Here is a 115,647-nt window from a genome sequence, read left to right as displayed (position 1 = left end):
AAATTGGAAGTATCTAGGCGATGTTTCGATGAAGTCTCATTCATCATCTTCAGGCTTGTGTCTTCGGCTTTGTGATTCTCGGAGTAATGTGAGCTTGCAGCTGCTTCTTAATTGCTAGTGGGGGTGTGACTTGATTGGGTGGGGGCTTGGCTGTGTTCTGATTGGGTGGGGGTGTGTTCTCATTGGGGGTTTGGCTGTGTTCTGATTGGTTGGGGGTTGGCTGTGTTCTGATTGGCTGGGGGTGTGTTCTGTTCAGGTGGGGGCTTGGTTGTGCTCAGGTTAGTCTTAGTTGCCGGGGGATTTGAGCTGGTGAGCTGTGATCCTGTTGTTTGGCTTCGCATTCGTGATCGTGCCACATCTTCGTGGTGGGCGTCCGTTTGCTTTATGTATGGGTCGGAGGGGTTTGAAGCGGGTAGTGATGCAGCTGCGGTACGGCTTCTGGTCCGTGGTCGTGTCTCATCTTCTGTGTGGGTGTGAGTCTGCTTTCTACGTGGAAGTGTGGTGGTAGCATCTTGCGTGGTCCTCATGGGTGTGGGTCTGGTGTCATTCTTCATGTTCGGTACTCATTTGTTAATGAGGGCGGGTTTCCAAATGGCTGGTAGGCGGGAGGCATCATCTCGTTTATTCATGCTGTGTGGGCGTTTTTCTGTCTCTATGGCTTCTCTGATTATTCTGCTGTTGAAGTGTTCGGTTTTGGCGATAGTTCTGGTATTTTTAAAGTCAATCTCATGTCCTGTGGCTTTGAGGTGTTGGACCAGGGAAGAGGTCGGTTCTTCTTTTTTGATTGAGTTCTTGTGTTCTTCAATGCGTGCACTTATTTTTCTCTTAGTTTGTCTGATGTATGTGGTGAGGCAGGCAGTGCAAGGGATTTCGTATACTCCTTGGTTTTCTAACTTGATTTTGTCTTTAGGGTTTCTTAGGATGGTGGATATTTTTCTGTTTGTGCAGAATGCTTTTTTAATGTTGTGTTTTTTGAGGATCTCAAACCCTAACCCCACCTGAACAGAACACACCCCCAGCCAATCAGAACACAGCCAAACCCCCAACCAATGAGAACACACCCCCACCCAATCAGAACCCAGCCAAGCCCCCACCCAATCAAGTCACACCCCCACTAGCAGTTAAAAAGAAGAAGAAGCTGCAAGCTCACATTACTCCAAGAAGCACAAAGCCGAAGACACAAGCCTGAAGATGATGAATGAGACTTTATCGAAACATCGCCTAGATACTTCCATTTTACGTGGGAGAAAACCCAAATAACCAAAGATCCACATACAAATACCCGCGAAAACCTCAGAAAACAAATACATACATACATATACATATACATATACATATACATATACATACATACATACATACATACATACATATATACACATACATACATACATATATATATTCTGTCCCACTTTTCTTCTTTCCCAAAAGATGAAAGAATACAAACTCACACAAACACAGACAGGCAAGCTGGCTCGGACTTCACAGAGTTAATTCTTTGGAACTGATAATATCCTTGGCATTCCAACACGCTCTGCCTGCCAAGTCCGAACTGATAACAAATAAAAGTCTACTCACAGAAAATGTCAAGGCAGTCCACAAAAATCATTCACGAAGAAAATCTGAAGTAAGATTAAACTTTGTCCCGTACAAAGTTCCAGCCGAAAACACACCCACTTTTATCCCCTGTGGGGTATGGCTCAATGACTCAGTTCACTCTTTGACCCTCCCACGCCTCCTATATTGCCGCTCACGTTTCTCCCTATGACGCTGCTTAGGATCAAGCCAACACTCTTCATCTTTACTCCCTGTCAGGGGCTGCTCCAATATGCCTTCCTCCTGATTAATCTCAGGCTGTTCCTCTCAGTTGTCTGATGAAACCTGAGGCATTTTCAGGGAGGAAGGCATTGCCAGAGAGGAAGGTCCTGGGGAGGAAGGCATTCCCAGTTCCTCCTCCTCATCTTCCAGGTCTTCTTCCTCTGACAGCATAGGCTCAGGAATCGGGGCCACAACATATATGTGTGTGTGTGTGTGTGTGTGTAGGTCTAGGTGTGTTCGGGTTTTTTCCCGTGTAAGATTAAGAGTATCTTGGCGATGTTTCGGTGAGGTCCCACTCGCCATCCTCAGGCTGGTGCTTTTGGCTTCGTGCCAGTGCAAGCAGTGTGTGATCGGAGCTGCCGTCTCTCTATATACTGGGGGCTGGTGTGCTGGGCTGGTTGGCTGCACTGCTGCCTCTTGATTGGTTGATGGAGTTGTTGGTATAATGGGCTGTGTGATGGCCTTGTGAGTTTTGTTGTGGAGATATCCTGGATTTTGTGCTGTAATCTCCTAGGTCATTTGTTTTGTAGTGATCTTTTTTCCATTAGCCTCTCGTGTTTTAACGGCTTGGGTAATGGGTTGTGTGATGGGCTTGTGAGTTCTTTTGTTGTGGTATCCTGGGTCCTGTGTTGTAATCTCCTGGGTCGTTTGTTTTTTGATCTCTTTTCCATTAGCCTCCTGTGTAGTAACGGCTTGGATAATGGGTTGTGTGATGACCTTGTGAGATTTATTGCTGTGCTATCCTTGGTCTTGTGCTGTGATATCCTGGGTCATTTGCTGTGTTGCAACTTCTTGAGTTCTTGTGGTGTAATTTACTGAGTTTTCTGATGTGATGTCCTGAGCAGGTGGCTGTGATGTAGCATTCTGGGTTTTAGTCTGGCTTCGAGTGTCTGGGTTTTAGTTTTAGTTTTAGGACGAGTGTCTGGGTTTAGTCTGGGTTTTAGTCTGGCTTTAGCCAGAGGTGCTCACTTGGCAGGGCTCAGCTCAGAGGAGGACATGGCTCAGGCTGTTGCCTTGCCTCCCTGTCCACGGATGGGTGGGCGCTATCACTGCCTCAGGAGGCCTCTCCTGGTGGCCCCTTCGGGTTCGTGCTGGAGGAAGTTGGGAAGGAAGCCAAGCTCGGGTCAGCCCAGCTTTTTCACTTGGCAGGCGGGCGCACACCCACAGCTCGCTTTCTTGGCTCTGCCCAGCCCTCATGGCTCTGGCACAGCCCTGGCGGGATGAACGGAGGGCCCGGCGGGGAGGCGTTCGCTGCCTTGGCAAGAGCTCCACCTCCGGGCAGGAGGGCCCGCCTGTCAGCTGCACTGGGTGCCCCAGGCGAAGCTCTTCACGCTCTGCTTGGCGCCAGGCAGGGATGGCGGCTGGGCGCTTCTCCCGGAGTAGGCCGATCCTGTGCTGCGGCCCCAGGAGATTCGCCTCACCATGTGGGGTTGGGCTGCCCTCGGGCAGAGGAGACTTTGTCGTACTGGTAGTAGGGCGTCATTTTTAAAAGAATTGGCTTTGCCTTCGAAGGCGAAGGGAAGGCGACGACAGGAGCGCCTGAAGCCGAGTGTCTCTGCTGGGCTCTGGTTGCAGGGAGGAGCCCTGGCTGGCCACGTGTGGCTGCGCCAAACACTGTGGCATTGCTCTAAATGCTGTGGCAGCATAGGGAGAAGGGAAAGCAACGGTGGCGGAAGGTTTCCCAATACAAAATGCCCCACCAATGCCGAGGTCAACATCCAAGCCGTTGCCGCCAGCCTGACTGAGGATGCAATGGGGGGGGATTCAGTCACCCCCGAAAAGACGGCCTAGCTGTTTTTTCGGGGGTAAAAAAAAAAATAAGGCCTGCCCTTATTTTGTGAGAAATACGGTACTTCAGCAAATGGAAGTAAATCAGCCCATTCTCGCTGTTGATAAGATGTATATGATCTCAAATACCTTTCAATCATCGCATTAGCTCTTTCAGCAGCGCCATTGGTGCTGGGATGGTATGCAGAGCTAAGACCTTGAGAGCATCCTAAAAGGCGTACAAACGCTCTCCAAAATTGTGCTGTGAATTGCACACCTCTATCCAAAATTATCCTCCTAGGTGTGCCATGTAATCTATATACATGTTTTATAAACAGGTTGGCTAATTTTGTTGCCAAAGGTAATCCTTTACATGGTATAAAGTGAGCTTGTTTTGAAAACAAGTCTATAATAGTCCAGATTACTATATATCCGTTACTGTTGGGCAACTCCACAATAAAGTCCATGGCTATATCTTGCCACAGTCGGTTTGGATCCAATACAGTTTGTAATAGTCCTAAAGGTTTTCCTACTTGAGGTTTCGTAGTAGCACAAATGTGGCATTCTTTAAGGTACTGTTCAATGTCTGATCTCATATGTGGCCACCAAGTGTTTCTTAAAATCCAAAGTGTCCAGCCTGCCTTACATCATGACATTGGGATAATATCTTTTTCCTACAATTTGATGGAACATATTTTATCCCCTCTCCAATACAATCCATCTTTATGTAAACAGGCACTATTATTTGTTTTTATCCATACATCCATTTTTGTAACCTCTTGTAATTCCTTTCTGGTTATCTCTTTTCTGAATATCTGAATTTGTTCAGTTGACAGTCCTACAGAGATCATGGGCTGAATAACTTTGTCTCTAGACACATTGTATTGAGGTAGTCTAGATAGTGCATCTGCCATGAAGTTTTTACCTCCCGGAAAATATCGCAACTGGAAATCAAAACATTTAAAATACAAAGCCCACCTTACTTGTTTAGGGGATAGTTTTCTTGGTTTCTGTCATGATTGTAAATTTTTATGATCCGTCCAAACTTCAAATTTTTCTTTCAACCCTTCTAATAGGTGTCTCCATGTACTAAGTGCCCATTTTATGGCGAAAGCCTCCTTTTCCCAAATAGCCCACCTGCGTTCTGTGATTGTAAATTTCTGTGATGTATATGCACATGGCTGTAATTGTCCATCAATGTTATACTGTAAGAGGACAGCCCCCACAGCCACATCACTTGCATCAGCTTGTACTACAAAACTTTTAGTTGTATCAGGATGTTTTAAAATGGGCTCTTGAGCAAATAAAACTTTCAGGTCATCAAACGCTCGCTGACACTCCTGTGACCATACAATGGGTTGACTAGGTCTGGGTTTTGGCACTTGATGTTTAGTTTTTAACAATTCTGTTAGTAGTAAAGCAATTTGTGCGAATTTAGGAATAAACTGCCGGTAAAAGTTCGCAAATCCTAAAAAACTCTGTAATTGCTTTCGTGTTTTTGGCTCTTTCCAATCAACTACAGCTCTGACTTTATTGGGATCCATTTCTATTCTTTTATTGGATATTCTGTACTCCAAATAATCCAATGACGTACAGTGAAACTCGCACTTCGAAAGTTTCACATATAATTTGGCGTCAAGTAATTTTTTCAGAACTTTCTTTACTAAGGCCACATGTTCCTCCATCGTTTTGGCATAAATTAAAATATCATCTAAATATACTAGAATGCCACGATATAAATGTTCTTGTAATACTTCATTTATAAGTTGCATGAAGACAGCAGGTGCCCCTTGCAACCCAAATGGCATAACGTTAAACTGAAAACTTCCAAGGGGGCAATTAAAAGTAGTTTTCCATTGATCCCCCTCTCGTATTCGAACTCTATAGTAGGCTTCACGTAAGTCCAATTTTGTAAAATACCTGCCAGTCGCTAATGTTGCTAACAAATCATTGATCAGTGGTAAAGGATATACATTGTCTATACAAATAGTGTTGAGCCCGTGGAAATCAACACAAAGACGTAATCTACCATCTTTTTTCTCACAAAACAAAACGGGCAGCTATATGTGATTTCCCGGGTTGAATAAATCCATGTGCCAACTTTTCGTTAAACACATCTGCTAGGTCTTTATATTCCTCTGGATAACGTAGTTCTTCAGAATCATCTATAGTTGTTACAACTTGGGAACTTAGGCCCAACTGCAATTCGTAACTTCCTAAAACCGTCTTCCCATCATTTGTCTAACCATACCAGACATGATATTCTTCCAATTAAAATCGGAATTCCTATTTTTGGGGAAATCGCCCCCCCCTCCCCCCCTTCTTCTCCTCCTTCCCCTCCCCTTGGAGGCCTCCTGAGTCAGGAGTTGCTACCACCGGCGTGGCTCTGTGCGGCTCCAGTCCCGCGTTGCCTCAGGAAGGCTGCCTCATGCCAAGAAGCGCGTTGCCAGGCAGGGGCCACATAGCGTAGGGCAACACGCCACCACCCAGCCCTGGCAAGGGAAAGCAGTGGGCGCTCCCTGGCCGGCGGCCTCAGCCCCGCCAGCAGGGAAGCGGCTACCCAGCTCTGGAGCTGATCCACACCCGACTGGCTGGAAAGGGTGTGTAGCGTTGGTGTTGTGTGTGCGATTTCTTGGCGCGCGGCATGGGGTCTCTTGGCCGGCCCTGATTTTTTTTTCAGAGGGGAATATCATGCCTGGTTTGGGCAGTTCTTCCACTGCTAACTGTAATTCACCAACCACTTTTTTACTAATTAAACATCTAGTACATCCAGTGTCGATTAATGCTCCATACTGACCCCTCAATTTGCTTGTTAGATTTTCCAATACTACTGGTATAACAAATGGACGCATAGGATTACTCACCAAATCATCTTCATCCAGACTACACTATCGTATAACCCTGAGACTACCTTGGGTAGTTGTTTGCCATCAGGTGTTTTCCTCTCATGTCTATTTGTCATTACTTCTGTGTTCGTTTTTTGTGACACCCCTTGAGATCTTTCAGATGTAACTGTTCCTTGTTTCGTACCACGGGGCATGATACCACCTGGTCATCTCAGAACCACTGCATATCTTTCAAAAATCCTGGAGCACCGGGGAACTACCAGAGGACTGGAAAAGAGCTGATGTGGTTCCCATCTTTAAAAAAGGAACAAAAACAGACCCAGGAAACTATGGACCAATCAGCCTAACATCAATATCCGGAAAGATACTGGAAAAGATAATAAAAAAACAGATCTGCCAACATCTAGAAACAAGTAAAGTAATAGCTAGCAGTCAGCATGGGTTTGTTAAAAGCAGATCATGCCAAACCAATCTTATTTCATTCTTCAACACAGTGACTAAATTAGTAGACCAGCAAAATACTGTGGACATAATATATTTAGATTTCAGCAAGGCATTCGATAAAGTAGACCACAACCTACTTCTTAGTAAGATAGAAAAAAGTGGAATAGATAGCACCACCACTAGATGGATTCGCAACTGGTTGGCAAACCGTACTCAATGAGTAGTCCTTAATGGGTCTAAATCTACATGGAGGGAAGTAAGCAGTGGGGTGCCACAAGGTTCCGTCTTAGGCCCAGTCCTCTTCAATATCTTCATTAACGACTTAGATGAGGGAATAGAAGAGGAACTTACCAAATTTGCAGATGATACTAAGCTGGCAGAAATAGCTAACACCCAAGAAGATAGGCTCAAGGTCCAGATAAATCTTGACAGACTAGAACACTGGGCCGTATCTCATAAAATGAAATTCAATATAGAGAAAGGGATTATCAACTTCAGTCACCTCTCTCTTGGTTAGCTGGCTGCTCCACCAGAGGAAACTAACCCAAGGAGGGGTAAATCTCATTTAGGGGATATAGTGAAGTTTAGCATCCTTGGGAACCCTAAGGTGACTATTACTGCTTTAGCAAAGGCATTAAAAAGCTGCCTCGGTTCACTGAGGCAGCCCCAGGCCTGTCTGAGCCATGAAGCCTTTTCCAGGGCAACCATTCGAGTGACTCCTGCCAAGCACTTTCGCACTGAGGCAGGAAGACTTAACTTCTCCCTTCAGGAAGGTAGGCAAGATGGGTTAGGGTTTTTCTTCTTCTCCTGACTTTGGAAAATGAGAATGGGTGTCTTTAAAGGAAATCCAGATTTCAGCAACTAGGCAACAATTCAGTGAATTAAAATGTGAGATTAGGCAAAGAGGAGGAATTGGATTTGATCTTGGTCATATCCAAAAGACTGGGGAGGGGACAATGGCAGTCTCAATTTTGTTAGATTATTACCCCCCACTACAATTCCCCCCTTTCACTGCTTATTTGGTACAAAGCCAGCTGGGTGACCTTGGCCCAGTTCCTTTCTCTCTCAACCCTAAGTAGCAGGCAAGGGAAAACCATTTTGGAAAAATCTTGCCAAGAAAACTGCTGGGATTAGTCCAGGCAGACACCATGAATCAAAAAATTGTGTCAAAGGCAAAGAAAGGGGGGAAAAAAGACTTCATAAGGTGGTGTGTTATTTTGAGGTAGATTAAAAATGGCCTACAGTATCTATTTCTTATCAACTTGAACCCCAATGAAAACTTAGTTTTATTCGTGCAGGTAGGGTGTCCACACAAGTTAATTCTCTAGGTAAAAACCCAATATTACACTACCTTATATCTTTGCATTAATACTTCTTGCTTCTGTATCAGAAAACAAAAATGTAATGGTGTAGAGACAAAGGAGGTTTCCAAGAATAAAAGCCCATCTCTGCTGTAGGTTATGAAAGCAGTAATTGGAGCTGAAGCAACTTCCAAATGTTAAGTTTCCCCATGTAACATCAATAGCAGCAAAGATATGGCAAACTGTGGTTTTTCCACCCACTTCTGGTGATGTAGTTCATAGGCAAGTTGGAAAATGTGGAAAAGCAAGTGTTGCTTTACTACCGGAAAATTTCCCCCCTAAATAGATGCTGCTCCCCTCCTCCCGTTGTTGCATTTATGCAGATAGTCGCAGGGCATGTTTACAAATCTACAACTTATATAACATGAGTTATTACAAGCAATAACTCATTGTCTTTCTCAGAAACTCCTTAATAATTCCTAGAAATGTTTTCTTGACTCTCTCTTGTGCTTCATTTAACATAGCTGGTGCTTTTAATTTCATCCCTCCTTTTGAAGCAATATTGAGGGACTGGCAATAAGCTTAGAGGAGGAACACAGGACTCTATTTAAAATAAGAGCTTGTCTCCTTGAACATGCAGTATTTGTGTAAGGGCAAAAGAGGATCCATATGATAAAAAAGAGAACAAAGCATGAATTTTGATATGAATGGATTTCTTGTATTCATAATTGTAGCAATGTGAAGATACCGTATCTACATCTACATAAGAATTGAATTATTACTGGAAGTAATCACTTAATGGCAGATTTTCTATCTAATCAACGAAGAACTGAAATATCAAGAGACTCTTTATAAGCCATTGGGGTATAGCTTTATTTATATATTTTCTGTATAACAAATTTAGAGCTTTGTCATCCTGCTTCTTTTCTTCCAGAGCACTAGCACAGCAATAAATAGGATAATCCCAATGATAGGTAGTACCACCAAAAGTACCAGTGTCAGGTCTTCACTGGAGATCACATCTATGGATAAGAGAAAAGTGTTTGTAACTCACTTATTGTCATCTCACAAAGTGCTTGCCACTTGACCAAGGCTATTGAAAAACATTTTTCTTGCTATATTATGGTTATTCTGTAGGGGCTACAGAAATAGCACTGAATAAAATATAATGTCCATATTTCTTATGAAAGCTCCCTTAATCTTTCCATAACATATATAAAGTCACCATGGGCAAATAGGTGGCAATATAAATCAAATAAATAAATAAATAAATAAATAAAATATTCTATTGTAGAATATACAGTGGCTTGAGATCTAAATTAATAGCAAATTCTATCAGCATTACCCCAGCCTGGGGTAAAAAGAATGAGGGGAAGGGGATGCTTACAGCTTGGATTTTTCTGTAATACTAATGTAAAAGCTTCAGGGTTGTCAGTACATTCTGGAATATCAAAAGCAGTAATTGTCAGCTGGTGCCCATTTACCAATCCACTTATAAATATTCCTATTTAAATGACTATGCATTTCAAGCATTCACTTTATACAGGAATGTAGTAACCCCAAGTTAGTGTTTTGAGGAAAATATGAAGTATGTTAAATATATTTTAATTCCTGGCTCTTCATTATTGTAATTACTTACCATTCTTCCACTCGACTTGTTTCTCATGAATACTCTCTTGAAAAATTACAGCTCCATAAGTGCTTACTAAGTCCAAGGATTCTGTCTCATTTTCCTCCTTCAAAAACCGACGGCCTCCTAAGATATAGAGGACAAGATCTCCAATAAGATACATAGAAATGATAAATTCCCAGCAGGTTGCAATATATTTCCATTTAACTACAAAAGGGGAAAGTTCTAAAAGAAAAAAATAGAAAAGTTCAAAAGACCACTACCTCAGCTCAATCCACCTCACACAGTTGTTATGGAGAAAAGAAGAGGAATGGGCATTAGGTATGTTTGCTGCCTTGAGTTAATAATAAAAAATAACAAAGGTGGAATGTTTAAATTAAACATATACAAATTTTTTTTTAAATGAATCAATGGGAGAATCAGGGAATTATAAATAAGTAAGCTTAACATCAGGCTAACTGGTGACAACAATATTCAATGAAAAGGAATTGAAGCACACAGAGGCATAAGGCTCTACCAAGGGAAAAATCTGCAGATTTTACAATGCCAAATGTTGATTTGCCAATACTTCATTCTTTTTTAGAATAACCTCCAAGTGAATGAAAATAACCTTGCTCATGTTCAATATTTGGATTTTCTAAAAGCCTTTGGCAAAACTGGTAATGAAAATACAATTTAGTGGCAATGAGATCAAAAGCTTTGTTCTTTTACATATTGTTAACAGGCAAACAAAACAAAAAAACAAATTAGTAAGGCACTGAATGGAGAGAAACAAGTAGAGTTCCTCCAAAAGCTTTTTCAGAACCAGTGCTTTTTAACTTAAAATGCACTTAATCAATGTTGGAAGAGCCCTTAAAACTTTAGTGCTTCTTCAATGGAGGAACTGCTAAAACATTTTGGACATGTGACTATGTATCTTCTGTTTGAAACCCTCCAGTAAAGAATGATATGTCACATCATGAGCATTATCAGGAAATTCCTAATATTTAATCACCTGAATCTATGTCCCTCTGATTCTTGCACTGCCTTCTGCTTCTGGGCTGAAAGAGAACAAGTCTATTTCCTCCAGTGTATATCTAAAAACTGCTACCATTTCTCTCCTCAGATTTCTCATGAGGCTGTGTTTGTCAATCCCCTTACCACCTTATAGTTATCCTATGAACTTGCCCCAGTGTATCAATGTCTACCTTATACTGCAATGTCCAGAGATGAACACAGTATTCCAAGTGGGGTTTGATCAAGGCTGAGTAAAATGAGACAATTGCTTATGGTCTTCCTTGCTCATACAAAAATTTGACTTTATAGGTAAGCAATGACCTAGTTAGGTTTACAGGCAATGCTAAATTATTGAAAATGATTTTAAAAATCCTTCCTTAAACCAGATCATGTCTGATTTCTTCATGCATTCCAAGATATATTGATGTTAACTATTTTTATATATTATGTGCCTCATACAAAAATTTGACTTTATGGATAAGCAATGACCTAGTTAGGTTTACAGGCAATGCTAAATTATTGAAAATGATTTTAAAAATCCTTCCTTAAACTAGATCATGTTGAGGGAAGTTGAGGGAGAAAAGTCCTTTAAAACTGTGGCAGTGAAACATTCTAACTTACTTGAAGCCACTGGCATTTGACATTCAACCCTGCAGGAATCATGATCGGCGGGATGGCAAACAGATACACTGCAGAAGAGGTACACCTTCAAAAGATAGAACACGAGTCTGTTAATAGAGTAGACCAGCCTCAATCTTGCCAGGTCTAATTTTAGTTACTTTCAAGATTATAGCTTCTATTAAGATATATCTCCAAAATATGTACTCATTAACACCTTGCTAAAAAAGACATTTTCAGTCTCCTTTATTTACCCAAATAAGCAAGCAATGGGCAGTGCCCTAACAGTTAAGGTATTGTCTATTTTGGCCATCTCTCTTTAGATATATGATAAGCACAGCTTCCATGAGAAGTTTATTAGATACAGGTATTCAAAAAACAAGATTTCTTAAAACAGATTTGTAATAAAAGATGGCTACAAATAAATATATTGGTCTCACCCCAAAATGCCCATTAAAAATCCAGGTTAATGCCCTCCAGAGATTTGTTTCAGACCTGCTCCTTAGCAACATGTGTGATCTGTACTAGTATTAAAAAACCGACCACACCATTTTCTTAGGAAAAGTAGTTACTAGATTTCCCCACCCCACCCCATTACACTCAAGTAGCATACTGTGCACATTGTCCCCTACTCTCTTAGAAGGTAATTTCATTGGAAAAACTGAATATAAAAAGAATTATTTTGCTTATCTTCTTACCAAACCATCTAGCACCATTTGAGGGGCAGAATCCACAAATGTGAATGTGTAAATGATGAAACGCTGGTAGTGATTAGGAAAGTGAAGTTCTGACGTAGCAGGTCCCATGGGTACCAGCTGGGTTCTGTAGTTGTCTCCTTCAAATGGGCATCTGGGAAGAAGACGCATTAGAAAGGCTGTCAAGACGTGGCTCTTTCTCCAAGCCTTGGGCTCGTGATGTGTTGAAGGCCCAATTGTGTGATGGTTTCATTTCCATTTGGATCTACATTTTATTGTTTCATCTTTATTAATTGGTTTAACCAGGTGTGCTGAATTTTCTGTAAGCCACCCAGAGTCACATTGATTAAATTGGATGGCCATATAAACTTGTTTTAAATAAAGTAAGTATAACATTGCCATTGAAACCACCCAGTCCTTTGAGAATTAGCATTTTTCTATTTACTTACCCATCTACCAGGATTGGCCACTGTAATTGCTCAAGGGGATTTGAACTTGGAGTAGCCCAGCACTCATTAAGAACCAGAACTAGGGATGGGTCATCTCTCTGTAGGATGCGAATCTCTACATGCACAGGGTCTCTCAGGATCTTCACAATAGGATACTGTGAGTAGTATGAGGTATAGCTCGAATCTGGGGACAAGAGGCAAAATAAGGCTGTATGGTTTTTCAAGGCAAAGCGATGCACAGCAGTCTTGATATGAGACATAAAGGCATGTGTACCTGTGGCAATGCGCAGCTCAAGCCGGAGGGGCCCTACTTGGAAAATTGGAGCTGGGCTAGGAGGTGAAAACACTTCAACCTGAAGTGGCAGGAAATCAGTAGTGTTGTAGATACAACGAGCATGAAGCCTACATGTACAAGATGGAAGAGACTTTCCTGTAAATCATTTGCTTTGAGTAGAATACTCAAAATGAATCTTAGTTTTAGTAGATAGCTATCCTTTCGAAGGTTTTGAGTTAACAAATTTCTGTTATAACATGATTATTTATGGCAATCTAAACAAACGTGAATCAAACTGCACTTAACAATTGGATACTTTCAAAAGATGAGCTATGGAAGATGGACCTTAGTTTACAAATGATGCACTTGAAAGGCAGTCCACAACCAATCTATGCCAAAAGTGGGAAATCTTCTATACTTGGACTTCCATTCCTATTCTAATCAGTTAACATGGTCCATAGTCTGGAAAAATAGTTACATCAGTCAAAAGCTAAAGAAGACCAAGATCAAATCTGTAAAACTTAATTTAGAAGACTAAAAATATCTATATCTTAAAACTAAAGGGAGAACTATCTCATTGGTACATGGCAAACTCAACATACATTAAGGTACTGTCTCGTGTAATAGAGCCATCTGGCCCTTTTAGGATGTCAAGGCCAGAAACAAGCTGGTTTTCGTATATCAATTTGCCACCAGTCACCTAGAAGGATAACAAACAACAGCATTTTTATATGGTCTAATAATTAAATCAAAGATCCTTCAAGTTCCAGATAGATTAGCACTTGCTGAAACAGCATCCTCACCTGAACAGTTGTGCCACACTGTGTGAGAGGAAAGCGGAAGACCAGGAAAGATTCTGTTTTTCTGATTGGACTGCAATCTGCTTGGGCATAGGAGAGTCTGACACTCTCCAGGATAATCGGATAATCCAACATATCCCTGGAAATTACCAAAATGAAGTAGCCATCTCGAAGGCACTGAACAGTGACTGCAAGACACAAATTGCAGAGGTTAAAAGGCAAACAGATCAAGAACTCTTGGGGTGAGTGGGTAGGTTTGTTTATTTTCAGGAAAAGGCAGAAGTGATAGTTCTCTCGCTTAATCTCATCAGACTGGGAGAAGAAACTCTACTGCTCAGCTGCTTTCTCACAGAAGCTTTGATGTTTCTCAAATTAAAAATAAAGAGTATCTAGAATAAGCTTCACCAATGTGAATCAATGTGTAATCTGCAAATGTCCCAGTGAATATATCAGAGTTCCTGCGAATGCCCTAATGAAATCATAAGCCTTGAGCCAAGCTTCAAAAGAATCCAAAAGATTTATTAGGAGCAACATGTCGGCATTGAGCCATATGAAAAAGGATTTTGAGGCCAGGAGATCCAGTAGCCTAGGCTACAATCTTTGTAAGACAAACATGGAATGTACTTCTGGTTTTAATTGCCGTACTGCCCCTTCAGGTTTCCCTCCCCCCCACCTTCAAGTTGTTTATGGCAACTTGAAAACAGGCATAGAAATGATTTACAAGTTGACAATAATTTCTAGTATTATTGACCATGCTGGTTGAGAATTGGGATAGTTGTCCCAATGACCAGCTTGGTGTTCCACTATAGTTTGGTGCAGTAAAGGTGCTGGTCCAGAAACAGAAGATAGTGAATTCTAGTCCCACTTTAGGCATGAAAAACCAGCTGGATAACATTGGGCTAGGCACTCAGTCTCAGCCCAACTCACCTTTCAGAGCTGTCGTGATAGGAGGAAGGAGTATGAGTAAGTTTGCCACTTTGAGTTGTATATGGAAAAAAGGTGGGATAAAAAAATCTAACAAAAAATCCTAAATAATATGTAAAAAACTTAAAAATGAAACTTGCACAAGATATGACTATTGCATATAAACTCTCTTTTTGGAAAATGATCTTATTTGATAAAATGCTGCAAAGAATGTGGATAAGGAGAAAAAAAAACCTGTTACCGGCTGAGAGCAAACAAGACATTTTCACTTTCAAAGTACAGCAATGGCTGGACCCTAGGCTCAGAATTAAGTTTTTTTTTTTTACCTGTGTTGCCATAGTAGCATGGTGTCACCTGATCCCTAGCATCATAACAGCAACCAGTCTGATGGCAAGCTGTTGGTCCTTGTACTTCTGCACAAGGTATTCTCCCAGAAAAAACTTGGCATTGCTGCTGAGTTAGAGGGCGACCTGGTAAGAGAAATTATATTGTTTAGAAACTAGAAAAATTAGCCCTTAATGACTAGATGCCTATATCATAATAAACCATAATGTTTTTGTCTGGTTTGAGCTTAGCATCACAAACTCTTGTGATTCAAGGAACAAAGGGAGAAAGCCAGAAATATACAAGAAGCTGAAAACTGAAAGGGCTTTATACCTAAACATAAAGACATCACCTGTGACTTGTTAGGTTGTTTCAGATATATTTCCTTACTGGATTCCTCAATGCCTTCAAAATAGCAGAACTTCCAATGGACATCAAGACTTGTTAATGTATCTCCATGGAAAGTAAACCATGTCAAATAGCAGTCAGACATCAGGAGCTGACATATGAAATGTTTCATGACATTTTGTATTATGTCATAAAATACTTTGATAATTTTTATGTCATAAAATGTTTTATAAAACTTGCCAGATTTCAATTCCACAGGTGCTATGGGTACCAGATGTTAGAAGCATTCTACAAGTTAGCCCATTTGAGGTAAATTTGGTTGAAAATATCTCAGCCTATGAGGCACCATTTCAATTAATTAAAGGTTACAGACACACAAGATTTAGTAGTGTATAAATTAAAAAAAAACAAGAACTAGAAAAGCAATATAGAGCAATAATACCTATATAAATCCATCTCTTTTTCACGGTATGATAAGAACTGCACATTCAGGAATTAAAAACATAAAGCCAGAAAGCAAAGTTACTTTTATGGAGTGACAGTAAATGCTCCATATTACACATGTACAAAACTGGCAATAACAAATATTTAAGTAAAAAGAAAATTCACATACCTAGACTAGACTGGATAACCATTGGATGCACAGGCCCAGGAAAGGGCTCCCCTGGATGAACATGATCTGGTTGAAGTGGAAGAAGCTGGCCAGGTTGGGATTCGCCTGGATACACCAGGCCTGGCTGTAACTGCCCTGGATGTACTAAGCCAGGTTGTGACACAACAGGATGCACTAGGCCAGGCTGGAGTGGGTGCACATGACCTGGCTGGAGGGGACGGGCAAGCCCAGGCTGAGATTCTCCTGGCTGAACCTGTCCTGGCTGAATTGGGTGCATGAGACCTGGCTGAGATTCTCCTGGGCGCACAAGACCAGGCTGAGATTCTCCTGGGTGTACCTGTCCTGGCTGGATGGGACGTAAGAGACTGGGCTGAAATTCTTCTGGTTTAACTTGTCCTGGCTGGATGGGGCGCACAAGACCAGGCTGAGATTCTCCTGAGTGAACCTGTCCTGGCTGGATGGGATGCAAGAGACCGGGCTGAGATTCTCCTGGGCGCACTTGTCCTGGCTGGATGGGACGCAAGAGACCGGGCTGAGATTCTCCTGGGCGCAACTGTCCTGGCTGGATGGGACGCAAGAGACCGGGTTGGGATTCTCCTGGGCGCACCTGTCCTGGCTGGATGGGACTCATGAAACCGGGCTGGGATTCTCCTGGGCGAACCTGTCCTGGCTGCATGGGACGCAAGAGACCGGGCTGGGATTCTCCTGGGCGAACCTGTCCTGGCTGGATGGGACTCATGAGACCGGGCTGGGATTCTCCTGGGCGAACCTGTCCTGGCTGGATGGGACGCAAGAGACCGGGTTGGGATTCTCCTGGGCGCACCTGTCCTGGCTGGATGGGATGCAAGAGACCGGGCTGAGATTCTCCTGGGCGCACTTGTCCTGGCTGGATGGGACGCAAGAGACCGGGCTGAGATTCTCCTGGGCGCACTTGTCCTGGCTGGATGGGACGCAAGAGACCGGGCTGAGATTCTCCTGGGCGCATTTGTCCTGGCTGGATGGGACGCAAGAGACCGGGTTGGGATTCTCCTGGGCGCACCTGTCCTGGCTGGATGGGACGCAAGAGACCGGGCTGAGATTCTCCTGGGCGCAACTGTCCTGGCTGGATGGGACGCAAGAGACCGGGTTGGGATTCTCCTGGGCGCACCTGTCCTGGCTGGATGGGACTCATGAGACCGGGCTGGGATTCTCCTGAGCGAACCTGTCCTGGCTGCATGGGACGCAAGAGACCGGGCTGGGATTCTCCTGGGCGAACCTGTCCTGGCTGGATGGGACTCATGAGACCGGGCTGGGATTCTCCTGGGCGAACCTGTCCTGGCTGGATGGGACGCAAGAGACCGGGTTGGGATTCTCCTGGGCGCACCTGTCCTGGCTGGATGGGATGCAAGAGACCGGGCTGAGATTCTCCTGGGCGCACTTGTCCTGGCTGGATGGGACGCAAGAGACCGGGCTGGGACTCTCCTGGGCGAACCTGTCCTGGCTGCATGGGACGCAAGAGACCGGGCTGGGATTCTCCTGGGCGAACCTGTCCTGGCTGGATGGGACGCAAGAGACCGGGCTGAGATTCTCCTGGGCGCACTTGTCCTGGCTGGATGGGACGCAAGAGACCGGGCTGAGATTCTCCTGGGCGCAACTGTCCTGGCTGGATGGGACGCAAGAGACCGGGCTGGGATTCTCCTGAGTGAACCTGTCCTGGCTGGATGGGATGCAAGAGACCGGGCTGAGATTCTCCTGGGCGCACTTGTCCTGGCTGGATGGGACGCAAGAGACCGGGCTGAGATTCTCCTGGGCGCAACTGTCCTGGCTGGATGGGACGCAAGAGACCGGGTTGGGATTCTCCTGGGCGCACCTGTCCTGGCTGGATGGGACTCATGAGACCGGGCTGGGATTCTCCTGGGCGAACCTGTCCTGGCTGCATGGGACGCAAGAGACCGGGCTGGGATTCTCCTGGGCGAACCTGTCCTGGCTGGATGGGACGCAAGAGACCGGGTTGGGATTCTCCTGGGCGCACCTGTCCTGGCTGGATGGGATGCAAGAGACCGGGCTGAGATTCTCCTGGGCGCACTTGTCCTGGCTGCATGGGACGCAAGAGACCGGGCTGGGATTCTCCTGGGCGAACCTGTCCTGGCTGCATGGGACGCAAGAGACCGGGCTGGGATTCTCCTGGGCGAACCTGTCCTGGCTGCATGGGACGCAAGAGACCGGGCTGGGATTCTCCTGGGCGAACCTGTCCTGGCTGGATTGGGTGCACCAAACCTGGCTGAGATTCTCCTGGGCGCACAAGACCAGGCTGAGATTCTCCTGGGTGCACCTGTCCCAGCTGGCTGGGATGCAAGAGACCGGGCTGAGATTCTCCTGGGCGCACTTGTCCTGGCTGGATGGGGCGCATGAGACCAGGCTGAGATTCTCCTGGGCGCACCTGTCCAAGCTGGATGGGACGCAAGAGACCAGGCTGAGATTCTCCTGGGCGCACAAGACCAGGGTGAGATTCTCCTGGGCGAACCTGTCCTAGCTGGATGGGACGCAAGAGACCGGGCTGAGATTCTCCTGGGTGCAGAAGACCGGGCTGAGATTCTCCTGGGTGAACCTGTCCTGGCTGGCCAGGACGCAAGAGACCAGGCTGAGATTCTCCTGGGTGCCGAAGACTGGGCTGAGATTCTCCTGGGCGCACTTGTCCTGGCTGGATGGGACGCAAGAGACCGGGCTGAGATTCTCCTGGGCGCACAAGACCGGGATGAGATTCTCCTGGGCTAACCTGTCCTGGCTGGATGGGACGTAAGAGACTGGGGTGAGATTCTCCTGGGCGAACCTTTCCTGGCTGGATGGGACGCAAGAGACCAGGCTGAGATTCTCCTGGGCGCACAAGACCGGGCTGAGATTCTCCTGGGCGAACCTGTCCTGTCTGGATGGGACGCAAGAGACTGGGGTGAGATTCTCCTGGGCGAACCTGTCCTGGCTGGATTGAGTGTACCAGACCTGGTTGAGATTCTCCTGGGCCCACTTGTCCTGGCTGGATGGGGCGCATGAGACCGGGCTGAGATTCTCCTGGGCGCACAAGACCGGGCTGAGATTCTCCTGGGTGCACTTGTCCTGACTGGATGGGACGCAAGAAACTGGGCTGAGATTCACCTGGGCGCACCTGTCCTGGCTGGATGGGACGCAAGAGACCAGGCTGGGATTCTCCTGGGCGAACCTGTCCTAGCTGGATGGGACGCAAGAGACCGGGCTGAGATTCTCCTGGGCGCACATGTCCTGGCTGGTTGGGGCGCATGAGACCGGGCTGAGATTCTCCTGGGCGCACCTGTCCTAGCTGGATGGGATGCAAGAGACCAGGCTGAGATTCTACTGGGCGCACCTGTCCTGGCTGGATGGGGCGCATGAGACCGGGCTGAGATTCTCCTGGGCGCACCTGTCCTGGATGGATGGGGCGCATGAGACCGGGCTGAGATTCTCCTGGGTGCACAAGACCGGGCTGAGATTCTCCTGGGTGCACCTGTCCTAGCTGGATGGGATGCAAGAGACCGGGCTGAGATTCTCCTGGGCGCACAAGACCGGGCTGAGATTCTCCTGGGCGCACAAGACCGGGCTGAGATTCTCCTGGGCGCACAAGACCGGGCTGAGATTCTCCTGGGCGCACTTGTCCTGACTGGATGGGACGCAAGAGACTGGGCTGAGATTCACCTGGGTTCACTTGTCCTGGCTGGATGGGACGCAAGAGACCGGGCTGAGATTCTCCTGGGTGGACAAGACCGGGCTGAGATTCACCTGGGTGCACCTGTCCTGGCTGGATGGGACGCAAGAGACCGGGCTGAGATTCTCCTGGGCGAACCTGTCCTGGCTGGATGGGACGCAAGAGACCAGGCTGAGGTTCTCCTGGGCGCACAAGACCGGGCTGAGATTCTCCTGGGCGAACCTGTCCTGGCTGGATGGGACGCAGAGACCAGGCTGAGATTCTCCTGGGCGCAGTTGTCCTGATTGGATGGGATGCAAGAGACTGGGCTGAGATTCACCTGGGTGCACCTGTCCTGGCTGGATGGGACGCAAGAGACTGGGCTGAGATTCTCCTGGGCGCACAAGACCGGGCTGAGATTCTCCTGGGCGAACCTGTCCTGGCTGGATGGGACGCAAGAGACCAGGCTGAGATTCTCCTGGGCGCACTTGTCCTGATTGGATGGGATGCAAGAGACTGGGCTGAGATTCACCTGGGTGCACCTGTCCTGGCTGGATGGGACGCAAGAGACTGGGCTGAGATTCTCCTGGGCGCACAAGACCGGGCTGAGATTCTCCTGGGCGAACCTGTCCTAGCTGGATGGGACGCAAGAGACCGGGCTGAGATTCTCCTGGGCGCACAAGACCGGGCTGAGATTCTCCTGGGCGAACCTGTCCTGGCTGGATGGGACGCAAGAGACCGGGCTGAGATTCTCCTGGGCGCACAAGACCGGGCTGAGATTCTCCTGGGCGAACCTGTCCTGGCTGGATGGGACGCAAGAGACCGGGCTGAGATTCTCCTGGGTGCACAAGACCGGGCTGAGATTCTCCTGGGCGAACCTGTCCTGGCTGGATGGGACGCAAGAGACTGAGCTGAGATTCTCCTGGGCGCACAAGACCGGGCTGAGATTCTCCTGGGCGAACCTGTCCTGGCTGGATGGGACGCAAGAGACCGGGCTGGGATTCTCCTGGGTGCACAAGACTGGGCTGGGATTCTCCTGGGCGCACTTGTCCTGGCTGGCTGGGGCGCATGAGACTGGGCTGAGATTCTCCTGGGTGCACTTGTCCTGGCTGGACCGGGCGCATGAGACCAGGCTGAGATTCTCCTGGGCGCACCTGTCCTAGCTGGATGGGACGCAAGTGACCGGGCTGAGATTCTCCTGGGTGCACAAGACCGGGCTGAGATTCTCCTGGGCGAACCTGTCCTGGCTGGATGGGACGCAAGTGACCGGGCTGAGATTCTCCTGGGCGCACGAGACCGGGCTGAGATTCTCCTGGGTGCACTTGTCCTGGCTGGACCGGGCGCATGAGGCCATGTTGGGATACACCTGGTTGTAATAAACCGGGTTGGAGTGGATCCATTTGGCCAGGCTCTATTGGGTACACTAAGCCAGGCTGGGATTCCCCTGAACAAACTAGGCTGGGCTGGAGTGGGTGCACTATGCCAGGTTGGGATTCCTCTGGAGGCATATGACTGGGCTGGGCTGGATGTAGCTGTCCAGGGTGCACATGACCTGGTTGGGACTCCTGTGTACACACTATGGCAAGCTGGGACTCTCCTGGACGCATTAAGCCAGGGTGGAATGGGTGTACTTGGCCAGGCTGGAGTGGGAGAAGTTGACCAGTCTGAGATTGTCCTGGATGCACTCTGCTGGGCTGGTGTGGCAGAAGAAGACCGGGCCGGGACTGCCCATGGTGTACCAGGCCTAGCTGGGATCCTCCTGTATGCACTAGAACAGGTTGCGGCTGGTTGACACGGCGCATATTGTTCTCTGGGGTTGTGACATGCTCCTGTGGCTTGGGGCAGATCATGTTGATCTCATGAACAGCTACTACTCTTCCGTTCCTTGTTAGTTCCTCTAAATGGACTTTCAAGTGATGTATGCCATCCTAGAAAAATGTTAATCCAACATGTTACAATATAAGCTTTTAGTAGTCATATATTGGAACTACCAATTCTATAGAACCAGGCTGAACCGGTAGAATCCCACCCCTGACTCTCTATATATGAGTGCCTCACATCAGCAGGAGATAGTGATTGCTTGCAGGAGAAGTTGTTTTGCAAGTACTGCGCACGCAAAGCGCATGCTCACTGAACTGGTTGTTATGCTGGTAGGATCCCACCCCTGTATATAATGTCTGTTTGTCTGTCTGTCTGTCTGTCTGTCTGTCTGTCTATTTCAAGTTTTATCTAAATCTCTTTGGGTGTTTTTACATTAATTGCTATGCTTCAGAAAATGTTTTAACAGTAAAAAAAGTAAAAAAAAAACCATCTCCCATCTTTTAGGATGAGGATTTCCAAATCACAGTAGTTTGCAAGTATGGAATTTCCCTTCCATTTTTTTTTAACACAACTTGTTCCTCTTTGTAATTTATGAATAATGGGAGCCCCTGTAGGTAACCTGTAAGACATATAGGGTAGGGCAGACTTAAGAAACTAATTCTATATAGGGCTAAAAACACAATACTGTAGTAACAGAATTCCCCTCCTTCACTTTACCTTAATGTTAATTAGGGAGGGGGTTGTCTGATATGTTTTGTCCCTTTAGTTTCTTAGAATGGACTCAAGCTCTGCTTGTCTGATTGGTTTGGTAGCAACTCTAGCTTCTGTGCTTCAAAAACGATTCCCTGTGCTTTTTGCATTGCCCTTGAATTTGCTGGGGGTGGGAATGCAGATCCAGGTGACCACATAAATTATATTTCTGCCTTTCCCAGCATGGGGCCTTACTGAGGTTTGGGTGGCAGTTCTCCTAATTTCTAGCCTACATTGTTTTTGTTTGGAGCAAATTTCAGCCAAAAATATTTGATGGAGATAGATTGGGAAAAGCTCTTCTAAGTAGAAATTCAGAAGTACAATACATATGTCTACAGCTCCCCCCCCCCCCAGCATTTTTCCAACAAAGTCTCACCTTCTTTATTACACCACAGCCATCATAGCCAGCAGAGAAGGCAACTGTCCTATTATGTGATGTGATCACGTGATGACAGAAGGGACAATTGGAAACTTCAAAGACTTTCCCAAATTCATCTGTTGACAAAAATTAATGCATTAACTAGCAAAGGCTATTTATCCAAAAAGTAATCCAAAAGTAATCCAGTAGCATTAATAGGCTCTGCAAATATGTGTTCTTTGGATTACTTACATATTCTTCACAACAACACCCCACCAATACTGAAGAGATATAAAGGCTAGAAGGAGATTTTTAAAAACCATTTCTGAAATTTGTATTTGTTATAGATTCCATGAATTCTTTCAGCTTCCTCTACAGTACAGTTAAATAAAAACTAACTTTGGACTACAATTTACAGAATTCTCTCTGATAACTATACCAGCTAGAGAATTCTGGGAGTTGAAGTTACCTCTCAGAAAGAGGAGGCTATAATAGTCATAAATTAGTTTGTTTGGTCCTATGGCTAATTCCAGCCATAAGGGTTGTAAATCATACCGTGGTTCATTGTAGGAACCAACTAATTATAGTTTATTTGAAAAACTTCATTTATGTGAATCAAGACAGTCTCTGAGCTGGCATTCTTATAGGAGGTGTTTATCTGAAAACAAATTCTACAAGAATTGAATGCTAGATTAAATAATATCAAGAAAGAAACTACAGAAACCTTAGCAAGTAATAGCAAGCAGCTTTGTTTAAAAAGCTAAGATTTGTGAATAGCTTTCCTGGCTTTGCATTTCTAAACCTCCAATTTCACTCCCCAAGGACTATGGAATCATTTCTTACACATTCCTACAAGTTGCTAATCTTTCCTAGTACTTTAATTTCCTTGTAAAATTTCCTGTCCCTATTAAATAAACCAGATTATCTAGCCAAAATTATGTTAGAAGGAAGCTGCTTGTGAATCATGGATTGCCAATAGCTTGTTTTCCTCTTGCTCTTTTCACTATAATTTCATGCTAATTGCCTTACAAGTTCACTAATTGTAGGGCAATTAGCATGTCATATAAGACCCAGGGCAATGTGGGTTTAAATCCCTCTAACCACAATACTCTCTGGGTGACCCTGGCCAATAAACAACCGAGAATAAAATATGAGAGGTGAAAGAAGACTTAAGGTGATGCCTTTTAATACAGTTTGTTAGTTGGAAAAAGTGTTGCCAGGCTCCTTCCAATTGCTGCTTCTTTAGATCAACACCCTGCTATAGAATGCCAGCAGAAGTTGTTAGGAAAGCCTACATCTAATTCCGAGTTGTAGAAATGGCAATTAGATATTCTGAGTCAACTTGATATCAACTCTTCACTCACAGGGAAAAAGTTATCTCACGTCCTTTTGCTCAGTAATACTAAATACAGGAGTAGCCACCACACCCACCCACCCCAAAAAGGATTACTATGTGTTGTAAACATGAAGTCCCCTACAGCCCCTAGAGTCATCTTGTTACAAGAGATGTTACAACTCCAATTTAGTATTTTGCAGGAAAACAAGACTATTGTCCTTACCCACAACTTTAAAGCGGACCGCTTGGCTGGGACTGGGGTACACAAGCAATTGCAAACCATGGTCTCCGCACCGATAGAGATACTGGATGGCTTCTGTACCAGCTTTCCAAAAGTCTGCTTGTCCATGACATAACCCCAGAATCACCAGGATTACTAAACCTAGAGAGCCACTACAACCCCAGCCCATGGTTGTAGCAGCCAAAAAAAACAAATGCTGCACCAACAAGTTGCTACTGCTGGTAAAAACAGAAGGGAGGGAGAACTGAAACTATAAAAGAACAAGGGGGGAGGTGGATTGGCTGAAATGAAAATTTACCCAGAAGTGTCTGCACCTGTGGATCTGCAAAGGCCAAGTGAGGGATAGGGTCAAAAGAACAAAACTCAACCAAAAGAGAAGCATATAGTATTCATCCAACAACACTTCCCTTCCACTTTTTTCTTTCATCCTTTCTTTAGGAGTTATTGCAGATTAAAGAATGAGGCAATCTACACAAATTTGGAAGCAAATTCTACTAAATTCAGTTCTACTAAACTAAGTTTTGCATAGACTTTAGAAGCAGGTGTATTGTCTCAGTTCTTTACATTCCTCCCCCCACCCCCACCCCTTATGCTGCCCCCTTTTCTGAGACTGCACACTTTCATTTTCTTTGAAGTTTTTAGGGCAAACAAATTTAGCAAGATAAGATTGGAATAGCTTCTGTTGAATTTCATCCTATTACACAGTGCCGCTGTTTCTACTCTGCAGGGAAACTATGTCTGCCAGAGATTTGTTATGAAGGGTGCAGGTTAAATTATTTTTATGATGCATATAGGTTTTTAAAAGAAATTAATCAGCAGCCCGCAATATTATAATGTACAAAGTACTCCAGTCCACACCATGGAGCCACCCCTAGCTTTCCATTTTTCTTTGTCTTGATACTAATTTAGTCTTGATTAGACAGTTTTAGATTTCATCCCTGAGTTTTTTCTTTTTCCTTGAATCTCTTTTTGTCTTTCTGCAAATTTTAGAGTTACCCAATTTATACCTCTCTTTTGTGATAAACTGAGCCCAAAGATTGGAAGATGAAAATATTATTAGCTTGGAAATGAAAGAAGTGTTTCAGCCTCTATTTTCTGGTAGGATGTTGTTTATTGTATTCTTTCCGTTATATTCATGGATTTTATAATTTGTACCATTTGGGCATATGGTCACATTACTTACTTTCTAATTTATATTGCTTTTCTCTGCCTTTCTCTAAGTTGCATCCTGACCCTAAACACCACTGAGGTAAATGATTGCAATCTTTCCATTTAGTATGTTTGATATATTTGTTCCAGTCATGATTTGGCCTGCAAAAATGCAGGTGACCACTAGATGGCCCAAAGATATGTGACTAAAAGCCTAAATGTTAATAAACACAAGTCATAATTACGATCAGAGTTTCTAAAGTTCTTAAAGATCAGAGGATCCAAACTTTGAAAAAGATGGCCAAAAAATTAATGTTGAGAAACTAAAAATCATCACCTACTCCGGAGGGGATTTTCAAGTGCAATAAAAAAGACACAGGTTCACAGCATGAGAGTTACACATATTTCCCATGATCCCTGAATTTATTGTTCCAATTTCACCCCATGTCCACTGGATTAAGAGTGTTTTTTCTGCAATGTGAAATCGGGAGGGATGAATCTTTCATTTTAATATTGCTACTAGGAACCTCCAACCATCATTATCTTTAATTCTGCTTCTTCTCAAATAATGTTACCACTAGAATCTGGTGAACCTCCATATGTTAGTTATATCATATTTGTACTCCCAAATGCCTTGCCAGGAAATGAGTCTGTTAAACCAATGTGGGAATGGATCTTGCTGAAAGTTTTGGGAAGTAGGGACCATCAATCCAATAATGCTGTATTGTACTAAATATGCTCTTCTCTGAAGTATTGGAAATTCTTCCACAACTTACACAGAGTTTGAAGAATTTCAGAGTTTCCAGTGGTTGCTTTCAGCAGTCTGTTACTTCATAAACCAGTGATTGCAAGGTGAAATAATCACATCCTACCTCCTCACTTTTCAGAGGAATTAAACTTCTCTAAAATGCCAGATTTGACTTGAATGAAGGCATATTTTTGCTTCAAGAAAGTTTATTTTAAGAGGTTAATCAGTTTCCTGGTTATTGCTGGCTATTGCTTTGGATTTATGTAAAGTGTTTGCTAAACAACTAATTCTCCTCCTTTCCCCCAGAATGCAGCCATTCTTAATTTCATAATATGCTTGTACTTTCTATCAAAGCGTGTTTCTGTTTAGATTTCTTGAACAGCTGCTTCTCTACCAGTAAAACAAATTTGATTAGCTCTGCAATTTATTTTAAAAAATGTGAGAGCTGCTACAAACATGCTGGAATCAGATAACATTTTTTTCCAGTGAAAAAGTTTATCACTGTTCAAAGATACTCCCTTTTGAAGATGGTGGGACCAGCAATAAAGTTCTGACTTCAATTACAAAGATGTTTGCTAGCCAGCAAGGCAGAGGTAGGTTTTTATATTACATTCATCCTCTTCCATTCCTCCAGCTCCACCATTCAAGGTAATTTTATTTTATTTATATCTTGACATGCACCATGGTTGCAATTCAGCCTGATTTTGACAAAATATTTGACAAAGAATTGCATTACATTTTGGATAGCAAAAGAGGCTTACTACAGGTTAAGTGGATTTGTGTCCGGTTGGAAAACATGTTGAAAGAGTAAAGAAATATCTTCTATTAGTAAAATTTCTAATTTTCTTATAGATGTTTCATTACCCAAGTAGGTTACATCACCAGTGCTAGTAGAGAGCAGTGTTTGCAAGAGAGAGCACCAAGGACCCCACAGAGTAAAGTTAGCCCTGGTTCTTCAACAGACTGGAAAGAGGAAGCTTGAGTGCCATTGCTGCAAGATTCCATCCTAAGTTTTACATTATTCAGTGTTTGTTTTTATCAAATATGCAACTGATGGAAGTAGTTTCTAAATTCTTTAATGGAATGGAAAATTGACCAAAATCAAACAGCCTATTATGTATCAGCATAAAAGATATTTCAGTTTAAGACTATGGCAGTATGTTGAATGGTCAGCAATTTTGCAAGAAAAGCAAAAGAAAATCATTACACATGGGTAATCATAGAGCTGCTCAGGAAAAACGGGGAATATAAACTCTTAAAGTACAAGAAAATATATGAAATGATTCTTTAGCATTCTCTCCTGACTGCCATAGATTTTAAAAACACAGCATTAGTCTGGAAAGCCAATTTGGATGAACATAAGAACTTTTTCCAAACTAGAGAATCAAAAAATGAATGGGAGAATCATTACAAGAGATTGTTTGCTTCCTATCCCACCCAGGACAATTCTCAGATTAATCCAAATCTTATTCTGTAGCCCCCTGTAGCCCCCCTAAAAGAAATTGAACCTCTGATTCTGACTTTGTCTCAGGCAAAGCCCCAGGAGAAGATTATACCCATGGAGATTCATTAAAAGTTAATGCTGTTTGGTGGAAGCCTATTTTGGTTGAACTTTTTAATAACATTAACTCTTCATACCAACTCCCTGAAGAGGAGTTGCAGTGCAAGCCTTAGTGATCCCCATATGAAAAAAAGGTAATCCTCTGGGGAATTGTAAGCCAATTAAGGTGATTAACATCACAGCCAGATGTATGCAAAACATCTAGCTAACAAATTAGAGGATTGAGTCACTGAAACAATGTATTTGCAGAGTAGCAGGCAGGGGTTAGAGTAGAATACTCAACAATTTTGCATTGTATGATTTTATAAATATGTTTGTAAAACTTGCCTTCAAGAAATAAATTGTTGTCCTTGTGGGTTTCTGTGCTGCTTTTGATTTTTATCAGTAGAAACAAGCTATAGTTTAAATTAGATAGAAGGCTATTGATATTAATCATGATTGTGTTTAATACACAGGCATTCAAACTCAGATTAGGGTCATCCCAGGAGGACATCTGATCACCTCCAACAAAATACAGATTTCTAAAGGATGTGTGCTTGCACTGCTCCACTTTCATCTATGTATTAATTAGGTCATCCCAGCTCTGAATGAAGAATTTTGTTTCTCCAGGAAATGTGGGAAATGGGAACTTGTCCATATTACCTTATGCAGATGATTTTTTGCTTCCCTGTTACTCTCAGATAAGCTTGCCCAGACAGTTAAGGGCACTGGATTGTTATGGTTCCTCAAATTTTTGAATCCTAAAAAAGCAAAAGTGGTGGAATGGGGGAGAATGGGTAGGCATATGTTAAGTGCATATGTAGAGCAATTGATGTGATGGAATGTGCAGAGGGGGAGGACTTTGGCAACCCAGAGATTTCCTTGAAAGAGGCTAGATTAAGACGCTGTGCTGAAGGGGGGAAGAGGTTTACAGAAACCTTCCTAGAATCTCTCAGGATATATCTTGAAAGTTAGAAATAGTGTTGGAAGAATTATCCTTCTGGGTTCAGTTCCAAATGGGGAAAAAGACACTGGAAACATGGAGGCTATTTGGAAAGATGGTTTAATGGTGGACAGGACCACATGGCTTGAAGCTCCAAAGAAGGATGACCACATGCTCCAAGGTGAAGGAAAAGAGAAGGAAGGCCAAGATGCTGAGAGACCCTTATATGCCCTCTGTTGTGCCCCACCTTAGTGTTTCATGTTCCTGTGCAAGGAATGTATCCCATTGGCTGTCAGATTCCCAGGGACGGGGGTCTTAACTTTGTAGGCTTGGTCTGGACCACATGGCTTCACCTGAGTGTTGGCTGATACAATCTTCCCAGGCCAGGTGGTAAGATGTGGGTAGAGGCCTTTATTATGTAGAGTACTCTGGCCTAGATCTTAATGGCCCATTAGCAAAGGTGGGGGTGCTGAGTTTCTGCCTTTCTGAGGTGAGTTTCTGCTTCTGAGTTTCTACATTTTTTAGGGGAAATATTCTGCCGTTTAAATATTTCCCAGGATATTTCATTTTTCTAGGACAGGGGTGGGTGCTAACTTCCTACAGTAGTTTGGCAAGCTTCTGCCCATTACGTGTGAGCAAATAAAAAAACTGAACTCAATTGGAGCTTACTGTCTTGTCTCTGAGCTTGGGCCTAATAATTTGTATAGGCAAATAGAGGTATTTCTTGTACTATATGTGCAAAGGGATCCACACCACTAACTCTTTATTCATCTTCCACAGTACTGTTGGAAGAAAAATCCAGTCCAGTTCCAAGCCGGGAGAAAGATGCCAAGAGTCAATGAATTTGGAGACAGGCTCCATTTATTTAGGAATCAGAAGTGAAATGACTTAGCATCAATTCTGGGACAGTTGACTGCCTGGCAGGAGGAGTAGAGTGATTTTTATACCCTTTTGGACCTTTGAGATTGACATACTTGATAGGGTTATATGACTAGATTAGATTCTCTACTCTAATTGTCCCTGTTTGGTTTCCTGGGTGGTGGTCAGGATCAAGGCTGGGGAAAAGTGGGGAATGTAAATTCTGTGTGGCTTTGGGATTACTGACTTAATCCTTAATCCTATCAATTTGGCATGTCTCAGTCTTCTAAATGAGGTTACTTGAGGCCATTCTGCAGGGAAGCAGGGATTGCTTTAGCTTCTATGATGGTTTTTCTTTGCCTTCTCTGGGGGCATGGAAATAAAGAGAGGGGTGTGTTTCTTATGATTATCCCTACAGTGCCCATACCCAGAATAGGCACTGCTCATAACAAATAAAGTAAAACTATTTCAGCAAATTGCATTGTTGAAAGGCTATCAAAATGCCTTTCTTCTGAGGATTCGAATTTTCCCGCTGGGAGAGCTCCAGTGCAAGGATACGGACAACTGCTTGAAAGCCGGATCTTTTTTATTTTCAGGAAGGCAAGAGATAGTGAGGAGGCTGCGTTCCTGGGCTAGCTACCTTCCTATGGTAAGTCCCTGATTTTTATACTCTGTTCTCCTTTTGTGTGTGAGTGCTTGTGTTTGTATTTCTTAATGTTTTAAATCCTGTCAGGGATTGTCTTTATTTCCGCCGGAGGGTAAACTCCGGGGGGTGCGGAAGGCAAACTTTGCGGGGTGGTTTGATTGCATTATTGGTTTCGTCCTAATCTCTTTTAGCTTAATGATTTCTTATATTTGTTTTGTGGCAATCTCCTGTCTGTCTCCTCTGCAATATATTTTGTGTCTTTTGTCTGTTTGTTTTGCTGATTTGGCATGTCTTGTGTTTGTAAGGGCTTTCTTTTCTTGTTTCCCTAGTTTTCTTAATTATTTGGGCTTTTGTCTAAGGCAGGGGTCCCCAACCACTGGGCCGCGGACCGGTACCGGTCCGTGGATCATTTGGTACCGGGCCGCAAAGAAAATAAAAATAAAATAAAAATGGCAGCTTTCTTCGCCTTCGGTGAATGCTGCTGGGATCAGGGATCAAGGACACAAATGAAAGAAGGGGAGGGAGGAAGCAACCAAAGCCTGTCCTGCTCTCCGGCTCAGCGGCTTCGGTTTCCTCCCACCTCATTCCTCTCTCGGTCGCTCTCTCGCTCCTCCACCAGCCCAGGAAGAAACTGCTTCAAAGAAGCCGGCAGGGTGGCTTTTCCTGTCGGCGCAGCTCCTCCGAAGCTCCCGTTCACCCCCACCCCGCCGCCCGCGGTTCAATCCAGTGCTCCATTCTGCCTGCCTGCCTGCCTGCCTTCGTTTCTGGTTGTTTCGGAGCAGCTTCGGCTGAGTAAAAGAGGCGAATAGTTATTATTCTCAGCCAAAGCTACTCCGAAACAACCAGAAACGAAGGCAGGCAGGCAGGCAGAATGGAGCACTGGATTGAACTGCGGGCGGCGGGGTGGGGGTGAACGGGAGCTTCGGAGGAGCTGCGCCGACAGGAAAAGCCACCCTGCCGGCTTCTTTGAAGCAGTTTCTTCCTGGGCTGGTGGAGGAGCAAGAGAGCGACTGAGAGAGGAACGAGGCAGACACCTGAGGGATAAGGCTGAGGGAGGGAGGGAGACACCTGAGAGATGAGGCTGAGGGAGGCAGGGCTGAGAGGCAGGGCTTCTCAGCCATCCTGCAGGGACTTGTCCTGAGCCTCCCTGGACTTGGTGGTTTGCTGGCAGACGTTTTATTACCTGACTAGGTAACAACATCAGATGTTATCTAGTCAGGTAATGAAGCGTCTGCAAGCAAACCACCAAACTCGGATACCTCCCCCTCCTTGAAAAAGTGTCGTCTTCCCCCCACCCCCCACCCCCGCCGGTCCTTGAAAAAGTGTTTCTGAGTGAAACTGGTCCCTGGTACAAAAAGGTTGGGGACCACTGGTCTAAGGGGCTTCTTTAATACCTTTTTTTAAATTCCTTTTCCTATGCAAGTTTGTTTTATGGCTGGCCTGATGTTCCCTTTGGGCTTTTCCTGCTTGGGTGACACCACTGTCCTCGTGAAGTTCCCTTTCCACAGCATCAAGCTCAATTAATGGGACCTGACCTGCTCATGCTGCCTGAGATCCTGGGCCTAGGCTTGCTTACTCCCAGACGCTGCTGCTCTGAGAGCTGTGAGCAAAGATCTTTGGGCGCGACCTTCAGCCCTGGATGCATTAGAGGTAGTTCTCAACTTATGATCACAATTGAACCCAAAATTTCTGTTGCTAGACAAGGGAGTTTTGCTCCATTTTATGACCTTTCTTGCCACAGTTGTTTGGTAAATCATGACAGTTGTTAAGTTAGTAACACAGTTGTTAAGGGAAACAAAAGGTGATCGCAGGACCCAGGACACTGCAACCATCATAAATACATGCCAGTTGCCAAGTGTCTGAATTTTGATCACATGACTATGGAGATGCTACAATGGCTGTATGAAAAACTGTTATGAGTAACTTTTTTTCAGTGCCGTTTATCTTCAAATGGTTGACAGTTGAGGACCAGCTATACTACTTAGCCCTCTACCTTCAGCCTTGAGCAAGTGGAGGATCAACTGGAGATGGCAATGTTGATGAGAGATGTAGTGGTGGTGATGGTAGCTACTGCCATTTTTCCTACTTGTGATTAAGTTTAAGGATTGCACTAAGTCAGGGGTGTCATACTCAAGGCCCAGGGGGGGCTGAATCTGGCCCACGGGGTCTGATCTGGCCTGCAGGGCCATCCTGGAAACAGTGAAGGACCGGCCCGCAGTGCTTCTGCCAGTGAAAACAGGCTCCCAAGCTCCGTTTTTGGCTGCCACGGCCTTCTGCAACCCTCGGGCCACTATGTAATCTCTTTAACATTTTTACCTAAATCATACTAAAACAGTAAGAAGGTAAAAATGGAAATAAATGATTGAATAACTTTATAATGCATGTAAGTCAGTATCCCAATAGAACCAAGCATGGTTTACATAGATCCTACCCTGAGATTAATTAGGAATCCTGCAGATGATAGCTGCTTATAAAACAAGCTGTTTTCAATAGATGCAAAATGTTGAGAATTTATGGAGATTTTTTTACTCAAGAGGCCAAATAATTCATTTCAAAGACAATATATTTATAATTAGCTCATCATTTTATTTGAAATAGAAATGTATAGAAATCCTCTGAAATTCACAATAGACCAAACAAGACAAGTACCACTCATCTTTTTGCATTTCCAGAGGCTTGTCATGGCACATGATTCTTACTCTCTAGTTAATCTTTATGACATCTGCATTATGAGAAGCTAATTTCTATCTTCTGGAGTAGACTTATTTTGATAATACTTGTGGACCCAAAGAACCTATGAAATGTGCACGTTTTTCTCATAACATAGCTTTCCAGCTGGGCCAAGATGGAGCTCAAAAAATTTCAGGGCCTCTTTCCAGAAGTGTTCCTCAGCTTTGGCATGAGGCTTCGACTCTCCTCCCCATATTGTGGGCATAGGACTAACCCGGAGAAAAGACAAAAAACAAATTGGGGATCCCGGTGGTTCTATCATATGCCCAGCCCCAGGGTAATGTAATAAGCTACAGTTAGTTCTCCCAAACTTCTTTGCACGGCCTAAGGCCATTTCAGCAAACATCTTGCTGTTCAAGCTTTGGTCAGCTTCTCCTACCACAAGGAGAATGTGACCCTGGGCTTTTTCCACGGGAATGGCAGAGACTTCATGAGCTGAATCCAGAGGATCTCCCATGACATAAAAACTGGACATCAATCCAATTTCATTGATGAGAATTGCCTCTGTCGAGTAGGGAACAGCAGGGATGTTGATATCGTGAAAATGGAGGGGTGTACCATTCATACTTGTGGCACCATTGATGCAAACTGCAGCTGCTATTTCCTCTAAGAAGGTTCCCATGGCTAATGCAACTTCAGCTCCTTTGGACAAGCCAATAACTCCAATTTTGGGGCCTTTTACCTGGGTGGATAAGGGGAGAAATAAATACATAGCCAAGGTTAAAAATAGTTCACAGAAGCTTGAAAAGTGTTATGCAAACATAGCCAAGGGAAAATGGAAATTCTTAATCCTGATCCAAACATTTATCACAAAAACCTAAATACACAGAATGAATTTGTCAAAGGAAGTGATGGAATTCTACTGGGCAAAATATAAACTTGCCCAGGGTTTGGTTTTAAAATTTGGCAATTATAATGCCTTTTCTGCCATCAAAACCCTCCTGTCTTGTGTAGTCATAAATAAGACTACCTGAGACCCCTTGTGAAGTTAACTGAGTCTTATTTGCAGATTTAATCCCTTTTAGTGTTTCCTGCTTAATATGGTTGGGCAATTATCAATGAATATTCAAGAGTTAACAATCAGATGGCCATTCTTCTGTCAGTCTGAATCTGGTCAATTTAGCCTTGTGGTGTCTATGACACTGTCCAGTCTTGAAGTGCTCTCAGCAAGAGTTCCCTGAAGTTCCCAATCTGCTTTTACCAGGCTATTCAGTTCCGCTTGGCTCAATAGCAATGTGCTAAATCACATTTTTCTCACCCGTCCAAACAACAATTTTTATATTTCATCCTCATAACTATCTGTAATTTGTTTCTCTGGGCACCTATATAAATTATAGAATTAAGATAATAATGCTATGATTCCTTAAAATAACGAGAGTTGTTATCTTAATTCTAAAATATTTTTTTTAAAGACTTCTATCCAAATATCCCTCTTCAGGCTCCACTCTTGTTCCTTTCTTTTTTCCTAATCATGATTCTTAAAGTCCTGTTTTCAAAACTGACTCCCTTATCTTGATATTTTAAAGTTCACTGTGCAAAAGAAGGAATGAAAGGATAGAAAAATAAAAAACCAAAAATATTTAGCCCCCACAAAAAACAAAGACTCCTTTGAGTTGATCTTGACTTCCACTGACATAAAAGACACGTTTGTTAATTTTCTTGGCAACAATAATAGAAGCTTTCACCTTTGCTGTATTCATTAGTATTTTTCAACTTCTGTTTAGCTTACAGGTAGTGACCATTCAAAGCAGTGGTGGGATTCAATTTATTTTACTATCGGTTTTGTGGGCGTGGCTTTGTGGGCGTGGCAGGGGAAGGATATTGTAAAATCTCCAGTCAGAGGTGGTATTCGTCGATTCTCCAAATTACTCAAAATTTCCGCTACCGGTTCTCCAGAGCTGGTCAGAACCTGCTGAATACCACCTCTGGTTCAAAGTTACAACAGACCCTCCTCCCGAAAAAGTACTTATGACTAGAGATGGGAAGGCCTGGAATAAAAGGGAACAATTGGGAAAAAAGGTTGGGTTTTTTTTCCAATTTTTTTCCCAAACAGCTGTGGAAAAAAAACAAAACCTGCTTTCTTCCCAATTTTTCCAGTTTTTTTCCAGGCCTTCCCATCTCTACTTATGACCTAGATTTTAAGTTCCAATGGCTTCCCCTCCGCCTCAGGTCATGTGATCACATTTTGGGTGCTTCACAACCGGCTGTTTGTGGCATATTTATGGCTGTTTACAGCAACTTCTGCTCCCATGAGCACAATTTATGACATTTCTTTTTGCCAGAAACAGATTTGCTTCCAATGGATTCCCTTCACAACCACCACTGCAAAAAAAGTTATAAAATCAAGTTGTTCATGTGATGACCTAATTATTGACTGGCATAATTTATAACCATAATTTGGGCTCAGTTGCAATTCTAGGTTGAGGACTATCTGCACTGCCATAAATTTTCATGATTGTCTCCTAGCTAAGTACTGAACATACTTTTAAGCAGAACATACCTGCTTAGCTTTTGGGGGGGGATCAGCCAAGGTCAGCTAGGCGCTGCCATCTAGATGGGTTACTTAGATACATCCAGTTCTAAATCACATCCTTCAGAATAATTTACAGCAACTGACCAACCCCATTTTATTGATAATCCCAGGTTTTCTTGATGCCATTTGTTAATATGCAAATCTGGGAGAAAGAGAAGCCTTGAACACATAGGCCTATTTCTGGAAATCATCCATTCCACTCCACATTTGTGTGACAATAGTCAGTTTATTTTCTGGACACAGAGTGTGACAGATAGCTTTGCAATTTGGTGTCTGTTTGCCTCAAAAAGAAGTATGCCCTGTCTTCAAAGCTTTTCCTTGGATATTTCCACTTGGGTACTAATCAGGTCCAACTATATTGGCTTCCAAGGACAATTAGGTGCTTCTACTTGCTAAGATAGTAACTGATCCGCACAATAAAATAATGTAAGATAGGAACAGTTAGCTTTGGGTTTGGCTGAGAAGTCTTTTTTGTTTATATTGTAAATGGGTTATCCTAACAATGGTTGAGGCTTTCTTTGGGATAGGAATTGGGGCGGGGGGAAACCATTACTGACTTCATTTTACAGTTGAGCACTTCTACTAAAGAAATACCAATCAATCTTATGGAAGCATCATCAGGCTTCTGTATTGTGTCTGTCTGGATATTGTGTCTGTCCACAGACTGATGATGGCAGATGAGATTCTGCCAAAACGTTGCTACACCTTTAAAAGCAATAATAAACCATGTCAGAATAATAAACCATCTCATCTAGACTGTAGTCCAGAATCACAGGAGGATGAGCTCCTTCCTGGGGAGCAAAGAGACAACATAGCTTTGAATCTCTGGTATGTAATAAAAGGGCAAAAGCAGACCCTCCCTTGCAGCTCACAGGATAAATCTAATAGTCACACTGAGAAGTGCTTTAGTCTGGCAAAATTTATATCTATTGGCAAGTAACAGTCAAGAAAATACTCTGAAGTAGTGTAATCAGTGTCTGTGGAGATTCTCAGTCATCCAGGTCATAGTTGTCTCAAAGGTGCTTTTTGAAAAGGCAACTGGACTGTTTTTTTCTCGAGGAAGAAGAACAAAACATTTAGTTTCTCATCCGTGAAACATCATCATGTGTGATGGCAGGGGCAGGCTGAAAGGACAACTGACAGTTGAGACTGTCCAGTTGGTGGTGAAGTACTCTGAGCACTCAGAAGTAGCTCCTTATGCCATTCTTGGTTCCTTGGGGCTGACAATGAGTTCCCACATCACACTGAGCAAATCCAAGCAAATCACTTTATGTTTCATTATGGTTTGTGAACGTAAAAAGGTTGATGATTTTGTATTCTATGGTCACTGGCATTTTATGTGAATTAGGCAGCAATGGCTTATTCAACGAACTATGGATCAAACAAACTATGGATCAGTAAATCCTATGCATGGTCTTTCTTTCTGGTTACAATTACTGCCAAGTTATCACATTTTCAGATGATGTTAAACCTGGTTGCGAACTGAATAGAAATAAAAGTCAGAATTATCTAGAAAAGTCAAATAAACCGCTGGTAAAAAAAAAATTTTTTTGAAAGTAAACCAAAGGTGAAATTAAGCATTTAGAAAACATAATTCAGATGAATACTTATGGGGTGGAAGATATTTGATTTGACACTAGTATCTCAAAAAAAAAAAAAAAGCTTAGAATAGTTGTTGGTTGAAAACTATCACATAGCACTGTGATGTTATAAAAAATGAGCAAATGTAATTTACTTTGCACCAGAAGAAAGTTCCAAATCTCAGGAGGAAATGTTCCACCCTTTAAGAACTCACACAAGCTGTTGTAGTTTTAGAGAATGGCAACAAAGTATCCTGACATGTGCAGCTTTATGAAAAGCAAAAGATGGAAGAAAGGATATAAAAGCATTAACAAGCCCACAGAGAATGCTAATGTCCGTTTTCTCCTCAAACTGTGGGACATATAAGCATATGAGGCAGACTGTATTTCAAGGGTCTTCAAACGTGGCAAATTTAAGACTTATGGAGTTTAACTCCCAGAATTCCTGAGCTAACAAGACTGGAGGAGAAATTCTGGGAGTTGAAGTCCACAAATCTTAAAAGGTGTCAAGCTTGAAGACCCCTGCTCTATTTGAATGTTCTGAAAAATTTCCTAACACCAAGAGCAGTTAATTAGTCAAAGAGCTAGAGGGATCCTCTTCATCTAAAGAAGATGTTTTAACTTTAACCTGCACCGAGTAAGAAGACTGGAGTTCACGGCCTCAATGGCTCCAACCAAATGCATAATTCTAAAAGAAGCTAAACAATGGGCCCTTTCTTTTATCATAAACTGCTGTTCTGAAGTGGTCCAAGATGAAGCTTAAAAAAATTCAGGATCTCATTCCAAGAGTGTTCCTGGGCTTTAGCATGAGGCTTCATTTCCCCACCCCATTGGATTGGCAAGGGAAGAAACCGAAGTGGATAGACAAAGCAAACTGGTGATCCAGGGGGTTCTATCAGATGTCCAGCTCCTGGATAAGACAACAGGCTACAATTATTTTTCCCATGTTTCTTTTCTCGAGCTATGGCTGCTTCAGCAAACGCCTTGCTATCAAAGCTTTGGTCAGCTTCTCCCACCACAAAAAGGATGTGCCCTTGAGTCTTCTCCATAGGGATGGTAGATACTTCAGGTGTTTCATCCAGAGGATGTCCCATGCAGTAGAAAATGGATGCCAATCCCGTTTCATTAATGCAGAGCTTCTCATGTTTGAAGGAAGCTCCAGGGATAGTGACATCATGAAAATGGAGTGGTGTATTACACATTCTTGTTGGACCATTGATGCACACTGAAGCCATTACTTCCTTTAAGAAAGTACTCATGGCCAATGCAATTTCTGCTCCTTTGGATAAACCAATAACTCCAAGTCCCGGACCCCTTACCTAGATGAGCAAACACAGAGAGAGATATATAAAATTTTAAATCAGCTTCTTCTTTAAAACAATGAGAACAAACAATATCAAAGATATAAAAAAAATGAGTCTTTTAGTGCACATGCTAGAATATTGTAGATCTACACCATTTAAAAATGGAAAATTGGTCACCTTGTCTTTCTGCCAGCCAGCCAATATGTGACAAGAAAATATGACAGAGAAGGAAGCAAGCAAGTCTGACAAAAAACATTGCTGCTTTTATGAATCAGCTCTTTAAAGCAGTACACTTTTAGCACGACTCTCAATTGCATATTTTTGCTTGTTTTTCAGCTACATGTAAAGAAGCTTAAGGGAAAAAAATGTATGCTTTAATGAAAACCAAACGGAGTAGGTGTCATGGGTGTCCACAATATGGCAAAAGAGCATTGCAGTATTGAGGGGTCAGCCCTGCACCTTTTGTATGTGCATGGGATGTCACAATGCACATACAAAAAGTGGCAATGCAATGCTACTCTCGTCATTTTGCCCTCAAGAATAATGCTACTGATCTGTGCTGTGCTCATATCAGGCCCAAAATGTCTTTAGCTTGTTATATCAGATGGGTGCATAGCATGCCTGGTATATACGGAGTATTCTGCATAGCAAATAGAGAATAAACTCTAGGATCTTTCCTGAATCCCAACAAGAAGTTTAAGATAAACTATAATCTCAGGCATACCTTAGGATTTTTTAAGAGCAGTCTGGATGCTTCCTCAAAATACTCCAGATCTATTACTTCCAGAGTCTGTGGTAAATCATCATATGCAAAAAAAGCCAAAGCCAGGACTGCAAAGCCTTTACTAGCCAATAAGCCAGCTCGAAATTCGATTAGTCCTCCAGCTCCACCAAACAGGTCAATCAGTCCTGGAAATGGCCCAGTGCCTGGCGTTGAGGCAGAGAGGGAGAAAAAAACAAGGATAAGTAAAGAAATGAAAAACAGAGTAATATCCCTTTATCAAATACATTACTTTCTCTGATTTGGGAACAAAACTTTTAATGATGTCTACAACTGCATTTGCTTTTTTTTGTTTTTGCTGCTAGGTCATATTGCTGAGCCAAATTTAATTTTCACTCAGCTACTATTGCAAATTCTTTTTCACAGGTACTGCTAGAAAGTTATGCATCTCACATCTTATTTGTGAGATGCATGAAGGATTTTTCGTTGTCTCAGTTAAGTTTCTGTCATTTTTGTTCCATTTCTCTAAACTGCTACATCCATGTTCAGTTTTATCTGTATCTTCTAGGGCACCAACTATTTCACCTAATTTTGTGTCATCTGCAGATTTAAAGAGCATTCCCTCTGCCTCTTCATCAAAGACATTAATAAAAAATATTACATTGTGTAAGATCCAGGCTGAAGTCTGCAGCACTGAATTCAGTATCTCACTGCAGTTTCATGAAGAATCATGATTAAATATTCAGATTAAATCTGAATATGATTTTCGAGTCACTATATATCCAAACTGACATGTCAGTCGATTACAATAATCCAGGCTGCTGATGAGATTGCCATAGTTTGTCAAATGCATTGATGAAATCTTGGTATTCAGTGTTGTATTTACAGCATTTCCACAAACTTAATAGAAAGTAAAGATTAGTCTGATACAGGCTAACTTATACTGGTGGGTGATAATAGACTCTCATAACTGGGGTGGTCTACAAATATTGTAAATTAGTACTACTGTAAATATATAAAGTTCAAATATTGCTTCAAGATGCTAACAAGTCAATTCTTTCATGATCTGCTCTAGAAACATCCCAAATATTTATGCCAAATTGATTGATTTGTAGTTCCCCAGTTCCTCCTTTCTGACAGTATTTTTATCCTTTAGTCCAGGGGTCGCCAACCTTTTGGACTTCAGGGACCACCAAACTCATAATTTTAAATCCCAGGGACCACTAACTGGTTCTGTGGGCATGGCCTAATTTGTGGGTGTGGCTTGGTGGCCATGTGACTGGCTTGGCATGGTTTGTTTGTAAATATTATAAATATTTATATAAATATTATAAATATTTATATTTATATAAGAGGCAAAGCAGGCAGGCAGATTGAGTTGTTCACAGAATCATTCAGTGATCTATCTATCTGCCATCGGCTAGCTCAGTCTCTCAAATTTGCTTGCCGTGAGTCTGCACGGAATTTGCCTGCAAGCAAACCTTCAGTCCTAAGGGAGATTCAGCTGTGCTTAGCTAGAAAGCAAAAAATCCAACCATTTCCTGCTTTCTAGCAAACCTAAATCTCCCAGCACAGCAGAACAGATGATTGTCAGAAAAAGGAAAAATAGCAACTTAGCAGACAAGTTTGCCGGGTAAGGAGTGAGTGGGCAGGGAGGGTTCCCACGGGCCATGTGGGCGAGCAGCCTTGTGTTTCTGTGCAGCCTGGATTAATTGCTTTGGGGGGCGTGCTCTGGAGGTGAGATTTCTCTGCGGCCCAACAAAATTTTCTCACGGCCTACCAGTGGCCCACTGGTTGGCGACCACTGCTTTAGTCATTTAGTATTTCACATATTCTCCAAGATAATTTCAAAGATAATGATTTGACCAGATCATCAGCAGGTTGGTGGTCTAGGAATCATCTAGTCCAGGGGTGGGCAAACTTTTTGGCTCAGGGGCCTCACTGACTTTTACCATTTGACAGACGGGCCGCCACCTGGTGTCGAAATGCCTGTCATTACAAGTCAAAATCAAATGAATGCAATCATTCAATCATTCACATCAAACCTTAATTCTGTACCAATCTTCGGCGGGCTGCATTAAAAAGACCAACGGGCTGGATGTGGCCCCCAGGCCGTAGTTTGCCCACCCCTGATCTAGTCCAAGGATCTTCAAACTTGGCAAGTTTAAGACTTATGGACTTCAACTTTCAGAATTTCTGAGCTAACATGATTGGAGGAAGACTTCTGGGAGTCGAAGTCCACAAGTTTTAAAGCTGCCAAGTTTGAAGACCCCTGATCTAGTTATTCAAAAGACTGAATTCCTTTAAAGTCAGTAAGTGTTCCCTGAGCATATTTCTGTCCAATGGAGTACTTTTCAGAAAAAAACTGGACCAAAGATGAGATGTAGTTCTCGTAGCTCATATATGAATTGCTGTTTTTTTTCCCCTTTGGATATATATGATGAATACTTTTTGTTGTCCTTACAATTTTCACTAACTTTGACTCATTTTTAGCTTTAATTTTCCCAACAACATCTGTGCATATCTGGGTGATGCATTTGTTCCCCTCCTTGTGACACAACATGCCTTTCTATTTTTATGTGCCCCTTTTTCAAAAAGTGTTCAGATCTTCACTTGCTTTGTGCATGGGCATATAGTCTCTTTTATCAGTATTATGATCCAATTTAGAGAAAAGTGCTCTGTGCTCATATCTTCAGAACAGCCATTCTCCATCCAAAGGAGAGAGGCAGAGGTAGAGAAGGAGACCAGACCTTTCAATCTAGTCAACAAAAGATGAATACTTCAAGAAAATTAATATTATAAATCTATATGGGAATTACTAGGGATACCAGGAACCAAGAAATTTGGGGAAATTTGGTGGTTATCAATAAAATATAGATCCAGACAAACTTGTAAAGATGGTCTCCTGGTTTGGCTAATCTCAAAGGGATAACAGATTATGGGATTGCTCATCCAAGCAGAAATCAACTGTGCTTCCATGCTGCCAGGAAGTCTAGGCACTACTACCCTAAATACATTTGGAGGCACCCTCCATTTCAAGCAAGAGATAGAGGAAATAAAGATAAGTGGAAGGGAAATCAGAATCCTTACCTGGAGGTAAAAAGAGGGCTCCCCGGACCTTGCCGGACTTAATGGGGATGCGTTCCACTCCAGGGGCTGCATACCATCGTTCCACAGTACAAGTAGCCAGTGGTTCATGTGTGGACAAGGGTACAACCACAGCAGAATTGAAGACGCTAATCTGAACATAGAAGGGGCTGCCTGTCACATCACGTTTGAGCAGCCTGTGGAACATCTTCTCAGCCTTTAGAGTGTAGAAGAGGCCCATGGGCCACACACCTGTATAGTTGCCTCCCAGAGCAGAAGCCTGAGCCACATCCACTTCTCCATTCTGATTGGCTTGGTAAAAGGCTCTGGCTACGAACTTCACCCCCCTTTCATCTGTCAGTGATGCATATAAGGTCACAAGCTGAGAGGGCGCCAGGCCAGAGGCATAAATCTTCACTGGCAAGTCAGCAAGGGAGACTTCTGGCGTGACACTGAGGTGGACCATAGCAGCCAGTTTGTGAGAGTACCTGGGGAAAGTTGGGTTTCTAATCATTTAAATTTGAGGCTTGTTCAGTTTCCTTACCTCCCGCTCTCACACATCACCCCCAATCTGTGATCAAAATGTCATCTACATTGCTCTGCCAGCCCTGCGTTGCAAAGCTGAAGTATTTCAGAGGTGTCTGTTAACTTGTTCAGATACTCCTTTATCTGAGAACCCAACTGGGACCAATTGGAGGTTTTTATAAATGCTCCTAAGTTTTGTGTGGGATGACATCAATTCAAATGAATCATATTTAATCTATTTTTGATATCTTTTGTGAACCTGCACCTATAATTTCCTACTCTGAAATTATGAGCATCAAAAGGTTTGAGCTGCAGATCAGTTTGCAAGATTATCAAAGTGTTATTAAAACCAGCAGGAGGGAAAAGGAACAACAAGTGGCTTTGGATACACACCTGTGTGACATCATCTTTCCACAGAAAATTCCTAACTTGAAATGTCCTGACTTGCAGTTCACTAAGAATACAACAAGACAGTTAAACTTTCCTTTCAGCTAACTCCCTCCGACAGAACTGCATTTTGCATGCCCTCTCACCTTCCTTTTCCTGCTCCTCAAAGTGAGCCTCTGGATTTGCCTGATTGTAGAACCAGCCTCATGTAGCCACCTTCTTTTCTCTCAGGCTTAATGGAGAGGCACAGTGCAATTGTTTCTCTCCCCCCCACAACAAACACAATACCTTTCAGTTCCAAACTTCTTCAGAATAAAGGCTTGCCCTGCCAGCTGACGGCTAAGGAAAAAATAGACTTTGAGCAGAACACTGAATTCTTTTCTTCACTCTTCACTGAAGCAAACAGTGCTTTAAAGAGGATCCAGAGAAGATTTTGGAAAACAGGGAACTGGATTTTCCACATGTGACTTAAACTAATTCTCAGGGTGATATAAAAGTTGAAATGGAATTTAATGGACTGGAATGAGCAATTTTAGAAAGAAAGGAAAATATAAGGTATAGTATTCAATTTGTAACCGTTTTCTGCCCAGGGTCACTTTACAGAATGTCTACATAAATAATAGTTTCTTTTAACCTTTTAATGCCTTAAAATATACTATACCTAAAACAAGGAGGAATTAACTGAAACACAGTGGTCTATTAACCATTAAACAGACTAAGCACATGCTTAGGACACCAGGCCCAAAGGGGACACCACAAAGTTGAGAATATGGCTTTGTATGTACAAAGGAAGTAGGCACCAAGATTTGTCAGTGCTTCGGGCACCAGTGAGCCTTAATACCACTGCTGAAACACTTCTGTAAAACAGACAAAACTCTGCAGTTATGTGCATCAAGAAAGCAATGACTCCAAAAGAGCTTACATTTCAATTCTGGTTTCAGACAAGAATCTCTATTTTAGGAAGCAATTAGAAATACTGTATTATCTCCTACCCAGCCAGACCAATGAATCTCACCAGACACATAGTGCATCGGCAGGCTTTAATACAAAAAGAATCAAGCTTCCACCAAGAAACTATGGTATATTCTCAGTAAAAATCTGTACTGTCTAAAAATGGTCCATCTAACCAAACTAACAAAATTCATAGTCACATATAATAAATGGCAGTGGTGAAAAAGTTTCAAACATTCCATGAAAACAATGTTTCCTAACACATTCCAGGCAAACTCCTATATTTCCAAAATTAGCACAGAATGACCCACTTCCCCATCCACCAAACCAAACAATTTAACAGTAGATAAAACTATATATTTTGGAAACTATTTGGAATACATCCCACTCAGCTAAAACAAATTCACTTTTTAGTTAAGAATAAGTGACCATGTGCTATTGTGGAAAGGGAACTTCAGGAAGACAGTAGTGCCACAAAAACAGGAAAAGCCCAAGGGGAACATCAGGTCAGCCATAAAACAAACTTACATAGGAAAAGGAATCAAAAAAGTATTAAAGAATCCCTATAGACAAAAGCCTGAGTAATTAAGAAAACTAGACAAATAAGAAAAGGAAACAAAAAGATAATTTAGAAAACCCTTACAAACACAGGACATACCAAATAAGCAAAACAAACAGACAAAAGACACAAAATATAAATTACAAAAGGGACAGACAGGAAATTGCCACAGAACAAATATGAAAAACTATCTTAAAGCTAAAAGAGATTAGAGAAAACCAATAATACAATCTAGCCACCCCCGCGGAGTTTGCCCTCTGGCGGGAATAAAGACAGACTCAAACAGGGTTTGAAACATTAAGCACAAATGCAAACATTCACACAAAATCAACTTACAAATGGAGAAAAGGGTATAAAAAAACCAGGGACTTACCATAAAAAGCTATCTAGCCCAGGAACGCAGACTTCTCGCTGTCCCCCGCCTTCCTGAAAAAAAAAAAGATCCAGCTTTCAAGCAGTTGTCCGTATCCTTACACCGGAGCTCTCCCAGCGGGAAAATTGAATCCTCGAAAGAAAGGCATTTTGACACCTTTCAACACTATCACCCAAAATGTTCAAGGGCACCATGGTTTTTGTCATCTATTCCAGGCAAGATAAGATGATTTGTTTTTTTGATAAATGAAAGTTTGCCTATAATGCATAAACAGAATCTGCTGTTCCAGAATGTTTTGGGTCATATTACTTCAAGTACTGTGCTCTTAATGACTGTTGAGTTTCAGCAACTATGAAATCATCATTTTGCTTTGATTCTGAGTGAGAAGCAAATTTCAATCTTACAGGACTTGCCCTTTCTATTATTCTGTAACTGGTAGTTTTGGTTAGTTTGGTTGATTAGGAAACTGGCATTTTGCATAGTGTTTTAAACAAAAATTTACTTGGAATAGGATTTGAATTGAGATAATTGGATAATTTTTATCTTAAGATCTACTTCAGTTTTTTTCTCCAGATGGGCAATATTTCATAAGTTAGCAGAGATAATGGTATTCCTATTCAAACTCTTGTTCTTTGGGTCCTAATGTTGGGTGAGCTTAAGTCACTGTGAGATACAATTCCTTTGTTTCAAACATTTTAAACAATGAGGTGATTAATGAAGTTCAATTTTGTTCCCATTTATTTTCAACTAGCTGGATACCCATGCTTCGCTACAAAACTATGTGATTGGGCTTAGTTTTTGGGGAGGAAAATAAGAAGAAAAAAATTCTGGCTCTGCCTACTGGCATCTATGGTATTCATCTGGCTAGCGTCCTGTCAGTGTGTGAGAGAGTTGAGGGCTGTTTGGAAACTGAAACAGTATTTGCTGTGTGAGCAAGAAGGAGACAGCAAGGAGCATGGGTGTGGCTTAGCTCAACTGTTCTGTACTAAAGCTGATGGTGCTGTGAAAGTGAAAGTGAAACTCCTCTGCTTGTGTTTTGCATCTTTTCAGGTGGGGGAGGGGGAATAGAACTCCTTAGCATCAGAGCATGTTAATAATAATATACAAAATTATTAATGCTCTGATGGTCATTTTGAAAAATCCTTTCTTCGTGAGCACCTAGAATCCAAGAGGAACATACGTGCCAAATTTCAAGTTTGTAGGCTTTACAGTTCTGGAGATTTTGTGATGATGTGTGAGTGGTATTTCCTTTTATATATATAGGTATATTCCAGAGCGTCAGTCTATTTCAGCCTATTTTGCTTTTAGGCTTGCTTCCATGTCATCTCTTTCTGCTTCATTTGAAGTTTAGAGCCATAGACAAGAAGATTAACAGGAGGACAAACAGTTCTGGATTATCCATTCTCCCCATCACATCTCCAGACCAATTTTTTAACTTCCCCCAAAATCATCCATAATCAGAAATTGCAGGTCATACCTGGAAAGGCTTAAATCCATCTCTGGAGTTAATGTTGTAAAACTGAGAATCTATTCCTATTTTTGTAGTATTCATGACATTTGATCATTCTTAATCTCATCCTGATGAGGAAGGGAATATTGGGATGCACCCCACAACTTCATGTTTTCTAAAATCCAGAAAAAGGCCTAAAGGCCTATTGTTAATATTTAAATGGTACAGAAATAAGTGGAGTATAAATGAGGAATCCTGTATCCCTGCTATGTCAACAGATTCCTTCTCAACAGATTCCTTCCCATGCTTTTTATGCAGTAAAGATTATTGATGGCATTGCTGCTGAACTAAGCATTCTTTTCTAAATAGCTTCCTTTCTGGTCTTTTGACTTCTATCACTTCTGTACTACTTATGGACACCCCTGAAGAAAGAGAGATTTCCTTGCCTTTTGAGGTAATATTCTCAGATATGACCATTCTCCAAGATACTTGACCCTGCTATTATCGCATCTCCATAGGCTTCATCCCTCAATTTCTGTGGCCTCAAATGTCCAATTTCCCTTGGTTTTGTTGGAAGTTAAAACCCACCCCTCTCCTAGAAAATTGAAATATCCTAGGAAATATTACAAAGGCAGAATATTTCCCCTAAAAAGAGTAGAAACTCAGAACCACCTTTGCTAATGGGCCATTACTCTGGCTGAGGCCAGTCTATTTTACATAACAAAGATCTCCAGGTAGAGCTATAGGAATTGCCCAAAGCCCTTTCATTTCATCATCACCCAGCAAGGCTCAAACAAGCCTGGGACTCAGGACAGCCTACAGAGTTGCCCCTGCATGGCCCCATGGGAGTCTGACAACCAATCAGAATACAAGCTCCAATTCAAATCCCAACAGAAGATAAAAAACCAAGGGTCTCTCAGCATCTCAGCCTTCTTTCTTTGGAGCTCCAAGCCATGTGGTCCTGTCCACCATTAAACCATCTTTCCAAACAGCCTCCATGTTTTCAGTGTCTTTTTCTCCACTTGGAACTGAACCCAGAAGGATAATTCTCCCAACAGTCTCTAAAATCAAGACTAAACACGCTGTTTGTTTCTGCACAATACCCTGAGCAAGATTCCGAATAGCTTGTACAATATTGCCTCTTTCTATTGTATTTTGTCGCTTATTTTTATTACATTTTCTTCAGCTTGAGAGCTGTTTTCCTATCAAAAGGTGCAGGGGAAGGGAGAGTGGAAATGGAAGAAGAGAAGAAACGTCTTTCCTAAACACTTCAAACTTTTTCATGCTGCCATTCTGTTTGCAATTGATACTTCACCTGGCTTTCAGTTTAACATTAACAATGCAGATTGCAAAACAATACCAAATAAATAAAATGGAGCAATAGACTCTCTTCTCTGTTTAGTTTTGTGGTGAAACCTCCCCAGTGAGATTGTGATACTTCAGTAGCTGTCCTCCCACTCAAAACACTGGATGTTTCTTTCACTCTGGAACATGAACTTCCTGAGATACTTTGATCTTTTCAGTGTACATTAGATCAACCACTCAATCTGTACAACAAAAACTCTTCCCATGAAAAAGCAGTTCCCCAAATAGTAGGCAAGTTTTGACAAAGAACCCCAAACTCACTTTTCTCCAGTGCTTTCCCACAATTCTCACGTATCTGCTTGCTATTTCTGTTTGTTTGCTTGGGATCCAAGCTCTTCTAAACACCACTTTATAAATTAAAATCTGAGAATGAGGTCTTGGTTGATTAACATGGCCTGTTTATATTGAGTTATCAAAACCGCTTAGTGGTAATCATTAACTGAAAGATATAAACTATATCTAATCCACCCATTGTAAAATACAGTATGACTGTGGGGACAATGGCCTTTCCTTCTTAAATGTACCATTTAAACATAGCTACTCCTAGATCCCACTTTTTTATAGCTGTGTTTGAACTATGTTTCCAGGTCATCACATTTATGAAAAAGCAAACTGGGAAATAAGAAATTGTGTCTCTAGACATTCTAGATAACACTGATTATATCATTATATTATGCAAACACTGCATAGACTTTTGATTGGCTAATATCTGACAGTTGGTCTGGAAGTCCCATGGTATCTTAGCCCTTTTATTCTCCATGACCATGTATGAAATCTCCCATCTGGACTTAGGAGGATCAGAATACAGAACACCAGCTACTTAGTCATGCTGTTCAGCATATGCTGTTCCTATAATTACACGGTTAGGAGATGTTGGATTGTCTTTGAAGCCCCTCTGCATAATCTGCACCTTGGGTCCTGCCTGGTGTGGTAGACCACAGCTTTTATGGATCTGGTGCTTAATGCAACTACTACTTGTGCTGTTATTGTCAGTGTTTCAGTCCAGCCCTTTCCAACCACTTGGATTTGGCTTGGATTTGGCTTGGATTTCCCAAGCCAACTCAGCTATGTGTCAATGATGCATCGCATGCTGGGTCTTGCCTTGCCATGTTTCTCCCTCTGCTTGATTTTCCATGTTTGCTGATGCCTCAACCATTCCTTTGGGTGCCATTTTAATGAAAGCTCAGGCTGTTAATTCCACAACTATTGCTACAGTGATTCTGACCTTCCATAATCTTGTTCACGATTAATCATTATAGTCTGAAAAAAGGGTATGTATGATTGCTAAAAGCCAATAAATCAAACTTAAATATCCTATATGAGATGAAAGTATCAATTCATTCATTTATTCATTCATTCATTAAATTTATTTGCTGCCTTTCTCACCATGGGGCTACTGCTACTCTAGGACAGATGAAAAATGTTGTATATATAAAAATACTATAGATAGTCCTTGATTCATGACTACAATTTCAACTGGAACATTAAGTGATTTGTCTCTGATTTTACAACTTTTGCCATGAATCACCATGATTGTTATATGAATCACAGGGTCATTAAGCAAATTCAGTTTTGGAAGACATCTGAAAAAGTCACAAATGGCGATCATGTGACTTCAGGACACTGCAATAGTTGGAAACACATGTCAGTTGCCAAGCATCTGAGTTTATATAACTTGCCCATAAGGATGCTGTGACAATCTGGTCATGTCATTTTTTTCAGCACCATTGTAACTTTTAATGGTCGCTAAATGAAAGATTGTAAGTTGAGGACTACCTGTGATAGCTCATTAGCCATCCACTGGATTAATTTGAAAATAAAGCCATACAAAATGATTATGAATGAAACAAAATATACATAAGCTTGGTTATAGTACCCAAGACTATCATGATGATGCTTTGATGTGCTTAGGACTACATATCCAGACAGTCCTTGTTTAGGAACCACAACTGGGACTTGCTACTTGGTCATTAAGAGAAACAGTGACTGTTAGAATGTGCAGAGATGAATAGATTAACACTGGCAATTAAAGAAAAAGAAGAAACTGAATAATATATGATATGGGATCTATTTTTTAAAAAAAACAAATTTTATTGATTTTCAAAGAGAGTACACAAACAAAACATAAGACATAAGAACATAAAACATCCTTTCTAACAACTACTTAACAAAACAAATAAGACATCTCATTTAAGTACAATATAGTTCTAAATTATCATGTTTCCACACACAATTTAATATGCATCTTATATATTCAACTTCGTATCTTATTACTGTTTTCCACCTTCTTACTGTTTCTTCCTTTATTTCTGTTCAATTTTATTCATTAGACTAATACTTTCATATATTTCATATTACTATATTTCATATTATTACTATTTCATATGTTCTTATCCAACATCATTACTCCTCAATAGACAAACATAGACTAAAAAAACACATAACATAAAAACATAAAACTTCTTTTTAGAAAGCGGCTTAACCCCGGGTTATAACTTTTTGTACAGACGTAAATCAAATTCATGCTCAGCTTATATACTATTTCATATCTTATTAAAATTCTACATTTTGCATATATCTTCTCCCCTCTTTTCACTCTCTTAATTCTATTTTATTTATTTAATCTCAATTTAAATCATTACACTTGTATCTTTTGTCCCTTCTTTTTCAATTATCTATTTATCTTTCTCTTTAACACAAACTTTTTCCTGTAATGACTGGTTAAAGTATGATACCTTTCTATTTCCCCCCCAAATTTAACACTTAAAATTAGACATAGTTTCTATTCTGATTCTGCTTAGTACATTCTACATAAAATTTTAAAATATAAGACATAATAATCTTATAGTATATTAAAAATAGTGTTCCATAGCAAATTAGTTAATTAAACATTAATTACACAATCCCTACAGTATTCTATTAACAGATATTTCAAATACAAATACTAAAATACAATCTTGTGTACTTTTGCAGAATCTCTCTTTAGATTATATTTTACCCTTTATCTCTGAAAAAAAATTGTTTATTAACATCTTGTTTTAAGCCTTTATAACTTCCCTCCGCTTTATCCCTTCCTTCCTTATCAAAGCTAACCTTTTTGCCCCCCCCCCTTGATCTCCAGCTTTTTAGTCTCCCCTCTCTGTTGTATTCCTCCCTTCTGTTGCTTTCTATCATTATATCGATTCTTCACCTTACTTTTCCCTTTCTTGATTGTTTTTTTAGAACTTAAATTCTTCATTTTCTTCTCCTTTTTACCCTTTTTTAAAATCATATGTCCATTAAAGATGGCTTCTTCTTCATCATCCCAGCCTTTTTCTTGTTGCATTTCCTGGTAAGCAGAAATCGCCATTTCTAAAAAGCAAAAGATAGATCCAAAAGAGCCCTTGCCTTCCTCTTCCTCCTCTCTTAGTCTTTAAAATTGCATTTTCAGTTCTTCAACAGGTACCATTGTAAAAAAAAAAATTTTTTTTTTTAGACAATCCAAATGTTTTCTTAGTCTTTCAAAAGATAGTTAAGGTCCCAAAGTCATCAAGCAATCAGTCAGCACAGTCTGTTTCACTTTCTTCTACTTTCTCTTCCTGGGGCAACATTCAATTACACAATTCCAAGGCATTTTTTGGAAGTTTTATTGCGATTTAATCTCTAATCTTATAAAACTCCAAGCAGTCTCCTTCAACAAGGTTTGACAGGCTTCGGAGGCAGCAGGAATTCGCGTTTGTGCGTGATTCCTGCTGCGCTCGCTGCTGGAGTGCCTTCGATCCAATTGGATTAGGAGGCTATAGTTATCCTGTAGGGATAGCTGAAGAGAGGGGGGATCTGGGCAGGGGTCGGGAGATATCGCACCCCCCCCCTTCCCAGCCAGCTTAACTCCCTTTTCCAAAGGTGATGGAGCGATGGTCAGCAATGGCCGTCACAAAGAACCTCTCAACCGGACAAGTTATGTGCTGGAGGAAGTGAAGACAGAGAAAGCTTTTGGCTGAACCGGGACGACAATTAACATCTGAATACCCTGGAACTTTGGCTTTTTAAGTGATATATTGTTTCCCAGAGGATCGTTAAGCTGCAGTGGAAAGTAAAGGGAAAGTTTTTTCTCTCCTCACTTTCCTTCCCACGGAGACAGCAGATGGAAATCGGAAATACCCGCCTTGGCAGCAGAAGGTATTAACTCTCAAAATTGAAGGCAAGGGGACATTAGATTTCTAAACACTGATATTTAAAAATTTTAATCTTTTTGCTTTAAGTGGGAAGGAAGAGAGGTAAATGGTTTATACTAATGTTTGATATGGGATCTATTTTATCAATGATTGGAAAATAAAGTACAAAGTTAAAATGAAGTAGATGAATATATAGAGAAATATTATTATAAAGATAAAATATGTAACCGATAACTGCTTAAAAAGAGAATGTGATTACTGTTATATTGGCAAGGAAAGTATGTTAATTATAATATACCCAGTTGACACTGTTTAAATGAAAGATGGATTTGTTGTAAATACAAAATAAAAAACTTGAGAGAGAAACAATGACAGTGCTGATGATGTTGCTTCAGCTTTACTGTGCTTTTCAAATATGTGCGGGTAATAAATGTAAGACTGGTCTTAAGGTTACTGTTTCATTACCACCATAACTGTGACACTTGCTAAGACAGGTCAGTCAGTCCTCCAGCGTAAACCAGAAGGAAACATGTCTAGACAAACTACTTATAGTTTATTGTAAAGCTATGTTAACAGAACCTTGCAATTCTGAAAGTACAAATCTCCTTACTGTTTTTATTTTTTTAAAGAGAGTTAGATCAATTTAGGGTAGGTCCTTCCTTAGTTTCTTTCTCTGGCCATTAAGCAGCTTTTATATGATACCACTTTTGACAGCTTCCCCCCCACTTTTCCCTCAAAGTCATTCCCACATACTATTACAACCTGAAATACAAGGGGGAAAATGCTGAAATAAAAGATCACTCTTATTGTATAAGAGCCAATTTGGTATAGAGGTAAAGGTGTTGGCCTAGGAGTCCTGCCTTAGGTATGAAAGCCAACTGTGTGACTCACTCTCTCTGTCTACTCACTCTGTCAGCCTTCTCACTTCACAGGGTTGCTGTTGTGGGAAAAATAGGAGGGAAGTATTAGGTGAGCTTGCTGGCCTTGATCTCAACTTTCATTTAGCTAAAAAAAATGGGCAGTCAACTGGACCTATAACAATCCTCTGACAAAACAAACAAAAGAGAACTTAGCACTGGAGTTGCCAGGTTCCGTGTAAAAAGCAATTACTTCTTTTTTCAATGAAAGGGGTATAATTCTTGCTATTACAACAGATTAAGAAATTCCCCAGGTGTGCCTTAAGAGAAGCAAGAAGTTAAACCAGTTATCTCCTGAACCTAACAGTTTGTATGAACTGGTGCCAGGTTTCTAGACATCATTTTTAAAAAGTCTGAAAGGTACAGCTAGCATTTGCTTCCACGCACAAATGCTAATTTCTTATTTTCAGGGAAACAGCAGCCTTGCTCAGTAATTTGCTTTTTTTAAATATTCTCATTATCTTTCATTCTTCTAGTTAAAAAAAAAGTGCCACACTTATCCAAAAATGCTATGTATGTATGAATTCATCCATATGTAGCTTGGCTGTTCTCAGGCAACAATCTAATCTTTGTACAACATCTTCAGATACTCAAAGAAATCACCTTCACATTGCACCTTTTGTTTGTGTAAAACCTTTCTGTATTGTTCAACCTAGCATGGCCCAACAGATAACTGTGTCACAAGTAGATATAACTTTATTGTGAATAATGTTCTACAATACAGGTAGTCCTTGACTTATAACTACAATTGAATTAAAAATTTCCATTGCTAAGCAAGACAGTTGAGTTTTGTCTCATTTTACTTTTCTTGCCACAAAGTGAATCCCTGCCATTAAGTTAGTAACCCAGTTGTTAAGTGAATCTGGCTTCCCCATTGACTTTGCTTGTCAGAAGATCGCAAAAGGTTATCACAATGCCAGGACCTTGCAACATGCCAGTTTCCAAATTTCTGGATTTTGATCACATGGCCATGGGGATGTTGCAAGGGTCATAAGCGTGGAAAACATTCATACGCCACTTTTTTCAATGCTGTTGTAACTTTGAACAGTCACTAAATGAATGGTTGTAAGTCAAAGATTACCTGTAAAAGGAACTATCCTGAAAGTAATGATTTTAGTATTTTGGCTTAAGAACTTGCAGAGAATTTCAAATGCTATATATCTCACAGTCGAACCAAGAAGGAACATCACAATAGGATTTATATGCATACATTTAAATACGTATTAAGCAATATAACCACAATTAGTTTTGGTTTTTTAAAAATGGATAAAAACAGGAGTATACTTCTACCTTTGTACAGCAATGGCTATAACCCAATAAATCTTTTGCTGTAAAACTGCTTCCTTGATGAATAGTGACAAGGAAGTACAGGACTAAAAAAGAAAAATGTGATATGGATTACATTTTCTCACAATACTCAAATGTCTAGTCTTTAGAAGCTGTAGATTTTGCAATAACTCCCTTAGGACTTTTTCTCATTTTCAAACATCCCAGCTGTCCTCCCCAAATTTGTTCTTTTAATGCCAAAGCTATGAGATGAGAAATTATTGGGATACAATGAGATATTTTGCATGGAATGTCCTATTGCTGACTGCAAGAGAAGCCAAATAAAAAGATGTAATATAGCAACGTCTCTTCATACACTGGATTCTGTCTCTCAACTTTTGCATTTCAAGAAGTCTTTCAATGTGCTATCAAAGAGACTTCCGCTCTCTTATTGCTTGGCTGGTTTAAGTTGTGCCTGGGAGTTCTGCAGCAAGGCCAGTGTGTCACGCTTCTCAATGCGCCGCAAATGTTTCTTCTTTGCACGCTTCAGTTTTAAGGGATTTCGAATCTAAAAAAGAAAGGAGAAATATGGTCTCATCTCATGCTCATCTAAGACTTAAAAATTTTCTGAATAACGATCAACCACACTAGAGGCTTCCAGAATGTTATTGCTATTGGTTTACAAAATTCCCACAACAGAACCAAATACAAATTTTCCATAGAAAACACCTTTTTTCCACAGAAAGGAATGAATATTAAATCTTTTCCAAGGTGCTTACATCTAAAAAAGCAACAGATTAATCTCTACACATGCAAAAGGAAGACAAAGAAAATGTAGAAGTAGGATTGGCACATGCCTGCACCATCACAAGCAAGCTCCGTCATTTTGTCATCTGGCAACAGATACTCCATTTGTCAACAGTAAATGGAACAAGAAAGGGAGCCCAACATTTTCACACTTTTTCTTTTCCTGAAGTATTCTGTACCCCCAAACAGCTACTATAAGACCTTGTAAATAAAAAAACATATTTCTTCTTTCTTTGCTTTTAACTTTTTATGCAGAAAGCAGAGAAAAATCATTTAAATATATACGACTCTTAATAAAAACTAAAATATTTACAATCACATTCATATGGTATCAACCTGCTTATGACAACCTGCCTATGGGGTTAAGGGGGCAATGCATTAACCCCTGGTTGTATTTTTTATTGTACTTTTCAGGATGTGATTTTTTCAAGAGGGGACGCCTGTCAGCTTTGGAAGCCATATTGAGACCAGATGCTACCACATTTTGAGCCTGGGGAAGGGGGAATTTCTTGGAGTGTATGTAGTTAGACATAACATTCTTCTTCTAATTCAAGGTCATGTTATTTTGCACGTAAGTGAGAAGAAGTCTTAAGTTGGGACGGATGGTGATTGAGGCATGTGATGTGATGTAATGATGGGTGCAGGGGATGGATTTGTAGTTTTTACTTATTGCAAGGAAGCCAGGAACTTTCAGATTCGGTATTCCCCAGTTGTGTCAGTTACTATCCTAATAAAAGGAACTTTTGAGAAGATGTCTGTCTCAGAGTTATTGGTTGGAGTGGAGGTTTGCTGGAACACTGACACTTGTACTGCTATATGATTTCCCATCTTTGTATGCCTCTGACTTTTTCTATGCTGCAAAGTTCATAGTTATGATCTCCCAATAGTATGGAACTCTGAATAATCTTGGTAGTAAAGTATTAACAATGAAACATAGCTATCAGCTTGGACTCTGGAACTAGCTTTCACTTGGACCAGCGCCTAGATAATTGAAAGAAAAGGCCAGGTGAACTCCAGTGACACACTATCATTACCAATTCAATTCAAGAAGCACATGTTCTCTATAATGCAGGTGTCTCCAACCTTGGCAACTTTAAGACTTGTGGACTTCAACTCCCAGAATAAGTTGAAGTCCACAAGTCTTAAAGTTGCCAAGGTTGGAGACACCTGCTATAATGGATCTTATCAAATGCCTTGAAGCCCCCTTATTCATGGCTTGATCCCTAGCATGCATCTCTCATGTTGGCTCTTTTTCAAAAGGAATCTCTGTGGCAGAAATGTAGGAACTTGGTTCAAGCACATTTACATGCAAAGCTAGCAAGTCATGTTTTCCACTTGAACTCAGGCTAGGGACGAATCTATCCCCAGGATCCTATTCACCTTCCTAATACTTCAGGCTGGGAGGGAGAGAGGCGAAGGCTTCAATCATGGCTGCCAAAAACCAGCAGCACACCAATATCTTGACCCTAAATCAGAAAATCTATTTACATCTTGCTTAAAAGTCTGTGCTGACCAATTGGCCTCCATCTTCACCCGAATCTTCAATAGATCATTAGAGATGTTCTATGTTCCTTCCTGCTTCAAATGCTCTACTAGCATCCCAGTGCCAAAGAAGCCCTCCATCAAGGAACTGAATGACTACAGAGCAGTTGCTCTAACATCTGTAGTTATGAAAATCTTTGAAAGGCTTGTGCTGTCTCACATGAAAACCATCACGGATCTGCTATTAGATCCCATGCAGTTTGTATACCGAACAAATAGATCAACAGATGATGCTGTTAACATGGCTCTGCATTACATCCTACAATACCTTGAATCTTCTAATACCTACACAAGGGTCCTCTTTGTAGACTTCAGTTCAGTATTCAATACCATCATTCCAGACACTCTTTTAAGTAAATTAAACCAACTAGTGGTACCTGAACACACTATAAGTGGATCATAAGCTTCCTAACAGAAAGGAAGCAGCAGGTGAAGCTGGGCAGAATCACATCAGATACCTGTACAATTAGCACAGCCCCCCAAGGCTGTGTGCTTTCTCCACTTCTCTTCTCTCTATATACCAATGACTGCATCTCAAATGATCCATCTGTTAAAATACTGAAATTTGCTGATGATACAACAGTGATTGGTCTCATTCAAGACAACGACGAATCCGCATACAGATAGGAGGTTATACAACTTGCCTCGTGGTGTAACCAGAACAATCTGGAACTGAACACATTCAAATCCGTAGAAATGGTGGTAGACTTTCGAAGAAACCCTTCCATACTACCACCTCTTACAATACCAGATAACACCATATCAACAGTAGAGACCTTAAAATTTCTAGGTTCTACTATATCACATGACCTAAAATGGACACCAACATCAAAAACGTCATCAAAAAAGCACAACAAAGAATGTTCTTTCTGCATCAACTCAGAAAGCTCAAACTGCCCAAGGAGGTGCTGATCCAGTTCTACAGAGGAATCATTGAGTCCGTCATCTGCACCTCTATAACTGTCTGGTTTGGTTCTGCAACCCAACAGGATAGACCCAGACTTCAGAGAGTAATTAGGACTGCAGAAAAAACAATTACTACCAACCTGCCTTCAATCAAGGACCTGTATACTGCACGAGTCAAAGAGGGCTGTGAAAATATTTACAGACCCTTCACATCCCGGACATAAACTGTTTCAACTTCTTCCCTCAAAACAACGCTATAGAGCATTGCACACCAGAACATCTAGAGACAAAAACAGTTTTCCCCCCGAAAGCCACCACTCTGCTAAAGAAATAATTCCCTCAACCCTGTTCAACTATTATAAAGTCTGCACTATTACTGTTAAATCTTGTAATCACTCCTTATCACCTATCCCCTCCCACTTGTGACTGTATGACTGTAACTTTGTCGCTTGTATACTTACAATTTATATTGACTGTTTCCTAGTATGATTGATTGCTTATTGTACCCTATGACTATCATTAAGTGTCGTATCTTATGATTCTTGACTCCTGACGAATGTATCTTTTATGTATACTGAGAGTATTTACACCAAGACAAATTCCTTGTGTGTCCAATCACACTTGGCCAATAAAGTATTCTATTCTATTACATTCAACTATTGTATAATTTTACTTTTTTGGGATTGTCAGCGCCTTTGTACTGAGGCCCTTGTGTTCTCCTTCCACAAGAAAAATTAAATGCAGTTCCATTTCACCAAAGGATTTCCCATTTGAGGCAACAGAGTGATATTAAATTTGTGCAGTTACTGGATCAATAATTCAGCCTCCAATTCTCAAAATGCTCTTTAATGGCAATGAAAAAGCATAACTTATTATATGTTGCTGTTGACCCGAACCTATTATAATGTGCTACCAAGTTAAGTAAAACATTAATTATGAAACACAATCCACTCTTCTTCAACCAAGGAAGGATATTTTCTTTCTAAATGAAAATAACTTGATCCCAAACTCACCACTTGCACAACCTCCGCTTTCCTCTCATTTTGTAGTCTTCTTTTTAAGTTATCCCTCCTTCGCTGTTTTTTCTCCTGAAAGGAAGAGGCTTTTATGCATGCTATCTTATATGTCACAGTCCAGCAAAAAAATTTGACTAAATAATTCCATAAATATACAAGAGTACAAATACTGACAAAAAAAGCATATGCAAACAGATTTATGAACCAAAAAACTGACTTTATTAATAACTCTCAAAAATAAGTAGCAAAGTATGTAACTCAGAAGAACACTTTATTGAGTTGTTTATCACTTTAAAAGTTTTCGCTCATCAAACTTTTCCAGACTTGTAAGCTGAAATAAAAGTTACCATTTTATGAGGTCCTCAGAAGTTTCTTTTAAGCAGAACATGATGTGACTATAGAATCTATGAGTTGACAGCTTCACTAAAATGAACAGAATATCTGTGGGATTTACATAAGATAAAAGCAGTTCAAACCAGCAACAATTTTTGAATAAAGCATTTGTAAATTGGCTCTAATTATTTTATTTGAATTGACTGAATTGGGGGAGGGGTGTTTTTTCACACTGGTACAAAGCAGCAACATGAGTAGCAGCAATATCAAATACAAAAATTGTGGCACAACATCTAATGCAAGTGTTGTCATTTGCCTATCTTTTCCCCATGGGTGGCCATGTTGTATATTATGTCATTTTTTGTTTATAACCTAAATAAAACAAGCATCAAGCTCTGGATCTTCATTCAATCTTTCTTAATATATAAGTAGGATCTTCACGAAGCTCTATTAACATTCAACAGCAAAGATATGCAGAAATTCATATTCTGCTTTACAAAATAGTAGCACCAGCAAAGTTATGCATGTATGCCTGAATAAAAGGATAGCAATCCTATTTTAAACTTTCAATAAAATAAATAACCTTTTAGATGCAAAATTCAAAATAGCTACAACATATCATTCTGCAGGCCAAAAATATATCCTATATCTAATCCATATGCCTTTGTGAATTCTGTTCTGCCTTTGGGAATTCTGTTCACAATTCTTGTGCAGTTATTAGAACAGAAAGTGTGAGTTCAACAGACTTAGCACTAGTCTTTTCTTGCTAATTCAGTCCATAACTTAATTAGAGTGACAAAAAATACCAATGAAGTTGGTGTCTGGCAGAGATGCTTAGGGATACATTATAGTTACTTAATAATAATATGGACACATTGCTTCCAGACATTTGAGACAAACATATTTTACTTACCTCACGCTCCCTTTGTTTTTGTTCCTTCAGCTCCTGGGCAAAATCTTTAATCAACTTCTTTTCCTGACGTATTTTCATTTTATGTTGCCAGGAAGTATGTAAAGGCTTATCCTGGATCATGTGGGAAAACCTGGGGAGATGGCAAAAATTACATTATCAGTTACAAATAAGAGTTTAGTTTCAGCTCTAGATGGTATCACCTTATACAAGACAGCCATAGTTTGCCTTAATAAAGCCTTACAGAATAACTAATAGTCAAATTGGTGCAATACACTGAGCCATAAATTGCAATTAGACCAAACAATCTTAGTAACATTTAGCATATTATGTGAAGCAGATCTAGGATAAGAATCCTGCACACTTTTACTTGGCAAGGAGTTCCAATGAAACAAAAGCCTATTTTTGCAGATCAAAAACATTACCCTAACAAGAATGACATTAAAAGCATACTATGATTTTATTTCATGTGTGGCACCAAAGGTTGGTTATTTAATACAAACCCTCTAAAATTTACACTCAACTTGAACTGAGGATGAATATTAACATTTAATCTTTTTTGGGGTAACATTTTACTGTGCACACTAGGTAGGCATGAAGTGCATAAAATAAACTCTGTCTAGGAGAACTAACCAATACGCAGTATTTCTAACAAAGCGGTATAAAATACACATAAACGGCAGCCCATTTCTCTTGAACTCAAAGCAGCTTTAAGATAGACTTCAACTCCCAGAATTCGTGCTGGGAATTTCTGGGAGTTGGAAGTCCTTATATCCTAAAAGTTGTTGACGTGGAGAAAACTGCTCTCCAAGATGCTGCGTCCGATCATCTGGCGACCAAGATCGCATTCTTACCGCTTTTTGCCGGGGTCTTTCCATACCCGCCCAGATTTAGGCTTTCCTTTGTGGATAGACGCTGCCTCCTTCCGCTTCTTACCCAAAGCAGCTATTTGCAGCTTTCCGGATCCAGCTTCCACTAAGGCGACAGCCCCTTCCTCGTTCCCCAACTGTTGAAGTTGCTCACCCCGTTCCAGGTCTGGAGACAGTCGATCGGCTTGCAGCAGCTCCTCGGGGATAAGCGCCGCCATTTCCTTCCTTTTTGTCTCTTCACTACACAGTCCCAGCTAACAAACACGTTCTCTCTCTCTCCCTCTCCCAACCTCCTCTCCTACCCCACGAGGAAGACTCCAGTAGGGCCCTTTCGGATGACGTCCCATATGCGACGCGCGCTGATGCGCAAAACTACGAGCTAGATAACATTCTTTGCTGCAGCCTTCCGCGAATGCACTATTCATTGGAAGTTATGTAAGCTAGAGCGGTTCCTTGGCTAGAAAGCGGGTAAGTTTCACTTGTTCTTGAATACAACTTCCGGTATCCGCTGCTTTTAGTGGAATCCATATGCGGGGCAAGAGTGGTAAAGATTCAGTGCAATCGTCTTCGCTATGTAATACCCTGTAAATATTTTGGGAACAGTATGGCCAGAATTCCGACGTGCATGTTTGCTGGGCATTCTGGGTTTTGTAGTATGAAGTACTAAACAGCTGGAAAGCGTTTAGGTGTGGAAGAAGATCCATTAAAATATCATTAAAAATACCACTGGCATTTTTTGGCTGTTAGAAGAATATATATTTTAATGGGCATTAATATAACCTTTTGTTATTTTATAGTATATTTAGTATATTTTATTTATTTTCATTTGACTGAAGTCTAAACTTAAAGCACTTACATTTTTCTTACTTGGTTCCTAATTACTAACTGAATTAGGAAAATAGTTACAATTTTTTGTTTATTTGATCAACTCTTAAACCAATAATATCTAGTCATCCCTGAGCCTCCTACTTCTGTTTCTTGGCTGTGGAAGAAACATTATAAGCATATTAAAGAATTACGGTCTCAACCATAATTACTGTTGCATTTATATATATTTATATAATATATGCAAAACACTTTGAATAACAATGCTATAAAAGTCTAAGAAAAGACAATTCCTGTAGCCTTGGCAAGCTAGTTCAAACTTAAAAGTTAAAATTTGAGCTAATTCATTTATTGAAAAGAACAACTGGATATACAATTCCTTATCTGTTTTTAATATGAAATTTGTCTCTGAACCCATTGGATTTTGTTTGAAAAAGCAAAAAATGTAAATTTATTTTGAAAATTTGCCCAATCTGATCAAGTACTGTATGAGACAGATCCTGTTTCTGTATCATATATAAGAAATGTATCTATGAACTTATGAAAAGAAAATGATTTTGACATTTTGATATTCTCAATATTTCAAATGCTCAGTGCTTAAAAATAGCAGAGAGACTAATATGTCACAGAGTAATAAACTGATAATTGTATAACTTTCTATGGATCAATGGTCTACATTATGAGATGCATGCATTTGTTGTGTTGTTACATATTATGTCTAATTCTCTGGAATAAAGTTATTAAGATAACTAGAAGTATCTTTTAATTTATTTTTAATTTTTAACCTATCTATTTATATCTGTTAGGTATAACATAGGTCACCTAACGTAGTTTGGGTAAAATAATATATATAAGCTATGAATGTTAGTTTAAGTGTGTGTCACTTTAACTGCAAAGCATGTAATTTTGGGTGTGGTGTGAAACCACCATAAGAGGCAGCAAGACAACCTGATTGATTGCTGACGAGACGCTGACGGTTTGCTGGCAATTACTGACAATTACTGGATTGGATTACGTTGATGGTTTGTTAGCTGCGTCTTTTCCCCTACTGAAGAGTTGCTGAAGGAAGAGAGGAGTTTGTGAGTTCTGCATATCTCTCTACTGCGAGGAGATATATCACCGGACTGATATTTGTAAGTGTACTGACCTCTTTTTTTCGACACTGGAATTTGCAACTGAATAATCCCTGGACGGACTGAACTAAGTGAATGATATATGGACTGTTTTGACTATGCTTTAACTCTTGCTGGAATAAAACTATTTAATTAGCACTGTGCCTCTGGTTTACTGAGTGTAAGCTACAAAAACACTTATCTCACATATTTTGCCTGCCTGCCTGACTGCCCTGCAGATCTTGCTAGGGGTGTATCCCTAACAATATCAATCTAAAGTTGTCTTATATATTAAAAATAGAATATAAAATAATGCAATCAAAATAAAAAGCTAAAACTAAATTCTGTATCATTACCATTTCCTTGAGAACCTTTAATCATGCTTCTGGCAAAGAGAATTTTCATTTATTTAAGTAACCAGCTAATAACCTCGGATTGCCTGGGTATTTATTTATCCCAATCCTGTGTTAGACAGGAAAATCCTAGTCAGGACTCACGCTGTTGCACTGTCTGTGACTCTAGATGTAGTAGCTCTCTCGCCCAGCAACTTCACTGTGCTGTACAGCAGAAGCCATTTTAACACACACACACACACACCCCGGGTGTTAGAAGTGTCTTACCCCCATAGTATTTTTTTCCAGAGGGTAAGTCATCTGTCTACATTTGGTTGAAATTGTTTGAAGTGTTCCAGAGTTATGCTGGAACACACACACACACACACACACACGTATGGTATTCAGCTTTGTTCGGGTATTTTCCCACGTCATTATAGTTGTGCTTTTAAAGTTGCAGCAACATGTCGGCAGAATCTCATCTGCCATCAGGCTTTTGCCGAAACTTTGCTACAACTTTAAAAGCACAACTATAATGAAATGGGAAAATACCCGAACAAAGCTGAATACCATACATGTAAGTACCCACAAAAACTTAAGAAAATATATACATACATACATACATACATACATGGTATTCAGCTTTGTTTGGGTATTTTCCCACATCATTATAGTTGTGCTTTTAAAGTTGTAGCAATATTTCGGCAGAATCTCATCTGCCATCATCAGGCTTCTGTATAGTGTTCGTCTGTATATATACATATATACACAGTATGTTACAGTAGTTGAGATGTATTGTAACAAAGCTAAGTAAAACAGAGTCAAGAAGAGTTAGATGATGCACTGTCTATAATTATATAAACATGCACAATGTCACTATGAGCATGATATGCTCTTTGATGTCACTATGACCTCTAAATTCAGTGTCAGTGATTGAGAACCTTTAATCATGCTCTGGCAAAGGAAATCTTCAGAAATGTGTTTCTCATTTGTTTAAGTAATTGGTCAGATTAATTAACAGGAGAGGCAATTGCCTGAATAATGTGCCATTGAAGAGTACTGGGCCTAAGATGGAACCTTGTGATACTCCACTGCTTACTTTCTTCCAGATGTACCACAGTATCATTAAGACCTACTCAAAGAGTACAGTTTGTCAGCCAGTTACAACTCCATCTGGTGGTGAAGGTATCTGTCCCACATTTTTCAAGCTTACCAAGAAGTAGGTTGTAGTCTACTTTGTTGAATGCCTTACTGAAATCTAAGTATACCATATTCACAGCATTTTGCTTGCCCACTAATTTAGTCACTTGGTCAAAGAATGAAATAAGATTGGTTCAGCATGATGAGTTTTTAACAAACCCATTCTGGCTTCTAGTCATAACTTTGTTTCTAAATGTTCACAGACCTGTTTTTTTATTATCCTTCCCAGTATCTTCCTAAGTATTGATGTTAGGCTGATTGGTTTGTAATTTCCAAGGTCTGTATTTTTCCTTTTTTTGGAGATGAGAACCACATCAGCTGTTTTACAATCCTCAGGTAGTTCCTTGGTGCTCCTGGATTTTTGAAAGATATAATGGATCTGAGGTAACATCTGCCAGCTGCTTCAGAATTCTGGGATGTTTTGTCAGGTCCTGGTGATTTGTATTCATCAAGATCAGACAGGTGTTCTCTTAGCATTTTCTTGCTTATTTTAATTTTTAGCCTGTCTTTTATGGTTATATTTTTGATAGGTTGGGCTATAGTTTCTTTTTGTGTGAAGACTGATGCAAAGAATGAGCTAAGCAACTCTGCTTTCTCTCTACTATTTGTTACTTCTTTGCTATCTTCTCTCTTTACTGGACTGACTGTTTCCTTGATTGCTTCCTTGTTATTTATATGTTGAAAGAAACTTTTTTAAAATTATCTTTGACTTTTGTTAAAAGTCTTTGTTCATTCTGAACCTTTGCTTTCCTTACTTCATCTTTGCAGATTCAAGCTATCTGCTGTTATTCTGCCTTAATTATGTGTCCTGGTTTCCATTAATATAAATTAATGATTGAGTTAACATAAGGTGTCTGTCTCATCCCATTAAAGCTAATTTAATGGGTACCAATTGAACTTTTGGGGTAGGGAAGCAGCAAGTTTCTCCAACATGCTGAATTCGTTCATAAGGTATTAAAATAGTATAGTGGACAAGACAGAACTCTGAAGCACTATGGATCAATCATCTAGGTCAGCGGTCACCAACCTTTGCAGCTTGGTGGTCCGGCTGAGGGGGAGGGAACTGGGCCAAGTGAGTGGAAGGCCAGCGCGCATGCAGTTTGACTTGTGGAAGCAGTGGGCTGGAGCACAGGTGCATGTGCACACAGCTTGATTTGTGCATGTTGAGCTGTGTGAGCATGTGCATGCATGCCAGACCACTGCTTGTGGAAATTGAGCTGCATGTGAATATGCGCTAGCCTGCCACTCACACAACCTGGTTTCAATAGGCCACAGTAGTGGGCCGTGGCCCGGGGGTTGGAGACCCCTGACCTAGGTGTCAAACAATATTACCTTCTGGTACCTCTTGATAGGGAGGATTTGGAACTTCTGCAAAGCCTGGCAGAAAACCTAGAACGTTACCATGATTAATAGTCTCAAATGTTGCTAAAAGATTCATGAGAACGATTAATGAAGTACTGATATTAGAAAGAACAAGTAGTTTCCCACATATAATTTCCATTGTAGGTCATTCACAAGATCAAAGCAGTTTCAGGAACATACTCTAATTTGCTCTGAAAATCAGCTTCATTCAAATGCATCTGGAACTTTGGGGCTCCCACAGTTTCAATTATCCTACCCAAGAATAGAATGTTTAAAATTGATCTATAATTATTATCAGAAAATCTTCCCTTTTTCACATATTTTTGTATTCTTATAGCTACCTCTTTTGAGCAGCCAGGCACACGTTCCACATTCTGAGACATTGGTTGCCTGGCTTAATCATGGTGCCTGAACTAGAGTGGCCAATTAAGAAGGAAAAGGGGTAAGCAAAATGATGAGTTTACCTACCTATCTATAACCTCTCAATGTCCTCAAAAGCTGGAAGCTATATGAACTGGGCAAGCAGTTGTCAGAGCAATCTGTGATCTGGAATCCAAGTTGAGATAAATCCAATTGATTTAGCTTGCAAATAAAGATGAAAATTGCTTACAATTAGCCTCTGAAAGTTCTACCTCTTTTCCCCTTACATCTTGCTGGAGGGAGATGCTGTGCAATGTGAAAAAAAAACCAGTGGCCTATTAGTCTAGATTACCGTATGTAGCATGTACAGAGCATCTGCTAGGAATATCTTAAAACAAGTGTCTTTTCCGTTGGGTCTTGCTGCTGCCATCCATAACTGATACACAAACCTGGGAAAAGATTATTTAATTTACACTATTCCCAGCAAGTGCTACAAATGCAGGCACACATTCCATAAATCATGTTTTCCTTTCAGAGCTGGATATTTACATAATCCTAATAAGAGACTAGAAAATTGACTTACATTAAGTACAAGAAATATTTCCGATAATTATACAAATATTAACATACATTCTGCAAAGTAATACTAATGCAACTGTTAATAGTTATTTCAATGCAAATATCAACGTGAACATGACAAGTCATATTTACATCGTTTAGAAATCTAAAGGCACTTGTTTCACTTTTTTCCATTACAAGAAGCACCTTTTTCAATATTTTTAAAAAAACAGTAGAAATGGAAGTACTCACAATGTTTGCACAAGCACTACATGCAGCTATACAGTCACTCTGAGATCTGTCTTATTACGAAAGAAATAAACTCCCTAAAATTCATGATTTTGAGTTGAAGCACAGATTACTTGGTGAAATGGTTCTTTGTTTCATAGCTTTACAAATAAAGGTTTGCATCAAAGTGCTTGCAATAGATGTCATGAAATCTAGGAGGGAAAGGATGCAATCCAGAGATGTTAAGAGACAACTCAGTCCAAATATTACGTTGAGAGAAAGAGGGTAAAAACAGCCCTTCTCTAAAATTGTTCACATAGCATATGGTAGATGCAAATAGTAGTGTCCTCAATCTGGCAAGATTCTATCAATAAGTATGAAATAATAAAGAATTCAGTTTGAAAGGATCACCACGTCATTCTTAGTTTTGGGCCTGGTATCACCTCTGTATTTATCATCTGTGAAATTTAATCATGGGCGGGCACTTCTAAGAAGCAGAGTGGGCACAAAAGTTTCTCTAAAACAGATAAATTAAAAAGTAAGCATTTCATATGGAAATAGTTTGTGAAGGCAAAATAACCAAGACCTTGTGAAACAGCAGAAAAATTGATCTGATAAAAGTAGAAATTATAATCTGAGTGGATAAATTGGATCTATGGACCATTTAATGTGTTCATTAGAATTAAATGCTAAGCTTTTGCTACAGAAAGCGGAGGTAAATGGCATATAATGGACCAAGGTAAGTGTTTAGGCTATTCTTTTTCTGCTGAATGCACAAACCAGCCAATAACCCTTTGTTTTCTTTTGCTTCAGAAATAATTCTGTATCATATCACAATGTGATCAGGGTTTAAGAAATTTGGTTCAAGTTCCTGATAGGTTGCTTCTCTGAATGATTCTTCCTTTGGCAGGGGTAGTTTCCTTTTTTCCTAAAGGCAGCACCTCCTGGTAATTAGTTGCTAACATATCTCCCATTCTCTTTTATTACTTTAATAATAAAGTAATAAAATAAAGTAATAAAATAATAAAGTACTCTCTTTTATTACTTTATTTTTGTTGCCCCAGGGTTGAGTTTAACTTTATTTTAATAAAGTTAAACTCAACCCTGGGGCAACAAAAATAAAATAATTTAACAGAACAACTCTCTCTTTGCTTTCAGTACAAATTACCTTTCTGACTCCTAATCAATGCATTTCTTATAGTACAGCCCAGTGCTGATTGGAAACCTTTATGGACTTTTTATGTGAAACAAAAAAAAAAAAAGAAATTATCATACATGGTTTTGATGATTAGAAGATAAAATAATTATAAAAAAATGTAAAGTGTTGTAACTGTAGGGTAAAAGCTTAATGTACATTTATGCTTAGAATTACTATAAAAATAACAATAGCAATAGTACTTAGACTTATATACCACTTCATGGTGCTTTACAATCCTCTCTAAGCATTTTACAGAGTCAGCCTATTGCCCCCAACAATCTGGGTCCTCATTTTACCAACCTCGGAAGGATGGAGGCTGAGTCAACCTTGAGCCTGCCAGAATCAAACTCCTGGAATGAGCAGTGAGTTAGACCTGCAATACTGCATTTGAACCACTGCACCTATAAAATCAGAAATAATTTCTTTATATTTCTTTTCTGCAATTTTTCTGTTTCTTTTCTTATTTCTTTTCTTTCTTCCTTTTTATTCTAAACGTTAGTTCTTGATAGTTTCTGTCATCTTAAAATTTTAATAGTTATGTATAAAAAAGAAAAGTGAAGTTGAAAAAACTCAGAAAGCCTACTAAGAAAAAGCTCTCTCTCGTAAAAAAATACAGAAGAAAATATACAAATTTAAAGGCGATTCCAAATAGATGGCCTCTTATGGTGGGGAAGAGGAAAACACTTTCAAATAATCTGTCTCTTCTTCATGAAGACCCCAAAGAGTTACAAATGGAAGGAAGTGATGGTAGAACCCTTGTATTATAAAATTTAGAACCGCCAGCACACATCACAATTGGTGCTTTTCAGGATATGAACACTGATGAAACTACATAGGATGTTTCATAACACAGGGAATGTGACAGGCCTTGCATTTAGGATAAACTGGTGGCTGCCCTGTATAGAAGAAGCTCATAATAAACAAACACAAAACTTGTTTTCCATTTCTAGGTTGAGGCAGATTTTTGGGATTTAGCAAGGGAAGGTTTACTGGGAAGGTAAAGATTGGAAGCTCACACTCATATTGCTTCAAGCCAGGGAAGCATCTAGAGTAAATATTCAGCATTGTGTGACAGAGAAGAGAAACCACTTGTCTTCATGTTGCCTGAAAAACACACACATACACAAAGATTAATGTAGTATCTGTAAAAGTTTTTAACCACTTAATTGCTCAGGAATAGCAAATTCATTTTTCTGCATAATTCCCAAAATAGCAGAATCAAAATGACTGGAGAACATTTGGGAATCTCTAAATGGTAACAGAAAGAAGTTCAGGATTTGAGAGTCCCCAGAGCCTGAAAATCAGAAGGAAGTTCTGGTGCATCTTTTCCAACTAACATATTTTATTACAAGGCATAAGCTTTCATGAGCTGTGGCTTACTTCGTCATGTGTATAGAGTGATGTGGATTTAATAATATTTGTGAGATATGAAAAACACTATCTGACTTTCCTGGCTTTTTTTGCTGTTATGGATTATACAGAATTCCAACAGAGTTGGAAGGCACTTTGGAGGTCTTCTAATCCAAATCCACTGCTCAAGCAGAAAACCATATACCATTTCAAACAAATGTCTGTCCAACTTCTTCTTAATAACCTCCAGTGTTGGAGTATCTACAACTTCTGGAAGCAGGCTGTTCCACTAATTAATTATTCTCACTGTCAGCAAATTTCTCTTTAGTTTTAGGTTGGATCTCTCGATAACAGAGTTTGTCTAGCTCATTGATTAACTTGGCTCTCCTCCTTTATAGCCCTCAAAGCTTCTGATTTAAGACTACATTTTTGCTACATTAGTAATTCAGACAAAAGTTTGTATCCTCACCATTGGTTGATAGCTCTCTTGCTTTTGAGTCCTGAGTCTACTTATGGCCACGATAGCTATGGATACTTCAAGAAGCACAAAGATGAGGAACACAGAGTTCAGGCCAAAGGACAGAATCTGTGGGCAAAATCACATACAAATGTGCTGGTTACCACCACTCCACCTGACTGTAAATTCTTCTGTTATACAGGTGAAACTTGAAAAATTAGAATATCATGCAAGTTTATTTATTTCAATAATGCAACTTAAAAGGTGAAACTAATATATGAGATAGACTCATTACATGCAAAGCAAGATAGTTCAAGCTGTGATGTGTCATAATTGAGATGATTATGGCTTACAGCTCATGAAAACCCCAAATCCACAATCTCAGAAAATTAGAATATTGTGAAAACGTTCAATATTCTAGGCTCAAAGTGTCCCACTCTAATGCTGTATCAAAGCACATTAATAGAAAGTTATGTGGAAGGGAAAAGTGTGGAAGAAAAAGGTGCACAAACAGCATGGCTTGAACTATCTTGCTTTGCATGTAGTGAGTCTATCTCATATTAGTTTCACCTTTTAAGTTGCATTAGTGAAATAAATGAACTTTTGCATGATATTCTAATTTTTCGAGTTTCACCTGTATAAACCATAGAATTGAAAACATCATCATAGTTGTTTGGAACTATAGGAATTCATATTTCAATGAAGTGAAGAGCAATTAATTAACTTAAAACCCAAATATTACTCAATTATTTAATTTAGTTACACTTGATATAAACTTAGTTTAATCTAACGTATGTTGATAACTTGGAGCTTATTTGCTCTTTTTGTACCACCTCACTCAGGAGTATTGCCTGAGCCGCTCTGAAATGAAAAGGGGGAGTACAGATGAAGATTACAGGAGTCACCTATTGTGATCCTTAGTCAGGAAGTCACAGGGGATGGGCTTCTGCTTGCCCCAGCTTAATCTTTCCCACAAGAGCTTTTTCAGACTTTTGCCTAGGGAACCACCTTGCTTGAAAAGCCAAGATGGGAATGGGACGAAATGTTTTCATTATCCTTATTCTTCCCTTGCAAAAAAGGCAGGTGGTAACATTAGGCTTCTTTGCTTCTTCAGGGTTTTTAGTTTCTCTTTATGTTAGCTTCTTCCTTGTATTTCTAGTTTTCCTATTTTTTTCTGGCTACCAATCTATCGAGAAAATTTTTATGATGAATATGAAGACTGAAAAAGCCGTAATCCATCAGGATGCACGCCCCTCCCTTCAAATGAGATCTTTCCTTTAAGTAGCCACTGAACAGTGCAGGCAGCAAAGAGTTGCACGCCATAGAATGTGCACGGGTTATACTCAATGCTGCATTCAGGGAGATGATAAGCAGGGAAGTGTTGCAAAGAAATAAATCCTAAGATGGGAAGGTTGAATAAATCAAAATTCAAGAAATGATATCATGAGTTTCTCAATCAATATAGAAAGAATACAGTAATTGGATTTAGCCATTATACTCAGAAATAATGTTTGACTGTGAACCCAACCACTGTGAATTGTTAACACTAATTTGTGTCTTAGGATGTATGTGTTTAGTTATTTGCAGTTTACTTATAAAATCATGGTAAATCATTCAAGAAATCATAACTTAATGTAGTATGTTAACTCAGTTGGTGCGTTTGTTTCCAGTTAAAAATACTTGTGTAGCACAATTTAATTATAGTTCTGCAAGAGACACAAAAACAGTACAAAACAAAATAAATCTCATTATAGAGAATAAGGCTTATATCTATACCAAATTTAGACAAGTTGAAGAGTCTTGTAAGGTCTGAATCTTACTATGTCAGAATCATTTCAACTGCTGCTATGTACATATGAAGGAAGGTCAGGAATTTACCTGAGAATAATTTCGGCAGTAATAACTGGGATTTGAGTCACATGGGTTTCCTTCTTTAACAGTTTGTGCAATCTCAATACCATGTAGGATTATTGCAACCAGTCCAACTACACAAAATATCACGTTGACAAAGAAAGCAGATTTCACCTACATCAATATATTAGATAAAGGTTAGTTGTTACACATCCTGTGTAATTCTTAGAAGCATCTGTCTATATACTACTAAAACTCTTGTCATGATCTTTAGCCAGGCAAAATGGTGCATCACAGGGCAACAATTTTTGAACTAAGGTGCCTCAAACGGGCTAATTGACAGAATGAATCCAAAATACAGGACTCATGACTCCCGAATGAAATTTGAGAAAGTTTCGTGGTACTGGCTGCTGCTGTAATGATGGGCTGCTGCTCCAGTCACATGATCTTTATTTTCAACATTCTGTGACAGTTTCCCAGACAGACTTCCAATCCTTTGCTCCCTCCCCTCCCCCTCCCCTGGCAGCAGCCATTTAACTATCTGATGAAATGGGAAAGGGGAAGGAAGAAGAAACCCACCCACACACCTTCCCCAGCCCACCCACCTGTATTTCTCCTGAACTGAGCTTCCCCCCCAACACCTTCCATGACCCACACCATTCTTCTCCCTCCTCCATCTGGCATTCGGCTCTTTTTCTCCTGCATATTGCCTCTTACAAGTTAAAATAGTTAAATGATAGCATGTCAGTAATTCTGATTTCTACTCATAGGAAGAAATTATACCATCCATAAACTCACTGGAGCAACCATAATTTAAAGGTAGAAAACAGTTTTGCTTCAGTTTCAACTAAAACAATGCACAGCAAGTAAGACACAGTTCCCCAAAGTAGGTTGGCACATGATCAAATGTCCAGAGCTGAGTGTAAACTGGTGCTAGCTCTTCATGCAGACATCCCTTTAGTTATCTTTGTCAAGTGTGAGTCTTTTCCCATTTGAGTCCAATTGCAGCAAAAAGGCACCAGTGAATCCGCCCCCCTCCCCTTTTAAAATTGCTTTCAAATAACCTCCATCTCAGATGTGAGGCAGCCTTGAGTTTTCTTTAAGTATATTGGTATTAAAGTAGTGTTCCTTCCCTTAATCCAATGCAGGTTTTCCTGTAGATGCAATCTAACACGTGTCACTAACCATTCTCTTGGTGGCATATTCAGATAATTCCTTGAATTTGCTTAGACACTTTTTACTAGTGTGGGCAAGCATCTTTCCCTCTGTTCTCAGGCACTGTCCTCCAAGATTATTTTGCTTTGGGCTGCAGGATGATCCAGTTCTTTCAAATGGCCTTTCCCCAGTACTTACTAAATCTCTTAAATCAATCCCCATCCCAGAGACCTGAATCAACCCAAACAGGAGTTTGTTAGGGTGGATGGGAGCAGCATGGTGAAGTAGTGAAGCCAGCTGTCTCTTTCATGCTAAGGTGGCTTTAACTGAAGGGAAAAAAAAAACAAAGCCAGACTGATAAATTTGGCAACATACTCACTAGTAGATCAGATTGTTTTTTCTCAACTTCTATTAACAAGGACCCAGTGATCAAGAGCTACAAAAGCAAAGAAAAACAAACAGCAGGTATAAGGGTGAGCTTATTTTATATTGCAGAACCAGTGCTCCTAGAATCAGCCTGTCCCTACTAGGCATTTATTAATTAACTTGATTTACATCCCTCTTCCTTACTCAAGCACTAAGTTCTGAAGGCAACTAAAAGATGAGAAAAAGCCTATTCCAGTTTCCCTTATGGGTAGGCCAAGGCAAGCCAGTTGAATTTGTGTGAGATATACTCAGAAAGTTCTCTATGAAAGAATGTATCACTTCACCTGGTGTCTTTGGCTTGCATTGGATTTTAACTTCACTGCTTTCTAACCAGCATTGATATGGGAACTGAATTCTAAGATATCTGGAAAGCACCAAGTTGGAAAAAAAATGTGTAAGGAAAAGTTTGTACTGAACAAACACATTATCTACTGGAGGGCAGAGGGAGTTCTAATTTCTCCCTGATTCTCAAACTATACAGAACCACGCAGAAGCTTCTACAGACTGAAAATGGGTAAACCTTTGTGCCTCTCAAAAAGTTTGCTTACCAGGATCCCAATCCAGAAGTAAATGCCACTTTGCACAGTGACGGTGAAGCTTTGTTGAGCTGCTGTCAGGGCAATGCCAAAGCTCACATGGGTAACTCCCAAAATGATCTGCATGATCTGAAGGAAAAAAGAAAAGAGGGTGCAAGTAATATATTTAGATATCTAAAGCATTAGCACCACGATCTAACAAATCCAAGGCGTATTTTGTACTATGCAATCCTAAATATGGCAAAAGTTTTAATGAGAAATTTCCTACAAAATCAAGTTTTTCCTCTATTAGAAAGAGTATTTTGGATAAGACAGCAATATAAAAAAGGGAGGGGAGAAATGAAAATCACACTCCGAAATATAAATAAAACCAATACCATCATTTCAATTAAATGGTTAATGATTAACTCCTTAAATATGTTCTTGGGATTTCAGTACAGATGATTTGCAGGGGCTGTAGCTGGAGAGAGACCATCCAGTGCTCTCTTTGTGCTGCTCCCTCCTCCTCCTCCTTTGGCTTTCCTTTTTTTAAAAAAATACAATCCTCACTTTAAAAAATAAATAAATGTAGAGTGAACTTTGAGTATTGGTTAAGGAAAACCAAGCCATTAAGAGGAGTCTAGCAATACTAAATCCTTTAGGGATGCCATGCTAAAAAGTAGAAGTTTGTCTCCAAGGCCCTCCAAAACCAAAAATCTTTCTAGCTTTGCAAGGAGTCCAAGGTGGTTCTTATATATCTGATTACCAACAAACCCAATAGAAGTAGTACAATAGCAAAAATATCTGCTAAAACCATATTAACACAAAAATAACTGTAATGTCTTTGAGGTATAAGCTTCTTATTTAGTGATTATGCAAAAAATTCTATTAGAATAGAACTCGGGAATGGGGAGAGGAAGGATTAATCCATGTTTACCCTCTACATAAGGAACTCCCAATAAAAATTTGTGTACTTTTTGGTCACTAGCATAATCACATAAAAATGAAACGCTGTGATTCTACTTATATAATTCAATTTATTAACAGGTCTTTCTTGAACGGTCTTGAGGACCTGAGTTGTCTGACACAGAGAAATGCAGAGGCCTTCACAGAATTTGGGCTTACTTGGACAAATCTAGAGGGCCTTACCCCAATCACATTGAGCAGAGTATTCTTGATCTTTTTGTTATGGGTTAGTAGGAACTTAGATGCTGCAGAAGCAGAGCCAACCACTCTGACTGTAGCTGCCAGTGTTGGCAGAGAACCTGTCTGTGGGACTGTTTGAGTGATGATCCTCACATTTCCATGCTCTGTCACACTGCTGTCCATTTCTGAAGAAAACCAAATTGAATTGAATTGAATTCTTTATTGTCATTGTATGTATATACACAGTATATACACAACAAAATTCACATAACACCCAGAGACCAGACTCAACATGCACACACACACATGACAATCCCCAAACACCTCCCCACCCGCCAAAATTCCCTGCCTCCTAAAAACACACAAGCATCCACACAACAGACCAAGTAATACTGTCCAACAGCTCACTGATGGTGGTCCTTAAGTTCATTGTTAAGTGCAATTATAGCTCTGGGATAAAAACTATTCAGAAAACTTGTGGTCCGAGTTTTAATGGTACTGTATCTTCTGCCAGAGGGCAACAGTTCATAAAGATTGTAAGCAGGGCAAGAAGAGTCTCTGAGAATGTTGTGCAACTTCCTCAAACAGCGAGGTGCAAAGATGTCATCCATAATAATGCATAATTAGCACGAGCCAAAATGAATGTGTTCCAGTTTATAAGAATCCTGGTGAACCTGGATCTGTTTGATTCAAAATGAATCTGTCCAATTCAAAAAATAGTGAATTTCTCCCCCCCCCCAACATTATATTTGATACGTTATACTACTTTCTAGCCTGGTGCCTTAACCACTGGAACAAACTGGCTCAGATTCCAATTAACTAGTATTCCAATAAATGTTTCACAAATATTGTTAAATGTCTATGGAGATTCTCAGTCATCCAAGTCATGGTTGTCCCAAAGGTGCTTTTTCAAGAGGCATCTGGACTTTCTGTTTTTTCTTTGAAGACTTTTCTCTTTTCATTCAAGAAGCTTCTTCTTCGTGAATGAGAAGTGAAACGTCTTCAAAGAAAAAAACAGAAAGTCCAGATGGCCTCTTGAAAAAGCACCTTTGGGACCAATATTGTTAGCAAGCCTAATACTGTCCCCCATCCTATATCTGTTTGTTTGACTTCTATTTCTAAGAATTTAACACTAGTTTTTATTAAATACAGTTTTGATATTTTTAGCCTATTTATCTAACTGTACCTAGATCATTTTCATTTTTTAAAAAAGGGGTATATTAATTTTTGCATCATTCACAAATTTGGTAAGCATTTCTTTTACTATTTATCAAAGAAGTCATTGATAAGAGTGGAGAAGAGTGGTAGGTCAGGTACTGAACTGACATCCAACTTAATAAGCCACTTCAGTTTTGCCACTAATTGTCTATCTAAAGAAGAAGCACCAGCTTCATTAAACCATATAAATCACCAGCTGATTACTTTTAGGAATGATTGATGCTTCCAATCAAAGGTTTTATTGTATAATTTTTTGCTGCATTTATAGGAATCCAGAGAGTTTCAATATTTCATTATTTTTCATGTGTAACTTGACCCACATCCTTCATATCATATTCAGAAGGCCTCTATCTGGAAGTTTAAAAGAATTACAATGTGTTTCCTGACCCACTTATTAATGATAAAGCAAACCAAGTTTTTAGAAAGAATATTTTCTATTTCTTCCTCTTTAGGAGTTTCATGTTTCATTTTGGGGGGGGCATTAAGGAAAAATGCTCCAGTCAACCTGTTCCTCGTGTATGTAAATTGCTTAATTCATTCTTGTGTTGTACAACTGAAAGGAAATAAAAATAGCAGCATATAACTGGAAATGTGGCAGAACTTTAGGGTCGACCTGGAAGAGATGCTATTAACACAAAGAGCAACTACATGAATGGACTTTTCAAAGCAAATAGCAAGACCCAATCCAGATGGACAGCCTGGGTGGGGAATAGAGGACCCCACCAGTGTCCCAAAGTGGAGCGGACCTCACATCTGAGGATGGGATCTCATCTATCTTGGTTCTCCATAATCAGCCTACCAACGGCCTTGCTGAAAAAGTCCATCCTTGAGGACAAATTGCCAAAATTGAAATTCCAGCCTGGATACCTGTGTGCAGAACACGGAACCCTTTCCCTGTTCAACTGCCAATACCACCGGAGCCTCTGCACTTGCTGCCTCCTCTGAAGAAGAGGGCAACTGAAATCTGTACTATTTCTCCCACTATACTCTTGCTAATAATAATAATAATAAAATCGAATAAAGAAGATCATAACTGAATGTTTTGGTCTGACTCGGCTTTGCCTGCAGGGAAGCAACTCGCTTCTCTGACCCCACGTAGTTTCTTGTTTTGCACTACGCCCGCTCCTTCCTCCCACCGAAAAACGCACCGCCGATCTGTAAGGAGCCGGGGGAGACACTCACCCGCGGGAGGGTCGCTTCTTCCCTTCTATAAGCTTGCAGTCCTTGGCCGGCACTTGCCGCAGACTCACAACTCGTTCGTTCCCCGCGCCGGCTTCCCTTTCCCGAGACCAGGCGGCTGCGGGCGGTACCCCCTCGCTGACAGTTTCGCTCGCACCGCTTTTCCGGGAAAGAAAAAACGGAACGGAGGTCAGGAAACGCCGAATCTCGGCTCTGCGCGCGCGTAAAGAGGTTGCTTTGTTGCTTCCCAGCTCCGTAGTTGTTCCGCGGCGGCTAATTTGGAGACATTTCTCAGAATGGTCGCTAATGTAGCGTCGCCAAAGATTGTAACATACCGGTAAAAGAGGAGGAGGAGGAGGAGGATGCGAGAAGCAGCTGCTCCGATTGAGAAATGAGTTTATTCCTAAGAAAAGTGTATCTGCTATTTTAGGGAAATGTTTTACATAAAGCGTTGTACATTATGATTCTTGATTCTTAACGAATGTATCTTTTCCTTTATGTATGCTGAGAGTATTTACACCAAGACAAATTCCTTGCGCGTCCAATCACAGTTGGCCAATAAAGTATTCTATTCTATTCTATTCTATTCTATTCTATTCTATTCTATTCTATTCTATTCTATTCTGTTGCTTTAAAAAATGTTATTTGTTTTTTTTTCTGCCTGCCTGCCTGCCTACCTACCCACCTACCTCCTAATTTCCTAATTCTTTACCAACCTCTCAGAGAGGAGTTCTGGACAGTGTACAATATAATTAATAAAATTAATATTAAAATCAGACTTGATTTAAGATTTAAAAGTTTTAAAATTACAAAAATAACATTACATTTCAAAAGGTGAGAAATACCAAGATTGGGGTGGGTGGGTTAGCAGTTGTTAATACAGATGTGTGGGGGGGGGAAGGAGTCATCCTAGGGTCTGTATCCCTCAAGCAAGGCCCTCCAGCCAAGTTTTTCAACTTTCAATTTTCAAACATTAGGGATGCTCAAAAGTTGTGACATGCCTTGGGGATTGTAAAGGTATTTTGGTTACTTTAATATAATTTGGATGTGCTACATAAATAGTGTAACTTTTCTGATCAGCAATTCCCCAGCAAGTGATTCAGACCAGCAATTCCCCATCAAAGAAGAACATTATTCGGTGTGCAGTGAGCTGGGTGGAAGATATCTTTATCATTTCACCCCAGAGAAAGGCTCAAAAACAGGAAAACCTGCTCAAGTGATTCCAGGTAATCTGGTGTGTTTCATGAAGAAGAAAGGCATTGACAAAAGCTTGAAAACCATTGGAAGAGATTCTACAAATGTTAATACCGGTGGAGGTGATGCCATGCACTGGCTAGAGGTCAAGCCAGAGCATTCACTGTGCTGGAGCTGATTGACTGGTCTGAAGGAGTATACGAGCCACCTTTGACGTGCAAACTGACTATAGTGGTAATAAAGAAGTTCATCAACAAACCAATGCAAGTACCACAATGGCCCTGCCATGCCCAATCAATAGAGAGAGGTGTGGAACAGGTTACAGAGGCAGCAAGCAGAGTGTGTACACATGAGAAATGTAAGGGTTATATCAGAGGCAAAAGAAGTGTTGACATCTGATGTAGAACAAATCAAAGCAAGACTCGATGAAACTTGCTTAAACATTTTTGTAACTCAGATAATTGCTTTCTGATGTTAGTGTATGATTACATGGATTAATTTTTCCTTAGCTAGATAAGATTCATGCAGAAACAAACTTTCAATTTTTGTAGTGCAAGGTGTAATTTTGAAAAGACAAACTTAACAATATTTGTGGGGTATATCATCAGATGTGGATTTACTGTATTAACTAATCATGCAATTGCAAAAATAATAGCAGATTTGAATTCTTGGTGTAAGAAACACATATTTTTAGAACCCCTTTGTGAAAAAAATGGCAAAAATTGATTTTCTATTAGATGCCCTAATAGGCAGCTCCTCATCAGATCTTCAAATAGTTGAATATTATGCTGAGTGAAGGGGCAGCTGTAGGATGGAAAGAGGCAGACTTGCCCAAGGATTTCCCAACAAGCTGCATTGTTGAGTCAGGTTCTGCCTTCCGGCTCAGAAACATTGTTTCTTCACTTTGTAAGCTATCATAATCATATAGGTCAAATGCATTTGAAAGCTGCCAAAAGTTAGGGTTAGGATTAGGGTTAGGGTTCGGGTTCTAAGTGACTCTAGGCCAGTGATGGCTAACGTTTTCATCATTATGTGGTGAAAGTGCATACGTGTGTTCCTGCACCCATAATGCAATGCGCGCACAACGCCCTGCACGTCTCTGTGCATGCGCTTACGACCCCACCACGCCGCACACCTCTGCATATGTACGCATGTCTCCCACATGCACCCTGCCCTGGCACACACATGGGAGATACCCAACAATCAGGTGGCTGTCAGGAGGCGCTCTGTTCCGGGTGACGGCTCGCGTGCCAGCAAAAATGGTTCTGTGTGCCATTTCCAGCATCATGCCATAGGTTTGCCATCATGGCTCTAGATGTATGCAATATGTTAAAGCAATGAAATAAGCCGAAAACAATGGCAAGCAACAACAGCAGCCAATATCTGTTTAACAGGGAAGAAAATAACAAGCACCAAGGAATAAAATCCAAAATCATTATAACGAAAGGTTTGCTGGGAAAAAAAAGGATTTTAAAGGCTTCTCTCAACAAAAATGGGGATGAAACGATTTAGATTTTTAGAGAAGGTACAATCTCATAGGGCAGGAGGGATGGGGCCCACAGACAAAGAGCCCATCTCCAAAGTCCACAAGATGACAAGTTGTTGTGAGGGTAGGTGGAAATGGAAGATGGTCAGAAGAGATGTTGCCTTGGGAAAGAGCAGCTAAGAGCGCAGAGCCCACAGTCACATAAGGAATGGACAATCAAGCTCAGAAGGAACACTCCCCACCTACCACCAGGCTGTAAAGGTGGTCCTTGACTTATGACCACAACTGAGGCCCAAATTTCTCTTGCTAAGTGAGACCTTTGTTAAGTGAGCTTTGCCCCATTTTATGACCTTTCTTGCCATTGTTGTTAAGTGAATCGTTGCAGTTGTTGAGTTAGTTGTTGCATGGTTGTTAAGAGAATCTGGCTTCCACATTGACTTTGCTTGTCCGAAGCTCGCCAAAGCGAATCACATGGCCCTGGGACACAGCAACCGTCATAAATATGAACCAGTTGCCAAGTGGCCAAATTTTGATCGCGTGACCATGGGGATGCTGCAACAGTCACAAGTGTGAAAAATGGTCATAAGTCACTTTTTTCAGTGCCACTGTATGTCAGCTTTGGAAGCCATATTGAGACCAGATGCTTCCACACTGCTACATTCTTGAGCCTGGGAAAATGGGAGGCGGGGGGAATTTCTTGGAATGTATGTGGTTAGACAAAATAGCATTCTTTTTCTAAGTCAAGGTCATGTTATTCTGCACATAAGTGAGGGGAAGTCTCAAATTGGGACGGATGGCAATAGGGGCATGTGATGTGATGATGGGTGCAGGGGGTAGATTTGTAGTTTTTACTTATTGCAAGGAAGCCTGGAACTTTCAGATTTGGGATTCCGCAGATGTGCCAGTTTACTATCCAAATAAAACAGAACTTTTGAGAAGATGTCTGTCTCCCCAGTTATTGGTTGGAATGGAGGTTTGCTGGAATGCTGTCTTACAACAAATTAGAAGCAGCTCATCTGATCAAATTTCCTGTCTGCTCTACCTAGGGAAGCTGGTACATGTTAACCATTGGACATGCCGTAAGCCTGATGGCCTAGATCTAATCAGATGTTAGGTATCATTGAACAAGCAGTCCTGCAGAGAACTAGGCCATGAGCTTTGATTAACCAATAATGCAGTTATTCTGTACATACATTTAATATGGCTTTAATTTTTTTTAATGAAAAGATTCATACAGTAGTCCTTCTGCAACTTGGCATTCTCCAAATGTGGCGCTTCCCAGCCAGAATGGTGAAAATGTTTTTTATCTGGCAATTTTTTATCTGGCAATTTGAACTATTGAGGTCTGAAAAGATCTAGAAAATGTTCTCTCAAGGGATTTGGAATAGGCATTTATTGAGAAGTGAACCCTGCTGTTTCTTTATTTCTATGCCACCTTTATCATAGTTACAAATAACTCAAGGTGGTGAACATATCCAAGATATCTTCCTTCTCCTATTTCTCCCCCACAATAACCACCCTGTGAGGTGTGTTGGGATGAGAGGGAATGACTGGCCCAAAATTGCCCACCTGCTTTTCGTGGCTAAGGCAGGACTCAAAGACTCCCATTTTCTAGCCTGGTGCCTTAATCACTAGATCAGACTGGCTCCCTAGTTGTTCGGAGAGTGCTTTCTAATAATTGGTTTAAGGAAATTATGGAGACATCTTTCATTGTTCCATTCTGTAATTTTATGAGGAACTCAGATATTGCTCAACTATGCAGCATTAAATATTGCATAAACCATGTTTCATGTTATCCTGTTATGATGTTATATATTTCCATGTTATATCCTGTTATCATGTTATGTTTCATGTTTCATGTTAAACCATAAATCATGTTATCCTGATATGCTTCCTTTCCTCCAAGAGCCTAAGAGGCATTCAATCTGCCCTTCTCCTTATCTCTGGAAGATAGTCTCTGTGAGGGATATTAGGTTAGAAAACAGTGCATGACCCAAAGCTCCTAGTCATTGAAGGATGGTTTGCCTGCTACAGGGAATCTTAATCATATTGTAATAAATATTGCAATATTGCAATACTAGTTTGTATTGCAATACAACCCATATAAGAGAATGTCTTACTATACGTAAGAGCCCAGACTGTGAAATGCATTTTCTTGGGCATTCCACCTGGAAGAAAATCAAGACTTCAGCTAAATCTTCTGGGTAGAATGATAATTTCAGCTGTTGTTTTTGTGACTTTTGATAAATTTACTTTTTATTTGGATTAGCATTAATTATATTTATTTTAAAGAATGTATATGGCTGCCCAACCTTGAGCAGCTTGTAACAAACCAAAGAAAACCAACTAACCAACCCAATTTCAATTTACAATAGTAATAGTGATAAACAGATTAAAGAACTAGGTAGGGGGACAGAAAACTACTTGGATGCAGAGCTAATATCTTTTACAATGTGGTTCTTGATGCATTGAATTGTCCTTTCATACTACTTATTTCTTTTTAAAGAGGCAAACAGTGGAAAGAGGTTTGGAAACTTTGAATCCAATACATATTCTTGGATGATATTCTGTCCTGTACAAACTGTCCTCTGTAATGTACAAGGGCAGATAGATAACTCCACAAAGCATCCACACAAAGTCTTTTTACTGGTTCATCAGGCATTCTCAAGATAACTCAGAATTATGATGAGATTCTTCTTAATGTCCAATCCTTTGCATATCTGTCTTTCTGGGTAAAAAGATGGTTATCTCTTTTCCCTTTCATCCCATATCATAGAAGCAGGGGGTAGAGATGCTACCATGAGGCTGTGTTCAGGCAAGAGTGAAGAAACCTCCCCCAACCCACCAAGGGTCAAAAGTGACCAATCAGGGTTACAGATGTGGCCACATGACATGAACTACATTTTTTTTCCAGGATACCTTAACTACATTTACCATGATGCATTCCCTTAAGGGGACAGCTCTCAATTCCTAACTAACTATCCTAGATCCCATTAACTCTAAACTGTCTGGAAAGGACAGGTGAAAAGACCTGCCATTTTTACTGCTGGTTGGTTAGGCTGTGAGTGAAGGGAGTTGACCCCAAGAGAGCTCCAAATTCCCTTTTCCAACAACAGAGATATGTGAGAACAGGAGGGGGAGATTAAGCAGTTGCGCAAACAATGAAAATGCATGAGAAAAGGGAAAGGAAAAATCAGCAGATTTCTATTCCTCTTTCTGAAAAGGATCCAAATAAATTAACAAGTAAAGCTACTGTCCAATTTACCCTCTTGTGAAGGTCTTTGGGGAGATTTCTCCCTACATGACAGACTTTCTTCCTTAATCCTGAATTTCCTTTCTTTCTCCAAATAACATAAGCCTACCTCAACACAATGCCCTCAAAATATCAGGCATTAAGATTGAGTCTGTACATTTTACTATGGCATGCAAAGCCCATTGAGCATGAGCAGAGCTGCCAAAATGGAGAACTCTGTGACAGATGCTTAAAAAGTCAGTGATGAAAAGTAGTAGCCAATTTATTACTTCCCTAACTCTATACCCAGTACACCAGTATTTTTGCAGAGTTTGTCAGTTATTTTACACACACACACACAAACACCCATGACTTTCTCTTCCTTTCCTTTCCTAGAAACTGAGAACTATGACTCAGACCGAGCTCCAGAGGACTCTACTGAGCATAGGCTGAGAGTGCTGATGAGGAGGAAGCAAAGAACCTGGGAAAAGCATCTACAGTCTTCAGCTGACAACACTGTAACAGATTTGCATGCTCAGCTTTAAAATGTAATATCTAATTTATGCCATCAAACATACCCTTTTTCTCCTAAACATATGCTTCTTGCTTAAATAATGCAGGACTGTTTGAGCATAGGGGATGACAACTAATCTTTGAAGTTACCTTTGGTTTCCAGACTTTCTCCACAGGAAAGACAGAAGGAAGGGAGGGAAGGAGGGAGGAAGGTTAGCTGACAAACACTGGAATCTAGAGGTTAATTTCCTCATCTGCAATCTACCCTAAACAAGCTGACAGTACAGATGGGTGCTTAGTTTGTCTGTAATCCAATCTGGAGCAATACACTATCACTGCCATTCATTTGGGTACTTTGAATCTCCCCCAGACATTCTTGAAGGCTGCCTTCACTTCTTTGTTATCTAAGCTTCTGGAGATCAAGACAGCATACATATTGTTCTTTCTCTTTCTCCCTATGGACACCCCTCTGTGAGATAGATTGGGCCTGGAGAAGATGGTCCAGACTCACTCAATAAGCTAATATATAGAATAGAATAGAGTTCTTTATTGGCCAAGTGTAATTGGACACACAAGGAATTTATCTTGGTGCAAATGCTATTGCAGAAGCCCAATGATATATCTCCTGTGGGTAAAACAGGCACGAGCATGGCCAAAACATTTCTAGTGCAAACTTTTCACTATAACACAAATGAATGAACTTATTTGCTACATTGCTTCCTTTTTGTAGTGTTGTGTGATTGGAAAAAGCAAGCTATTGCTTTCACCACATCACGTTATCCAATTATTCTGAAGGAATTGTATTATTGTGCAATTGTGAAACATGAAACCTTGCTGTTTGTAAAGTTCTGCCATTGTTCTATTTTATTTTATTTTTAAATTTGTATTGCCATATGGTAATTTGAACCATGAATGCTTTAGAACCCAATTTATGGAACCCCAAGGCCCCCAGACCATCATTCCCATTGGAGTTCAATGGAATTGCACAGCTATAACAAATTTAAATGAATAAATTCCCCCAAAGCATCAGAGGTTTTTGCCAAAATGGAAACTGTCATTTTGACTCATCAAATCACTCAGAACAGCAGTGGGTTTAAAGTAGCTCTATATAAATGAAGAATCCTTCTGCCCAAGAATCTGCAACAACAATAAAAAATGTAGTTCTTTTTGCCCACAATGCTGCATTCACTATATCCAACCATTTTAATCATCTATTGGTCTTTTTGATTAAACAATACAATGTGCATACATTGGTATTCCAATAAAAATATTCTGAAGAAAAAAAAGATAATCAGAACTCATCATTATTTGTTAAATGGTGAAAGATATAAAGTGATTCAAGCTATGATTTAATTTTAATAGGCTGACTCTGTAAACCACTTAGAGAGTGCTGTAAAGTTTGGTTGCCTTCAGTGTCCAATCTTCAAAGTCTCCTTTTATCATGTTTTTTATTAATATACAATATGTTCTTAGAAGAAGACTTCTTCCACTTAAAATTCAAATTTTTCATGTTTTAATAAGGATTTTAATGAGCCTTGTGGTGTACTGCCTTGAGAGGCTGCACCTGTGTAATGAGCCTTGCAAAGACCCATTGCTGGCGAAGTTTGGGAGAGAGAAACAAGCCAGGGTCTCTGTTCCTTCTGCTTTCCTTGCATGTGGCCGAAAGTTTGCAAAAGGCAGGAAGGTGAAATGCCAAGCTTGACCCGTACCCACACCTTGTGTATTAACCCCACTTTCTCAGCCTACTAGTCAAGTGACCCTCCCCTCCTGCTGAGGCTATAGGAATACTTCGCAAGCAAATTCACCCACCAGGGCAAAGCTAAAGCAGGAAGAAGTGGCCGCGACCGACTACAGAAGACATCAGGCAGTGGTGTGACAGGTGTCGGGGCATGGGAGGCCTGGCTGCGGCATTCCTAAAGAAAGTGGGTGCGGGGTGTGTGGAGCAGTTCCTCCCCCCCACCTCCACCTGAGCTTGATTTTTTTAAGCCTGCGCCTCACTCCATCTCGTACAACCAGATGGTGGGCGGGGCTTAACTAGAGCTTATTTTGGGGTAGGACTTACTTTAGGTGCAGGCGTGAAAATCAGCCTAGCGCCTGTTTTCAGGGTAGGTGATATTTTCAGGAAAACACTATTATATGATGCAGAGGAAGGCAGGAAGGAAGGAAGGAAGGGAGGGAGGGAGGGAGGGAGGCAGGCAGGCAGGCTTAAATTTTCTGTAATCCGGTCTGAAGAAATACAGTATTATTGACATTCATTTGTGTGCTAGAAATCTCCCCCAGACTTTCTTGAAGGCTGCTTTCACATCTTTGTTGCGTAAACTGTAAATTAAAGGGTTGACCAGAGGGTTGATTACTGTATAGAACAACGCATTTGCCTTGTCTGAATTCGGAGTGTGTTGAGAGTGGGGTCTACAGTACATGATAAGAATGGAACCATAGAAGAGGGTGACTGAAACCAAGTGAGCAGAGCAAGTGAAAAAGGCTTTGCGTCTCCCTGCAGCCGAGCGGATGCGCACTATGGCTGCCCCAATACCAATATAGGAGCTCAGAATCACAACTGTGGTTACTAACATATTACTACCAATAAGAGCAGCCAGAATGAATTCATATACTTGTGTGTCATCACAGGCCATTTTCACAAGTGGCACCACATCACAAAAGTAGTGGTTGATGACATTTTCTCCACAGAAGCGTAGTCGAAAGGTGTTACCAGCATGTGCAATGGCATTTGCAAAACCAGCTACGTAGGAACCTACCACCAGTTGGACACAGAGCTTCTTGGGCATAGCAGTGACATAAAGAAGTGGATTGCAGATGGCCACAAAGCGGTCATAGGCCATGAAGGCCAGTAAGAAGCATTCACTGAAGCTTAATCCAGCAGAGAAGAAGAACTGGGCTGTGCAACCAGCAAGGGACATGTGGTTGTTCTTGGACACACAGTCAGACAAGATCCGAGGAGTGTAGACTGAGGAGTACCAGATATCCAGAAAGGAAAGGCTGCCCACAAAGAAGTACATGGGTGTGTGCAAGCAGGAGTCCAAGTAGATCAGGGCCATGAGGCCCAGATTCCCAATCAGTGTTAGTATATAGGAGACTAAGAACAGCACAAAGAAGATTATTCGTAGAAACGGATCCATTGTAAAACCAACCAAAACAAAATCAATAATGGATGTCTGATTGCTTTTCACTTCCATTGTTTTCATAAGCATCACCTGTTTGCAGAGGAAAGAGAACCGGGAATAGATAATTAATTCAAAGCCTTTGAATGATGTGTTGAACCCCCAACAACTTTGGTACAATTTTGCCAATGTTGCCCCAAATTCATTTTGCTTCTGCTTTTTTAATGTTCTATAACCATTTGCAGGATGCAGGTCAGAATTATATACACTCTGTGAGCTTTTCCAACACTTTCTGAATGTAGATCTTAGTGACGTTATTGGCTGTCTGACTATTAGGAGGCTTGGTGATAAGTAGAATTTCGAGGAAGACTAATCTGTGAAATTAGAGCTATGTCCTAGGACAGATAATGTGCAGCCACTTTTCCCTATTTGCCAAGATAACTACATACCCTTGCTCATGTAAACATGAGGAGTCAATCTGGATTTAAAGAAATATTGGCTTTTCTAAAAGAACACAGGGAAATGGAAACATACATTCCGCATGGATTCTTCCTCCTAAGGGGATATAAAAAAAAGGTTGAGCAATGATTTCCCATATTGAAGTTGTGTCTGGATTATTTAAGGGAGAGTAAAGTATAGGAGTTTCCTTGGTTGACCCAAGATATTTCAGCTGATATGGAGATTGATATATGATTAATTGAAGAGGCCCACTCAGGTCTTTGGGGCTACATTGCCATCTGCTGAAATAGCAGTGTTGAGAAGGAACATTTTTCTTCTTCTGGGTATTCATCACCAGCCAAGAGTTGACTTTATAGTCTGTGTGGTGATAAATTAGGTTTCATGTACTACACATAAAATAAATTCCACAGTTTTACCAAGGCTCAAGAAGAGAGAGTCTGGGGACTTCCGGTTTGCAAGGCTTTGGCAGTGGCAGGAATCCGCGATTGTGCGTGGTCCCTGCTCCGCTCGCCGCTGGAGTGCCCCCGATCCAGCTGGATTTGGGGGCTAATAGTTACCCCGTAGAGGTCACTGAAGATAGGGGAAATCCAGCAGGGGTCCAGGGGAATCGCAACCCACCTCCTCAGCTGGCTTAACTCCCTTTTCCAAAAGCAGTGGAGTGGCATTCAGCAATGACCGCCACAAAGAAGCTTTCATCCGGACAAGAATATGCAGGAGGAAGCTGAGAAAGTGAAAGTTTTTGGCTGAACCGGGACAACAAGTAACATCTAAATACCCTGGAAACTTAACTTCATCAAAGATACATTGTTCCCAAAGAAGATCGTAAAAAGCGGCAGTTGAAAGTTAAAAGGGAAAGTTTTGTTTTTTCTCACTCTCCTTCCCTACGGAGATAGCAGATGGAAATCGGAAAAACCCGTTTTGGCATCAGCAGGTAATTAAATTTGAAAATTAAAGCCAAGGGGACATTAAAGATTTCTGAACGTTGGAATTAAAAAAGAAATCTTTTCTTGCTGCAAGTGGGAAGGGAAAGGTAAAGAATTAATATTAAGACTTTGCTGGAGGAGGCTGCTTGGAGCTTATAAGATCAGAGTTAAACTGTAATAAGACTTCTAAAAGATACATTTTGGAACTTTGCAATTGAACTGTACCCCAGGAAGAGAAAGTATAAAAGGAAGAAAATGCTAAATGAAACAGCTTGTGTCTATCTGATTGCTTGGTGACTTTGGGACCTTTGGAAATTATTATCTGAAAGACTAAAAACATTTGGGTTGTTTAAAATTTTTTCACAATGGCATTATCTGTTGAAGAACTGAAAATGGAATTTAAAAAGCTAAAAGAAGAGGAACAAGAAGGGAAGGGCTCTTCTGGATCTGTTTTTCATTTCTTAGAAATGGCGATTTCTACCTACCAGGAATTACAAGAAGAAGAAGGTTGGGAGGAAGAAGAAGAAGCCATCTTTAATGAACAAACAATTTTAACTGGGGAAGAAAAGGGAAAGAGGGGAAAGAGAATGGAGAATTTAAGACTTAAAAGAACAACCAAAAAAGGGAAAAATAAGGTGAAAAATCGATACAATGTCAGAAAGCAACAGAAAAGGGGAATACAGAAGAGAGTGGAGATTAGAGGGTGGAGATCAAGAGACGGAGGGTTAAAAAGGCTAGATCGGAGAAGAAAGGAAGGGAAAAAGGGAAGAGAAGTTACAAAGGTTTGAAACAAGATGTAAAGAAACAGGTTTTTTTCAGAGATAAAGGGTAAAAACATAATTAAAAAAGATTCTGCAAAAGTACATAAGACTGTATTGTTGTATCTGTATTTGAAATAAAGTTAGAAAACTGGAACATTATATGATTTAATAAAATATTAAAGGGAATGTGTAAAATGCTTAAAATTTAATGATAGAGTTTAATTTGCTATGGATTATTGTTTTAATTATATAATAAACTTATTATTTTCTTATTTTAAAATGTAGTATGTAGCTTTAGAATGTACTAAGCAGAATCAGAATGGAAACTATATATTATTTTAAGTGTTAAATTTAGGGGAAAGATATGAAAGCGTCATACTTCAATCAGTGATTGCAGGAGAAATTTTGTGTTAAAGAGAAAAGATAAATAGATAATTGAAAGAGAACGGACAAAAGATATAAGTATAATGATTTAAATTGAGATGAAATAAATAAAATAGAATTAAGAGAGAGAAAAGAGGGGAGAAGCCATATAGAAAATATAGAACGGTAAATAAGATATGAAATGGTATATAAAGTGAGCATGAATTTGATTTATGTCTGTACAAAAAGATGTAACCCGGGACTAAGCTGCTTTCCAAAAAGAAGTTTTATGTTTTCATGTTTTGTGTTTTGTTTGTGTATGTTTGTTTATTGAAAATTAATAAAATTTTATAAAAAAAAGAAGAGAGAGTCTGTAAATCTGAATGTCTGCTCAGAATTAGACTTATGCTCCTAACAAGACTAAGAAAATCATATGCACGCAGAAAATAAAAATGTTTGCAACTACAAAAAATTACATTTTTGAAAGCTTAAATTATAAAATAATTTAAATCTATGTAACCCAGATATTTTTAATAATCTATTTGCTATGGGCACACATAGGAAAAAAAGAATAAGAGATTAAAATAATCCAAAATCTACCATCCCAAATTAAAATAAACAAAAGCATTCTGGTAACTTTTATTGGGCTGAGATGGAAAGGTCTTTTGATCACTTGGTAGAAAAAAACAGCAAAGCCTGAAAATACTCTTACTGCAATACAAATCAGGTAAGAGGTGGGCTTCATAGTTAGGAGAGCAGGTGTAACACTATTTAAAATCTGGGCTCCAGACAGGATGAGGCCACTGTACTGTAATGGGGGAAGAGTACATGTAGTAGAGCAACATGCTGTTAACATGAATTGCAAGTGAAGAAAGGTCATACATAAATAAATTGAAGTTTTGCACATGAAATTTTGAACCTGTAGATATAATTTTTGATATCAACACTTCACAAAGCAGGTTTAGAGGGAACTAGAATAATTCAAATCTAATCTAAATATTTTAAATGTTGCAAAAATAAGTGAATATGATGCACCCAACCAACTGAACATCAGAGGAAACGTTTCTTCTAAACTGTCAAAGAAATGTTGTATCCATAGTGTAAATTTTTAAACAGGTATCTTTTTAGAAAATCTGCATCTTGCTAAACTAACTCTCATGGATCATCACGCTAACTCTGAATTCTCACTTTCTTTAATTTATCTGTTGTTAATGTCTTTTCAATCTGGAAAGAATTGGAGCTTCCCCGTACTTTGGTCCCTTCCCCATATGAAAGATGCTAGGTCACTTATGAATTGTTTTACATTCAATACAATTGGCTGGAGAGCAATTCCTCCAAAACAGAATTATTTCAAAATTGAAGAGAGAGAAAGCTTGGGCTGGCTGGAGCTGCAAATCTAAAACACATAGCAGAAACCAAACAGGGAAAGAAAGAGTTAGTGGATTTCAAGAAAGCAGAGTGATATTAGAGGGTGATGATTAATATGTGTAGTAATTACTGTTTCTCTATTGTGCTATTGAAATACAGGTAGTCCTCAACTTAAGACCACAATTGAGCCCAAAATTTATGTTGTTAAGTGAGAAATGTGTTAAGTGAGTTTTGCCCCATTTTACAACTTTTCTTGCCACATTTCTTAAGTGAATCACCACAGTTATTAAGTTAGTAACACAGTTATTAAGTTAGTAACACAGTTATTAAGTGCGTCTGGTTTCCCCATTGACTTTGCTTGTCAGGTCATAAAAGGTGTTTGTGTAACCCCAGGACATGGCAACTGTCATAAATGTGAGTCAGTTGCCAAGCATCCTAATGAAAATCACATGACCATGGGGCTACTGCAATGGTCATAAGTGTGAAAAACTGTCATAAGTCCCTTTTTTCAGTGCCATTGTAACTTCAAACGATCACTAAGTAAACTGTTGTAAGTTGAGGACTACCTGTACACTGTTTTATTCTGTGACACCTACACAGTTCAGTCTTTTACAGCTTCCTTGCTTAATGAATTCACATTCCCTAGTTAGCCTGAGTCACCCCATGCCATCCTGAAAATATTCTGATCTCTAAATCATCTCATATGATGCAACTCTTTATTGAAATACTCTCCAATTTTTAGACCTTTGAAATCCCCCTTCAGAAAATTAGACCAAACATTTTTTGTATCTTCTCTAAAGCCCCTCTGTGAGGAAGATGGATGGGTAAGAAGTTTGATACACGGACAGACAGACAGACAGACAGACAGACAGACACATCTTTTTCTCAGCCATCCAACCACTTAGCTTTCCAGAGCACTGATGATAACTTGGTTTCACTATTCTGCACTGTTCTTTGACTACAAAATTTCATAAAACTAAGTTTCTACCAACTTAGATTCAGTTGTTTTCTTGGATGTACATCTTCACTGACCTGATTTCACCAGAATAACCAGGTGCCCATCAAGGAGAAATCCAAACAAAATTCTTTTCAGATTTGGGAAAAAGAAAAAAGCAGAAATATTTCCTCCTTTTTAATGAGAATCCCAACTTCACTGCCTGAAGTTAATCACTCCACTCTGACGAAGTCCAGGTAGAGCTCTCCTTAAAAGCTGTCTTTAAAAAGGCATCACTTAAGTACAAGCAACAAACAAAGAGGGGGGCGGTCAGTGTTGTGTAACCTGTGTGCATTTTTGAAGACCTTTTCCAAAGGTCTGTATCCAAAAGAGTATATGCACTCCTCTCGCTGGTGTCACTGAGTGACCTCATTTCCAGCCAGTAGAACAGCAGAAAATATCTGCCTCTTTCCTCACGTTTTTCAGCCAAGATTCTTCCTGAGACTGATCTTGACAGGGCATGCCATCTTCTGCTTAAATCCAGATTAGTGTTCTCTTTCCTCAAAGGTGTGAGCAGTTCTCTTTCCACTTAATAGAAATCAGCAGTTTAGGTAATTAAACATTCTAAAGATGTGCTGTAAAAAACTTTCTCTGTCCTTTCTCAGAACTCTATCTGGACTTTGTTTTTCAAATCCTGTTTTAAGGCATGTGTCAGAGGCAGGTTTGACTCCTACCTGTTGTTAGAGAAAGTGTGAAGAAATTAAACCATGCATGATGCATGGATGATGCATGGACTTGCTTCTGGAGTGAATTGGAAGTCAGAAAAGTAATCTGCCTTCAAACATCTTGGAATTAGTTGAGTTCCAGCTGGGGAAATTAAATCTTTATGGGAATCTCCCTAAACTAAACCTGGAGATGCCAAATTTACCTGAATGAAGTGGAGTATGTCTTCCCACTAAGTCGGACTGGAGATCACCATAAATGGGAGACTTGCTTTTTCCTCAATAGAGTGAGCACAATATTCCTTCAAATTAAGTAGCCTCAGTTCCCTGTGGAAGTATTTAAACTGAGTCTTTTCTCTGATGATCTGAAGGTGGAACATTAGTATCAAGCCAAATGTTTTTTCTTAACTTTCCCAAAGGGAATTTCATCTAAGAATGGGGGGAAAGCCACAATTCCCTACCAGAGATCTTCAAGTAAACAATCATCATCCACATTAGAAGTTCAGTCATTTTATGTATGTATTTATCCCACCTTATGTCATTTGTCTCATGGCCCTTTTTGGAAGAAACAGTAGTATTTACACTTGATAATGGTCAGCCTTTTTATTATTATAATAAAAATGTATTTATTTAAATAGGTTTAGAGAAAAACATAAAAAGGAAAAGCAAAGAAAATAACAAAGACAACAATAAAAAACTGAAGAGGAAAAAAACCACAGGTTAATAAGAAAGCTGCTAGCTAGAGTGAAAGATTAACTTGATCTGAATGCTGGTTCTAACCTATACAGATTCAAATCTGTTATGTCCCTGGAACTTAAAGAAGTTCCCACCCAGGTCCATTCGCGCTGCGGGGGCGGTTGTCCTCTCTCATTGGCTGGTTCTCCCCAGCAGCCAGCTATAAAAGCAGGCTGCGGGGTCCAACCAGTCGCTGATCGCTGCGAGCCAGTTCCAGGCTTGGCAAGCACGTTCAGTCCTTTATTATTCTAATAAAGTATTGTTGCACCCATGCCCTGGTTCAGCCTCTCATTGCTCAACTACAACACTGGCGACGAGGATGGGATGGCGACCAGAGGCAAAATGCAACCGCTGAATCACTAGCCGCTGATCCACAGCCAGAGAGAACGATCAGCAGGCAACGAGAGCGAACGCTGATCCGCAGCCAGAGAGAGCGGTCAGCAAACAGTGAGAGTGAGAAAGCGTCTGTAGCCGCTAGTTAGCCAGCTACAGGGAAAGTGTAGCGCTGTGAGCCTCAGCCGCTCGTTTCCTTAGGCGCGAAATTCAAACGGCTGTCATTTGAATTTCCGCCCAACAGTACAGCGCGGTGCTGTATTTTCGAAGTCACTGACGCCCACGCAGGCGCGAATTTCAAAACGCTGCCAACGGCCGTTGCAGCCTAACCTCGTGTTAACCCAGAGAGAGGGAGAGAGTTGTGAAAACCTCCCCAGAGCTGAAGTCACTTGCCTGTCATAGGCACAAAAAACCTTCCTGCTGCTGCCCCAGAGAGATTTTCTCAACAGATTACCCAATGAGATTCTCACCATGAACTCCAACCCAGTTTTCCCAGCGTTCAAGCCAGATGAGGAGAAGTGGGAGTCATACAAGAATCGTTTTAACCACTACATCGACGCCATAGGGCTGGCTGATGCAGGGGAGCACCAGAAAAAATCATATTTCCTGATCTACTGTGGAGCCATCGTCTTCGATACTGCCACAGCACTCGTGGCTCCACGTGAGTTAAAAAACGTTCCCTGGACAGAACTGTTAGAAATCCTTACTAACCACTATTCTCCTAGACCCTCACAGATTGCCAGGCGGTTCACCTTCCGAATGAGGAAGCAATCAGACAAAGAGACCATCAACCAGTACATGGCTGCCCTCAGGACGGCAGCACTCCATTGTGGGTTTGGGACCTACTTGGATGACATGATCCTCGATCAGCTAGTCTGCGGAGTCAAGGATCTTCACCTCCAAAGGCGCCTGCTCGCTAGGAAGGACCTCAACCTCGCTCAAGCCATCGAGGAAGCCCTGGCAGCGGAGCTGGCAGCACACTCAGCCACCGAGATCCAAGATCCTGCTTCCAAGCAAATTGCAGTTTCAGTCCACTCTGAAGAGGTGGTCGTCGAAGAGGACCCCAGCGATGCGACCGACATCCACCGCCTCGCCCACGCCAGACACCCGCAGGTAGGAGCCAAGCAAGAAAGCATCAGTCCACCCAAGCACATCACCCTGTGCCTATCCTGTGGTGGATCTCACCTGAGGGCCACCTGCAAATTCAAGGGAGCCACCTGCAACATTTGCCACAAAAAGGGGCACATCGCCAGAGTCTGTCAAGCCGCTCACAACTCGGCACAAAGGCACCCTTCCTTTTCACATTCGGGACCCCAAAGGCAAGTATTGAACTGTCGCACTCGCCACCATGCTAAGCACGCTTGCCATGCCATTAGTAAAATCTCTCTCTCCGTTTTATTAGAAGGTAAACCTTGCCACATGGAGGTTGACACGGGGTCAGCGCTCTCAATTATCTCTTGGAGCACCCTCAAGAAACTACAGCCCAGTCTATCCAGAAACCGGCTCCAGAAGTGCCAGCTTAGCCTGAAGGACTACCAGGGGAAGATCATTCCTGTAATCGGCAGAGGCAAGTTTCTTGTTAATTTAAAAACTTTTAAAGGCCACCTACCTCTAGTGGTAGTTAGCGGCAACCTCCCTACACTTTTGGGACTTGATTGGTTCCCCCACCTCGGCCTGGGGTTAACAGGAGTCCATGCGGTCTCAACCTCTGACACTGACTCCCTATTCGCTGACTACTCAGACGTATTCAGCAATGAGCTGGGGTGTTATAACGGTACCCCTATCTCATTCTCAGTTGACCCCCAAGCAGTCCCAATCCGGTTGAAACCTCGTAGAGTTCCATTCGCTATTCGGCCTAAATTAGATGCGGAACTGGATAAATTATTAAAACAAGGGGTCATTGAGCCAACAGATTTCGCCAAATGGGAGACGCCCATTGTCACACCCCTCAAAAAAAGACGGTAGCCTGAGAATTTGCTCGGACTACAAAACCACAATTAATAAGTTTTACAAGTTAGCGCTACCCAGTGCCCGTCATTCAGCATTTATTACACACTTTTGAACCTGGCAGCATTTTTGCCAAATTGGACATGTCTCAAGCGTATCAACAGTTCCCTGTTGACAACCAAACAGCGGAACTCCAGACCATTGTCACCCACAGGGGTGCTTTCCGGTGCAAGCGTCTCCAATTTGGCGTAAGTGTTGCCCCTGGCATTTTTCAATCCCTCATGGAGCGGATTTTACAGGGCCTCCCTGGTGTAGTACCCTACTTCGACGACATCTTAGTCTCGGCCAGGGACAGACCCCAACTCTTCCAGAGAGTTCGAGCAGTGTTAGAGAGGTTCAGACAGCATGGCCTCAAATTAAAAAAAGAAAAATGTGCCATTGCCACTAGACAGGTGGACTTTCTGGGTTATAAAATTGACGCCTCAGGCATTCACCCCTGGAGTCCAAGGTTAAGGCAATTCACGAGGCACCCACTCCAACCTCCAAAGCGGAACTGCAGGCCTTCTTGGGGCTATTGAATTTTTACGCATCTTTCCTGCCCCATAAAGCATCTGTGGCGGAACCCCTGCACAGACTTTTGGATAAAAACTCGCCTTGGCATTGGGGACACAAGGAAGACTCCACTTTTCGCGCAGTCAAATCACTACTCACGTCAGAGGCGGTCCTTATTCAGTTTGACCCCAACCTTCCATTAGTGCTAGCAGCGGACGCATCCCCTTTTGGAATTGGGGCAGTGTTAAGCCACAGGCTCCCCAATGGCTCCGAGGCTCCCATCGCTTTTTTTTCCAGGACGCTCTCTGCAACAGAGCGCAATTATAGCCAAATCGATAAAGAAGCTTTAGCAGCTGTCGCAGCAGTGAAGAAATTTCATGAATTTCTTTTTGGCCACTTTTTTGAGCTGGTCACGGATCATAAGCCTCTCCTGGGTCTACTAGCAGGTGACAAACAGACCCCTCAAGTCCTGTCTCCTAGAATGACGAGGTGGACTCTTTTCCTAGCGGCATACTCGTATAGACTCATACACTGTCCAGGTAAAACATTGTCCCACGCAGACGCCCTCAGCCGCTGCCCCCTGCCTGCTCCAGCTGAGGATTCTGCACCGGTCCATGCTATCTTTGAGGTCACCCAATTGGACCTCCCCATCACTGCCCTTGACATTGCCACCAAATCCAAGGCAGACAAAACGATCGCCCAGGTACTGGACTGGGTGAGGAGGGGGTGGCCGGGCAGTGATGTTGAAACCAAATTCACGCCTTTTAAGACCCGCCTACAGGAGTTATCCAGTTTGCAGGGCTGTTTGCTGTGGGGCACACGAGTGGTCATCCCGACCTCACTGCGTACCCGAGTTTTGGAGGCGTTGCATGAGGGCCACCCGGGCATCGTCAGGATGAAGGCATTAGCACGCAGCTACGTATGGTGGCCCGGACTCGACGATGACATCATCAGATGGGTAAGCTCCTGCCACCCCTGCCAGGAATCCCGTCCATCACCTCCAATTGCCACCCCCGCTAAGTGGGAAAGCGCCAGCGCACCTTGGTCCAGGATTCACATCGACCTAGCGGGCCCGATGCACGGCAAAATGTTCCTGGTGGTCGTGGACTCTTACTCTAAATGGATTGACATGGCACAACTATCCACGACCACCACGCAAGCGGTTACCAAGGTATTGACTCGCCTGTTCATAACACATGGGCTACCAGACTCCATTGTTTCCGACAATGGCCCCCAGTTCGCATCGGCCGAGTTCAGTCGCTTTGCTGCCAATCTGGGCATACGCCACATCTTCACGGCTCCCTTTCATCCTGCCAGTAACAGATTGGCAGAAAGAGCCGTTAGGACCACTAAAGAAGCCCTAGCTAGGTTCAGCAAGGAAGACTGGCACCACAGACTCTCCCGGTTCTTGCTGAGCCAGCACTCAACCCCGTGCACAGTCACTAATAAGTCCCCGGCTGAACTCCTGATGGGTAGACGCCTGCGGACTGTATTGGACAGGCTTCACCCACATTACTGCCCTGACTCTCCCCTCACTTCCACATCGGGGGTTAGGCATTTTGTCTTACAGGAAACCGTGTTCGCGAGGAACTTCGCTGGAGACCCGCTGTGGATCCCGGGCGAGATCGTGGCCATCACCGGACCCAGGTCGTATCGAGTCAGACTGGAGGATGGCCGAATCTGGAGAAGGCACCTGGACCAGCTGCGGAAGTGCCAAGGCACTCACGTTAGCAGTGACTCATGGTTGCAGACCGGTGCGAGGCTACAGCATCAACCCCACAGCAGCACCAATTCCGGTGACCTGTTTACACCTGCAGCTGGGCCGGGGAGCCCGAACACGGACCGTGACCACCAGACGGCTGACCAGTCCGAACCAGTCAACGGGAGAACATCCCCAGTGACCAGCCCTACGAGTTCCGAACCAGCACTGACCGAGGAACGCGTTCGTGACACCCCACCGGTCCGACCTTCCTCTGCAGACTCTGAACAACCAGACAACTCACCAGAGTTGCGCCGTTCTGGGCGCCAGCATAAGCCTCCCGCGTACCTTAAAGACTATGCGTGTTCGCATCTGGGGGGAAGGGGTGTTATGTCCCTGGAACTTAAAGAAGTTCCCACCCAGGTCCGTTCGCGCTGCGGGGGCGGTTGTCCTCTCTCATTGGCTGGTTCTCCCCAGCAGCCAGCTATAAAAGCAGGCTGCGGGGTCCAACCAGTCGCTGATCGCTGCGAGCCAGTTCCAGGCTTGGCAAGCACGTTCAGTCCTTTATTATTCTAATAAAGTATTGTTGCACCCATGCCCTGGTTCTGTCAATGTGTGCTCCTTTCAAAATCCAAGAAAGAAATACTCAGACTCCATGGCTCAGAGCAAAGTTCTTCTTTTACTGGACGATGAAAAGGAAGCTACAAATGGAATTCCGAAAGTGAGAATTTGGCGCGCAGATCACACATACAAAGAAATGGAATTGTTCCCACCCCCCAAAGTCCAGAAGTCTCTGCCAATTAAAAGTTCTGAATATGATCATGTGAGCATCTTCAGGTGGTGATGAGGCCTCTGTCCGTTGACCTTGACATATTTTGATAAGACTTCGCAGCTGCGCAAAAAGGATAGAGGCTAGCAAGGAAATGGAAAGTTGGAAAGAAGAAATCCCCCTTCTTCTGCCCACAGTAAAAGAATGCAAAACACCTCCAGCTCTCTTCCCCCACAATTACCCCCCCCCGTTGCTAATGACAGCCGAAAGAAATAAGCCTAGCAGTAGAGATACTAAGGGAGAAATAAAGGATAGTTGTTGGGGTACCGAAAAGATCTTGAGGCTGACATTCGGACCCCCTAGAAAAAGGACATCAGTCCCTGTAAGAGAGAATAAAAAGATATGTTAAGCATTGCATACATTCTTATGGTTTATCAGGATACTTAGTATGAAATTTCTTTAGCAGGTCAGGAGCCCTAACGTCTTTTTCGTTCACCCACTCAGCATGAGAGGGGGGAAAATGTTTCCAGGCTACAAGATATTGTAGACGACCCCTCCATTTTCGAGAGTCTAAAATCTCTTTAATCTCAAAATGTTGTTCACCCTCAATCAACAATGGGACGGGGGGATCAGTCTGGGTCGGTCTCAATGTACAGGTGTGTTCGGGTTTTAGCAGGCTGACATGGAAAACAGGATGAATGCGACGAAGAGTCTTTGGTAGCGTCAATTGTACCGTCACGGGATTCACAATTCGCTCAATAGGGAAAGGCCCCACATACTTAGGACCTAACTTCTTTGATTTCTGAGTGGTTTGCAGATACTTGGTTGAGAGGAATACTTTGTCGCCTACTCGATACGACTGTTGTGGGGCTCTCTTCTTGTCTGCAAACTTCTTATGGGATTGATGCGCTTCGTCCAGAGCTTTACGAGCGACTGGCCAATTGAGTTGTAGTTGGGATATCCAGTCATCCAATGACTGGACATTGGGTTTCTCGCGAGGAAGTTCAGGTATGGGTACAAAATCTTGTCCCGTGGCTACTTTGAAAGGGGTAAAACCAGTGCTGCTGTGAACGGAGTTGTTATACGCTACTTCTGCAAAAGGTAGCAGATCCACCCAGTTGTCCTGCTGATAATTTATGTAACACCGGAGATATTGCTCTAACACCCCGTTAGTCCTCTCGCAGGCCCCATTAGTTTGGGGGTGGTGGGCGGAGCTTAAACCTTGGGTGGAGCCTATTAACTTCAAAAATTCCCTCCAGAAGTTCGAGGTAAATTGAACTCCTCGATCTGATATTATACGTTCAGGAACACCATGCAGTCTGTAGACGTGTATAATGAACAGTTTGGCTAATGACTTCGCCGAGGGAATCTTGGTGCAAGGTATGAAATGTGCCTGTTTGGAAAACAAGTCGGTCACCACCCAGATCACCGTGTGCCCAGCACTCTCAGGTAAATCTACTATAAAGTCCATAGAGATTTCCTTCCAAGGGGCAGTTGGCCTGGCGACATTCTGTAACAGACCTGGTGGCTTACCGGGAGGTCTCTTAGCTGAGGCGCAAACTGGGCAGCTTGCTACATAAGTTTCAATGTCTTTTTTCAAGGAGGGCCACCAGAACTGCCGTTTCACCAGGTGTAAGGTCTTCACGAAACCAAAGTGACCCGCCACCTTGGAATCATGAGTTTGTTGTAATACTTGGCTCCTCAATGTTTTTGGTACATACAGCTTCGTTCCCATCCAGGCTAACCCCTCTCTAACGGTGCAGTTATTCGCATTTGCCTGGAACCATTCATCTGTTTTCAAAGCTTCTTTAAATCGTTCGATCAAATCATTGGACAGATCTGCCTCTTGTTTCTTCTTTTGCGCCTGGTGACCACTGGTGCTGCCAGCTGTGTGGTGGGCACAATCGGACTTATCACTTCTTTTCGAACACTGTTGTATTGTGGCATCCTGGATAAAGCATCCGCCATAAAATTCTTTCCTCCTGGGATGTACTTCAGAGAGAAATTGAATCGTTTGAAGTACTGGGCCCACCTAACTTGCTTAGGAGATAGTCTCCGAGGCGTTTTTAGGGCCTCCAGATTTTTATGATCAGTCCAGACCTCAAATGGGTGCCTCGCGCCTTCCAGAAAATGCCTCCAGGTCATTAGAGCCCAGCAGACTGCAAAAGCTTCTTTCTCCCAGACAGCCCATCTACGTTCAGTGTCAGTTAATTTACGGGATGTGTAGGCACACGGTTGTAGTGTCCCCTTCTCGTTTAACTGAAGTAAGACCGCTCCTACCGCTACATCACTTGCATCAGCTTGGATCACGAAGGGGACATCCATGTCCGGATGCTTTAACACTGGCTCGGCAGCAAATAGTCTTTTTAGCTTCTCAAAAGCGGCTTGGCACTCCATAGACCAATTCAACGGCTGACTGGGCTTTGGCTTCGCTTCCCCCTTTGTTTTTAGGAGGTTGGTGATAGGCATGGCTATTTTAGCAAAGCATGGGATGAATTGCCGGTAAAAGTTGGCAAATCCAAGGAAACTTTGAAGTTGTTTTCGGGTTCTTGGTGGGGCCCACTCCAATACGGCTCGTACCTTCTCCGGGTCCATCTCCAGACCCTCGGGTGAGATACGATATCCCAGGTAGTCAATCTTTTCTTGATGGAACTCACATTTGGACAATTTGGCGTACAATTTGGCAGCACGCAGTTTGTGCAGTACGGACCGTACCAGTTTCACATGTTGGTCTCTGGTCTCCGAGTAGATAAGGATATCGTCCAGGTAGACCAAAACCCCCTTGTATAAATGTTCGTGGAGCACTTGGTTGATCAATTGCATGAAGACAGCTGGTGCCCCCTGTAGGCCAAATGGGAGAACATTGAATTGGAAGCAACCTATTGGGCAGTTGAATGCAGTTTTCCACTCGTCTCCCTCTTTAATTCAGATTCGGTAATAGGCCTCCCTCAAGTCCAGTTTCGTGAAGATCTTCCCCTTGGCCAGGTGAGCTAACATGTCCTTCATTAGAGGGAGGGGGTATACATTTTCCACGGATACGCGCTCAAATTTCGGTAGTCCACCACCAAGCGCTTGGAGCCATCTTTCTTCTCGGGAACATCACAGGGGCCGCCACCGAGGTCTGGCAGGTTGGATGAACCCTCGTTTCAAGTTCTTGTCGATAAACGATCTCAATTCCTCTAACTCCTTTGGGGCCATCGAATACATCTTTGGTTTCGGTAGTGTCACCCCCGGTAGAAATTCAATGCTGCAATCAGTTGACCGATGGGGAGGGAGCTCATCGGAGGCCTCTTCGCTAAAAACCTCTCTTAGGTCCCAGTACTCTTTTGGGATTTTCTCCACCCCTTCTATGCGCTCGGCCCCTGTGGAAGCTGTCTCAGCAGGGGTTTGGGGCTTCGGATGGGGATTCTCCCCCGGTTCCAAGGGGGGTTGCTCCTCCCTTCCTGGAGGTTGGTCAGTACGAATCCGTATCCACCCTTTTCTCCAGTTCACTTGGGGATTCCATTTCCGAAGCCAGGGCAATCCCAAGATTAGGGACTGTTCCATCCCGGGAGCCACAATAAAGCACAAGGTCTCGCTGTGGGTTCCCATGGTCATCTCTAAGGGCTCCGTTATGAACCGTGCAGGGCAACCTCCCGCTTCAGACCCATCCAATTGGTAAAAGGATATGGGCGTTTTCAAATTTCTCAGTCCAATGCCCATGCCCTTAACTACTTTCATGCTGATTAGGCACCTCGTGCACCCCGAGTCCAATAAGGCCAGCATTTCCCCCTCGGTACCCGAGGTGGGCACCCTTAATTTAATTGGAATGGTAAGGGGGCCCCGGTTAGGACTTACCGAGACGTCGTCTTCCGAGTCGGTCTCACTCTCGTCGGGAGGAGTCGGGGGTCCCAGCTCTTTTTCCGCTGGGGGAGTGACTTCTACAACCTCCCCTATCGTTAGCCCGGTTTCGCGAGGCCTGGTTGGGGAGGATTCGGGCTTCCTTCCAGGGCCCCGTCCTTTTTTTGGATCTGGTTTGACTCGACAATCCGCAATTCGGTGGCCTTCCTTCCCACAACGGAAACAGGCAGTGGATTTGGCCCTTGTCATCACCCCTCCCTTCCGGGGCTTAGGGATCTCTCGGAGCCGGGGAGGGAGCAGGGTGCTCCATGCGGGGCCTCCTCTGCGTCTACTTCGGGCTAGATCTATTTCCACCTCTTCCGCTAACAGGTACCACAACTGCAAGTCATGTGGATCCCTTCTGGAGATGCACATATGGTATACCTCTTCATTTAGGCCATCTTTGTAGGCTTCTATTAGAGCTTCCTGGGACCAGCCTCGAATGCGATATGCCAGCTGTCTGAACTCTTGGGTGTAGTCAGCAACTGATCTTCCCCCTTGAGTTATGGTTTTCATCCTGATCCTGGCCCTTCTCTCTGCCAGAGGGTCTTCAAACCTCCTCCTCAAGGCAGTCATAAAAACATCAAGGCTTCGCAGTTGGGGGGAGTTATCATTATACAGAGTCACCACCCAGTCAGCTGCCATCCCCTCCAGGGTCCTGGTAACACATCTTACTTTGGCTGCTTCAGAGGTGAACTCCCTTTCATATTCTGCCATATAGCTTCCAACCTGCACCAGGAAAAACCCCAAATCCTTGGAATTTCCTCCAAACTTCACATCTAAGGAGGGCAGGTGGCGTCTTCTAGGCATTACCCCCGCTGCTGGGGCTCCCCAGACGGGGGCTGGTGGTTGTGCCGGCGTAGGATGGGCCAGGGGGGTGGTGGCAGCCCGACTTCCCCAGGCTGAACTCGCTCTCTCTTCCCCCTCATATGTTGGAGCCCTGCCAGGTTTCTCAGAAGCATCCTTAAAGCTTTTCCCGGCTTGATCCAGCCTGCATTCCATCTCCTCCCCCCCCTGCCACAGCCGTTCCCTCGCACCTCTTCGACTTACAGTGATTCCAGGAGGGGGGGGGGGTCTTCCGGATTTCCCCATCCAACTCCTAATGACCATCTGGGCATCTCGGCTGGAGTTTCTTCCAGTGTAAGGTCAGCTAACAAATCGGTGGCTGGCATCTCTGGTAACAGCATTTGCTGCCCCCCCACAGCTCCCTGCTCATCCTCCTCGCCGGCTGGAGATGACATGATGTGAAAACCCCCTCGGAAGAAAAATTGGTGTTTTCTCCAGGTGGGCTGATGGGGACTTTCGGAATAATGTCAATGTGTGCTCCTTTCAAAATCCAAGAAAGAAATACTCAGACTCCATGGCTCAGAGCAAAGTTCTTCTTTTACTGGACGATGAAAAGGAAGCTACAAATGGAATTCCGAAAGTGAGAATTTGGCGCGCAGATCACACATACAAAGAAATGGAATTGTTCCCACCCCCCAAAGTCCAGAAGTCTCTGCCAATTAAAAGTTCTGAATATGATCATGTGAGCATCTTCAGGTGGTGATGAGGCCTCTGTCCGTTGACCTTGACATATTTTGATAAGACTTCGCAGCTGCGCAAAAAAGGATAGAGGCTAGCAAGGAAATGGAAAGTTGGAAAGAAGAAATCCCCCCCCTTCTTCTGCCCACAGTAAAAGAATGCAAAACACCTCCAGCTCTCTTCCCCCCCACAATTACCCCTCCCCCCGTTGCTAATGACAGCCGAAAGAAATAAGCCTAGCAGTAGAGATACTAAGGGAGAAATAAAGGATAGTTGTTGGGGTACCCGAAAAGATCTTGAGGCTGACAGGTTCAGCCTCTCATTGCTCAACTACAACAAAATCCAAACTAACTAAAGTGAATAATTATGGCTTCATCATATTTTGGACATAAACTCCAATTTCTGAATTATAAAACAAAGAAAAGCCTAAAGACCTATTAAATATGGTGGATTTTTTTAAAAAATGGTGCCTTACATCTCTTAAAAATATTCTATTTTGGGGAGCTTTTGAAATCAGCCCCTTTTTTTTTCCAACTTATGTTTCTAAAAGTTAAAGTTTGGCAAATTCTTTGTAGGAAACACATACACACACACACACAAATGCACAGCTTTGCAAAGTTGAATTTAAAGAAGAATATTCACACACACAAACATTTTGAAGCAGTTTCTGTATCAGATTTTATTTCCCCACTAGCAAGCTATGGTTTAATTCAACATAATTTAACCAGTAACAAAAATACGCACACACCTCCCCTCCAACCCAAGAGCAAGGAATACTACTCCTTATCCACATGTCTAAACATGTCAGGATCATGATTCATGGCATCGGCTGAAGTCTGTCACATGACAGCCTGTAATGACAACCAATAAGTCTGTTACATGACAGTCAGTAAGGGTAGGGATGATATGTTCAGGCATGGCTGGGCATCAACTGCATGTGATTTCCAGTTGTAAATCAAACTCTGTTTTCTATTGGGGGACATATGGTGATTTAAATGATCACAAGTTCCTGAACTATCGTCACTGCATGTCTCCTGGAAAGCTTGTTATGGATCAATATTGATGTATTGTGGGTGGTGATTTACCTCCTTCAGGTTCCCCTTCCCATCTTCCTTGGCCATTTTATCTGGAAGGAAAAACAGGCGCATGATTTCCACGGAAGCATCTCAGATCTCCTTGTCATGACTGCTAGGTGCTTGCCATGTTCATTATTGTATGTTAAGTGGATTCCTTGCAAACCCAGTTCTTGCTCTTTTCAAAGAGTGGGAAATCACTAGTTATAGAAACAGGAATAGGCAAAGCTGTCATGGAAGTGTGTATGCTTATGATACGTGTGTGTGTGTCTCTCACTTGGTCTCTGGGATGGAGGTGCTGCCTGTAGTTTTCTTTCCCTTTCAAGATTCTTCCTGAGGTTTTATTGTTGAAGGTCTCAAGAAAGGAGGGAAGGGAGAAATAGTTCTTTTCAGTCATGGCAAAGAGTGCAACACCCTGTTCGGCAATAGACTGAACGACAATTACTCTATCCTGTCACTCTGGTAAATTGAAAGGTAGTCGATCCTTGACCCCCATCTACCTGCCTTCACTTAGGTAGCCCCATTACACCCTTCAATAAAGAATAAAGTTGCTGATTTTCATCTCTCTTCTTTTAATGGGTGATCCTTGTTGGTAGGGGAGGAAGTGAAGCTGAAGAAATACATCAATTGTTGTTTTTAAATTATCCCATATGAAACCAGTAAAGGCTGTCCAGCCAGATTGCTGAGGCAGGAAAAGATTTGGTTTGGGGGCAATGTGATTAAGGCTGTATACTTTTTAAAATAATCATGAGTGGAGGAATGTTTATATGAATGTGACAATGAAGCAGGGCCCTGAAGGTAATTTCCAAATTGTGAGTAGAGTTTGGGAGGCAATTAAGCACACCTTTAATCCATAAGTGTACATCCTCCTGAGAACTCATACTTTCTCTCTTTTTAAAAATAGTAATTTAATTGAAAGTTAAAATTTTCAAACAACATTGCACCAGTTGATTTGTTTCATTTTCTCTTTGTCCCCTCTCATAAATTCCTTCACAAATTTAACACAAGAATAACATCTATATTTTAACTTTAATCACAATGAACAAGCAATTTCTTAAAGTGATTAGAGAAGAGCATAGGTGAACCTGGTGTTCTTTTAAAGGTGCCAAACATGGTTTGGGCAAGATATTATAGTGTTATCTCCCAGAGCTCTAAACCTTCCAGTGCTGGATCCTTGTGAAGAAAAACTTTATTCAGTAGAGCATTTGTGGGTGATCTGAAGTCTTTTCCTTGTCAAGAGAGAATTTACAAAAATCCAGTCTATTCATCAGTTCTTCATTCTGCCACAAAAGAGCTGTCTTCAGTTTGTTAATTCTTAGCTTGAAGTCAAACTTTTTCTCCAGCTTCTCATTGTCCAATGATTTTATTATGATCATGCTGAGTTGTAAAGTAGGATGAGGAATGGGAAGATTCGTATATTTGGACACAGTTGCTCACAATGAGAAGTAAGTGTGGAAATTTTTGAGGATTGAAGATGGTTAATTCTTGCAGTAATCTCTTGGGTCTTCACCATCTTTTATGAAGGAGGGAAGGAAGGAAGAAAAGAAGAAAAGCTGACAGTATAGCTGGGGCTTAATTTGTCTGTAATCCAGTCTGGAGAAATATAATATCAATAACATTCATTTGGGTACTGTGAATCTCCCCCAGACTTTCTTGAAGGCTGCTTTCACATCTTTGTTGCGTAAGCTATAAATTAAAGGGTTGACCAGAGGGTTGATTACCGTATAGAACAGTGATGGCTAACCTATGACACATGTGTCACTCGTGACACGCTGAGGCACTTTGACTGACACACCTGTTGGTCCGCTCGGGAGGAGGGGGAGGAGGTGGCGGCAGCTCACGTTGTTTTCTGAGCCCGCGAGCCTGCGAGCCTAGAGCTCAGAAAACAACGCGAGCCACTGCCACCACCTCCTCCCCCTCCTCCCGAGTGGACTGAAAGCAGCTGGGGCTGAAGAAACGAAGCCAAGCGGAGCCAAAGCCACCTCGGCTCGCATTGTTTTCTGAGCCCACGAGCCTAGATCCAGGGCGCTTTCATTGCACGGCTGAGCTTCTTGTCTCGGGAAACGCCAGGCATCTTTGCTGCCCCCTGAGGGGAGGGCGATTCTGGGCTGCGCGAATGGGGGACTTCGTCGCTTTGGGTGGGTGGATGGGTGGGAGCGAGGACGTTGACTTTAAGCGGCAGGGGCGGATCGCGCGTGCTGGAGAGGGCTTGACTGTATTCCGGGGAGAGAGAGAGAGAGAGATCATAAGAACGGCTCTTGCTTTTTTCTTGCAAGGGAGAGAGTGACTCCTGCCTCCCACTGTCATCATCATCATCTTCCGTTAGGTTAATGAATCAATTAAACCTTTCATGATAGTGAGATTGTTTCCCAAATTTCCCTTAAATCAGGGAAGAAATCAGAAACAAACCTTTGGACTGAGAATAAGCCTGTTCCTATGATGCCATTTTTGTACTACTTGCTTGGCCCTGAAGTGCACAAAATACAACCCTGCAATTGAAGATTTAGCAAATGCAATTCAGCAACAGAAAAGTCACTAAGGTAAATCATTATTTGTTTTTTGCTTTTTGAACTAATAAATATAATAAAAATATTAAAAATATAACTCTTTCTTTATTAGGGCTGCAAATATTACCAAATTATTGATATTTCTTGAAGTGACACATGACCCGAGGAAGGCTACACTTTTTCCCGATTTTCGACACACCAAGCTGAAAAGGTTAGCCATCATTGGCATAGAACAACGCATTTGCCTTGTCTGAATTCGGAGTGTGTTGAGAGTGGGGTCTACAGTACATAATAAGAATGGAACCATAGAAGAGGGTGACTGAAACCAAGTGAGCAGAGCAAGTGAAAAAGGCTTTGCATCTCCCTGCAGCCGAGCGGATGCGCACTATGGCTGACCCAATACTAATATAGGAGCTCAGAATTACAACTGTGGTTGCTAACATATTACTAAGGGCAGCCAGAATGAATTCATATACTTGTGTGTCATCACAGGCCATCTTCACAAGTGGCACCACATCACAAAAGTAGTGGTTGATGACATTTTCTCCACAGAAGCGTAGTCGAAAGGTGTTACCAGCATGTGCAATGGCATTCGCAAAACCAGCTACATAGGAAGCTATCACCAGCTGGACACAGAGCCTCTTGGGCATGGCAATGGCATAAAGAAGTGGATTGCAGATGGCCACAAAGTGGTCATAGGCCATGAAGGCCAGTAAGAAGCATTCACTGAAGCTTAATCCAGCAGAGAAGAAGAACTGGGCTGTGCAACCAGCAAGGGACACGTGGTTGTTCTTGGACATGCAGTCAGACAAGATCCGAGGAGTGTAGACTGAGGAGTACCAGATATCCAGAAAGGAAAGGCTGCCCACAAAGAAATACATGGGTGTGTGCAAGTGGGAGTCTAGGTAGATCAAGGTCATAAGGCCCAGATGTGTGGGCGATCAAGAACAGCACAAAGAAGATTATTTGTAGAAATGGGTTTGTTGTAAACCCAACCAAGACAAAATCAGTAACCAATGTCCGATTGCTTTCCACGTCTGTCATTTTTATAAGCACAACCTGTTTAGAAAGGAAAGTGAAGTTAGAATTCTGCATTTCATCGAGAATTCATTCCAATTTTATGAAAGATTTGTTGAACTCCCAAGACCTTTGGTACAATTTTGTCAATGATGCTCCAAACTAATTTTGCTTCTACTTTTCTATGTACATTTATAGGAAGCTATTTAAAATTAGTTATATTTTGTGTTATCAATGATATCCCAAACTGATTTTGGCAGCTATTTCTAAATATAGCTCTCAGCATATGGAAGTATTTGACTGACATTATTGGCTGTCAAACCTGTAAGACAGTTGGGGAATGAGAAAAATTTGGAGGCAGACAATGAGGAAGACTAATCTGCGAAGTTGGAGACATCACCTAGGACAGGTTATATTTAACTACTCCCACATATTTCCCCAGATAATTACATGGACACCTCTTTTTGTTATGGGGTCACATAGAAAAAAAGAAAGAAAAGAGAGATTAAAGTGATCCTATATCTAGCATCCCAAATTAAATGAATAAAATTATTGTACCTTTTATCAGATTAAAATGGAGAAGGTGAAGTCCACATGAAGGTGCAGACTTCATGTTTGGGGGAGAAGGTGTAACACCATTTAAACCCTGGGTTCCAGACAAGATGAGCCCACTGTATTGTAATGGTGGAAGTGTACATTTAACAGGGCCATCTACTGCTAAAATGAAATGCAAGTGAACAAAAAAGGTCATGTATAAATACCTGAGAATCCGAAGGCCCAGTTTTGCACCTGTTGATTTTACAATAATGCATGGATTTTCAGTCTGTAAAAATCAAAGGGAAAACTGAGACATAATATTTGATATCAGCATCTCACAAAGCAGGTTTAGCGGGGATTTTATTCTGGAATTGAGTCCAAATATTTTAAAACTTGTAAAAACAAATGAATACTATGGCCTCTGGCAACTGACCACCAGAGAAAATTTCACTTAAATTGTCGGGGAAATTGATGCATCTGTTGTGCAAATTTTTAAACAAATAGCAATATCTTTTTTAAAAGTATGCATCTTCCTAAATGAACCAGTACCAATCATTACTTATTTGGAAAGTTTTCATTCCTTAATTTATCTGATATTCCACCCCCCCCAATCATCTCAAGGCATACCTGATCCCTGCCGATATTCTTTTTCCTATAATCTTGTCAGATGCAACAGACCAAGAGAAAGCAATGTAATAAAAGCCAGTGAACTGCATATTTGAGCACCATCTGGATAATGGTTAGTGGTAATAGTAATGACATACCACCCAGCCAATCTATTACATGCCAGTTATGGACAAAGGGAAACCTCAGATTGGTAGGATGAATATTGTCCCACTCATGTTCTACATCAAGAAGAGGGTCTCTGCCATACAGTATATCCATAATTAGTTCATCTGGGAGCCCTGAAACTGGCAACTGACATCAAATTAGTTTGTGAAAATGCTCCCAGTCCCCATTCTCAGTCTTTCTTTTTGGCTCATGACTCTCTTCACCTTAATGTTCTTTGGCAGCATTAGTAGTGGATTCCATAGTTTCATCCTTAATATTCTGTCATCAGACTTTAAATACTTCACCGAAGCATTCTTAACTTGGTTCTCTCTTCCCCAATATACTGGAAGCAGTTGTCATAATGCTCATCCCGAATGGTCACTGCATGACCGAAGTCCCTGAAAGTGCAACACATCTGGGAAGGCAACTGGCTAGAGAAAGCAGACCTCACCAATGGCTTCATTTGCGGTGGTCAAGGCTAAAATGTATCCAGGTATGATCCAAACCATCTTCTGGATTATTTTCTTTTGTCCTTTGTCTCCTGTTACTATCAACCTGTTTATTTCATATCACTTGCATACTTGTGCATTAAATCTGTAGCTATTAAATGCTGGGGATGATACTTGTTCAATAAACCTGAGATTTGCACTTTCATTTTTCTTGTTGACATTATTTCTGATTTTGCTGACAACCAGCACTGATCTTTCAGGTTTTCAAGGATTTCCTTAAATGAAGGATAGGGTACATGGAACAGTTTAAAGTGCAACATTACACAATTCCTTAGGCATGGGGCCTGAAATGAATCTAGCACGAACTACTTCCAAACATGTTGATGTCTATAAGAGAATGCTTGGTACCAAAGATGCTAGGTCACATATGAATTATTCTGCATTCAACACAATTGAATGGAGAGCAATTCATCCAAAGCAGAATTATTTCGAAATTGCGGAGAGGGAAAGCTTAGATTGGAACTTCAAATGTAATACGTATAACAGAAACCAACAAGGGAAAGAAAGAGTTAATGGATTTCAAGAAAGCAGAGTAACATTGGGGGTCATGATTAATACTTGAACTGTAGTCAGAGATGGGATCTGACCGGTATAACTACCGGTTCTGTTGCTCTGCGCTGCGTGCGCACATGCGTGAGTTGCGCGAGTGCAATTTATGACCTGCGGAGCTGCCTGGACAGCTGAGCAGCACTGTGTGCAAGTGCACAGCGGCTGGAAAAGCCCTTTTTTCCTGCTTTTTTAACCACAGCTGTGTCGTGCAAAGCAGCTGCGGTTGAAAACACAGGAAATAAAGGTCAGGTAAGAGCCCAGGCAGGTGGGCGAGCCAAAACAGCAGCAAACATAGAACTGGTTCTATGTATTCTCTCTATCTGCTGCTCTTCAGAGAAACCAGTTCTACAGAAGTGGACAGAACCGGTAGAATCCCACCCTTGACTGTAGTAATGACTATATTTATTGTGCTACTGAAATTCACTGTTTTATTCTGTAATACCTACAGTGTTCAGTCTTTTACAGCTTTCCTGCTTAATGCATCTAGATTCCCTAGTTAGCCTGAGCCACCCCATGCCTAATCCCTAAAATATTCTGATCTCCAAATTATCTCATATGATGCAACTCTTTTATTGAAAAACTTTTCGACCAATCTGGACCCTTGAAATCTTCTTTCAGAAAATTAGACCATTCAAATATTTCTTGAATCTTCTCTAAAATTTTCTCCGCCACACTGAGAAGAAATCACCTAGCTTTCCAGAGCAGTGAGAGTGAGATAATTACTTGATTTCCCTATTTTGCACTGCTCTTTGTTTACAAAGTTTCATAAAGGTAGATTTTCTACCAACTTTCATTACATTGTTCTCTTGTTCATATTATATAATTGAGGTACAGCTTTCCTGTCAAGACTTCATCAGAATAACCAGGCACACCCAGGCAGAAAATCCAAACAAGATACTTCTCAAGTCTGGAAAAAAGAAAGAATGACTCTCCCAAATTGACTGCCTGAAGTTGGTTGCTCCACTCTGACTGCGGTTCAAGCTGTCCTTGAAAGAGCATCACTTAAGTACAAGAAAAGTACAAGAAAAAAGCATACATATTTTCTCTGTTTTAATGAGAGTCCCAGATTGGCAGGGAGAAGTTGACAGCTCTACTCTGATTGCCATTCAAGCTGCCTTTGAAAATGCATCTGGTAGATAGAAGCAACAAACAAAGGAGGGCACTCAATATTGTTGTGTAAGCTGTGTGCTTCATTGAAAGACCTTTCTGGTGCCCTAAAGACAAGGTCCACTCTTCTTCCTGGTGTCATTAAGTGACCTCATTTCCAGCCAATGTAGTAGTGGAAAATATCACTCACACCCCCTGTGCAACAATAATTTTTTAGCCAAGTTTTTTTCCTGAGACTTATTGCCTTAGGGACTTACCATCTTCTGCTTAGATCCATGTTACTATCCTTTTCCCAGAGATGGTGAAGTCAGCAGTTTAGGTAATTAAACGTTTTAAAGAAGTGCAGTGAAAAGCTTTTGTTGTCCTTTCTTAAAGCTCTACCTGGGCTTTGTCTTTCAAATCTCCTTCTAAGATTTTTGTCAGAGGCAGGACTGACTCCAGCCTTCTTTTAGATAAATGAGGAAGAAATTGAAGGGTTGCCATGCATAATGCATGGACCTGCTTCTGATGCAAATCAGAAATCAGAAAAGTGACCCAACTTCGAACACTGTGGAGTTAATTAGTCAAATCCTAGCTGGGGAAATTAGAATCTTGGGAGGAATCTCTTTAAATTGTACCTGGAAATGCAAAGCTTACCTGAATTAAGCTGAGTACATTTTCCTGACAGTTCTGTTTGGACAAGCTAACAGATCAGCCTATATGGGAGCCTTGTGTCATCTTAAGTAGGATGAGCACAATATTACTCCAAATTAAGTAGTCTTAATTCCCTTTGGAAGTACTTAGATTGAGTCTTTCCTCTTGATGATAATGATCTGAAGATGGAACATTAGGATTATGCCAAAAGTTTTTTCTTAGTTTCTCCAAGGGGAGTTTATTTTACAAAAAAAGAAAGGAGAAAAATCACATTCCCTGAGGCTACCTGAGAACTTCAGGTAAGCAATCATCTTCTATGTTGAGGGGCCTTAGAAGTTCAGCTATAATCATCACTTGCCTTGTGGCATTTTCTAGGGAAAAATATGTGGAATGTACATTTCTTAATGGTTACAACATTTATTGTAATTATTTATTTAAATAAATTTTACAGAAAAGAGAGAGAGAGATAAAAACAAAGAAAGCAGTGGAAGAATCAATAACAAACTAAAGAGAAAAAAATGAAAATAAAAAGGATTACTTACTAAGAAACCTTCTGTTCAGTCCTAGAGTGAATGATTAACCTGCGAAGGGCCCTGGTTCTAAGCCTATATGGATTCAAATCAATAGTAATTTAAGTGAATATAATGGCTTCATATTTTGGAAATTAATTTGTATCTTGTAAAATGGAGAAAAGCCTAAAAATGTTTTAATTTGCATGGATTTTAAAAAAAATTGTGCCTCTAATGCAAAAAGAAAAAAAAAGAGAGAGAGAACACTTTTGAAAGCCACCCTTTATTTAAAAATATTTTTTGTTGAATTTTTAAAACCACTTCCTTGAATTCAGAAAAAAAAAACCTTTTTGAACTATTCTAAAGATAAAGACGCATAGTTTGGCAAATCTGAACTAAGAAAACACACATGTGCACACACACACGGGGCGGGGGAGAGAGCTTTGCAAAGTTGAACTGAAAAATATGAATTTTCGCATACATAAACATTTTGAAGCAAGTTGTTGATCAGATATTGTTTCCCCACGAGTAAGCCATAACTTAAGTTGACCTAATTTAACTGGTAATGCAAATGCTCACACACATCCCCTTCAACGCAAGAGCAAAGAATGATGCTCCTTATCCATGTCTCGACAGGTCAAAAATAAGCATGGACTGAAGTCATGACAGCCAGCAAGGTGGGTGGGGGTGAGGGTGATGTTATATATGACTAGGTATGTCTAGGTATTAACCGCAGGTGATTTCAGTTGTGAATCAAATTCTGTTTTCTATTAGGAGACAGATACAGTGATTTAAATGATCATGAGTTCCTGAATCATCATCACTTATGTCTCCTTGGAACCTTTTATGGAGCAATATTGATGTATTTTGGGGTAATGATTTACAGTTAGAGGCCACCATTATGAAGAACAAAAGGGGCAGATTTAACAAGTTTAGAATGGTGCTATTTACCCATGACAAGGGGAAAAAGAACATCACCTTGATATCACCATAAAGGCTTTGTTTTATAAGCCAGGGAGAGGGTGTTAAGTTGGTAGACTTTTGTCACAAGAGTCCTCAACAAGAAAAACTACTATTTGTAGTTGCATTGTTATATACCAAACATTTATATCGTAATGTTAGATAGGTCTGTGCGCGAATGAGAGGCAGAACACAGCAGGAACGGTAAGTAATCTTTATTTAGGTTCAGTTCAAAAAGCCGCATGGTTGCGGCAGGTGCCGGCTTTTAAAGTCGGCACTGTCCAAAGCTTCAGCCACTGACGGGGACTTTATTTCTCCTGCCAGTGGCTGAGCCAATGAGTGGAGTCTGTTAGCCGACTCCACTCCTTGGCCATATTTGATCATAGACAACACGTAATACTTTGGGTTCAAAGAAGACTCTTTTGTGCAGTTCATCTGTGGATGTAGAGCTGGTTCTGCAGTCCCGATTTGGAAGTGCAGTCTCTAGCACAATGGGGGGCACTGGAAGTCCATTGTTGTAGTAACCTGGTATTATTCTGTGGTGCAGCTCACTGTTTTCCATCAATTTTTGGACGGTCAAGCTATTTTCTAAAACACCTGTAGGCCAGACAAGGAATAATGGATGGAAACTGAACAAGGAGAAATTCAACCTGGAAATAAGGAGAAACTTTCTGACAGTGAGAACAATCAACCAATGGAACAGAAGTTGCCCTCAGAAGTTGTGGGAGTGCCATCACTTGAGACCTTCAAGAAGAGATTGGACTGCCATTTGTCAGAAATGGCGTAGGGTCTCCCACTTGGGTGGGGGTTTGGACTAGATGACCTATAGGGTCCCTTTCAACTCTGATTATCTGTTATCTTTTAAAGCCAGTGGAGGCTTCTTTGTCCAGGGCTCCCCAACAGGTTCTGCCAGCAGCCACAGCTTTTAGTTCTCTTGACTGGATGTCAAGAGGCATAAGGTTCCATTAATAGTGGGTTTGTAATTTTGTGTGGATGATCTTGAGGTTTCTTCCCAGACTTTAGTACACTATAGAGCAACCATAAAGTGGTCGTCCATTCTTAAAATATGTCTCCCACTACCACATGGGTATTCTGATAATGAAGGACTCAATGCTGCTGGACTTTGCATGATCCTAGACCCTCAGATTGGAGACACAGTATTGCCAAAAGGTGCTGAAGATGGCGCAGAGGGTGCACATGTGAAATTTCTCCAGATGTATATTGTGTCATTGATACAGAGTCCAGGACTCATGTTCATATCACACAAATTTAGGTGCATCATTAAAAATGAAATCTAAGATATTACAAAATCAAAAGAAAGAGGAGGATTGGATTTACCTGATTTGAGATTATATCTTGCAGGTTCTTATTTAAATGAATTGATGAGAGAATGGATATAGTTGAGAAATACAAAAATGTTGTAGTTAGAAAGACATGACTTGAGATTTGGGTGGCATAGTTTTTTATGGTATGATAAAGACAATATTAATGAGTATTATAAAATTCATCTTGTTAGGCATGCTATTATGAGAATTTGGAATAGGTATATATACCTGCTAACAAAGAGAGCCTAAATGTGTGCAGCCTGTTCCATTAGCAGCATTACCTGGTTGACTGGCTAGTGGTGGACTTGCCTTGGGAATTGGGACAGAAAGGGACCCTGTAGATTTCTGGAAAATATAGTCCAAAACAGAGAGAGTTAAATCAAATGTTGGGGAGTAGGAAGAAAGATTCCAGGAACTCAGAGAAAAAAAGGACTTGTTGGAAGAAATGTCCTTCTGGGTTCAGTTCCAAGTGGGGAGAAAGACACTGGAAACATGGAGGGTGCTTGGAAGGATGGTTTAATGATGAAGCAGAACCACCAAGCACATGTAATTCTGGGTAGCTGACTACAGGGAAATATATACATACACATACACTCTCTCTTGGGCCTTGCCTTTGAGCTTCCTGTTCTTGTGGCAAGGGAGGGTATCCTACTGTTTGCCAGACTCCCAAGGAGGTCCAGTTAACCTTGTAGGCTGTTTGTGTCCCAGGTTTGGTTGAATCTTGCTGGGTGATGATGTAATGAAGAGGCTTGTGTTTTGAAAGGGTGTTGAGCAATTTCTATTATGGCTTTGTCCTGGTTTGGATCTTGAGTGAGGGCTAATCCTATCACCCTGGAGCTGTAGGCCTTTTGTCTTGTAGATAAGATGGCCCAGTCTTTCTGGGGCTATTAACAAAGGTGGGGGCTGCTTTACAAGAACATATTTCTCCTTTTCTCATCCAGGAAAATATAATATTCTGCTTTTTAATATTTCCT

The 115,647-nt window shown here is 41.3% G+C and overlaps 5 protein-coding genes and 1 pseudogene across 11 annotated transcripts; all 6 read right to left on the bottom strand.

The window, feature by feature from the left end:
* Positions 1-9,024: 9,024 nt before the first annotated feature.
* ZP1 (zona pellucida glycoprotein 1) lies at positions 9,025-24,268 on the bottom strand. Of its 2 annotated transcripts, XM_087920806.1 has the most exons (15): positions 24,006-24,268; positions 22,465-22,583; positions 19,868-21,445; positions 18,977-19,040; positions 16,160-18,892; positions 15,848-16,129; positions 14,889-15,032; positions 13,642-13,826; positions 13,441-13,538; positions 12,839-12,966; positions 12,565-12,748; positions 12,119-12,269; positions 11,424-11,508; positions 9,816-9,932; positions 9,025-9,198 (listed from the first exon to the last, which is right to left on the bottom strand). In XM_087920806.1, the coding sequence occupies exons 1-15, from the start codon at positions 24,190-24,192 to the stop codon at positions 9,077-9,079; spliced, it is 6,177 nt and encodes a 2,058-aa protein (XP_087776932.1). In that variant the 5' UTR covers positions 24,193-24,268; the 3' UTR covers positions 9,025-9,076. The 2 variants fall into 2 exon arrangements, with proteins under 2 accessions (XP_087776932.1, XP_087776931.1); XM_087920805.1 differs by having other exon boundaries at positions 15,848-18,892.
* An 8,204-nt stretch (positions 24,269-32,472) lies between these two features.
* Positions 32,473-47,897, bottom strand: BAAT (bile acid-CoA:amino acid N-acyltransferase). Of its 5 annotated transcripts, none has more exons than XM_087920802.1 (5): positions 47,734-47,897; positions 44,658-44,710; positions 41,866-42,350; positions 38,779-38,981; positions 32,473-33,319 (listed from the first exon to the last, which is right to left on the bottom strand). In XM_087920802.1, the coding sequence occupies exons 3-5, from the start codon at positions 42,326-42,328 to the stop codon at positions 32,702-32,704; spliced, it is 1,284 nt and encodes a 427-aa protein (XP_087776928.1). In that variant the 5' UTR covers positions 42,329-42,350; positions 44,658-44,710; positions 47,734-47,897; the 3' UTR covers positions 32,473-32,701. The 5 variants fall into 5 exon arrangements, with proteins under 5 accessions (XP_087776928.1, XP_087776930.1, XP_087776929.1 ...); XM_087920804.1 differs by lacking the exons at positions 44,658-44,710; positions 47,734-47,897 and adding exons at positions 37,767-38,069; positions 43,063-43,380; XM_087920803.1 differs by lacking the exon at positions 44,658-44,710 and having other exon boundaries at positions 47,734-47,852.
* A 4,263-nt stretch (positions 47,898-52,160) lies between these two features.
* On the bottom strand, positions 52,161-60,669 carry CCDC86 (coiled-coil domain containing 86). The gene is made up of 4 exons (XM_026720128.2): positions 60,178-60,669; positions 59,327-59,456; positions 58,078-58,152; positions 52,161-54,377 (listed from the first exon to the last, which is right to left on the bottom strand). The coding sequence occupies exons 1-4, from the start codon at positions 60,408-60,410 to the stop codon at positions 54,258-54,260; spliced, it is 558 nt and encodes a 185-aa protein (XP_026575913.1). The 5' UTR covers positions 60,411-60,669; the 3' UTR covers positions 52,161-54,257.
* A 7,179-nt stretch (positions 60,670-67,848) lies between these two features.
* LOC113449146 (membrane-spanning 4-domains subfamily A member 12-like) lies at positions 67,849-77,153 on the bottom strand. 2 transcript variants are annotated; one of them, XM_026720146.2, is made up of 7 exons: positions 76,668-77,153; positions 74,271-74,452; positions 73,155-73,271; positions 72,560-72,616; positions 71,053-71,199; positions 69,187-69,303; positions 67,849-68,471 (listed from the first exon to the last, which is right to left on the bottom strand). In XM_026720146.2, the coding sequence occupies exons 2-7, from the start codon at positions 74,448-74,450 to the stop codon at positions 68,463-68,465; spliced, it is 627 nt and encodes a 208-aa protein (XP_026575931.1). In that variant the 5' UTR covers positions 74,451-74,452; positions 76,668-77,153; the 3' UTR covers positions 67,849-68,462. The 2 variants fall into 2 exon arrangements, with proteins under 2 accessions (XP_026575931.1, XP_087776927.1); XM_087920801.1 differs by having other exon boundaries at positions 76,634-76,827.
* Positions 77,154-85,341: 8,188 nt separating this feature from the next.
* On the bottom strand, positions 85,342-86,292 carry LOC113449147 (olfactory receptor 9G4-like). The gene has a single exon (XM_087922941.1). The coding sequence runs from the start codon at positions 86,290-86,292 to the stop codon at positions 85,342-85,344; it is 951 nt and encodes a 316-aa protein (XP_087779067.1).
* Positions 86,293-105,868: 19,576 nt separating this feature from the next.
* On the bottom strand, positions 105,869-107,800 carry LOC113454482 (olfactory receptor 9G4-like; annotated as a pseudogene).
* Positions 107,801-115,647: the final 7,847 nt, after the last annotated feature.

Source organism: Pseudonaja textilis, chromosome 1 (assembly GCF_049901715.1).
Source record: "Pseudonaja textilis isolate UNSWEBS1 chromosome 1, rPseTex1.2, whole genome shotgun sequence".
NCBI classification, from domain to species: domain Eukaryota; kingdom Metazoa; phylum Chordata; class Lepidosauria; order Squamata; family Elapidae; genus Pseudonaja; species Pseudonaja textilis.
This window is presented reverse-complemented; position numbering and strand designations above follow the sequence as displayed.

What these genes read in the sequence shown, in the direction of transcription:
- LOC113449146 (XM_026720146.2), bottom strand. Translation starts at nt 74,450, where the DNA reads ATGGACAGCAGTGTGACAGAGCATGGAAATGTGAGGATCATCACTCAA. An exon ending in CTCTGCTCAATGTGATTGGG is followed by an intron (nt 73,272 to 74,270) that starts GTAAGGCCCTCT and finishes TTTTTCCTTCAG; the next exon opens with ATCATGCAGATCATTTTGGG. An exon ending in AAAAACAATCTGATCTACTA is followed by an intron (nt 71,200 to 72,559) that starts GTGAGTATGTTG and finishes ATATTGATGTAG; the next exon opens with GTGAAATCTGCTTTCTTTGT.
- BAAT (XM_087920804.1), bottom strand. Translation starts at nt 42,328, where the DNA reads ATGGTCCACCTCAGTGTCACGCCAGAAGTCTCCCTTGCTGACTTGCCA. An exon ending in AGCCCTCTTTTTACCTCCAG is followed by an intron (nt 38,982 to 41,865) that starts GTAAGGATTCTG and finishes CCTCAACGCCAG; the next exon opens with GCACTGGGCCATTTCCAGGA. An exon ending in AAGGGCACATCCTTTTTGTG is followed by an intron (nt 33,320 to 37,766) that starts GTGGGAGAAGCT and finishes TTATCCACCCAG; the next exon opens with GTAAAAGGCCCCAAAATTGG.
- LOC113449147 (XM_087922941.1), bottom strand. Translation starts at nt 86,292, where the DNA reads ATGAAAACAATGGAAGTGAAAAGCAATCAGACATCCATTATTGATTTT.
- CCDC86 (XM_026720128.2), bottom strand. Translation starts at nt 60,410, where the DNA reads ATGGCGGCGCTTATCCCCGAGGAGCTGCTGCAAGCCGATCGACTGTCT. An exon ending in AAAGACCCCGGCAAAAAGCG is followed by an intron (nt 59,457 to 60,177) that starts GTAAGAATGCGA and finishes CCATCTCCCCAG; the next exon opens with GTTTTCCCACATGATCCAGG. An exon ending in AAAAACAAAGGGAGCGTGAG is followed by an intron (nt 58,153 to 59,326) that starts GTAAGTAAAATA and finishes TCTTCCTTTCAG; the next exon opens with GAGAAAAAACAGCGAAGGAG.
- ZP1 (XM_087920805.1), bottom strand. Translation starts at nt 24,192, where the DNA reads ATGGGCTGGGGTTGTAGTGGCTCTCTAGGTTTAGTAATCCTGGTGATT. An exon ending in GCCAGGACAGGTGCGCCCAG is followed by an intron (nt 18,893 to 18,976) that starts GTGAATCTCAGC and finishes TTGTGCGCCCAG; the next exon opens with GAGAATCTCAGCCCGGTCTC. An exon ending in TGGCCAATCCTGGTAGATGG is followed by an intron (nt 12,270 to 12,564) that starts GTAAGTAAATAG and finishes TCTTCTTCCCAG; the next exon opens with ATGCCCATTTGAAGGAGACA.